General features: G+C 40.1%; 2 protein-coding genes across 4 annotated transcripts; one reads left to right on the top strand and one right to left on the bottom strand.

The window, feature by feature from the left end:
- Positions 1-367: 367 nt before the first annotated feature.
- ALG14 (ALG14 UDP-N-acetylglucosaminyltransferase subunit) lies at positions 368-34412 on the bottom strand. 2 transcript variants are annotated; one of them, XM_067538426.1, is made up of 4 exons: positions 33766-34412; positions 30810-30961; positions 22582-22704; positions 368-787 (listed from the first exon to the last, which is right to left on the bottom strand). In XM_067538426.1, the coding sequence occupies exons 1-4, from the start codon at positions 33902-33904 to the stop codon at positions 557-559; spliced, it is 645 nt and encodes a 214-aa protein (XP_067394527.1). In that variant the 5' UTR covers positions 33905-34412; the 3' UTR covers positions 368-556. The 2 variants fall into 2 exon arrangements, with proteins under 2 accessions (XP_067394527.1, XP_067394529.1); XM_067538428.1 differs by lacking the exon at positions 22582-22704.
- Positions 34413-36502: 2090 nt separating this feature from the next.
- On the top strand, positions 36503-105672 carry TLCD4 (TLC domain containing 4). 2 transcript variants are annotated; one of them, XM_067538425.1, is made up of 8 exons: positions 36503-36857; positions 52331-52532; positions 59642-59807; positions 71022-71111; positions 80986-81044; positions 82266-82360; positions 93371-93444; positions 105093-105672. In XM_067538425.1, exons 3-8 carry the CDS (start codon positions 59653-59655, stop codon positions 105406-105408), a joined length of 789 nt encoding a protein of 262 aa, XP_067394526.1. In that variant the 5' UTR covers positions 36503-36857; positions 52331-52532; positions 59642-59652; the 3' UTR covers positions 105409-105672. The 2 variants fall into 2 exon arrangements, with proteins under 2 accessions (XP_067394526.1, XP_067394525.1); XM_067538424.1 differs by lacking the exon at positions 36503-36857 and adding an exon at positions 52099-52172.
- Positions 105673-121896: the final 16224 nt, after the last annotated feature.

Below are 121896 nucleotides of genomic sequence, written 5' to 3'. Positions count from 1 at the left end.
ATGTCTGGGGTTCTGAAAGACTGTAAAGTGATAACTGTCATGAAGCCAACTTAATATAATTGTTTCCTTTATATTCCAAAGATTCACTAGGGACTACACTGCTTGCATACAAGAAATACAGTCTGTTGTGTTAGAACAAGACCTTGTTTCTTACAATTTAGAATATTACAGTAAGTTTCCTAATAGGATATGTTACAATTCATACAAATTCCCATATTTATTTGAAGACAAATGTTCCTGTTCACATCACAGGACAATTAGCTAAAAACAGAGGCTGGGAAGAGTCAATGCTATGCTCTTTTAAATGTAAAGGGGAACTGGTGAATAAATACACGATAGCATAAATGTGCATGCAGAAATAAATGTATATAATTAAAAAAAATGTAATCTTTATTGCAGCCTGCTTTGAAATCTGAGCTGTTTGACCTATACATTTGGCTTCCAACAACCAGTAAATCTCATATCCAGTACCTATGGAAAAATATATTTCTTCCTTTAACTATGAAGACAAGTTACTGCAGAGATGTGAATTCATTATAAAGTTTGCCTTTTGTTGTCACACTATTCGACCAAGATATACAGACTTGGGATATTTTTCTTTCAGAGCAGGCCACTGAACAATGAAGTAATCCGAAAAGTAGTAAAGAATTTTTCCAGACAGGGATAAAGTTTCCACTCGGCAGATACTCTCTACATACACAATGATGACCTTCTTTAATGCCAGTATCCCAAGAAAAAGGGCAGATAAACAGACAGGAACACATGTTCCTGGTCCGTTGCACAATATCTATAAAAAAAACAAAATATTTTAGAACAAAAGTCAAACATCAGATTTTCTAATACTGTATAGAGAGACCATAGACATTTCCATAAACTATTACATTTACAAAAATTAAAAGATATTTATTAAAACTAAAATTAAAGCAAAGGCAGATTTGCACTAGGTTTTACAACAAAATAAACAGCAACCAAAATCATATTTTAAACTTCAAATGTTGTGGTGGGGTAGGAGGGGTTGCTTCTTTCCTAGAAAGGGCTTTTTTATGTAGGGATCAGAATTAAATGGCTCTGAGGAACACTGCTAGCAAAGCAAAGGGCCAAATACTGGCCTCAATCCCCAGGCAGAGCTTTCATGGGCTTAGGGCACAATAAAGACTGAAGAGTTTAATCAGGATTTCTTGAAACTGGCAATAGTTATAAACCTCCTGAATTTTGGCCCTGAGTCAGCAAAACACTTAATACGGTACATGCTTAAATTCTTTGTTGAATTAGGGCCTTTTCTCAAGGCTTATTAGCTGATCTGCTGAATTGTTAGGGGTTTTCTAGTAAGAACTTGGAGTTTTTACCAAAACTTGTTACCGTTATGCTCTTTTGTAGCTACATACATATAATTAATAATAATGCTTTGTACTTATTTACTTGTCATCAAAGAGGATCTCAAAATGCCTTACAAACTTTAATTACTCTAGTGAGGTAAAGATTATTTCTATTTTACAGATTGGTAAAATGAGGCACAGAGAGGTTAAAGCACAACATTTTCAAACTAGATGTCTTTAGGTATCTAACCCACAGTTAGTTTCCTAAGTAAAAGTAGCTGACTTCAGGAGTGAGTGTCAGGGTTACTAAACTGCATGAGACTGTTATCAGCACTTTCTGCACAGTTGTAGATTGTTTGGTAAATAATGGAGACACTGTGTTTTATTATGGCTAAGACAACTTTATTTCCCTGGAATGTAATATAAAATTGGAATAATTTTAGATAATAGGGTCACCTAATTTGTGTTATGGACTCAGTTCAGCATTTTGCACAACTTATGGGTGCTCAGCATATCTAAAAAACAGGCCACTTTTATTTAAGCACTTAAATATGGATTTAGATGCCAAACTTTAGGCAACCAAGTGTGAAAATTTTGGCCAAAGGTAATTTGGCTAAGATCAAACAATTGTCCCATAGCCAGGAACACAGAACCTGGGAGTCTTGGCTCCCAGTCCTGTGCTCCGGTCAGCAGAACTAATTAAAAAACACACACAACTCCCATTAATTCAGCACTCTCAGGATCAGACCTTTAAAGTTTGTGTGAAATGTACTTATTTTAGGCACTTACATTTTGTGTTCCCAGTTCTTCAGCTCTTAAAGACTAGAAATTTTGGCTAGAAAATTACATACAGTAAGTTTGATAAGCAGCTGGTAGTCTTTGGATGTCACATTAGTTTAAGACAAAAACAACGAGAGTCCTCTCGTTGTTTTTGCTGTATACACACTAACATGGCTACCCCACTAGTTTAATATCAGATATCTGATATTTGTTAGTCTTTAAGGTGCTACAGGACTCTCGTTGTTTTTGCTGTATACACACTAACATGGCTACCCCACTAGTTTAAGACAATTTTTCTCCAGGGAATCAACAGCTACCAAGCTTATATGCAAGATAAATTAATATCACTTTTTAGTGAGGTTCTTACAGAAATTAATTATTCACATTTGAGTTTCATTAAACTTTATTTACAATGGGGAAAGACAGTTTAATGGGTAACACTTTTTATACTTTGTAAATCTTTGAAATAACAATAGGTCTGTAGTACCTAGAAGTACTGAGGACTATATAATGCCCCAATTAACCATGAAATGTTTTTCTTACACAACAGCAGTAACAAAATAACAATGTATTTGTATAATAAAATTACAGTGTAATTCTTTTCATAGTAACCCATATCTGGTTAAAATGAGATTCAGCTGAGAACATCAATTCTACACACCAAATTTTTAAAATCAAAATAAAATGCTGCACTTTCAAAACTGCTGCTGCGTTAGATATGGAGTACCTATGCCAGGGCTTGAAAAATCCACTCTCCAAACTGTTGAGAATGAAAGTTGAAGTATCATTTCTTCAGAGATTAAGCTTTCATTTAAAAAAAAATTCTACCCCTTACGGCAGCAAAGACATCTTTCCAAATGTGAATTAAGTGTAAACTGATGCTCTCTTGCAGAGTCAAGTCTGCACACAGACAGCATCACAGCAGCAGCAGCATAAACTGGTCAATTTCATTGTCCTTGCTATTTAGAATTCTAAGGGCAGCAGCGAAACAGCCCAGGATTACTTTGTCTTAATACCGCTTTACCTGCTTTTAGGAATTTTCTATGGCTGCTGAAAGGTATCAAGCTAAGGCCTATTACTTCCCCTCCATTCTCCTCCCCTCCCGAGTGACACAGAGTGAACTCTTGACTCATGGCAGCCACTGCAGATGAACCCTGCTTTAGTATAAGTGAATGCAACAATGTATTAGAATGAATATTTACTAGCTAAAACATAAAAAACAGAGCTCACAGCCATACAAGAATTAAATGTCAGGCAAACGGCTAAAATAAAACCAAGCAAAATAAGAGAACTTGCAAAGTTTTATTACATTTACTTAGAAAAATAAACTAATTTATACCTTTAATTACATATTTCAGTGCTTCTAATGTTCACAAAATTCAGTAAGCAAAAGGGGGACAACAAAGTCCCTACAAACGTGGCAGAAATTTGGAAAATTAATGCAAGATTGTTTTGCATAAGAAAATGGTCAATACCTACTGCTCTCTTATCTCTGTTGGAAAATTCCACAGAGCCTGCTCTTTGTGAGCCTTATAACATCAGAGAAATCCATTGCTTTTCTGTATCCTGGGATAGATTCTGATACAGGGCAGGGAAACACTCATCATAGCTTGGAGGTGGTGCATAAAGGTGAATTGAAGATAACTGTGCATGCAACTCTGAGGCTGTCCTGTTGCTTGACTAGGTCATGGCATAAGAACATAAGAGCTGCCATACTGGGTCAGACCATGGTCCATCTTACACAATATCCTGTCTTCAACAGAGCTTCCAGGGAAGTGTACAGAACAGGGCAATTATTCAGTGATTCATCCGTCTTCCACTTCCGGCTTCTGGTAGTCAGAGGTTTAGGGTCGCCCCAAACGGGTTGCAAACCTGATTATCTTGGCTAAATAACCACTGAATTTATCCAATTTTTTTTTAACCCAGTTATATTTTTGGCCATTACAACATCCCATAGCAAGAATGCCACAGGTCAGTTGTGCATTGTGTGGAAAAAGTACTTCCTCTTGTTTGCACACCACTTGTTTGCAACACCTGGTGCCTGTTAATTTCATTGGGAGACCCCTGGTTTTTGTAATGTGTGAAAACATAAACAACACTTTTTTCCACACCGTTCATGATTTTATAGACCTCTATCGTATCCCACCCTTAGCCATCTCTTTTCTAAGATGAACTGCTCTAATCTTGTTAGTATTTCCTCGTATGATGCTGTTCCATACCCTTGATCACCTTTGTAGTCTTTCTCCAAACCTTTTCCAGTTCCACTGTATTCTTTTTGAGAGGGGTGACCAGAACTGGACACAGTATTAAAGGTGTGGGTGCACCATAGATTTATATAGTGGCATTATATTTTCTATCCCTTTCCTAACAGTTCCTAACATACCGTTAGCCTTTTTTATTGTTGTTGTGCACTGAGCAGAAGTTTTCAGAAAGCTATCCACTGTGACTCCAAGATCTCTTTCCTGGTGGTAACAGATAATTTAGAATCCATCATTGTGGTGTATCTGTGTATATAGAGAGAGCTGGGATTATTTTTTTCCATTGTGCATTACTTTTCACTTAACACTGAATTTCATCTGCCATTTTTTTGCCCAATGACTCAGTTTTGAAAGATCCCTCTGTAAGTCCAAAGCACAATGTGAGGAGTTAACTATTTTGAATAATTTTGTTTTCAACCATGTTCTTAGCATGTTGGTTCCAAGATATTAGAGAGACAAGGTGGGTGAGGTAATATCTTCCCTCTTATCTCATGGCTTCTTAGTTTCCTTAAGAGCCAGGGGTGAGGGACCCTGTCAAAGGCTTTCTGAAAATCCAAGTATACTATATTGATTGGATCAATATTACATTAGCTACTTTCCAATTATCTGGTACAGAGGCTAATTTCAAAGATAGGTTACATATTACAATTAGTAGTTCTGCAATTTCATATTTGAGTTCCTTCAGAACTCTTTGGTAAATACCATCTGGTGCTGGTATCTTATTACTGTTTAGTTTATCAATTTGTTTTAAAATTTCTTCTATTGACACATCAGTTTGGGACAGTACTTCAAATTTGTTGCCCTTAGAAAGAATAACACTTATGTAGGTATCTCCGCCATATCCTCTACAGTGGAGACTGATGCAAAAAATTCATTTAGCTATTCTGCAATGGCCTATATGACTTAGGGTATGTCTTCACTCATGATGGCCAATTCGGTGCCGCCGTATTGATTCTGCAGGTTCGACTGAGTGGAAGTGGAGACCTGCTCAATCAATTTGGAAGTTGACTGAATAAATCCACTCCCGGAAAAAGATTAATGCTGCATCAACGGGAGGGCATTTCCCGTTGGTGCAGTGTAGTAGGGACGCCGTACTAATTAGAATTAGCTAATTAGAATACTCTACATAGCTTGAGTATCTCCCATCGACTGCTGCCGAATTTCGCAGCAAGTGTAAACCAGACCTTAGTGAAGCGTTCAGCTTTATCCCATTTATGCTGACTGACAATGGGCCCCCAAGGGATGTTATAGCAACAGGAGATAAGCCAGGCTTAAGAAAGCATAGGTCATGCCTCCTTTCCCAATTTAGTGCTTATACAATTAACCAGGAGGGGAATGGAGGTGGCAGAAGAGTGCTATAGGGGTTCTATGCCACCCAAAGATTCCAGACATCTTTGCACCACCAGGGTGATACAAAGCTAACTCAACCTACAAGGTGCCTAAGTATTTTTAAAAATCTAACTCTAAGAGCTGAACTGTCATTGAAAGTCAATAAGACTTGTGTTCCTAGATCACTTTTGAAAAAGGGACTTAGGCACTTACGAAAATGTTATCCCTTATCTTAAAACTATATTAGATACTTTACAGGCAAATTTGAATGTTATAGTGATTATTATAAAAAAGATACAGGCCAGGGTGAAACTGTTAAATCTCAATGACAAGTCAGATATTCACTTCTGTGAATGCCGTATTTGATCATTGCTTGTTAAATACTGTAAAATAGATAACTAACACAACACATTACATCATGCCAGTGCAACAAAAGAGCAAGAGATCAAGAGGAAACACTGCTATTTAACCTTGAGAGACAGTACTACCTCATGGATGGATAGAGCAAAGTCATGCACTATCATTTTATTATAAATGAAAGAAACCTGTCAATTGGTTCTTCGTTTTAAGGCTAATTTTGACATGGCATTACAGTCATTTCACTCATCTGCAGAGAAACCTCATCACTGGAAAATAAAAATTAAAGGACGATTTAACAAAAGTTTAAAGGTAACCTGCAAATGGCAAAATAATGGGCTTGTGTCTTTTGCTTCATTATAATTAATAGAGGAGGCCTCAAAGTTTTGGGTTTTTTAAATTCTAATGTGTTTTGTTTTTTATGTTAGAAATTTCTGGAGGGCCTGTTTAGATTGGAAAACTGCAGAATGAGTGAAAAAACAGTGGCTTGACTATCTCTGAAGAGAGAAGAGATTGAAAGCTGAGGATCTGTGCAGAAAAGAGACTTTGTTAGATTATTTAAAAACGCCTTGATTTTGTTGACACAGTTCCATGGCAAACTGATGTCTTTGGAAAAAAGAAGTATTTGCTGAACCTTTAACACCAGAGCCCCTTCAGTTAAATTGTGAAAGCTCACAAGACACTTCTGAGATCTTCCCATGGTCCTCCAGCAAAACTATGGAAGACTCAAATGGACATTTCTGATACTCTAAAGGTAAAAAAACAAGCAGGTTGGGGTAGGAGAAAGAGGAGGGAATAAGAAAACAAGGAAATAACAATCCTGAAGACCTTTTAAAAATACATAATAAAGAATAAAAAATGCAAAATCCCAGTTTTGGGGAGCTTTTTTAATAAAAAGAGCCTTTGTGTCTGCATTTAAGAAATAGTAAGAAAAGTTTCAAATACAAAAGGAGCAAGAGATCAGCAAGAAAAAAATAGGGCCTTTAAAACATCACCAACTTATCATAGGCTAACAAACAGGAACTGCTTTAAAAAAGTTTAGTTGTTTGCCTCTGTATTCTCAAAGGAGGATTGGTAAGAAATGCCAATAAAACAGTTTCCATGGAGAAAAAGAAGAGAAATACCAAAAGAAATCAGGATCCTCACTGAGATAAAGAAATTAGAATGATTGAAAGTAACCAAACTTCTTAGCCCAGGGGATTTTCAGTGGAGGACTTTCATTTATGGAACTCACTATTTCAAACAGATCACCAGAGCCACAGTATAGTGGCCTTTAGGGCCCAGAGTAAGATGCAACTGGCTAACTAGGCTCTGGAATTAATTTTCAAAGGACAGATATCCACCAGAGAAGGCAGCCACTGTCCTAACGCAGCTGCACTCTGTCTACCTTCTGTGTACAGTATTGTTTATTTTAACTGTATGTTTTTAACAAATGAGGCACTCATATGCTGTAGTGTCAGGAGCTATATGTAAATACTTTAAAAAAAAGTTTTATAATATGTAACAGCAAATTACAATATGTGGAGCTTACAAAAAATAGCATCAGGAAGTTCTTTTGACTATGGTGAGCAAAAAGTAAACCTTTCATAAAGTGCTTAGTGGAAATAACAGTTAACAAAATTCCAAAATACATAGAGAAAATGAATACAGGTCAGAAGACATGGCACAAATGAAGCTGCATCCAGAACACTGTGTGCAGACTCAGTCACATTATTATCAGAAGGATGATTCATAAATGGCAGAAGGCAATCAGAGGGCTACAGGAATTCAACAATTTAAATTATCAAAAAATGTCTGACTGACTAGATGGGCTAGAAATAGCAACAGAATAAAAGCAACAAATGAAGTTATAGACATATAATTCGTCTTTGTAACAGAGGTACAGTGATACCTCTGCTCAGCAGGCAAGATCTAGAGCTTTTGATACATACCTTTTGCAGTTTCAGGGTTTGTTTACTGCAGTTCTTTTTTTAGAGGGAAGGGTTGTTGGGAGTGATAATCTGATATTTGTATCTTTCAGGCTTCCATCTTGCAAAATACAGCAGCTCATTTTCACTGACATTTGTTTATTACAGCATTTTAATCTGGTTTTGAAATATTTATATTGCTTGCTTATAAAGTAATGTGTCCATTTTAAGGTTCTTTTATTGACTTAAGGTATTTAATGGCTGTGGTCTGGCTTGTTTGTCTGAATTGTTATCATCTAGTTTTCCTCAGATCTGAACTGGGTGATTAGTGTGTTCTATTATTATCTTGAGACACTGGGAAAAGGAGCATTACAGATCATTACCTGTAGAACCAGCTCCCTCTTGATATTTGGGCAATCAGTGTATTGCAGTCTATACAATTAAAATGAAGAATTTGTTCACTGCTATTAAATTGTTTTTCAGTCTTAGGACTTTTACAGCAAGGAAGAAGGATCAGGTCTCATGATCAAGACACACCTCTGGGAGTCAGGAGACCTGGGTTCTATTCCTAGCTCTGCTACTAACTCACCATGGAGGCCTTGGGGAAGTCACTTAACTTTTATGTGCCTCAGTTTCCTCTTCTGTAAAATGAAGATAAGAATACTTTACTACCTCCCAGGTATTTGGTGAGGCTTAATTTATTAGTGTCTCTAAAGCTCTTTAGGATCCTTCTTGGAAGGCACTACAGGTATGCACAGTATTGTTTTTGATTAATATATATTTTTTCTGTAAAGTGCACCGAGAATCTGTGTAGGACACGATGTCAATACAACTTGCTGTTATCCAGAATTTCATTTCTTTAATATTATTCATATTAAGAAGCCATTTCTATGACCTACCAAATTTTTTCAGTCACTTGAGTAGTGGCTTACAGGTGACTGGAAAAGGAAGAAAAAAAATCCCACATTGTGCCCTTTTTTGCTTCTTTAAGCGTTTCAGACATTTTTTTGCATTTCAGAAACAAACAAAAGTAAGTTTGTATGATCTACCCTAGAAATCTTTACGGTGAATGATGAACTATTGATAACAAAGATGGAAAGCTGAACAACTGAGAGAGGAACGGATTTTTGATCAGATAATTTAAAACTTAGCTTTTTTTGTTTATTTTTGAGGTCATTGAACTCCAATATTTAATTAACATTTGAGAGAAACGATGTCCTAGTTAAAGATTTAACACCTTGCCTCTTTCATTCATGTATGAGCACAGAATAGATGTGTAATACCAGACTTCACGTTACTGATATTTCTAATGATAAAAAAAGCAGACTCCCTACCCAACACCCGTCCTTTTGTTTTTAAAACAAAAGAATTTCAGGCCTTCACTTGACACCATAAAGATAGTATGAACTTTCTGAAATGTGGAGATTATATCATCAATATTTTCCTCCAACCAGTATATAAAGACAGTTAAAACTTCATGGTCTATTGCTGTCAGTAGGCAATGATCTGAAACCTTACAACACAAACCAGAATGCAGTTTTAAAAAAAAAGCCAAAATCCATCCCAATGTAAATCCACTGGTTTTAGTGGAGATATACCAAGGATAAATTTAGTCTCAAATCTTTAAACCACATAAGTTATCAACCATTCATAAAGTTATATACTGTACTCCATGGCAGCAGCTCACATTTGCAGGTTGTTCAGTAATTTATAGGTCATAATGCTGCCAGGAAGACATTTCTAGTCCCCTTGTGTGCATTTTTCCTGTAATTACAGGAATTTTTTCCCATTGTAATTTATACAGTACCCAAAGGGAGCTAGGTGATTTTCAAAAGTAGACACAAATACTCTCCCTCAAGCAGACATGACAAATGAGAGCAATGAATCTTGGGAGTGAAGGACAAAATGGGAGAACAACGATTACAGTAAGATTGTGCAGTTGCTAAAATTTGTTTTATGTACTGTTTTTTGTTGCTGCTTGTGATGGAAGCTTTTCCACCATAACCAGAATGATTGTCACAGAGCCAGCCCCACACTTTCTCCCCCATTTCCATCTCAAAAAAAGAGACCCCACTCTAAGCAGAGTTTTCTATTACTCAGAAAGGGAGAAGAAACTCCATGAAGTCACTAGGGACTTTATTATTGCCAATCTATTTCATGTGAGAAGGGCTCAGATACTACTATGGAAATGGGAGGCAGCACAAACCCTAGGATAAATAGATGATGGAGTGTATGATGCTTCTCAGAGGTACCCAGGGTTGCAAGGCACCTCACTACCACCGTCCCATATTATGAGGAAGTCTTGTCTGCATTTGCCAGGGATCAGCGCTCTGACTCTCCTGGCCATGCAAGAACACTCCTCTGAGCCCATGTGGGCTCCGCTGTCCCTCATGCAGGTTAGTGATAGGCACAGTCCACTCCCTGAGTCCCCCGAGCATCCCACTGTACTCTCACAAAATTACCAGGCTTGCTGTTCCCAGAGGAACTGTACACCGCAGCTTATTAGTTATACCTTAGAAAACAGCTGTGCTTTACACACAGCATGTAGGTTTGTCTATAGAGAAAGCAAGTTTATTTAATGAAGAGCAGATAGCAAACAAATATTGGAAACAACGGGTTACACAAAATAAAATAACTTGCATTATAAAGCATAAACTCAACTGACAAGATTCCTCTTGTCTAATAAGATACTACTTACCCTGAAATCCTTCTCACAGCATTTTTCAACCAGGTTGGCTGAGACCCTTCTTTCATGAGACCAAGTCCACTGTCAAATTGTCTCACTTTAATGAATGATAACTGGAGGTTCATCTGTACCCCACATATAGTTCCAAAAGTTCATTTTTACTTTTAACCAGTTTTTGCTGTTTTTGTTTTTTCCTGCAGCCCCTGGAACCTATTGATTAGCATTTTGCTCAGACGATAAATGGCATCCATTGTGAACCATGGTCAGTTTGCACATGACCAGCCAGAGAGAGATAAGAGTCTCTTCCCCCCTGCCTGATGGGAATATGTGGATCACCTTTTAGTGACCTGCCTTAACTCAGATTCAGGACATGTCTACACTGCAACTAGACACCTGCAGCTGGTCTGTGCCAACTGATTCAGGCTCATGGGGCTCGGGTTAAGGGGCTGTTTGATTGAGAGGTAGATATTTGGACTCAGGCTGGAGCTTTGGCTCTAGGACCCTGTGAAGGGGAGGGTCCCAGAGCTCAGCTGCAGCCTGAGCCTGAACATCCACACTGCAATTAAACAGCCCCACAAGCCTGAGTCAGCTGGTCTGGGCCAGCCATGGGTGTCTAAATGCACTGTAGACATACCTCTTGAGAACATTTTTAATATATATACACACACAACTCTTCATATATTTTCCCTACATACATCTTGCAACAGTTATGAAGATCTGTGTGACACAGGCTTTCACAGAAACTCTCCATGACATTCTTTGGTGAACTAGTATGTAGATCCTAGGCTCAGAGGATCCCTGTAAACCTTAAGTTCCACAGTGCCCTCTATCATTGGCATAAAGCGGCATCTATGTGTACTATACATTTAGGTTGTAGAAGGCCCTTAAGTCAATTGGGCCTTGATGGTCAGGCCCATCTTGACTTTTTGTTTCCCTGTTGGGTCTGCAGGGGTGTAGAAAAAGAAAAGAAAGGATTCAACAAAGTGGTACACATGCAACTGGATTCAACCTATCAGGTGCGGCTGTTGGGTATAAAAGAAGAAACAAGCAGCCTAGTAGAAAGGCTAAGCTTGTTTCAAGGAAAGGATGAATGATATAATCCTACTTGAAAAGAGGAAGAGTGGATTTTTTGTTTTTGTTTTCAAACTTTAGATAAACCATGGAAAGCCAGACCTCCTATGGTAGGCCCCAGATTAATACTATTCGCTCTGCAGAAAGCAAGTGGCTCAAATGAACGCTGTGGGAGGCCATGGGAGAGAGACAAAAGATGATTTTAAGAAGCAGAGGGTTATCCAGGCCAAGGAAGATCTAAGTGAAAGAGCACAGGCTGAACATGAAACTTCTGGCCAGTATGTGAGGTGCAGCCTGAGTAAATATGAAATCTGGCTATTGTAGTTGTTGACCCTCCTCATGGAATCAGTGGGAGTGGAAAGGGACTTGACACCATGTGAATGAGTAGCTGGACCACAAGTAAATGTAGTGAATGAGTTTATTCACCAAGTATACATGAAACAGTTTTAGTGCTAACCAGAAGCCCAAGTCATTTTTCTCCTTCAACAGGCATCTGAAACCCTTCTCCCCAATCAAGCCTCCTATGCAAGTAACTCTAAATTGGTACACCATATCCTAGGTATCCCAATTCTTCCTCTTCCCCCTCTAAGCAACCATCACCCACCACATTCTGTCCTCATGAACAATCCAGTAATTCTGATGCAATTCATTCACAGACACAATGGGCACAGCAGCTGGTAACTGGGAAAGTCATTATGAAGGCTGATAGAGGATTTTGGATGTCCTCGTTTGTGTTTTTCAGCTATAAGCAGCCAAGCAATGACCACCTCTCTGCAAACAGCATCAATGAGCCAACACCTCCAAAATTGAAATACATCCAATCCTGGGAGACATAGGCCTTCTTAAAAAGAGGAGGGAGCCAACACGGGGGTAAGGCCATCACTATATCTAAAAACCTTCCACCAGCGGGCTTGCTCATCTTGCCTATGGGCCTTCTTGAAAAAAGGAAACAACACTCCTCAGCCCACAAAATCTAAAGGACCTATCCTAGCACTACCAGCCACAAGAGCACAACACATCTTCTCCTCCAAAAGAGCTGCTGGACAGGGATGCTGGGTGCTGTTTCATGCTGCAGCATCAGGACAATGACAAGATGCTTGCCATCAGTCCCTGAGCTACTATATTGTTTTTTTTAATAGACTAACAGTTCTCCTGAACTTATCAGAAACCCTTTTTTTCTGTACCCTAAGCACCTGACCTTCTATAACATATAGATATTTTACTTCATATAAGTGTGGTGATCTAACTCACCCGATTTTGCTTGATAGAAGCTTTCTCTGAGCCTCCCCCTCACAGCTCTTCATTGAGTTGCTCTTGTAGGGCAACCTGGATTCCTGCCACTGAAAGCTCCATCCGTCTTTGGGGCTGAGCTTTCCCATTCCCTCACCTGTCTCCAATTCCCATGTCATCCCTGTTAGACATCTGTACTCCCTATTGCAATGTGAAGGATTCAGCATCAAAGGCATAGTAATGTAGTTTGCAATCTTGTTGATCAAAGCCTGTGGGAAGTGGTCAAGGGCTGCTGAGGTTGCCAAGTTGCTGGTAAATGTGGTCTGCTACAAGATACCAATTGCTAGCATGCTGATTTTTAGTGGCAATCTTAAGCGCAGACAGGGACATGGCTCCTCTTTATCGTGTTCTCTAAGTCATCCTTCAGCATGTCCTGAACACTCTGAATGGTGTCTTGGCTGAGCCTGTACGTGAATGATCTCCTGGTCAGAAATCTCTAGAAAATTCTAGATCAGTTGTAGACCCAGTTTAAAGGATACAGGCATGTTTTCCCTCAAAGTGGACATTATCATATTGGACTGCTCCCTAGCCTCCCATTCCAAAGAGAAAAAAGCAAAATAAAACCTAACAACTATGTATATACATACGCTTGCTTGACAAGGATCCTACAATTGAACTTTAAAAACCACAGTTCTCAATGCGGCTTTCATTAGCATCGATCAGAAACTTTGAAAAAGGTATTTTTGAGTGACTTTTGTTATATGCATATAAACATTTTCATCAGATAGCCACTCAGCCATTGTTTTGTCTGTACAGCAGGATTCTTTACATAAAGGCAGTCAGAATTTCCCCACAATGCAAAGGCTGAAGTATTCATGGCAAGACATTACAGCCATAGTTCACTGATCACAACCAGACTTATGAAGTACAGTTATGCGGCTGATATTTATTTTAGAAGATAGCAGCTCATATGCTATATATAGAAACTATGTGATGGAGGAAAAGTAAAACACTAATTATTTGCATGAGATAGAGGATGAGTGAGAAAGCCTAGAAAGAAATTCAATCTAGAGGGCTGCTCATGGGACTGGGAGCCAGGAACTCAGTTCTAACCTTAATCCTAACACTGTCTCCCTTCAGGGGTGTAGGAAAGTCATTTAACCTCAGTTTTGTCATTGGTGAGGTTGTTGTAAGGATTGGTCAACAATGGTAAAATGCTTTGAAGATAAAAGTTCTATATATATGTTAAATAGTAAACAAAGAACAGAAGACTCCACCATGTTTTAATGAATCCTGGGAGAGAACTTCGTCTTAATTTTGTGTGGTTTAACTTTCCTTCCCTTTTTATTCTGTGCAACTTACACAGCTGACCTTTTTCTTTTCCTACTTTGGTTTCTCTTATACACATTAAGTGTTTTTATCCAAAAAAAGGACAATACTAGACAAGACAATATAAAAACAGTATAGTATCAGATAAACTATTGGGGGGGAAGGGGGGATGATGCTTTGGCATGCACACACACGCACAAAAGAAACCTTACCAGATTTTCCCTTTTCTATTACCATCACACACAGTGGACTTGTTTAAAAATCAAAAAATAGGAAAGTCTTACCACAAAGATTTAATGAGAATCAGGATAAAAAGGAACAATAACTTATTATCCATCATAGCAACTTGCTCAAGTGCAGTGAACTTAAGACATTTTGAACATGGTTCAGAGAACGGAAAATCTTAGCTAAAATGAAATAAAGGTCTCCTTTCATACAGTTTCACTGTCTGAGCATTTCTATATCAAATATCTATGTTTGTTATGGTGAACTTAACTAACTTAAGAATTGGGCATCTTACAATGTTTAATTATTTCTAAAGTAATGTACTTCGATATGAAAATATAGGTCAAGATTTTGAGAAGTGACTTGTGGTTTTGGTTGACATTTAACAATTTTAAGGGACATAATTTTCAAAAAGTGGTGAGCACCTATTCTCTAAAAATCATGCCCCTCTAAGATGTCTCAAGTGTGACAACCAAAATCACTAGTCACTTTTGAAAGTCTTAGTCAAAGAATCTGTCTGAAAAGGATTAGACCTAAAATATGAAGAATGATTTTTTAAACCAGGTGCCTGAGCCTGAAAGATATGAGTACTTCCTGGGAGTTGTTCAGCATCCTCAACTACTACTGACTTCAGGATAGGATGCTGAACCCCACTCCCTAAAACAAAGCATAAGCTAAAGGCTTTGCCATGAGCACAAGACAAGGTATGAAAGGGGATGTTATCCTCCTCACAATGAAGACAAGACCACCAAGGTAACACCATTGCAGCTGAGTCTGCTGCTTCCCTTATACAGTTTTTTAGTCCATGGACCCACTAATTATGCCATCCTAAGTCTACCCACTGCAAAGCTTGCCTTTGGGGCACACAGGGGGCTCCCTGCCTCCACATACTGAACAGTGGAACTGCAGCGGTTCTGATGCATGTGGGGCCTTCTGATGCCCAGAACACATTTCATTTAATGAAAGCTGGATCTTGCATACCTCATGCTCCTAAAAATTCCCAATGAAATCAACAGGAATTTTAGGTCCACAAGGATTTGTAGGATGAGTCATTCCTATATATAAATTATTTTAAAGCATTCCAAACTCCTCCTTTTCCCCAAAAAAAGTACAGCAGAAAAAACGAAGAGACCTGTAGCACCTTAAAGACTAACAAATTTCTGCAGGCATAAGCTTTCGTGGGCTACAACCCACTTCGTCAGATGCATCAAAAGCCCACGTAGGTGTGCACACACAACATGCACAGTCGTTGGAAGGTTTTACCCCTAACGATACCCATGAAGTTGGTGCAGGTGCTCCCTGGAGTTATGCCTCCATGGCACCTTATATCAGGCCCTGCCAACCTGCCCCCTCTTCAGTTCCTTTTCGCCGGCTGGCTCCGACAGAGGGGAACGTGGGTGGTTCTTGGAATGGACATGAGCAACACATCTCGAAGAACAACAGTTACGAATAGGTAGGTGACTGTTTTTTCTTCTTTGAGTGCTTGCTCATGTCGATTCCAAGTAGGTGAATCCCAACGTGACCATAAAAGTAGGGGTTGGAGCTTACGGAATCGCTGATTGAAGCACTGCTCTGACAAATGATGCATCATCCCTGGCCTGCTGGATGATGGTATATGGCACAGTGAATGTATGGATCGATGACCATGTTGCAGCCCTGCAGATCTCCTGTGTAGGCCGGATATGGGCGCAACTGTTGTTAACTTTGTTGTTATGGAACACCGTGTATGGAGCTTCAGATATTAGGGCCTTGAGCTCAGACACCCTCCTAGCTGAGGTTATCACGATCAGGAATGCCACCCTCCATGAGAAGTAGCAGAACCAGCATGTTGCTAAAGGCTCAAAGGGAAGCCCCATCAGTCTGGAGAGCACCATGTTAAGGTCCCAGGCCAGTACTGGATGGCGAACTTGGGGGTATAGCCTTTCCAGGCCTTTGAGAAAATGGACAGCCATCGGATTAGCAAAGACTGATCAACCATTCACCCCAGGATGGAATGAAGAGATCACTGCTAGGTGCACCTTATGGATGACACTGCCAGACCTAGCTGCTTCAAGAGCAGCAGATAGTCCAAAATGAAGGGTAATGCTGCATGTGTCGGAGGGGTGCCCTGCATTGCCCAAATGGAAAACCTCTTCCACTTGGCCAAGTATGTAACCCAGGTGGATGGCTTCCTGCTGCTGAGAAGGCTTCTTGACACAGTGGAGAGGAGCGTGCTCCACCCAGTCTGATTATATAAAACATCGCTGTTGTATTGTTCATCATGACTGATACACATCTGCTCTGTAGATGGGACTGAAGGTTTGGCATGCTAGGTGAACCGCTTTCAGCTCCCTGACATTGATGTGGAGTGATAGTTCTGCTCGAGACCAGAGGCTTTGAGTCCTGGCCTTGGTTGGACGGAGGTTGCAGTGTCCTACGCTTGTTATTTCTGTCCGGCTTCTTAGGTAAATCCTGCCTAGGTGACATAGGATAAAACTGCCAAGTAGTCTGTGGCTTAAAATGCTTCCTTTGGATGGATGGCATATGAAGCCCTAATGATTTCAGTGTTGGCCTTGAATCCTTCAGGCTATGGAGTTTGGAGTCCATCTGCTCCAAAAACAACCCCAAAACTTCGAAGGGCAAGTCTTGAATTGTTTGTTGGACTTTTGGAGGGAGGCCCGACACCTGCAGCCAAGAGCTCCTTCTCATGGCGATCACAGATTACATGGTTCGCGTGGCCAAGTCCACCGCATCCAGAGCAGCCTGCAATAAGGTCCTTGCCACTGCCTTGCCCTCTTCCACAACCGCTCCGAATTCTGATCTGGAGTCGGCCAGAAGCAGTTCTTTGAACTTTGTCATGGTCTCCCATGCATTAAAATTAAAATTATATTAGCTCAATATCGCTTGTTGGTTTGCTGGATTCCCCTGGTGGAGTAAACCTTCCTACCAAAGAGGTCCAGCTTCTCTGAGGCCTTGTAGTCCCTGCTTCTCTTTCTCATTTACTGCTGCTACCACCAGTGACTCTAGCTGTGGATGGATAAAGAGGAACTCATGTCCTTTGGAGGGTGCAAAGTACTTTCTTTCTATTCCCTTAGCTGTGGGGGGATAGAGGCTGGTGTCTGCCACAAGGTTTTGATGGTACTCGGAATGGTTTTAATGAGGGGCAGTGCCACCATGGAGGGCCTTCTGATGCTAAGAAGTCCACCATACGGTCCACTGACTCCCTCACTTCTTCTACTTGGAGTCCTAGGTTCTGGACCACTCTTCGCAATAGATCATAGTGAGCTTTGTTGTCCACTGGAGGTAGCACGGTTGAAGTCCCTGCCACCACCTCATTGGGGGAGGACAATGAGGATGCCCTGGGTGAAACCAAGCCTTCCTGACCTTACAGGCCACAGGATTTGCCCTGCGCCAGACACATGCTCAGTGCTCTTGTTAGCCCCGGTGCCAGACCCTGCACTGTACTTCATGACAGCCTTGGCACTGATCTTGACATCCGTCTCGGTGCCAGGTGATGTTGAGCGTTCCTCCTGTGGCTGGGGAGCCTGTCTCTCAGAGGCGATCAAGTGTAAGATCTAGAGTAAGACTCCTGGGCTTGGTGGTATGCCCCCGGGATTCAAAAGGGCCACTGCGTCAGATTCTACCACTGCATTGGCCAAAGTCCCATGAAGGTGGCCTGTCCCTTCTCCTTCCTGTAGTGACGCCACTCCGACTGGTGCTGACTACACTTTGAGGTGTACGACTCCGCCTCTGTGTCCGATGACACCAAGCGTGGGGACCAAGTGGTACTGAGACAGACAGTACTGAAGAATGGTACCAAGGGGAAGGTGACTGGTTCCGCATCATGGCAGGTTTGCGTCTAGATAGCACCGCAGAATTCCAGCACTGTCTCCATTCTGGTGGGGGGACTGCTGTGCCACCATGGCTATTAGGTCCCTAGCCATCTCAAAAGGGGTCAGGGGTGAAAGGGAGGTCCAACTCTTCCACCTGAGTCTGCCTTACTGGTGAGTCCACTGGCACCAGACTCCATGGAACTCTTCGCAGGTTCAGAGTCGACGGTGTCACTTCTGGTGGGGTAGGTGCTGGGTGCTCTGGCACGGGACACACACCATTTGTGCTATCCCTCCATGCTGCCTTCACTGTGAGTGAACACCCTCTAATAGTCTTTTTGAGCCTCTTGTGAGGCATCAGAAAGAGAGAACAGTGCCAGGTCTTCCTCCTTTTCCTCCTTCCTTGCCTTTTTCAGCACCGTAGAGACTCTAATAGAGGCCTGTGCACTTCACACCAAGGTACTGAATGCCATGTCCAAGTGGCCAATCGGGGAAAGAGAGCTGTCCCCATGAGGAGGTGTTTAAGTCTAACGTTCCTCTCCTTCTTGGTCCTAGAATGGAATCCACTGCAAATCTTAGAGCAATCAGTCTGGAGGGATTCACCCAGGCACTTTAGGAAAGATTTGTGGGGCTCACCTTTGGCACAAGTTCACTGCAGTTCCCACATGGTTTGACTCTTTGGGACTGAGGCATGGCCCGGTTCCCCGGTGGGAGGAAATGTAGTGGGGGGAAACTCCCAAAGAAAACTTTAGCTAACTAGTTAACTACTAATAACTAATTCTACTCTAACTATTTACAGGAACCACACTACTGGGGAAAACGCTTGCCTAAGCAAGAGAAGATAGAATCGCCAATGACTGTCATAGGCAGTAAGAAGGAACTGAAGAGGCAGTGGGTTGGCAAGGCTCTATGTACAGCACCATGGAGATGTGACTCCAGGGGACCCAACAGGTACCATTAGGGGAAAAACCTTCCAATGACTGTGCATGCAGCGCACGCACACCTATTTGGAATCGACATGAGCAAGTACTCGAACAACAAAAATATTTGCCTATACTGATAAAACTTAGAGACTCTATAGCTTCCAGTGTTACAAATACTTAGTTATTGGCTTAATCTGATACTTTGCTTGGTGTTTCTAAACTTAATATTTGGGTACTGATTTTTATATCAGAAGTTTAAAACTAACGCTGTCAACTCAACTCTACTATTTGTTCCCCCACTCCTAAGTCTTGTAAACTACTGAACATGATATTTTGCCAAGAACATAGGAGCTGCAGTCTACTGACCACACTTTCACCCAAAGAAAGTTAAATATAAGCAATTGCACATCTAGAATCTTTTTATTGGCAAGAAAGATATTTTACTCTCCATTCCATTTTTGCCCTCCTAACTATTCTATTACCTTTATGAGTATTCTGACTTTTATTCTCACATATTTTGAAGTGATCACTGATCACCATCTAAAGATTTACAATATTCTTAAATTTTCTTAATAAATAAAAGTGTGTAGGATTTCAGTGCAAAGGATCTACAGATCTTGGCAAAGATGTACTGTTTCTTTAAACTATTATTCATTTTATCAAGACAGAATTTTCTTTTTATAATGTCAAAAGCATAATACGCATACTAAACTATCAATAGATTAGCAATTTTGACACATTTTTGGACAATTCTACTAGCAAATGTCATAGTCATTTTAAATTCCTTTTACAAACAAAGGATCAATTGAATCATATAACAGTTAGTTACTTCACAGTGTTCTTCTCATATGATTTTCCATGTCAGCTCTTTTGGTAGCATATTAAGATGCACAGTTAGATTTTCCAGTCAATTTCACTCATAATGATAACTTGATACTCATTAAATGAAACCACTGCTGTAGCAAGACAATTTCCTAATGCACTCATTACTCTGATCTCATACAGACTGTCCATTTAATTTGGATAAAAGGCACATTACCATTTCTTTGCTTTTCTTTTTTAATTAATGTGTGGAGAAAATAGCAGGGGGCTCCACAATGACTTCTTCTTGATCTTCTGTTTTATTTAGAGGTTGCCTGAACAAAAACTACCAAAGGACACTACTAATGCTGCAGAATAAATCCTATTATGGAAACCCCATGAAACCACGTGTGAGGTTTGCTCTGACACGGACCTATTTGCACCAACTAAGCCAATGAGACTGGGATCAAGCCCATAAACAGATCATTTACAGAAACTATCTTACTGCAGTATACTGCATATGCAGTTAATCTTGATGCTATTTAGAATTACTATCACAGATAACTGAAAATTTAAAAAGATCTAATTACAATTGCCTATCTTGTTTATACTATCACTACTACTGCTAGGTGCATTATGAAAATTCTTGATGATTTTATAATTATATGTTATCAACAGGCATCTCAAACAAGTCATGTTGAAATCTTTTAAGGACACACACAAGTGAATACAAGTGAAGTATAGCTGAAGTCATATGCATTTAAAGAATGTTATTTTGGGAACTTTACGAAATGTTTAAAACATGTGAATACCAGAAAAAAAGGGGACAAGATTTCACTAAAATGTAGCTAAATATTAGAGATGGATGGGAACCAAAACTCTAACTCCAAGAACACTAACTTTTGGAAAGTTTGGCTCCAATTCAAATTTTTGTGGTGTTGGCCCATCTCTACTAAATATAGTCATAAATGCAAGAATTTGACAAAATTTTGAATGCTTATGACTTATTCAAATGTACTGGATGATATCAACAAAAACATGTTGGTTAAATAGCATGAACTTAAACATTTGAGAACAAATGAACAAAATTACTACAATAGGTTACAGCTAATCTACATTTTGGTAAGTGGCATACCTGCTTGAATGAGATCATTGCCAGGGAACAGGTTATGTAATTAATTTCAGTGACTCTAAAATTGAATAAATTGACATGTAGTTGAAAAGTCCATGTAAATGGGCACCTGAGAATAGATTTGTTAGTAAGCACCCTGTGGCTCTGAGCCAAAGAGAGAAATACAGAAAGATGGCAGTTTTAAAATTTGATCAGAATCCTGTTGACATGTACTGCCCAAAAGAAGTATTGAATCAGTACACCTCCCTGTTGGTGTGAACCTGCCCTGCCCTGCCCTACCCAGATGGGCCACACCCATTCTCAGGGCTGAAGAGCAGGGATTGCAGCTAGTTTGTGCTGTGCTGCTGCATTCCTACTCCTTGCAAAAAGATACCATCAACAAGGATCTCCGACCTGGACTGTGGTAGTTTCTACCAGTGTGATGGAGGGAATGAAATGAGCGCCTCTGAGTTATCTGCAAACCTAAAGAGGTAAACTGGTATCCTAGATTTCTAATGTGGAATCCTATGTGTGTTTGCTGCTGCATCCCTATTCTATTATGGCTGAGAAGAGATTCAAACTAACTTTAATATATTCTCAGTGCTTAGTGCACTAAGTAATTCATTAAAGTGAATATGCATGATATACTGCTATGAAACTTCCTTAACAGGGACAACCATTTACTTCACACTTGTTTCCACCTGAACGTGCCAATTACAAAGATTCTACTTTACTTTAAAATATGTAAAACTATGTAGAGTATGTCAATTAAATTTGGCAAATTTCATAAAATATTCTTTGTCATACATCATTCAGTAAGTAATTGGGTCATATTTAGGACTAAGGTCAATAATTATTATCCTCCACAGGCCTACAGATATTTTACAGGGTCCCAGCCACAGAATCCAACTGTAGATTTTGCAGGATAAAATTTAACACTTCCTTTCTTTCTAGTGGCTATTAAGAGTCTGCAGGGTGTCCTTTCCAACATGCAGTTCCTGACTGTGAAGCTATGCTGCCATATTTGACAACTGCATTACTTATGCCAGAGGTTCTCTATTAAGCATAGTCAGGGTATTACTCAAATATCCTACTACAGAGAAATATCTTCCCTGGCATCAGTTCAGAATTCAGTTTCCTCTGTAGATGATATCATAGGCATCTTAAATAGCAGAGGGTGAAAGCACTGCACAGCTTTACCTGTTTAAGAATTTAGTCTACTAAGTGTAAACACAGAATTTTGGATTGGTAAGAAGAAGGTGCGTGGATTTTGTTATAATATACTATTATAGCCTGATCCTATAGTCCTTTCTTAATGGGAGTTTACCTAAATAAGGACCGTAAGCCTAAGTATACACACATTATATATTCATTAATGGTTTGATATCCCAAACAGCTACTTTTAGAACATATTAGCATTTCACCATTAACAAGGTTTGTTTTACATACCAAATCTGGCTTTAGTCTGAAAGTCAAAGGAAAGGAGTAAAGTATGGAGTACACTGTTGTCAGTACTGAAGAGCTCCAAGACTGCCGCACCTCACGACATCTGGGAATACGATTAAGGGTAAACTGGAAGAGATTAGTATAAACTGAATTAATTTACTAAATTCCTTCTGAAGAATGTTACAGCATAGGTATCAATGTTACTATAAAACATTTGTTTGTTGTTCATTTTGTATATTTGCTTATTACATGCACTTTAATTTCTCAAATCTGGAGTGTAAACACTTTGGGTAAAAACCTTGTTGTGTAAAGTGGATAGCACACTTTAGGGTGCTGTAAAAACAATACTCCTGATAAACACCAGAACTCTGCTTATTCCTTCACACCTCCCACACTACTTTAAAACACTGCTAGCTCAATAAAAATACACTTATAAGGAGTAACTTCATCTGTATGTAGTATGTTAACTTAGTGCCCCACCTAGTGGACAGCACATAAAAATGTCTTAACAATGCTTTGTGTGTACTCATGGGATACAATTTTCTGACTTTTGCCAGTGTAAACTGGGAGTGAAATTATAGTAGTGTAAAATATGAATAATATACCTATCCTTTAAATGAATGCATCAGCAACAAAATTGACAGTCACAGAAAAAGTGTTTGACTAAAGAAATAATTGAGAAAAGTAATATTGTCCATTTCTTTAGAAACTAGTAAGTTAAGAGGCGAGAGGGGAAGAGAACATTAAATAATCAAGAAAGATACCAAACTGCAAAATTTGAAATGTATTTTTCTCTTTTTTCCCCTCAGAACAGATAACAGAACTTAAATTCCAGACATTCTTGCTAGGAGGCTTTTGGTCCTGATGGAAACAATTCTATAATACATTGATGGGTCAAAAGTCAGTTTCTACGCACACTGAAATCTTGACCTCCAGTGAAACTCCACAAAGGTGCCATGCATGATAATGGTTTTACTGCAGGTGCACAACTATTTGCTAAGAACTGACCAGAGGCTGCTAACTCATTTCATGAAGGCCACCTTACAGTCATCAAATGATAACAAGTCTCAGTCACCATCAACTTGGCAGAATTCAAACTGGTGACCTGGAAGTGAAACATTCCTACTCTCATCACCAGTATCAAAGTCTCCAATCATTCTAAATACACCAGTCTTAGCTAAAGTTATGTTGCCCTGATGAGTGGTGGTTTGAAGTTAGGAGAGACCAAGTTTTAAGACAGCTACTTGTTTAAAAAAAGCAAACTAAATATAAAGAGAAATTCTCAGATTACAAAAGTTGGGTATAGACATCTTTCTGTACACAGAGTTGGAAAGAATGGTTAAAAAACAATAGAAGTGACTGAACATAACATTAATCCAGTAGACTTTCTAATGTGGCTACACATCTGAAATACAACCTTGCATTACTGTCACAAACTTTTTTCTTTAAATACTATTATTCTGAATCATCTGCATTATGACATTTTTAAAAACATTCTGTTTAACAACTCTAGACTGTATTAAATTTGTACCTTGACTTGGAATTTCATAGAAGACAGGCACTGAATTGCACAGTGTCATATCAATAAATGGAAGTTACTATAGTATATGAAGAAACTTGAAACAATAGCTGTATGGAATGCTTTTAAAAAATGGCATTCCTTAAAAAACACCGTAGTGAGTTTATCTACACATATTTAACTAGGAAAGTTTTAAACTTATTATTTCCCCACCCCCTTACCTATATTTTTGTTTTAGAAATTTAATTCTTGCAGTAACATGTTCCATCTCTACTATGATTGAAAAGCTAACAGTAAGCATTTAAATCTGATACGTCTTTTAATGGAAGTCAGTATATCATGCTCATACACCAGAGATGGACCAATTGGTCTTTTTTCATCTCCAATATGATCTTATAAAGTTGTGTTTATTTATAATTGCTTTTTTTTCTGCACATAGTCTGGGACCTTTTCATTGTTAGTCAGATATCAAATGCAAGGAGAGGTAGTGAAAGTTTGTCATTGCCATGGCCCATTACAATGTGTTCAACTGAATATGCTGTAATCCTTCCAAAGAAATTAGATGTATTTAACCTCCTTTCACGTTGAGAAGTTAGGATTTCCTAGCATGATATATTTCATGAAGCAAGAAATAGAAAAGAATACGCAGTTAGACCTATGTTATGAAAGGGTCAATTAATCTTGCTATATTAACCCACTTCAAATATAAATATTTAACAAAATTAATGGAAGCTATAAAATCAAGTATCAACATTAAGATCACTTGTTCTTTAGTCAGCTAAGCAAACTCCATCAACGCTGCAGAACCTTTCCAGAATCAGGTTCCATAGGCAGCAGCTCTCAGGAGAGCTTTGGCAGCATGAGTCTTGCAGTAAAAGTATAGTCAAAGATCTGGGGCAAGTAATTCAACTTTCAGCAGGCAATTTTTAGAAATCGCAGCAGAGTGTACACATTACGCTGTTTGCGCTGGTCTCTTGCGTTCACACTGACCAGCCTTAATTTGAATTAGAAAGCAGTGCAATGTGGGTAGCTATCCCACATTGCAACTAGCCACGGTGGCCTTTGGGACGAATGTCATCGTCCCAGGATGCAACGCTGCTTCCCCCCCTTCTCCCAAACTAACAGGAAAAGTATTTTCGCGCTGTTTTTTTTTTACTCCCCACAATTCCCATTGCTGCAGAGATATGGAGCCAGCTCAACTCTGCACTATAATTGTGAGCATGACAAATACATTGCGGCTTATCATCGATTATTTTAGAAGTAGAGCAAGAAGGCGAAGCAGAGACAACACCGATGCCACCGAGGCTGCCCTGTTACAAGCCATCAAGCAGAACAATTCCCAATTGCTGCAGGCTGTAACGTGTCATCTGCAGTCCGTGGAGCGCAGGTTCTGGTGCAGGGAAACAAGCACAGACTGGTGGGACCGCATCGTTATGCAGCTGTGGGATGATGATCAGTGGCTGCAAAACTTTCGTATGCGAAAGGCAACTTTCCTTGAACTGTGCGCGGAGCTGGCACCATCCCTGAAGCGCGTAAACACTTGCTTGAGACAAGCTATGACGGTGGAGAAAAGAGACGCCATTGCTCTCTAGAAGCTGGCAACCTCTGACTGTTACCGCTCGGTTGGGAATCAATTCAGAGTTCGTAAATCTACAGTGGGCATAGCCGTGAATCAAGTGTGCAGTGCCATAAATAGACTTCTGCTATGAAGGCTAGTGACTTTGGGAAATGTGCAGGACATAGTGGAGGGGTTTGCCATGATGGGCTTCCCAAACTGCGGGGGGGGGCCATTGATGGGACGCACATCCCCATCTTAGCGCCTGCACACCTAGCGACCGAGTACATAAACAACAAGGGGTACTTTTCAATGGTCCTGCAGTGGCTTGTAGATCACAGGGGTCATTTCACAGACATCTATGTGGGGTGGTCTGGGAATGTGCATGACACTCGTGTATTTCGTAACTCGGGGCTATTCTGTAAAATGCAGGTGGGAACTTTCTTCCCCAATCAAAAAATTCAGATCAGGGGTGTGGAAATGCCCATAGTGATCCTGAGGGATCCTGCTTACCCCTTGCTCCCTTGGCTAATGAAGCCGTACACCAGTCACCTTGACCGTGACAAGGAGTGTTTTAATAAGAGGTTAAGCAGTTACAGAATGGTTGTAGAATGTGCCTTTGGGCGTTTAAAGGGCAGATGGAGTGGTCTCCTCCCTAGGCTGGACATGAGAGAGAAGTACCTCCCTTCTGTGATATCTGCTTGCTGTGTTCTTCATAATGTGTCTGAAGCGAAGGGTGAGCAGTTCCCCCGGGGTTGGGCTGTGGAGGCAGAAAGACTGGCCACCAATTATGAGCAGCCAGATGCCAGCACTATGCTGAGAGCTAACCGTGGAGTGCTTTGCATTAGGGAAGCTTTGAAAACCAGGTTCTGCAATGAGATGCAGGACTGATTTCTGTTCTTGTATGTTTTTTGGCTTTGGTGTATCCCCCCCAACGATATCTGTGCCCACCAAATCCCTCCTAAATAAGACATGATTTAATAAAGAAACATGTTGAAATGATGTAAAACTTTATTTCTGAACATTCAAGTCATGGGGGGGAGGGAGGGGAAGAGTGTGTGTCCATTCACTGTATTAAGGGGTGGGGTGATAGCTTGCTGGCCAGTTATCAGCGTGGCTGCTACTGCTTTCTGCTTGCCTCTACCAGGGTGGAGGAGAGCACTTACTGCATCCTGGGCAATCTCCTCCGAGACCTCTTGGGGCGGGGAAGGGGGACAAAGCCCTTGGTTGAGGAGCATTATGGAGGGGCTGCAGCACGCCTCTGTCCTGCCTCTGCTCCTCCTGAAGCTCCACAAGCTGCCGAAGCATGTCTGCCTGGTCCCGCATGATTTGCGGCATTTCCTGCATGGAGCTGCGATCATGCTCCATCATTTCTTGCCGACTCTCCCTGTCCATGTTCTGTGACAAGGTCAGCTTCCATGCTCTTTGCTCTGTCTCTGCAGCTGCTGAGGCATTCATAAGCTCCGCAAACATGTCGTCTCTGCTTTTTTTCCCCCTCTTCCGAATCTGAGACAGTCTGTCCGCAGCATTTCTTAAGGGTTGGTCAAGTGCCGAGGTGTCTACAGAATGAAAGGAAAGTAACAAGGTAGCCACAGTTAGCACAGTGAAGAAAATGATACAAATGTAACAATTTAGATAATGATCCCATGATACAATGTAGCAAAGGATTTCCTCTCTCTGCTTGTATTTTAAACCCTTACATAGAGGAACTGCGGACAGCGTGGTGCGGGGAAATCTCTGCTTGTATTATAAACCAAGACACAGAGCAACTGCGGATACCAGGATACATAGCATTTCTCATCACATAAAAAAACTGATCCCTGGGTAACCCCCCAGATCATTCACCGAAACGCCTGAGATCCCCTTTGTGCCCCCCCCACTCCTTCCCACCCAATGTACAAGGACAGAAATGCTAATAAGAAAGAAAACTCACCAATGTGCCTTCCCCGGGATCATTTGTGCTGTCCTGTGTGCTGGTGGACTGCTCGGGGATCAGGAATAAGTCCTGACTTTTGGGGAGAACGGACACCCCGCTCTCCTGCACCCTACTCTCCTCAGCTTCCTCCTCGTCCACGGAGTCCTCATCGTTGATCATGGACTGTGACCTAGTGGAGGTATCGATGCTGTGGGGAGGCACCGTGGTGGGATCCCCATCTAGAATTGCATGCACCTCATCATAGAACCTGCATTTTTTAGGCGATGAGCCAGAACGGCTGTTAGCTTCCCTGGCTTTCTGATACAACTGGAGCAGCTCCTTTATCTTCACGTGGCACTGCTGAGCGTCCCTCTGGTGTCCCTTCTCCAGCATGACCTGGGATATCTTCCCATAAATATCCAGATTCCTTTTGCTGGCTCTGAGCTGAGCCAGAACGGACTCCTCGCTCCACAGCCCGATGAGGTCTAAGACCTCTGGTCAACTCCATGCTGGAGCACATTTGGGCTTTGCAGTAGCCATGCGGAGAACAGTCAGTGGCAAAGCTCTCTCCACGCTGGCTGCACAGGAAATGAAAATTCAAATCTTCCCAAGGCTTGAGGGGAGGGGACTTTTCCTGCTAGCGTGACCACTGAGCAGCACAGTCCAGAGCGATCAAAACAGGGCATTGTGGGATACATTCCGGAGGTCAATTAATTCGAATTAAGTTCCTTTGCATCTATACTGACACTAAGTCGACTAACGAATTTGAATTAGGCACTACGCCACTTGCAGAGGTGGTCTTATTAAGTTGATTTTACAGGCACCTTAATTCGAATTAAGAGTGGTGCCACTGTAGACGCGGGTGTAATTAAGTCGACTTAAGTGACTTTAAGTTGACCTAAGTTACCAGTGTAGACCAGGCCTTCAGTGACAGCCTACTTGTGACACACTTCTAGACAGCTAGCCAATTCAAACCCACCTGGAAGTAATTAAATCCCTAGATAGCTGATTGTCAGCTAATTAGCTAATAAACCTGATAAAGAGTTACCAGGGCTCAGCTGAGGTGGATTCTACAGACAGGAAGTTCCTGAGGAGAGGCATGCTCAGGAAACCTTGCCCAATGAAGAGTTCTAGAAGGTGTGCTCTGAGGAACAGGGAATTTGTAAATGGTGGAAGGAAATCCAGCCTGTCAGTAACTACATACTACCCTAGAGAAGAGCTGCAACTGATAGATCTTTGCAGAAGGACTCTTGCCAGGTAGTGCAAGAGGCCTGACTCTAGGGGAAGGACCTAAGATGAAAGAACCCTGCTGGAAAGGAATAGTGAAACTAGATGGGAACAAATACTGAGACTGACTTAGTCTCCTACCTAAGACATTAGGGTGAAGGCTTGCTTGTATTATTATTTGGTCTTTGTTCCCTATATAAAGCCTTGGTGAACTTATTGATAACATATGGGGACACGGAAGCAGGAAGTGCCTACAGTACTACTCTCAGCTGGAGGGGGGTACTTTAGGGCAGATAAATACATCTTGTGACAGTGACTCAATTCCTAGCCTTCCTTGGGAAAGGGCAAAATGATCCCCTTGACAGATGAATGGGGGGAAACTCTCCCCAAGGTACAACTCACCGTGTTTCCACTCTTATGCAAAGAAACAAGAAGTCTTAAATATGTGTACTCTTGAACAAGACCATGTTAAATCCTCAAGTTTCCCCTTCCCCCTCTCCCCATGCTGAAACAAGTGATAGGTTGAAACCATACTCTATGCTGCTGTGCTCTTCAGTTGCCTGAAAGTGAGTCATCTATGGTGAAGGTAAGTGGCCTGTTCCTTCCACTGTCTCCACCCACTGAATGTCTATAGAGTGGGCAACCTATACTTCTCAGAAGAGTTGAGACTCCTTTTCCAAAAGAAAAAACATCTGTTACCCAAAGGTCAGTGCACTCATCTTCAAAGAGCAATGTGGTGCAACTAGCACTCCAGAATTCCATATTCCACATTTAACCTTCAGGCTACACTTTGGCAACTCCTGCTTTGAATATTAAGAAGTGAACGCTGCAAATGCTTAATAATAAACGTAGTGCTTAATACTGTAAATAGTCCTACTGAAATCAATGAAAGGATCATCAAAATGGATCTTGCAAACCCTAACCATACAAGTAATTCAATTAAAGAAAATTGAACCACTTGCTCAAAATGACTCCGACTACATAAACATGTAGTTTTTTTTTTATTGCTTTGTATTTTATGGACCCAATCCAATTCCCAGTGAAGTCAATAAGAATCTTCTTACTGACTTCATTGGGAGTTGGAGCAGACCAGCAACGAGTCATGCTATTATCATACGGTAATATACCTCTAAGTAGACAAATGTGATATGGAGCATAAGAGAATTAGGACTTATTCTGGAGTCAATAGACACTCAGTAGAATTCAGTGAGATGGGTTCTGTTCTGACTTGTAGCCCAATCCAACACACATAAATGCTACAAAAATACAGAACTCAACAGATGTGTAATGTGCATGCAGTTTGAAAGCCTGAAGTATGAAAACATGCAACAATAAAACTGAAAATTCAAAACATATTTAAATCAAATTTAATGTTCATTGTCCTAGTTTTTTCTAATGCAAAACACTTCAGATATCTGAGAAAAGTAATGTACATTAACCAACTTCGGATACCGTCAACTTAAACCATGCTTCTGCCTAATTTTTTTTTTTAAACTGATTACTAGAACTTAAAGAAAATATTTTTTAGTTTGGTTACTTTGTGCATTGGATAGTGTATAGTCACACCACCACCTATATAGTTATTTTCCCTATTGCATATGTGGGTCTTTCACATTGTAATGAGAGGAGGAAAAAAAATACATGTGATATAGTCACCTAAACCAGCAGGGAGACTCAGGGACAAGTCTGGCATCTGAAACTACTTTTAATTTTTTAAAAATCTGCTATATTAAGTTTACAGTGTCCCTATATATAAAACTAAACAGTTCTGTTCACTTAATTTTTTCAGAAATGATAGATGTTACATGAAGTATTAATATACAGAGAGCCATCATTTTTGTATCATGCTTACTGAACAAGTGTAGCAAATTAATACACTTTAAGAATTTTATCTGAATGCTTTTTTCAAATTGATCTAATATCAAAAGAATAACATTACTGGCTTCAGTAATCCTTTTAAAGGGTATTTAAATTACTGTATCATGATCAAGCTAGCTTATGAGTATTTAACTTACCTGGGAATTGGAGAAAGTTTCAGCTCTTTTTTGTTCAAAAGAACATATTTTATCTTCACTCATCTTATCTGTGTCTGCAAAAACGTAATGTCTAGGAGAGTATGACTGGGACAAACTGCTGAGTAACCTCAGGATTTCTGTTGTGTGTCCTCCTGGAAAAAAACATTGAAGCTCGTTAGTATGTGAAATATTTAGCAACTTCCATTTGAAAACATGCTGTTGGGGGTCACTTCTTCCTGTGAGAGACATTGCTACTATTAGCATCACTCACCCTCCTCTGAAAGCTGGGAATTTAATAAAGGGCTGTTTGTAATGGTTAAGAGACAGTTCTATTCCCACTGAAGTTACTTAAAAGACTTATTGATTGTAAACTGGAGTTGGATCAGGCCCATACAGAAACTTCTACAGCAGAAACTTCGCTTTCTGATATCCTGTATATGCCACAAATACAGCTGAGTCAGCTGATTTGATCATAGCACAGATAACTCTTGACTTGTTTACAGCACACTTGCAATTTGTAGAGGGGAGGGGGCTTGTCCTCTGTCTTAACTATGTCCTTTGGTCAGACTTAAAGCCTTGGACATGTTATCACTACATGCAAACCATTTCAAGTCATAATCAACTTACCAGCCAGCTCCATCACTTTTGGGGCTATGCTGGCCATGCGGGATAATATGATTACAAATGTCCTTGTACCACTCCTACTCCACTCAGCCACCTGCTTTTCACTAGCTTCTACCAATATAACTGATCTAGCACTTGATCTTCAGTGGAGTAAAAAGTGATTTAATAATAGGCTTAAAACACAGTTTGGTCCTATCCGTCAAGGTAAGACAAGTATAACAATTGAAGTACCATCATATCATCCCTAAAATGGTCAATTTGCCTGTTAATAGAACCTCATGTTACTCTTTATATACTGAACCTCATTTATACATTAATAACAAGACTTTTGGTGGGCCAAAGTCTTGGTGAAAAAATTATAGTGGACAAAAATGTAAGTACCTCTCATTTTTATTCCTTTCTTCCTCCTGCATGTTCTTGTGTGTTTTTTTAAGAGGAGCAAGCACACAGTTGCACTATACTCGCGTGCAAAGACACATAGCCCATGTAACCGGTTGTAGAGTAAAACTGAATACGACCCTACTCCTGTAAGTTCCAAATGCAACATTCGCATTGAAGCTGATGGGAATGCTCTGTCTTTAGAGCATGCAGAATTGGGCTCTAGGACAGTATTATCTTATGCCCTGATCTTGCAAATAGTTATGCACATGCTTAATTTAACTATGAGTAAATGTTTGCAGGATAGGAGCCATCGTTACTTTCACTCTTCCATGAGCTGCAAAGGTATATCAAACTAATTCAAGTACATAAAACTAGTTGTACTCTGCCAGCTGCTGTCCATTTTCACTGACGGCAAATGTTGTCTGGAAGTATGCTGTTATGCATTAGGAAATGTCCCATAGGCACTTATACTTGGCAGGAGACTGACATAAGAAAACCATGGTATCTAGACTGCCATATTTCAGCATTTAAGCAGAAACACATAATAGTCAATTTTACATATATTTTTGCACAGTATTTTTTGGAAGTGTTCTGACAAATCTCCTTAGATCAGTAGTGGCCTTGTAAGTTTAAAATCTTTATAATTAAATAGATTATAGTGGCAGAGCTGAAGGCTCCTATGTTCAAACTCAATCCTGTATCTTTCTTTCTTTGGTTTTTTTTAAATATTACCTTAATCCCTACCTGGGTTTGATGTGAGAGTGATTTTCACTTAGCAGGTATAATGTATTTTCTCTTTTTTGAAGTGTGGAAAAATGAAGTTTAAGAATAAATATTTATACGTAAAAAGCCCACATACCCACTGCAGGTGGCTTATAAAACAAGCTAAAAATGGAGCAGAAGATGCTACCACATTTTTAAGTCCTCCCTTTAGATTTGTGTGTATTATGTCATGTACTCTTCGGGTGTCATTCCAGAAGAGGCCAACTCCCTCTGTTCTTAACTGCACATTTCTTCGTCTGGGGTGCCTTTCACACTTAATTTTCTCTGCCTTAAGAATAAGTGATACAGCTAGGGTTTGTTTCTTTGAAAGAATAGCAAGTCCTTAAAAGGCATATGTAATGTAATATCCCTCCATATCCTATACTTCACATGCTGCCCTTAATGCTGTGTGGTGTTCACCAGTCACAAAGCTCCATCCCTGAGGGAATACTCGTCAATATCATTAAGTAGATGATGGTAGCACGCAAAGGGCCCAATGAGTATTGGAGCTCGATTTTACAATCCTAGCAGTGGAAAGTTTACAATCTTAACATAATAAAGTAGTTTTTATTAACACCCAGTGGTGGGTGAAGCGACGACCTTGCATATCACAGAAGAAACACAAAACAGCATTCATAACACTGCAGGGGGACGAGGGGTCGAACAACCCCCAGCCTACCTGTGCTGTGCCCTTTGGCACAGCTGGTTGCCGAAGCAGGACCCACCACTCCCTGGGCATCTTAGGACAGGCAGCATCATCCTGTCATCTCTGTTTAATGCCCCCACAGGTTTTTTCCTCCCAGCGTCCCCCGCACCTTCACTCTCCTGCCACCACGTGCCACCGCCGGGTCCACCCTCTTGCCTCTCTGTGGCCCTCCCGCCGAGGCGGGCGCCCAGCCCACAGCCCCTCCCCCACGGCCAGCTGTCACACGGAGCTGTCGCCTGGGGAGACCACAGCAGCTCCGAGCAGCACGTGCAGGGCTCGAACAGACACTTCCCGGCATGCACCGGACGACCCGCCGCCACACAGCCCTCTACAGGACTACATTTCCCAGCATGCACCGCTCGCGGGGGCAACGGAGGCCACGCTGGAAGTGCGAGTTCATGCAGCCGACAGCCCGTGAGAGTTTGCCGGTGCGCTGTGCTGCCCTCTGCCGGCCGGCCCGTGACTGTGCCCGTCCCTACTCACCGGAACCGGCCACCACCAGGAGGCTGAGGGGAGCAGTCCGTGGGCGGCTGCTATTCCGCCTGGCTAGGAGAAGCCGCGCAGTGGCCAGCAGAAGGAGGAGCAGGGCAGCGGCGCCCAGCACGGCCCGGAGGGCGTCCATAGAGCGCCGAGGGGCGGGGACACCGGCCGGCCCCCGCCCCGCCGGAACGAGTGATGCACGACGCGGAAACTACGGGGGCTGTAACAGCTCAAACTTCCTCACTTCTGTATCTGAGCTTCGTAGCGCGGCGCGCGGCGCCTTTCTTCTCCTCCGCCTCCCTGGTTGTCAATGCAGGCCTCCGCTGCCCTCTCCCACCTGCCCCCTGTAACGCTCAGGGGTTGCAGCGAACCTTGGGGCAGCGGAGCGGGCTCCCGCGCCGTGAGCTGGCAGGAAGCTGACGCTGGAGGCCAGGGCTCGGAGTGCGGCGCCGGGTGCCGTCGGTCCCTCGGGCGCTGTGCCGATGGGGACGGCTGCTGAAAAGCTCTGGGTGAACCTGCCCATGGGTGACAAGGAGTCAGTGGGTGACGGATGCACGTGAGCAAGTGGTGGGATCAGCTCTGTCCGAGATGGGAGCGAGCAGCCAATAGTCACTGAACACAGAGGTCCAAGAGCACACTTGGTTTAGAAGAAAATTGGAGGCCTTTTTAACTAGCGGGCGCTCGGGGAGGCAGGAATAATAATGTCTGTGTAGCGCTTCACATTTCCAAAGCCATGTACAAACCGTAACTGATGGAGGCCTGGCCCAGCAAATCCTATGGGAGTAGTTTCTGCTCAATCAGAAGTTCCACTGAAATTTAGTACTCAAGAAAATGTTTTAATAATGTCCTTTCATATTGTAATTCTGTTTTTAATTGGTGCCCAGACAGTCAAGTGAACTTAACTACATCTGTATACCTAGACAAACGTCAGAGACGTTTTTAACGAAAGCCAATAAAATAGACTCTGCTTAAAGAAAAGGCCAAACAGGTTTGTAACCCTATAAAAATTTTACAAGCATTTTCATTTATTAAAGAGAACAGCAGCAATTGGCATCTGCTTTCACTGCCACAATTACTAAGCCATCTGAGTTCCTGGAATTGTACAATATTTCAATGCAAAATTCTACAGCGTGTAAATGAATACTGCTGAATTTAATTGGGAGAGATGTAGTATGTCCATCCAATACTCTGAGTTTCTTTTTTTCAGCATACATATTGCTGTCAGCTGAAAGGAATGTCCAACTTGCTCAAATTGTAAGAAATTGGATGATGATATCTACCCATCATTCTCTGAAGTATCCTTGTAGTTCTATTGATGTGTGCAGATTCCCTCAGGATCTTGCAAACCACACTATCACATAGTTAGTGTAATATGTACATGCAATTAACATGCCCCTGAGTTTACAACAACATATAAAACAAATATAAAATTTTATGGCTTTAGTTTTTAGAAAGGTATTTATTTATTTTAGTATTACGTCAATAAGAGAGATGTTATGAATGCAGAAAAGTAAATTCCTACAGGATTTCTCCATTAATTCATTGCATACCCTATTGTGGGCCCAGCCTTTCTATTAACCAAAGAGTCCTGCATTTGCCTGTTAATCGTACTCCTTAGCTGGCTCCCTTATCTGTTCATCCCTTTAGAATCTGAATGTGTTGTCCTCCTAGCCCATCAGTCTTGGAAAATTAATCCAAACATGTCAGTCATGGATTCCATATAAAATCTGTGCAATTTACAAATAAAAATATGCTTTCTGATTGCCAGTCTACATCATGGGATCTGAAATAAGCTTTGAAGGGCTGAAGTGAGTCATTCTGACTAATGCACCATCATTCTACAGGCAAAATCCTGCCCGTATATACATGAATGTAACCCATTGTCTTGCAGCTATGCTGCTGAGATAGGGGAAAACAGGAACGCAGAGTGAACACAAAGGCCTGGATCTTCCACCATCCCAATATCTGGGGGGGAGATTTCTATGAAGAGGCCCTCACAAAGATTTCTTCCTCTGTAGTCATTTGCTGATGGTTTTTTAATGAGAGGAAGCAATCAGGTTGTTGGTTAACAATTCCATTGATGACATATGAGCTATATTAAAAAAAAAATCCTGCTCACTTCTCTATAGCTTTGTTAACCATGTAGCACTAGCAGGAGTAAGGAGTAGTAAAAGCTTATTTTTGTCCCTAATGTAAGACACAGGGAACAGATGTGTTCAGTAAGAAGGTGCCTTACTTACATAGCTTCTCTTCAAAGAAACAGAACATTAACCTTTTAAAATAGAACGATTAGCTCCAAAAGCAATGTAAGTGCTAATTTTATATGTAGACAATGCACTATGCACTGCCTTTCTATGAAAACAAATGTCTTCATGTTGCAGGTTACTGGGAGAGAGGGTAGGTAGAATTTGTTTTATTTAAGTCGTTTTTCCAAAGCTGTTTATTCCCTTGTATTTTTTTTCTTATCGTGTAGCCTATTGAGCAGCCACTACTTAAAACAAAGTTGAAACAATATTGGTATCTGTGAATAGCTGTGAGAGCATGACAGTCAGATTTGTTCGTCACATTCCCTCTTTTTCCCATCCTCACATTACTTATTTTGTATACTTTCCTCCTTTTAGGTTACACTTATGATTGGAGAGTGATGTTACTTATCTAAAAATGTAATCTTAATAATGGAAGGATATTGTGTCAAGACAGGTTAATAAAAATAAGGGTGAAATTAAAAGAGCGAAGCATGCAGAGAAGGAATCTGCTTTGGAAAACCTTCTCTTGCTGCTGAATCATAGAAGCATAGAAGATTAGGGTTGGAAGGGATCTCAGGAGGTCATATAGACCAACCCCCTGCTCAAAGCAGGACCAGCCCAAACTAAATCAATAGAGAAACATATGTTGAGGATTTGCCAGATCTCCGGCCTTGAAAGGGGAGAAAAGCTAGTGAATTGTAGGAAGTCTAATAAACTCAGAAGCTCAAGTGGTACAGTCCTTACTCATTGGGACTTTTGCCGGAAGAAAGAGTATAGCATTTCAACCAGAACATACAGCAGACTGCTTGGCTCCAGGACAGGGTCAGAGTTTGAGTAAGACTGCTTAAAGTAAGGGCTTTGAGGTTTGAAAGGACAATTCTGTAGTCTAATTGAAGCAAAACTCTACTGAAATAGAATCTGATCATTTTTTCCCCTCCAAGTAGGGAGAGCACTTGCAGGTCTTCATCTGACAGGAGGAGGTACTTCAAAACTTTCTCTAGCAGTCCTTTCTGATAGAGCAGCCTCTCTTTCTGCTCTAAATAAATGGTGACTAAGCTGCATTTGTATTTTATTATCATGGCAATTTCCTGCTGACTTGAAACATGCAGTAGTCTCCATATCTATGGGTGCTTCATATCCCAGCAAATACCAAACGGGGATTTCATACAGAGAGCTGTAGGAGATGGAGCCATTGGGGTCAGGAAGCAATTCTCCTTGTAGCTGCTAGACGCCATTGTACTCTCCTTGACAAACTCTTATCTTGTCTTTTGTAGTAGCCCTCACCATTATTACCAGATCTTTGTACAATACTAAGTCTCAATATTGTATGGCCAGAGCTAATAACTCGCCCAAAATTTCATCATAGCCACTTTAGCTGAAAACTTGTGGAGTACCTATAAATCTGAAGGCTTTATCAAGGAAGGTGTTGGCTGCTGCTGGGCTCTTTCATTAGGACTAAAAAACTGTTACTAATAGTCCAGGTAAATGGGAAATCTGCTCACCATGACAATGTCTGAGAGGAAGGCATGAGTTCATCCTGAAGCGTCACCATACGTGCTGGAACTGGGAGTGCTGACTTAAGGTGGTTATTTCCATCATATAAAGGGTTTACAGTTTAGTTCAATGCCTCTCAGCACTCCCACTATACAAATTGTTCCAGCACCCCTGAGAGTCTCTATTGATTTAGTTAGTTTGTACAGTGCTTTGAAATAAAGAGCTCTGTAAGTGCCAAGTTTTACATATAGTTTACGTTCTGATTATAAGGCCTATCTCTTCAAATGGTTATCTCAGAGTACTATTAAAGTCTCTATCATGGCTGCAGGAAATTAGCTTTGAACTTCTTATTTAGGAGAAAGGAATCATTCCCACCAATCAACATTGTCTTTAAGGAAAGTGATACTTAATGTATTCTGTTCACTTTAGAGCAGACGGATGGTAATCTTCTTGTAATCTAAGAAGACTTAGTTTGCATTGCCCACTTCTTAGGCACTGTTGAATAAAGATAAGAGATAAAAGCAGGAGAAGAAAACTAATGTTGTATTTTTTAAAATGTGACTACTCCTTGAGAGAGCTTGCAAATACACTCAATATCTATCTGGAAAACTATACTGGTATGTAAGTGTTAAATTAAATTGAGGCGAGTCCAACCTCTTCATAGTCATATTACAATTTCCTATGACTCTAATGAGGAAAGATAGAAGTAGATTATGCTGCAAGTATTTTAACCCTGCCAGGAGGAAAAAAAAGTGAGTTGTAAATAGCTTTGCTTGTCGGTCAGATCCACTGTCTGAAATTCCTAATACAGATTGATGTAATTTTTACTGATATAAATGTAATTGTTAAGTGAAAAGGTTTGTTGAAGGAACTGAAACATGCTGTATATTGATTGCTTGTAATGGGCTTTGGATACCTAATATTGAGTGTTCCTCCATTATAATGGAGTTATATTATTATGTGTTAACTTATAAATAACTGTTGAAAGAAACAATGAATGCCTGTGTGCCTCAGCTATCTTTTGTTTCTAGTACCTTCCTAGATACTTCGGAATGTCTTATTAATATTCTTTAGCTCCACTGGAGTGTGTTGTGTTTCAAGCAGAAATATGTTGATCTGAATTATGGTATATTGAATATTGTGTATTAACTTGGGCGTGTTCCTTTTTTAACAGACAGATGTTAATATTAAGTGATCTATTAACTAGCTAATAGATTCTTCTGTATAATTACAGTAGATTTGTTTCACTTCATGTAAAACTACTCTATGAGGGGCAATATACCATTTAGGAAATTACTGTTTGTTAGCCAATACTGGATTCCTGGGAAAAGTTGTGCTGTAATAGAATTAGTGGTCCCAGGAACTTTAATTTCTACACAAGAATTGTAGAGGTTAAGCGGTCAGAAAAGTACCACGTTAAATATTTGGGCTGCTTCAGTAAACTTGAATTCTTCAAAAATGCTCTAATGACTTGAATGCAGCAATGGTTGTTTTAGAATCTTAAAGGCAATCTGCCAAGAAAGAGGGAAGGGAAAAATGGGTTTGTGCCCATTTTGTTCTTTGTATGAAGACAATCTTCAAAGCCTGTGGTTGGGTTTAATTATATTTTCTTTAACAGTAGAAATTCAGGTCCTAACTAATAGAATAGTATTATTACAAAAGTTAAGTGAGTTAATGTTGAGCAGCTGAAGTCTGGTCTACACTACAAAGTTAGGTTTTTTAAAGTTGACTTGCATCAACTTACCTTCTTTTGGCATAGACACATGCACAAGTATTTTTTATTTAACTGTCAAACTCAGTTTTGGTAATGCTTATTAAACATCAATGACTAACAACTGGGAGGGAGGTTTCTTTGTTAATGATTCAAAAACCCCACCCTATCAATTTAATGTGTGAATGATGATAATGAAAATCCTCTGAGATCCCAAGAAGTCCTCCAGCAAAACTAGAGAAGACATATTTGACCTGCCTGCTATTCTCCTGCCTGAAATTCTCCATGTCCACTGAAGGACAAGAAGTAATCTGCTTAATCTACAGCCAGGGAAATTTAGGTTGGATATTAGGGGTAAAAAGTGTCCAACCATACGGATAGTTAAGTATTAGCATAGGTTACCAAGGGCTGTTGTGGAATCCCCATCATTGGAGATTTTTAAGAACAGGTGAGACAAAATATCTACCAGGGACAGTCTAGGAATACTTGGCCTTACTTGTGAGGGAGGTGGATGGACTAGAGTATTAAATGACCTCTTGAGGTCCCTTCCAGTTCTGCATTTCTATGATATGGTTTTAATTTTGCAGTTCTGAAGCACTATTCAAAATCTTGAATATTCTTTCAAAAACCAAGAGCCTCAACAGAAAGGAATAGCTCTTTAGCCTTGCTGTCAAGCCCTTTGGAGTGCTAGCTGATGGTGCATCAACTCTCTGATCTGAAATAGCATCCTGTGTTTCCCCTGGTCATAACTTGCATGCAGTTTTTGGAGGGAGTCATACCGGCATGACTAGCAAATTTCATATAACATACGTAGCTCAAGTACTTTCTGGCCTAGCTTCTGCTGTGCCTTAACAAACAATTTATGGTGCTTGTAAGTATCGCTAAAGAAGATGTACAGTTTCTGAGCAAATGCAAAGACTTCCTCACACTAGGTGATGCTGGAACATGTGTCTGCAATGACAAGATTAAGCCTGTGAGAGTGGCAGTGCACATAAAAGGCATGCGTAATCCTTTCCTGAATTTGAGTTTGTACTCCTGTTAAATGCCCAGTCAACACAGAAGCTCCATTATAGCACTGGGCAACAATGTAATTATCATCAAGCTTCAAATGCTGTAGTTCTTCAATAATAATTTTTTAAACAGATTCAGTACTTAGATTTTCCACTGGAAGCGGCCCAGAGCTCTTTCCTCAGTGATTCATTTTTGATGGTAGTGTAAAAGGAGACAGAACTGTTCTTTTTTTGGGATGCATTATTAGTTTCATCAGCAAGGACAAAAAAATATTTGGCTTATCTGACCTCTTCAACAATGCTTTCTCTCAGGACTTCTGCAGTAGAATATATTAAATCATTCTGGTACTGGTGAGAGATATAGTGTCCATACCTGCTTCTTAGGCTACGTCTTCACTGACGGCGGCAAATTCGCTGCCATCAGATCGACTTCTCTGGATCGACTGAGCGGTCAGTGAAGACCCGCTCAGTTGATTCAGAAATTGATGTATTAAGACCACCTCCTCAAGTGGCGTAGCGCTGCGTCGATGGGAACACGGTTCCCATCGGTGCAGTGAAGACGGTGCGCAGAACAGAAGCAGAGAAGTCGACGGGAATCACGCACATGTTTTGCATAGCTTGCGTTACTCCGGTCGACTGCTGCCGAATCTTGGAGGTAAGTGAAGACAAGCCCTCAATCAATTCAAAAGGCTGGGCTGAGTGGCAACAACCAGTTCAAGAATTTAAGTGAAATTTCCTTTATTGTTAGAGTCATGTGTTTCATCATGCTTCCGAAAAGCAATTCCTTTCTTGCACAGATACCTTTAAGAGTGTTTCAGTATGCTGGCTATTTTCAGTTATGGCTGCCTGATGACTGGAAACAAGTTGATCTGCAACACTTTTTTTTTAACTGATGATCCAAATTTTCAAGTAGTCTTGCCATAAAATGAAAGCTGCCTTATGCTTGGAACTGAGTGAAGGTTGTTTTAACAATCTATGAAAAGCTTTCCATTTCTTAAAGCCATGTTCAATTAATGTTCTGTTGTTGAATTGTTCTCCTGGTTCAATTGTGCTTTGAGTACAAAAGTGACAGCAGGGAAATAAAAAACAAAATGTTCTACAACAGTGAAGGGGTACAAAGAAAACCAACTACAGTTGAAATGTCAACCACATGTAGAAGTATGTGAATCCATCTTAAATTGTACTAGTTGTTCCTCTTTGTGCAGTAGCTATGGAGATGTTGTTTTTCTTGCCATGAACTGGTAAACTCTGTTTAACATAACTTTCTATCCCCGCTGGTGATGTCAGAGCACACAGGACATCCTTAGATGTGTAGTTGATGCTCATGGGTGTACTGGCACAAGGATCATTATCCAGCCTGTTTTTCTGTGTGGCCTGTGGGACAATATTACTTGAAGAAGCATTTGCACAATTCATTTTCAAGGATGATTCTTCATTGTCACAATTTTCATTGTCAGGGGCCTTTCTTTTTAAAAAAATCATAAAATATCCCTCTGCTGTGGTATAGGTGCTGGAAAAAATTCTAAAAAATCATTGTTTAGATTTTATTGTATTACTATTTTTGTATTAAATTTTTCAACAGCAACACCGTAATAATTTTCAATGAGGCAGTGAACACTTGTGCAATTAATTAAACAAAAAACATGAAATACTATGAAGCAAAAATAATTTTTTTCCTCTTTTCCTTTTATGTAGTTCAAATAAACAAGTTATTACATAGAAAATGAAGCAGACTCTGCCTGAAGCCTGTCTGTGAGCTTCAGCAAATATTGAAGTGATGAAATAAAGAACCAACTATATATGATAAGCAACTTAAATGGATGACTTTTCAATCAGAGTAAAATAAGAAGCCAAATAATGACACAAATAGTTTTTTTTAAAAAATACTTACCAGAGAGGACAGAAAACCATGTTCAAAAAGTGGAATTCTTCCAACATCCACCAGTGCGTTTGTAGACAAGGGAGCGTTTCAACTCAAGAACTGATTCTGTGAGCCAATAAACTTCCTGCTGAAGTAAAGAGGGCCATGAAGTGATGGTCACAGATTATGGGATTTGTAGGAACAGGCTGGAAAAATTAGCAAAATGAACATGACTGCACAAACTTCACATTTTTTATATGTATTTTGTTTGTAAAATTAGGTGGTATGAAACTCGGGGAGGTGCTTTCCCTCCTGCCTAAATGGTGCCCCTGCTTAGTAACTAGGGTTGGCTAGCCCCAGGCCTCTAGCCCTTAAAGGGGCAAGCCACCATGTTACACAGCTATATTGCCAACCTCAGATGTTCAAAAAGCATGAGATCAGCCCCTACCACCCAACATAATATATTTTTTTAAATAGATATTGGATTCTTTTTATTTGTCTTCTGGTTTTTGAGCCATGAGGGTATACTTGCTTCATGTTTTCAGGCTTTTCTCAACAAGAGCTTGCTTTTTTTTTTTTAAATGAAAGCTGAGATTCTGATGTAATTATGATTCCAGCTGCTGGATCTTTTAGTTGGGGCTAAAATAATGAGACTCATAATAAAATAATGAGTTGGCAACACTAAGCATGTGAGTAAACCCACATGCGTAAGTGTTTATAGCATTGGGCCTTAATACTTTATAGCAGCACATTAAGGTACTTACAGGAAATACTCAGTGGACTAGCAATTTGGAGGAAAAATGTCTTACACCAGCTAACATGATCTGCATTGTTTTATGCAGGCAGCATGGCTAAGGGTTGTGGTTCCTTAACGTATTGAACCTGACAGAATGGCTAGAGATGATAAGATAGGAACAGTCTCACCTTGTCTCTGTGTGAGGCAATGTAGGATGATATTCTGGAGGTGTGGTGATATTCTGGAGTGTGTTTTGATGAAGTAAGAAAATTTGCCAGGGCTTGCAGAGGCAGTAGGTCGGTTTGAAATTATAGATTGCAACTTACTCTAATTATTGGTTAGCATGTTTAGGGTGAATTCTCTGTTCTATTATGTAACTTGATCTTCTTTTTATCTCCCCAGGAATCCAGGATTCTGAGAATGAAACTATTGCGCCAGCTTTTAAAAGTGCTGAGCACCCAAGAGTTCTCACTGAGGTCAATGGGAACAACTGGGTGCTCAACCCTTTAAAAAACCAGGCCACCTATTTAGGTGCTTAAATATAGATATAGAAGCTTAACTTTAGTCTCTGTTTTTTAAAATCTTGGTGTTCAAATTCAATTACAGTGTAAACTGGGGTTTGTAAGGTGCTCGGGGACTGAGCGAGGTAAGGGTTCCTGTGCAGATCCACCTTTACAGGGTATCCCCATAGCCAATGGATTTCCTGACACTTCTGTGGGGAACATTGTTAGTCACTGGGGATATTTCCATCTGATAGGTTGTCCTTCCCCATTTTCTTACTGGCTGGTGAAGTGCAGCCAATCAGATCTGCTTCTTGTACTGAGGGACAGCTGAGACCATGTATCAGCTCTTTTCCCCTCCTTCTTCTGAAGAGCAGATAGTTGGCTGGGAAGCTGCTGTCTCTGCAGCTTTCTGACTCCCAGTGCGCTATTCCTCCACTCTACTAGGCCTCTGGGGAAGGATGTTGAGAGAGCTTCCAGTGCTGCTTTGTCCCCTCGGTTTCAGAGGTGTGAAAACAGCCTGAGGGAGCTGTTCCCCCAACCCCACATCTTGAAAGGCTGGTTTGTGTGTAAAGGGAATTTCCTGTGCTTGAAAGGGGGTGAAGAGAGCTTACCGGACCTGCCTGGGCTTCTGAAGGTCTGTCTATACAGCAAAAGCTGTGCGTGAGTTAGCTTGCCCACGTTAGCTTGAATCCAGTGAGTGCAGGTAACAATAGCAGTAAAAACAGCAGAGCGCGGGCTTCAGCACAGGTAGTACAAACCTGGAATGGACCTTGGGTATATACTTAGCTTGCTAGCATGCTCTGAAGGCCATACAGTACCGTCTTCACTGCTATTGTTACCTGTGCTAGCTGGATTCAATGTAGGTCAGGTAGGCTAGTCTATGTACAGCTTTTGCTGTGTAGGACTTAAAAATGAAAGAGGGGAGTAAGAATGAAATACAAGATGTGGAAGAAAGAAATGTTGATATGGAGGAGAGAGAGAATGAAATGTTGGGTTCTTGCTCCACCCTCTTTCTCTCCTCCTTTTTCTCCCTCCCTTTCTCTGAATCTTTCCTTCTCTATGCAGATTTACTGTAATTTGTGCAGTCTATTGGCTTTTGCTTTGAGGGTTTTGCCAGATATGTCTGTGGATTTTGGATCTGATCCAACTCCCATTAAAGTCAGTTGTGTTTCTCCACTGACTCTAAAGGGGCCCCTTGGGCCCTTTGTCAAGTGTGCAGGGGCCGATGCAAAGTGTCTGGATTTTTGAATTTTTGTGCACTGTCTATAATTCTTGAAAGGCAGCAGAGCTTTGAAATTTTGAAGTCTGAAGCTTCTTGTATTGATTTTATATCTTTTTCTTTTAGAATGTTTATGAAGTCATATAAAATAAACTGTTAATAAAACATTAGGGTTTTACATTTCAGTCAGGAAATGTCAAAATAACTCCGCCTTCTTGTGCATATGCATTTTAACAGTCTTTAATTATTATGATCACATACCCTTTCACAAATAATATAATATAATTACAGTTTTTTTCAGCATCCCCATATATATTCATAACATTTTCCACTATTGTGCATGACACAGTACGTTAAAAGTCTGCACTGCTCTGTATTTAAATGATGTAAAATGAAATGATAATGTTAGGAATGTATTTATTGACTGTATCTGATAGTGTGGATTTTGAAATAGTGTAAAGGTGCCCAGTGTATTGGATGGGTGCCTGTTGTTATAAGTGAAATAAATAATGAAAATATAAAAGAAATAGGTGCTTAGAATTAAACTACAATAATAATAATTTCACCAACTACCAGTGGTAGCTCATTAATATACTGTTTAATAGAATTAAATACTTTGCATTTGGTAGCACCTACAAAGTTTTATGTCAGCTTATAGAAAAATTAATTAACTGATTTACTGACACTTGACCAATGAAAAATATACAGAAACTTTCAAAATGGTGTCCTACAAAAAGAAATTCTATACTAAATGTACACTAATATTTTTAAACATTTTAAAGAAAAAATAGACCATGCTCTGTGAGTAAAGTCTTTTAGCTTGAAGATAATTACAATTACAAATATGTTACTTCAATGTAAGAGACAGTCAAACAAGACATTATAATAGTAGTGTACATTTTTTATAATTCCATATACATTTCTCTGAAAAACAACTAATAAGATATACTAATAATAATGTTCTAAACTGCATCATTTGCAAAAGGAAAACAAGTCCTCAGAAACTCTTAGTACATGATGCTGAGAAAATTTTAGAATATGTTTATCTTCTCCCCAAGTTATGTATATTGCAGTCTAAGAGCCAGATCCTGAGAAGCAATGAGCATGAATTTGAGGGGAGTAGCAATTATTTAGCACTTTTAATGATTTATGTATTTATTTATTTACTTAGATTGTAAACTCCTTGGGGAAGGGGTTTTTTCTTCTGTTTGTACAGTGACTAGCACAGTGGGGTTCTGGTTTATAATTAGGAGCTCCTAGGCACTACAGTAATACAAATAATATATAATAATTGTAGTAATATTTATTTGTATTACAGTTGCACCTAGAGGCCAGAGCCCCACTGTGCTAGGCACTATACAAACATATAATAAAGAGACACTCCCTGCCCTGAAGAGATATGTATAAGGATGTCTTTGATAGAGGTTTTCTAAAAAGATCATTATGGACTTAATCCTGCAAAGCGTTGAGCTTTTCTGTTTCCCCTATGAAATCAAACAGTTTTCTATTCTTGTTTCTTTGGGTGCTTCACACATCAATTGAGGAGATAAAAAAATTAAAAATAATAGAAAAGAGATTGCAAAATGACAGAAATTGGCATGGGGACTCCAGTGTATAGTCTGAAACTACTTAATATTTTTTTAATTTGGCTATATTTCAGGTTAGTATCTTTTAAAATATTTTAATAAACCATTCTTTCTGTAGCTATCTCAGTCATGTATTGATGTGCATTCTGAAAGATGCACAGTTAAGTGCCACACAGCCGTTAGGGCATGTGGTAATGTGTGATCATTAAGTTTTGCCTGGTTTATAGCAAGGCTTAAAAGGCTATCTTTAGAATACAGATGGGTGATAATATTTTGAATTTGTATAAAATATTTCTACTTGCTGTGCTTTATATCACAGTCTGACGCTATCATTTAAGACAAAAAAATATACAACTACAAAAACTGTTTGTTCTCTGCTCCATATTTTATTTTAATTGACAAATTGGAATATTACCAAAAAGAGCAGTTCTTTCAGACAACTTGAACTATGAATAGTTGTTAATTTTTGGGCTCATGCTGCAAAAGTTGTTTGGGGTTTTTTTGTTTTCTTTTTGTTTAGTACTAGTCTGCTCCAGGTAGCATGCCTTTTAGTTTTATTTTATTGCAAAGCACATCCTTTCATTTTCTGTTATTCTGATGTCAGCAGATTCTATTCACTATTGGAAACAGGGAGATTGTAGAATGGGATGACAAGAGCCCTGGCTGTCACAAAGTCAAAAGGAATTTTACGCATGTTAAAGACAATAATCTTTCATTATTTCACACTTCTGTCAGTTTTGGTGTGCCAAATGTCAGACATAGGGGAACTGAGATCAGAATAACCATGGAGACCTCAGGTTTAGGACTTTGATTCTTTCCATACCCCCAGTTTGCTTGTTCCACAGACGCATCCATGGCAGCACTGCAGTGAAGAGGAAATGTTGCATTCAGTAAAGCTGCAGAGACAGAGACAAAGGACCAAGAGCACATTTTGTCAGAAACAGTACCTTTGGTCACTTACTGAGAAGAAGCAATGATACCAGGAAAATGATTTCAGCAACGAGAGGTGGCAGAAGCACAGGAAATTCCAACTTGTCTGATCAAAAATGAGAAATCAAGAGAGGGGAGAGGAAAAAATAGAGTGAAAGAGGAACAAAGTCATGATGGGTGTAACTTCTCTGGACACTGAAATGCTTATTATATTACTACATAACACCATAAATGTACATGGTCTAGGTGAACTGTGCTGAAAAAATAAGATTAATATTCTAAAGACCTTGCACCCTAAAATCTGAGTGGGTAGAGCACAGAATGGCATCAAGTCATGAAGTATTCAGGAACTGAAGGATTTTTAAACTTTTTCTGGAGGAGAAAAGAAGGTTGGCAACCATTAACTTTGAGTCTATCCCAAGCATATGGGCAGTGTAAAAGAAGGCATGAGGGTTGAATTTTTTTTCTACAGAAGTCTTTGTTTAAGCCCCCTTTCCCAATTTTTTCTTCTCCTCATGCCCTCTGCTGCCTCTACCAACGTGGGATTTACAACCAATATCAAATTCAGCTTCTGTCCATGCCATATCTTCTTTTTTTGTCTCTTGGTTTATCAGGATCAACTGCTGTGATATAAGCTGCCTACAGTTACCTGCCAGAGCTTTATGACTGGACTCCCCTGAGGGCCTAAGCGGCTTTCAAACTATGAGTGTGGTTCTCTTCTCACTTACACTAGTGTAACTCCATTGGCTTCATTGGAGTTACTGTTGATTCACACCTTTGTGGCAGGAGACTTGGATTCTACCTTTTATATACACTTCCATTCCCATGAAATTTCTGCCTTCATGCACTATTGATTTTTGGGATTTGTCTCCTGCTGCTGACAATGAGGGCTAGGGGCTCTACTTAAGAAGACAACAAATTCTGACCCTGTGAAGCATAGCATCCCATCCATTATAAGCTCTTGTTTTATATTATTATTATAGTTTGTTGAAAAAATTCTCTCTAGAATGAAACTTCTGATTCTTGTTCTTGAACCAAAAGTGATTTTGCATGTTGTCTGGAAAGTTGGGTAAAATTCTGTTAGACTGTTTCTCAATAAGGTGAACCTCAAAAAAGTTTCTTATAACTGAAACCACTTTCAAGTGAGTTGAATGACTCACAAATGCCTTTCTTTTTAACACAGCAAACTTAATCCTCACTGAGGGAGCAGTGCCTCAGATCTGAAGACATTTGGTTTTAAAATAACAAAGCTATACATCTTTAAAAAATGTGTACTGCAAATGCATAATATGGTTTTCCACTGACTTTAATGGGATTGCAGGTGATCATGAGAGCAGAATTTGGCCCTAAATGTTTAATGTATGTAGTGCCTGTGATGCTGGCTGGATTGGGGTGACCTTTTAGAATGTGATTTAATATCAATACTGCACAATTACAATAATTCATATTAGATAGGCCATGTCAGGTACCATTAGAAAGGTTATAATTTGCTAAGTATGATGATATTGTTTATGTGTACGTATCATATTTGTATTGGAAGTTATGGATATGTTTGATGTATCTGTATTTCAGCTTGTGCTGTGTTTCTGGGCAACACTCCAGACAGGGTGGCAGCAGCAATAAGATGCTTAATGGCCCATTACAGGAATTCAGAGGTGCAATAAGACTGGGTAAGAACCCAAGGGCTACACTTTGAGTCACCAGGACTTACCAAGGTGACTCCATCATGTTGGCAGCATGGTATTTTGGGTAAGATCCAAACACATATTGATCTGGTAATGTGGTTGACCCTTTGGGGTCAGGAGAACTTTTTTGGTAAAGAGCATAGAGTTTGAATAATATCTTTTTACTGGACCTAGTGGCTGGTTGGGAAGTCTAACTTCAGTGTTACCCACCAGTGCTGGGAGAATCTGCTCTCCTTTTGCAGCCTGCTCTGACCTTGGCATTTTCAAGTGGTCTACCCTAGGCACGGATGGGTCATAGTGTCCCACTGAAAATCACATTCAGCTGGGGAGAAGGATCTGAAGGCTGGGAGCACGTCCAGTCTCTCATGCCCTTGCTGTATTCTAGCCCTGTAACTACTGAATGGCAGGACTAGTGCTATCTCCAACTGCTAGTCTCCAATTTCCAGGAGGTAGAATCCTGATGACCTGAAAAGCCTCTCCTTAGTGATGTACAGTTCACAGACAACCTGGATGGGTGTCAGCTCTGATAATGACAGTTACAGTCTTAACTGTTACTTCAAAGCCTTCCAGAATTCTGGAGACCGGTTCTTTATCTAGAAAGAAGGCAGCCTTCACAGCTTTGAGGAGGGAAAGGAGTACGGTGAAGAAATTTTTGAGGGTTTGGTGGTCTTCTGCTGAGCAGTGTAGATGGGCTGCTCTCTGTTGGAATAGTGAAGAAAAAATTATCTTAGCACTTTTGTAGTGTATTTCTGACTGAAAGTACTTTGATTCCACCATGCAGTCCATACTTAGGTAAAACTCCTATAGACTTCAGTGGTTATTTTGCCTCATTAAAGACTCTGACAGGCCCGTAAAAGAGGAAAATACGTTGTTTTCTATCCTAAGATTAATGATATAAAGTGGCAAAATAGGGGAAGTGGAGTGTGAGGTTTTTGATTTACCTATGTCATACAGTTTGAGGGAAGAGCATACATAGCAACATAGAAGTAGAGAATATGGAGGGGGGAAGAACAAGATTTTACATACAGAACCGTTAATAAAGGGTGACAACTTAAAAAGTGAGCTTAGAATTTGTTGTTTATGAGACTCAATGTATAGGATATGGGCATAAAAACAGAGAGAGAGAGATCTGTGGCAGCAGCAACATGGCATCTTCCAGCAGCACAGACACTCTGTGTCATATCACACACATTAGCCAGTTCCAGGATAAGTATTTTGGGACCATTAATCATCATTAATGGAGATATGTATCAGTATTTATGACAAGGGTCAGAATGAGGCTTCAGGACCCTCCAAATTGCTTTATTAGAGGCATTGACTGTTCTTCAAACGCTGTTGATGAATTTGGTACTATCTGAATGTCTCTTTAGTGTGGAATATCCTAAATATCAAGAAGTTTGTGTGTTTAAAGGGAGGGATTAAATTGTGTTTTTGTTACAAAATATATCCTTAATATTAGAACTGTGCAGAAGATGGAAATTCCATTTCACAAAGGATTTTGAATTTTAGTTTAATTTTGAATGGGAAAAAACCCTGAAAATTTCAAAATTATCTATGAAAGAAAATTTAAAAAATAAGTTGCTCAAATCAAAATGTTTAATTTTGACAAAATGGTTTTGTTTTGTTTTTGACTTTTTAAATTTTAAATATAATCCAGAATAAAAAAATTGAAACAAAAGTAATTTCAAAATAAAAAATCAAAATGTTTCATTCCAACTATGTTGAAATGAGACATTGTCAGAACTTCCCCCCCCCTGGTTTTTCTCTTAAATGAAATTTCTGCAAAATCAATATGATTTTGTAAAGTGTTTCCATTTTGATAGAACTGCATTTTCATTTGTTTTTCTGACCAGCTCTTTAGTATATACCAGTCCATTATTTACATCTTTTTATTACAAAATATTTTATGAATGTTTATATCTTCCTTTGGATTTCTAAACTAGTTGGAATATTTCTGGGACAAAATGTTTTGATTTTTCATTTTTAACCAACTTTTTGTTTTGAATTTTTTTATTTTATATATTATATTATCAAGTTTAAAAAGTTGAAATCAAAATGAAATGTTTCGACTGATCTGGAACAATATTTTTTAATTTCCATTGAGGAGAATTTCAAAATTTTTGAGTTTTGTTCCAATTTGAAATAAAGCTACATTTAAAAAAATCTCAAAATCCTTTGTGAAATGGAATTTTCTTACTTCACACAACACAAACATATGTACTTGCAATTGTTTCCATTGCTTTTCCTCTGCTTCAATTTGAGTATTAAAACTGCAAGGTTGGGACCTGTATATGTACTCATGCAGCATTCTATTTGAGTTCAGTTGTAACTGTCTGAACAAGTATTGCAGGTCCCTAACATGAAACAACATGTACTCCTGTGATCCTTGTGCAAAAAGTTCACGGGTAATATTGCCAATGCACCTGTTCCTTTGTATGGGATGGCTTTTTACCTTTTATGGTATTTTGCACATTGTATTGAGGAGTGTGTGAATGTACATCGAGACCTCAGGAAATAAAATCAGCAAATGTTTTCTTCTAGACAATGAGAACATTCAACTATATAAACTGCATGTTGAAAAGTATGGTGGGTGCTGTTGGTAATTTACACATAATGTATGTCAGACTAAATTATCTAATGTTGCCTTCTACCCCTAAACTCTAAGAAATCTATGTATAGATCTGGGTCTTTTACAGTAAGAATTATTTCCATACTAACATAGCCATACAGAGTAGGCAGAATTTGGCATGCAGCATTCATTTCTACATTGATGTGGGTTAAGAAAGATACTTTGGGCAAATTATTTTATAACTGCCTACTGTAGTGTTTGTCTGGTATTTAGTGATGATTCACTATGGCTATTCCCAAGATAATTATTTAACTAAGTCCAGGTGTGGAGATCTGGATATGTACCTTAGCACATGCTTATAGGCACATATTTTGAGCTGTTCATATTTTCATTCTCATATTATATATTGTAGAGTATTTATTTTGATCTTTACGTCTCTTTAGATAGCTTTTGCATTTAATGCAGTGGTACAACTGAAACTTCAGAAAAACTCAAAGCTGAGTTTCTTTACAGTAACACATGTATATACTTTTATGTACTGCACTAAAGATACTAAATTATGTTTCCTGGGGAACCCACCATAACTTCAGGTTTCTTTGCTTTGTATTTAAAATCTCAAATGTTAACTCTTGTGCTGCCCTAGCCCCTCTGCACCCCCCAGCTAGTATCTACCATAGTAGCAGCCCTTAGAACCAAACATCAGACGTTAATTACTTCATGGCTAGGGTCTCGAAATCCCAGAACGGTGGAGCCAACCGCGAAGGGCCCCTTTCCATCCTAGCATCATGAGGCTCTGCGTGTGGGCGAGGGGGGGAAGTCTCCCCAACTCCCCCCCCCCAATCCTGACTCCCTCTGCACAGGTGAGGGGGCGCTTGATCCATCTACCTCCCCCAACCCCATCCCCCCCAGGGCAGCGTGCGTGTGCGGAGGCCGCTAGCTCCACCTCAGTGCACTCCGCGTGGGGGCTTCCTTACGGCTCCCCCGCCACTAACGGGCAGCGGCTTGGCTTCCCTCGCAGGTGGTGGAGGTTCGGTCCCTTTAAGGCCGAGGCTGCCGTAACCCGATCCCGCCGTGAGCGGCTTGTCACAGCAGCAGCAGCTGCCCCCGGACCCGGACGAGTATCCTGCGTGTGTGCGAAGCGAAGGGCCCTCCTCACAGCGCCAGCGGGGATGGGGGAGGAGCTGCGGCCACGCTAGCCCCCGCCCGGCCTCTCGCTCCAGGTAAGGGGGCGCGGGGCGGAGGGAGGAAGGGAAACGTCCTGCCCGCCGGGGCGGGGACTGGGCCCGGCGCTCCGGGGCTAGGCGGGGGGGGTGGAGTGGGGAGCTGACCGGACGCTCTGGGCCGGGGCTGCGCATCCCAGCTCCGTCGTGTGAGGGGCAGGTTCCCATTCATCCCCGCCCCCACCTGCCAGGAGCTTGGGGGCGGTGGTGCAGCCCCGGGAGGGAGGGTCAGAGGGAGCTAAGGGCGGCGCGCGGGGAAGGGAGCCTGTGCAGCCGGAGCAGGGAGAGGGTAAACGGGAACAGGAGTTGGGGAAGGCAGCTGATCCTGCAGCTCCAACCGGCTCGCTGTCAAATTGCATCAAGTCCCTGTCTCTACAATATGCTGCCGCTATAGCGCTGTGAAGGTGGTCCAGCCTCTCCTCTCTGAAACACTGCACTGAAGAAACTAATGTTTTTCAAGATGTTCAGATTTAAAATATTGTTTTAAAATCCGATGTCCTTATTTCCCTACATACAGTATCTTAGATTGTTAATTAAAACGAGCTTTGTAAATGTCAGTGTAATGTTCACTTTTGATTTCTTTGAATATCTGTCCTCTTGGGCAATAAAATAATACTAGTAATTTCATTTTTTTTATTCTAGTTTATTTACAGTCTGGCCTTCCACAAGCTAGTGCCCCAGTGTTTGGTTGTGGGACATTGTAGGTAAATGTTTCCATCTCAACAAATTAAAAAATAGGTTTAATTGATTTTCTTTCTTCTCCCTTCTCCTCCACCCACCTAATACTTTGAAACTGAAATTTCAGGAAAATTTTTTATTAATGTTTTGTTTGTTTTTTAATTTGTTTGTTAAAATGTTTAGTTCTGTTCCTGAACTAACAGTACCCATAAGTTTTTTGTTTTGTTTTTTTGTTTGTGTCTTTTTTTTAAGTTAGCGATTTTAAAACGTTAAGTACCATCATTAAGTACCACCACCAAGTTTTTTCACCATTTCTCTCTATCTCTTTCCTATTAAAGACTCTTTATGCATTTGAAAGCTTTGAGAAAATAAACTTTTTTGATAAGTGATATTGCAGCCTGCAATTCATCTTGCAATTTGTTTTTGGTAGGGGAATATGACTAATCTCTGGAGTTTCAGAGCAGGGTACAAAATACATTGGTTTTTTAAAGCATTTTAATTGTTTATTTGAATACAAATCATTATTAGGAGTGATGGAACAGGAAGGGGGCTGCTTGTGATGTGAGCAATCTGTGTTTGTCATTTAGAGCTGTGCAAATAACTTTTTCTTTTTGGTTCAGCAGCCTAACTGAAAAAGTCATACTTTGTTTAGGATCCTACAGAATGTTTCATTTGACTCAAAATAAAACATTTAGTTTAGTTTTTCTTTAATTGAACCAAATTTTTAAATGAAAAGTCATTTTGAATTGAAAAAGCGAAACTTAGCTTTTTTCAGTGGTTTTTAATCAAAATAATTTGATGAATTCAACATGAATTTGAAAAATGTTTGTTGGCCCAAATCTGCATTTTTCAGTGAAAAAAGAATTTCATTGAAAAATTTTGTCCATTCTGTTGTCATGTCCAGCTACTGTGATGATTGGAGCAGGAGAGTTTATAAAATAAAATACATCAGATAATTAGGGTAGCATGACATACTGTTTAGAATCACTAAACATAACAGATGAATGTTCTGACCATGGGGGCTATTAAATATAAGAAGACCTGCACCACCTCATCTTTTGTGCAGGTCAGTGGTACTCTGAGCATGCCTGCCAAATGGGTAGGGGAACACCTAGTTTGCGAATCCTGCCAGGGACATGAGTTAAGTGCTGAGTAGTTTGGTGCCACCAGGATTTAGCAGCTTTGCACATGAGCACTGGCAAAAATTTAGGCACCAAGGGGACTTTACTAGTGGAAATTTAGGTGCCTTCAGGGTTAGATGTCAGCTGAGGGATGGATGCCAGTAGCACTTAAATGTTGGACTTAGGCACCAAAGTCCCCTTTGTGAATCTAGCCCTGTGTGTTTATGTTTAAAAAGCCACGTATAGTAAAAGTTAAGTTGCTTAAACTAAATAAGATACACAATTAAGGCTAACTTAACCCCCTCATGTAAAAGGTTTTTATGGTTGAACTGCTCTTTGTCTATGCTTGTCTATGACGTGATGTACACCCTTGACTCCTTTATTTTACCTGAGTTAAAATACAACACTGTTTTCATCTTGCTCAAGTAGAATTTAAAATTAGCTCCTAGACTTTCATTACAGTATGTACAAAATCTTTTTTGAGAGAGCCTATGTACAACTAGCTCTTGAACTCAGTCTGGCAAAATTGTCATGAATATTTACCAGACCAGGAATAAAACGTATTTGCCTGCCCCATTCTACAATAATGGGAGAGTGGAATGTATTGCCCATTTAAAACAAAGCAGGCGAGTCTAAGTAGAAATTTGCAATGTTAAATCATAGAATGATAGATTAGTGTTGGAAGGGACCTCAGGAGGTCATCTAGTCCAACCCCCTACTCAAGGCAGGACCAACCCTTAGATGCTTAGTGACTTTCTAGTGAGCCAGATTGTAGCCATAGGAAAACAAACTTTCAGTGTAGGTACATGTTTTGGCAACTGAGTAAGTGGCCTGATTTTTCAGTAGTGGTGTTTATTTGTGGTTTCTTTTGCAATCAGTAGGAGTTAAGGGTGCCTAATACCTTTGAGAATTATGCTACAGAACTAGATGTTTGTGTGGCGGGGGATAGAATTCCTTGTACAGATTGCTTTGAAAGACATTTTTCTTTTGTAGACATTTTAGGTATCCTCTCTTGCAGTTAATATCTTGAAACTATGAAACAATATAAACATTATATATAAATAGATAGCACCAGACATGCATTGAAATATCAAGCAAATCTCTGGTGCTACAGAAAGTAAGTAAGCAAAAATGGATTTTTTCCATAAATAATTGTAACATCAATATTTTTACAAAACACAGCCTAAATAGCTGGGAGTATAATCATTAGATAGATAAGGTCAATAGGAATGAACCCTGCAGAACTATTTGTTGTAATGTACTCATTGAAAGTGTGAAGAAGCTATTGTAAGTGTACAGTGCCTTTGCTGCTTTACTCTAGAAAATTGGCTTCAGCAGGTAATTCAGCTTCTTTATTTCATGTATATTAGAAGTTACATTGTTTCACTTTTTCTCCTGGTATTAATTCTGTCAAAAGTGAGCTCTAGAACCTTGCTGTTATTCTTCAGAGACAGATTTGTATGTCCTTAAGTCCACACATTCATCAAACAAATACTTCAGTATGAAATTGTCCATACTTTGTTCTTGCCCAGATGATATAACCTTTTTGGGAGATGGAGGTAGTTATCAGCAAATCCATTCAGCCTTTCCTGATTTTTTTTCAACGTTTATATTTTTAACTTTTGTTTCAGTAGGAGAATTTGAGCATGTGACTAAATGGATTTCATTCAGACTTGGCTTGTTGATTTCAGAGACTAAGAAAAAATTGTACTCTTTAATGCTGAAACGACTTAAAAAAATATGAACAGTACGGTTTGCTGTTGGGGTGTCTGCTTTAACTAAGCTTTAGATGGGGGATTGAATGTGTCATAAATATTACTGGTTTTTTTTTCTGTTAAATATAATTTAAAATGTGTCTATATTAGAAAATTGTCACAAAATAATAAAAATGGTTTTTCAATAACTTCAAAGACATCCCAATGTTGTGAAGTGCTTTATGTTAATTAAAAGTTTTGATCAAACCTTATGATCACTCTAGGACAGAGTTTTTTAAACTGTGGGGCCAGGAGCACTCATAGTACATAAATCTCCAAACGGGAGCATGTTTAAAAAATAGTTTGGCAACCTCTGTTCTAGGAAGTTCAGGATATTGTAAAAGATTAGATATTGCTTTCCCAGGGGCCCCAACACTTAGGGGAAATTACGGTAGGGCTGGGTGACTGGCCTTAATAATACTTTCCAGTAATATAGCTGTTTGAAAATACTTAATTAGGCCTCATGGCAACTCTATGAAGTAAGCAAATATCTAGTGCTTGAAAAAGTCACTCCCCTAGGGTGAGTAGGAAACTTTCCTGAGTATTTTCAACTTCTGCAGAATCTAAGCTTTAATTTAAAATAAAATCAAATCCTAGAGCCATTATGCTGAGCTGAAAACTCTCAATCAGAATCTTGACAGTTTTATTTCTGCTTTTCAGAATCCCATAGATAACAGTGAAATTGACAATGAGATCAGTTTTTACTCTGGGGCTTCTTGGGGAAAGATCTGAGCAGTAGCTAACGTAGGCACTTGTAACTTATTCGCTAGGGAGGAGGACCCAAAATGGGGGCTGGGGAGAGCATGAATAGTGGATTGGGTCACAATCACCTTTGCAGCAGCTAGGATGCTGGTGTACAGAAGGGCAGTGATCGTCCACCAACTTTCAGAGCAGATAAGAAGCTCGAGGTGGGGAGAACGAGTGAGCTTCTGACTTGCATTAGCAAAAGGTGGTGGAAAGGTCCACATTCATCAGTCACCTTCTATCTGGCAGGAGATGAAAGCTGAGCACCCTCCCTTTTTGCACCTCAGTGTAGTTTTGCCCCTAAACAGTGTCTCAGATAGGACTTTGGGTAGTAGGTTAAGTCCTCTGTTAGGTGTCTGTACAAACCCTATATATGTTAGGGTGAGTATGCATGCAGAGTTGTGTGTTGGAGGCTGGCAATGGATGTGCATTGTGCAGTAGTATAAACATGGAGTAAGAGATTTCTGCATGGAAATATGAAACAGGAAAGCAGTGACAAAATGTAGGAGAGCAGATGGAAAATACAATTTTTAAGGAAAGAGTGAAGGATACAAGGTGGTGAAGGTACAACAAAAGCAAGAGAATAGTAGTAAGAAGTGCCTGTCCATTAGTATTTGGACAGTAAATTAGATGTCATAGGTATTCATTAAATAAAGTATTCCAAAAAAATGTTTGTTTTGTATTTGACCAGTGCTGTAGCTGGTGACTATATTACTTAAAGAACATCAGTGAAGATACATTGAATAATAGAAAAATGTATTTTCTGCTATTCTACCAGTCCTAGTTGTACATTACATATTTTAAAACGTATGGATGGAAAGTTGATTGACAGTGTTACAATTAAATACTGTACACAACTGTTTAATTTCTTTATATTGCAGAGGATATGACTTCGGGTGTATAGCTCTGGAGGGGCATGGTGGCACAAGGTATATTTGGGGGGAGGAGGAGATCAAGCTAGTAGGTGTCAGGTGAATTTTTCAAGTCCTGTAAATGTTATCCTCCATTTTCCAGGTGGAGTAACTGAGACAAAATAAATTATTTTACCCAAGTCAGACAACAAATCAATAGCAGAACTAGGATTAGAACTCAGAGGCCACATCCTCAGCTGGTGCAAACTGTTATAGCTCCATTTATTTTGGAGGCTGTGTGCTGAGGTACTCCAGTTGAAGATCTTGCCCCAGGAGTCTCAACTACTAGACCCACATCAGCACCACTTCACAGCCTTTTTACAACACTCTTACACATCTCAGGATACCATCTCAACCTACACTTTCTCTTAACCATCATTAAAGCATTAGAATCCTCTCCTATTCCATCTCACTGCTGACAGTATCTTTTGTAATAGAAGCACTATGCTCTGCTACTGACATAACATACACAATTCCGCATAGAAATTATTCATACTGCCTTCTGAAGATATACATGCCCCCTTTCCCTTTTTCACATGAGGATGCAAAACACAGATTTCCTCATATCACAATTGCAGCTCTGTCACATACCTCAAAGTACAGATCTCGCAAACACAGCTCTGCCAAGCAGGTCTAACTACTGCCTCCTCCATTCAGTACAACTACCCCTAACACTGACTGTTCTCACTTTACTTGGAGCATATGCACATGATAAATGGTTAGACTGGTGGTATATCCCAGCTTGCTGCTAACTGCCCTTTGTAATAACCCCTCACGTTAATGATATAACATACATCATTTCAATGCAGAATTGTGTATACTGGATCCTGAAGGTACACGTGTAGCTCTTCCCTTTGCTCACACACACACACACACACACACTGGTGGGTGCAAAACATAGATCTCTTCATATCATAATCACAGCTCTATCACATACTTCAAAGTATTCCACACATTTACCAAACAGACTTAACTACTGCTTTCACCAGTTAGTGTAGGTACACCTAGCACACTGAGTGCAGCTGGAGTGTATGCAGATAATTCCCATTGTGCGATTGCCAGCTCCAGGGGAACAGAGGGAAGGTGGTGTGGACATTTCTCCCCCACCTTTTTGATAGAAAAACTCTACTTCTAGGACATTCTAGAGAAAGATGCTGGCTGTTAGACAATTATTACTGTGTGTGAAATACCAGTCAAAGTCTTTGTTAAGCAGCTGTGCTTTAATTAAATTTAAGGTCTTCAAGATACAATTAAAAGCTATTTCTATACGCTAGTCTCTTAAGACAGTTTAAGAATATTGCCTTTGAAAGTATTTAAATCTTTTAATTACTTTGAGTTATTTTGTTTTTCTTTTGTTTGGCTTCTCTTGTGAAAGGGTTGGATTATTTTTGGGATGCAGGGATGCAAATGGAATTCAGTATGGAAGCTCTAGTTGGGGATAACTTTGGGTTTTTTGGGTTATTTCTTCAGTGTGGTGTATGGGAATTTAGTTTTGCAAATTTCTTTAACTTCTACTGGAGTCAAATGCTTAAATCTCTGAGAAAGGGAAAGAATTTCTGCCCCAAAGAATGAAATAAGAGTTCGATAACCGGAGACTTTGTCTGGCATGTCTGTCTAAAATATATCTAGGAATGTCAGAAAAATTGCTTGCACTTCTCCTCCTCTTTCCCCTCAGGTGCAGACAGAACACATTTACTACTTAATAGGGCAATTCAAGTGGCTACTTAATATACCACTGTTTTACATCTGAAGGCTATTGAGTATTGTGTAGCACTACATTTTATTTTTATTTCTTCTTAAATTACAGTCATGGAGGCTGAAAATACTTTTTGCAGCTACTTAAACAAAATAGTTAATCAATGTCTGGACTGAGACAATAATTCTGCCATTCCTCTTAACAGGTTGAAGAATAATGGCTCTCTTCAACAAACTGATTATTGGCATTGCTGTTGCCAGTTTTACTATATTTCAGCTTTTGTTCCATGTTCTAAGTTCTTGGGCATCAACAAGAATAACTCCTGGTTTTAACAATCTCAGCCAAAAAAGGAAGATTGAATGGAATTCAAGGTAATGTGTTTAAAACTAAATACAAATGATAAACTGATTCAGAAATTTAGCAATTTTTTTAGCTCCCAAATATATAACAGTATATATGCGAGGTTGTAAAAATTATGAAAATATGTGTTTAAAGCAAAAAATTTCTATAGAACCTGACAGGTTCTGAATTTAGGATTCTGGGTTCGTTTGAACAGATGACATTACAAATGCTCCTATACATTATAAATGTCTTTTAAAAGAATACAGGATAACGTTTGAGTGAAAAGTTTAAAAAGCAATGAAAGGCTAAGGTGCGAAGCTAATGTTTAATGAAATTATAGAATGTTTCTTCATTGTAATGCATTTTCAAAAAGGGAAGAGATTGGAAAGCCTTTCCACACCCAAACCTATGTGAAGATCTAAGCAAATTCACTCTAGTTTACTGTACGTGCTTGTTCAGGAGTGCAAAGAAGGAAGGTATATGTAAGAGGTCTTCCTTCTTTGAATAGTGTTCCTCCTAAGGGTGCTCCACTTGACATGCGCATGTACCTTCGATCAGAGATTTCCTTCGACTCGTGCATGTGCCTGACATAGCCTCGTGCCCTGCACTGAGGCTATAAAGGGCTGGACAGGTGAACCGCCCTTAGTTTCTTCTCAACTGTCTCTGCCTGTCTCACACAGTATTCTTATCAGCAAGTTAAAGAAGTATGGGTTGGATGAATGGACTATAAAATGGATAGAGAACTGGCTAGAGCATAGGGCTCAACGAGTAGTGATCAATGGCTCCATGTCTAGCTGGCAACCGGTCACAAGCGGAGTTCCCCAGGGGTCGGTCCTGGGGCCAGTTTTGTTCAACATCTTTATTAATGATCTGGAGGATGGGGTAGATTGCACCCTCAGCAAGTTTGCGGACGACACTAAGCTGGGGGGAGTGGTAGATACCCTGGAGGGTAGGGATAGGATACAGAGTGACCTAAACAAACTGGAGGATTGGGCCAAAAGAAATCTAATGAGGTTCAACAAGGACAAGTGCAGAGTCCTCCACTTAGGAAGGAAGAATCCCATGCACAGCTATAGACTGGGGACCGACGAGCTGGGCAGCAGCTCTGCAGAAAAGGACCTGGGGGTAACAGTGGATAAAAAGCTGGATATGAGTCAGCAGTGTGCCCTGGTTGCCAAGAAGGCTAATAGCATATTGGGCTGCATTAGTAGGAGCATTGCCAGCAGTGATTATTCCCCTCTATTCGGCATTGGTGAGGCTGCATTTAGAATATTGTGTCCAGTTTTGGGCCCCCCACTACAAAAAGGATGTGGACAAGTTAGAGAGAGTCCAGCGGAGGGCAACCAAAATGATTAGGCGGCTGGAGCACAGGACTTATGAGGAGAAGCTGAGGGAACTGGGCTTGTTTAGTCTGCAAAAGAGAAGAGTGAGGAGGGATTTGATAGCGGCCTTTAACTACCTGAAAGGGGGTTCCAGGGAGGATGGGGCTAGGCTGTTCTCGGTGGTGGCAGATGACAGAACAAGGAGCAATGGTCTCAAGTTGCAGGGTGGGAGGTCTAGGTTGGACATTAGGAAAAAGTTTTTTACTAGGAGGGTGGTGAAGCACTGGAATGGGTTACCTAGGGAGGTGGTGGAATCTCCATCCTTAGAGGTTTTTAAGCTGAGGCTTGACAAAGCCCTGGCTGGGATGATATAGTTGAGGTTAGTCCTGCTTTGAGCAGGGGGTTGGACTAGATGACCTCCTAAGGTCCCTTCCAACTCTAATATTCTATGATTCTATGATTCTATGCCTGGAAGTTTTCCGCCTCAAGGCATGGCTGTTCAGTGGTTCATGAGGATAGAATCTACCTGTTCTAAAGAGACACAGCAGGTATTATTAAACAGCAGAAAAGAATCTACTCATACTACTACTTTCAGAAGTGGAAAACATTTAGCTATTAGCGTGAACATCAGCGACTTGTACCTGAATCTTCTTTGGTTTTTGCTTAGCCAGGATTATCTGCTACAGTTGAAGAAAACAGGCTTATCAAGTATCTGGTCAAGGTTCATTTGGCTGTAATAACAGCCTTCTCTTCTCCAGCGGAAGGATTTTCAGTGTTTTCTCACCTACAATGGGTAAGGTTCATTAAACGACTGGGACACCTCTTTCCTCAAGTAGACTACCACTCCAGTTTGGCATCTTAATCTAGTTTTCAAAGGTCTCATAGACCCCTGTTTGAACCTGTGGTGATCTGTTCCTTACTGACTCTATGAAGACAGTCTTTTCAATAAGCATTACATCAGCTCAAAGAGTTAGAGAAATTGGGGCCTTGATGGCAGATCCTCCCTTTTTGATATTCTTAAAGGACACTTCCACACCCTAAATTCCTACCTAAAGTGTCAGGAAAATTTTGTCTGAACCAGACTAGCTATTTACTTCTCTCATGCCAAAACCATATAGTTCAGGACAGGGAGGTTCTTACCAAAGAGCATTGGCCTTCCTTTTAGATAAATAGCCGTGGAGATTTTCAAAATGGTTATCTCCACTACAGACAGATCTAAGGGAACCATTTCCCAGTGACTATCAAGGTGAATTTTGGATTGTATTTCAGTTTCTATGGCATTGTCAATGCCTAGCCTCCTTCTATGGTATTGGCCTATTCTACAAGGTCACAATCAACGTCTGTGGCCCTCCCTAAGGACATTCCAGTATCTGAGATCTACAGAGCTGCTACGTGGTCTTCAATACATACTTTTTCCAAACATTATGCCTTGGTCCATGCTGATCTGATGTAGCAGTTGGTAGTGCAGCTCTGTCCTTAGTACTGGACTCTATTTTAAAGCTCCCTTCTCCTGGAGATACTGCTTGAAGAAGAAGAGGTTTCTCACTCTGTGCAGAAACAGGAGTTCTTTGAGATGTGTCCCCCTTTAGGTGCTCCATTTACTCATCCTCCTTTTCCTTTGCTTGCGCAGTCCTATATAGCCTCGATGTGCAGCATGAGAATGCGCAGGGCACATTTGTGGGCCAAATGGATGCTGCTAGCAGAAAATCTCTGATCAATGATGCTTGGAGTGCATGCGTACCTGAACTAGAGCACCCATGGGGACACACATCTTGAAGAACTATAGTTACTCCACAGGGTGAGTAATCTCTTCTTTCCACTTCCATAATACCACTACATAGAAAGCAGCTCCAGACTTAGTTCTTGTTTGTTGATTTCTAGAACGGGGAGAATTATCACAACCAATTGCACAAGACATTTCAAAAGTGATGGGCAGGGCTGGGCCACAGCTAAAGGACAGAAGCCTACATGTGTGCAAAGGAGGGGAGGAGTAGCTGTGACAAATATATGGTGCACATACAAAAAGGATGTGTAGGAGCTGCATCTGAAGGCCCAATTTACACTTTTCCCTTTTTTTTCCCCCAGTGCCACCCACTCGAGGCATTATGCCTATCTCTATGTTGAAGAAGCATAGTTTTTAGGAGCTGTCAGTAGTACATTGGCCCTCTGATACCCTTCTCCCCCGCCACCCCAGCAGTTTCTGCCATCAGTGTGTACCAAAGCTTCAGGAGGCATGTACAGAATAGGACAAATATGGAATTATCTACCCTTGTCTTCCACTTCTGGCTTCTGGTAGTCAGAGGTTTAGGGTTGTCTTAAGCATGGGGTTCCATTTCTGACTCTTAGCCATTGATGGATCCATTAACTCACCCAGTTCTTTTTTTAACCCAATTACATTTTTGGCTATCACAAAATACCATGGGAATGAGTTCCACAAGTTAGTTGTGCATTGTGTGAAAAAGTACTTCCTCTTGTTTGCATTCAACTAGCTGCCTGTTAATTTCATCAGGTGACCCTTAGTTTTTGTATTGCATGAAAACATAAATAACACTTTTTTTCCATACCATTCATGATTTTATAGATCTCTTTCATATCCCCCCGTAGTCATCCCTTTTCTAAGCTGAATTGCCCTAATCTTTTTAGTTTCTCATAATATGGAAGTTGTTCCATAACCTTGATCATCTTTGTTGCCCTTTTCTGAACCTTTTCCAGTTCCACTATATTATTTTTGAGATGGGGCAATCAGAACTGGACATCGTATTCAAGGTGTGGGCGTGCTATGAATTTATGTAGTGGCATTATGGTATTTTCTATCCCTTTCCTAATAGTTCCTAACATACTGTTAGCCTTTTTGATCTCTGCTGTACATTGAGCAGGAATTTCAGAGAACAATCTCCAGTGACTAACTGTGGGACTTATCTGTAGACCCTTTTTCATGTGGCTAGCCCTTATTTGCTTCTGTTGCCATTGACTTCAGTGGTATTACTCATGAAAGTAAGGTTTGGCCCCCCTCTTTAAATAAATTTCCTCTAAATGATAAAAGAAGAAACTGCCGCTGCTCTGTTATTGTACAGCACACAAGCTTGTTCAGCTAGATGTGAATTAATATAGCACAATTTTCATGCTTGAATGTTCTGTTGTAACTCTGAAGTGTTTTTAAAATTATATGTTGTTTTAAACTCTGAGCCTAATAAATTGTCCTGTATTACTAGAATTGCTCTCATAATTCTTATTGGCTAGTCAAATCACTTGATTTCTTCTACCATAATTTACTTTAAAAATTCACTTGATATTGCCTTTAACTATTATCATTGCAACTAACAGCATTAATAAAGCAAACAGCATTTGCCAAGTGGCAGGAAAAAAAGCTGATTTCCTGCATGCTTACCTGCAGTATTTTCAAATAGAATTGAAATTCTTTTTTGATTCCCATCTGCCAGCTCAGCAGGAACAATGGGGCCACACGAAGTCTGACCACCTCTTTTTATCTTGTCCCAGCTTCACAGCTTTTTTCATCTTTAAACCTTTTTGTTCTGTGTCACTCTTCATTGTGTCTATCCAACACATATTTGGTCTTCATCTATTTCTAGTTCCTGGCACTCCTGGTATGTATTGCTATGTATAGTATTCTTTCGAGATCCATTCTTGATAAGTGTCCAAACCATTGCAGTACTCTTTCTTGAATCTTCTGTAACAGTGTTATTTCTTGCTCTAGCCATTTTCTTATCTCTTCATTTTTTAATTTCTGCAGTCTTGAAACTTTCATTATTCTCCTCAGCCAGTTCATTTCTGCAGTCAAAATCTTTCATTCACCAGCTTTCCCTATACTCCCAACATTTCCATCCATAGAGCAGTTTCGGTATGATAGTTACCTTTTATATACACCGATTTTTGTTTTTATCTAAAAAACGTCAGCCTTCTAGATTTTGTAGAGATTTTTAAATGTAGTGGTTCCTAGTCTGATTTTTCTTTTGATGTCATCTTCACAATTCCCATTCTTCAATACTGGTACTCCAAGATACACACTTTTTTCATGTATTCTTTTTTGTTTTTGTTTTTTGTCTCTGAGTTTGATCTTTAGCTCTTTCTCTTGTCTTCCAATTGTTGTAATTTTTCTCTTCTCCATGCTGCTCTTCAATCTGATTTTTCTGTTTTCATGATCTACATTGTCAATTATTCTGTGTAAATTCTCCTTGGTCAATACTCTGAGGTCAATATTGTCTTTGAATCTAAGGTTATGCATTATCCTACAACATAACATGACTCCTCCTGTTTCATCTCTCAATACTACACTAATTACTGCTTCCAGTACCAAGTTGAACAAAACTGATTATAGTGTGCATCCTTGCCTCTCTTCTACCGTTGTCCTGAACCACTTTAGCTGCTTCATGTTGATTCTTACTGCATTCATCAACATGCTGTAGAAGTTTTTTATTAGCTTGATCAATTTTGGGGGGGGATGTCCATTTGGGGGATGCCCATGTTTTGGGGGAGTCTCATTATTTGCCATAACCATTTCTGCCAAATGCTGTGAAAAGCCTGTTTTTAAATCTATAAAGTTGTTGTAACAGGTTTGGTTGTGTTCTATGTATCTCTCTGGTATCTGTCTTATCACAAATAACTGATCTATTGTATATTGTCCTGGTCTAAATCTGGCCTGTTCCTCTGCAAGTGCTGCTTCCACACACCTCTTTAATCTCTGCAATGTCTTGGTGAATGCTTTTCCCAGCATATTCGATAAGATGAATCATCTGTAGTTCTTGCATTCACTCATCTCCTGTTTTATAGATTGGTACTACAGTTGCTTTCCCCCATTTGCTCAACCCTGGTTCTTGTTTGTAAATCTTGTTGAATAGCTTACGCATTGCCTTTACCATTTGTTCCTTGCCTTCAGAAGCTTTTGGTTCTGTTGTCACTTCCTAGCATCTTTTTTCTTTTTCAGACTTTCCATTGAGATCTTTACTACTTCTAAGAATTCTGGTGTCTGCTTTCCCTCATTTTGTGCTGGGAAGCGTCTTCAGGACCATTTCATTTATGGTATTCTGCACATTGTATGGCTCTTCAAAATATTTTTTCTATCACTTATTCTTTGCTTGTTAATCCTCAGTTATTTATCCGCACTTGTCTTTCACCACTAATATCTGCAATACATATGTCTTACTCAGTTCTCTTATCTTGCAATACAACTCTTGTGTTACATTTCTCTGTGTATTCTTTTGCTTATTTATACTGTTCACTTATCCAATTGTTTATCTGTCTGTCTTCGTTTTTTGTTTCATCTCTGGTCAGCCTATTGTACTCAGTTCTTAAACTCTCCATCTTCCTTTTTATTCTCCTTCATCTTCCTACGCTTGTCACTCATTTGTAGCTTTTAATCCATTTTCCACTTTTCTTTCTTCATTTTGGCTTTGTAGCCCAACACTTGTTCAGCCACTCTTGTAATCCTCCCCCCCCTTTTTTTACACTGTCCTGTGTCTCTTCATTGTTCATTTATTCTTTCACCAGATGTATGATGATTTTCTGCATAGCTTCTCTGTATCTTTTCCTCATAGCTGTCTCTCTCAATTTGTCCACAGCATAGATATTAGTTCTTGACACTTTTTCAATTGCTGTCAGCCTCAACCCAGTTGATGCCGGCACTAATTTATAATCTGATCCGATATCAACTGCAAGTGATCTGTACAGCAGCAACAATTGATTTCCACCTGCGATTCACAAGTACAAAGTCTATTATGTTCTTCAGTTACCCATCCGGTGATTGTCATGCTGTCTGGAGTGATTCATGACCATGAGTGCTAACCTCAGGGCAGACTGTCAGGAATTAGGGCAGGGGCCCCAAACTGGTTGTATGTTCTGTAATTCGATTTCACCAACCCCATAACAAATATGAACTCTTAAAGCAAAATAATGGTCTTACACAGAGTCACAGACAGTCCCATTGGGCATTCCAGTCTATTTTGCCACCCAGGCAAGCTGGATTTAGTGATAATTGGTTGCTATACGCCAAAGATCACAAAATATTCAGGTTGCTCCCAGTCCCAGGTCAATTTGTACCTTAGCTATCTCATCAAAGACAAAGCTTGTAGCCAATCCTTCAATAAACTAACTAATGATTTATTAACTCAGAAAAGAAATGCGTTATTACAAGGTTAAAGCAAGCAAACTTGTATACACCAATGAGTTACAGTCTATGGTTCCAAAAGGTGACAGAGCTGTAGTAATCTGTCCGCTCTGAAGGTCTTTTAGGTTGATACTGGGGATCCCTACTTCTGTTTCACAGAGCTGACCCTGTCATAGTCCAAACAGCAAAAGAGAGAAATAAAATATTTTCTTGTCACTATTATTATTTCCTTCTTCCAGAATTCAGGCTGTTGGGATGAGCTCTTTTGCATGTAGCCTCTTCATGGGTGTGAAGAGGCAATTAATAAAGTCTTTGTATTGTGCTGTCCCACAATCACCATTTAGTTTTGATAGCTGCACTGCTGAGTAGGAGATCCCTCCTGACAGGTTCACAGTTTTAGAGAACTTTTTTTTTTTTTTTTTACAATTATAAAGCAAAAACTTAAATATTACTATATACCTTATGATAAAGATACTATAAGTGAGATTAATGTGTGCAGCAACTTACATCTGTTTCATAAAATCTAAACACATTGTTATGTGCTTAATACCCATCTTAACTATACTAATGCACAGATAAAACAGACTGGTTTCCAGCAATGAATTTGTCAGTGCTTGGCCAAGGCCTACAGCCTTGGCAAGAACTGGCACCTGGTTTGCCGACGTCACCGTGATATCCATGTCCACTTCCTCTACAGCTTTCTCTGTTGAAACAGCATGTTTGTTGTCATCAGGTTGTTGCTTAGGCAGAGGCTTATGGCTATGTCTACACTGCCACTTTCGTTGATATAACTTATGTCGCTCAGGGATGTGGAAAAAATATCCTCCTGAGCGACAAAAGATACACTGACAGACGCATCTGTATTAACAGTGCCGCTGCTCTTTGGGGATGGTTTAATTATGTTATAGAGTGGCATCAGTACAGCTGTTCCGCTTTAGGCTATAGACTTAGCCTCAGTAGTCTTTCTCCTCTTTTGTTTTCTTCACCTGTTCCAAATCTGCATATTGCTCCAGCCCAGGAATTCCAGTCTGCTTTTACTTTGATATGAATACCTCCCATCACCATTAACACATCTTGTCGTAAAATGTTTTGTATTGTTCTCTGTAGATCATTGTAAAATTAATCAGTTTCTTCCTTGGGCACTGCTAATGTCAGCACACATACTGGTACATTGTAATTATACCAGGTTTGATTCCAAATCTCACCTTCAATATATGACAAGATATTAAATTAAATGCCATAAGAGACTGACTTGCCTTTGGCTTTAGCACAATGCAGCTCTGTCCTGGTATCCATCGTCTTCTCTTCCCAGTGTCAATATCCTATGTTTATCATGGTGTAATTTTCCTTTTCATTCTCATCTTGTTTGGCATAGACTGATATTTTCCCACTCATATCTTTTCAACTTGTACATCATTACCACAAGTGCTACAGCCTGATATATTGTTCATATGTTCCAATAAATATCTTTTATCCTTGAAGTTTATCACATAATTCACTGATCTGAGTGTTATGTTTGTATTTGTTCCAATCGCACACTTTTCGCCCCGCCTGTTTCTGAGCGGTGAACGTGGCCCTTGTTTGTCCAGGCAATGACTGAACTAACATACTTTTCTTTCTCTTTCCATTCTTCATTTTGGTTTCTATGGTCCAGTAGTCACCAAGTGTTTGACCATGAATCCTTGGTTTTGTGGTTGATCAGTGTATCATAAGGCATCTGCAACACTGCTCTAAGCTGTCAACTATCCTGCTCCAGCACCATTTCCAGGAATGCTATACTTTGAAAGTTATTTAGCTGACTTCACCATTGAGGACTTCATTCATTTAGAATTAAGATTCCTAAAAGAACATGACTGTAAACTAAAGATCTGTAGTTTGGGACAAATTATCTAACTTTCTGTACTGGCAACTCGATATTCAAAAATTCTGAGTGGAGCCCAATGAGATTGACTTAAAAATCACGACACATTTAAAGAAAAAACTTTGGGTTCTTTATTTTTGTCTTCTAGTTTATAAGCTTTCAGGGTATGCTTAGATCACATTTTCTTTGTTAAACATGAAGACTAGAAACTTTTTTTTTAACATAAAAGCTGAGGTTCTCCTGTAATCACTTGTCTCCAGGAGGTGGACCTTTATTAAAACATCAGGTTTTCATGAGATTTGCAATAAAATCACAACAGTTGATTTATCTGTTATTCTGAAGATTAATTAAGACAGTCGTCTATCCATTTGATTTAACACTCCATAAAAAGCAATTACTGAAAGCAACACAATGACACAAAATAAGTGGAGACCAAACAGACTACTCTTACTGGAGCTTTACAATATAATTCATTGGGGTTAGAAAAATGGCTTCTGTAAATAGGGAGAGTAAGAAAAGTAACTCTGGGAAAAGGTTTGAGGGGAGCAAGTACTTTTCCATTTAAATCCTGCAGAACCATGTTTGGGGCTCTGATAATGTGTATACATTGAAAATTGATTATTCCAAATTATTGATATTTTAAATGCACAAAAGTCAAAGATAGGGTTCTATTGGCAACTGTAACTTTGCCTTCTTACACACATGTGCATTGTATTATATAGTGTTAATTGTATAAAGTAATGTCTAAAGTGTCCGATTTAATGATTGTATGACATGTAATTTTGAATTTTTCATTTAAAAATATTATTTGTTATTGTAAAAACATCTTTTACACCAGGGCTTTTTCTTTTGAACTAAAATTAAAAAAGGTGTGTGTGGGGATGTTAATTTGAGAGAAGGTGGTTTCCCCTGTGTCTGATTGTGCAGTGTTTTAAATCCACAATTTAATGAACAATGATTAGTTTGCACGCTTCAAAATGTGTACATTTGGAGCTATGCATCCCATATTGTGCTGCCATCTGTTGAATACATCCAACTTGAAATTTGCAGGCATTTGGCCTAGTCTAGATGCTGCCAGACACCCTTTGAAAGGTGAAATCACCTTAAGGGGGGAGGTGATTATGCAGGGGAAAGAATATGTTGAGTTCAGAAATTGTGCTGAAGATGAAGCTGGCTGTCAAAATAAGCATGCCATTCATACTATAGCTGCTACTCCCTCAGCACACCTATGACGCTCATATTTGTGTGTTGCTATGTAGTGCTAGTCAGTTTTGTTCTGTGAGAGCTAGAAGCTGGGTAATATGCGCAAGACTCTCTGTCTCTCTGAAACTGTCAGAGCTAGAGTTTCTATTTAATCTCCATACCTCCCCATCCACCCAAGAAAAACAAAAACAAGAACCAAAAAGCATTTCAGCTATTAAATTGGTTCTTGCAAACAGAAATCTCCTAACATAGCATATGTGGACCAATTTGTATTCAGTATAAAGTATAAGTCTCCTTTTGGTTCGCTTCATTTAACAAGCTGAATGCTGCTGGAAGAATCAATTTAAAGAGCCCAGTCATGAGTTTGCTTTTTTAAGTCGCATCAGTAAATGGGACCACTATCAAGGTATGTTAATTTTATGTTCTAACTACTTTGTCATTATTTAAAAAAAAACAAACAAACAAAAAAAACATTGATTGCAACAAAAACCATACAGAAGGAGGAAAATATTGTATACTTTTGTCTATATTAAAAAATAAGTAATTCCATGAGCTGATAGATAGATATAATATAAAAAAATGAAATATCTTTATAGTACAAGAACGTCTGTATGTCTTTCAGAGTTTCCTTGGAAATATATCATCTTGCACTTAAGATAGTATATTCTAAATTGTGGTATAATTCAGAATGGTAATCACAAGTGTAATATATATATATATATATATCTTTTTTCAGGACAGTATCCACATTCCACGCCTTGGTGGTTGGTGCTTTTTGTGTATATATCTTCTTGTATGATGAAGCTGTTAATGCTGACCATGTCTGGTAAGGCAAGTTATATCAAACTGACTTTCTTAAAGAAAAGGACTTATTTTTTTCTTTGTTTCCCATTTTCCCACATCTTTGTCTCCCTATATTGCTATCATGTGGGAGTATCAACTAGCCAAATTGTCACTCAGTTTCTCTTAAAATGTGGAGGGCCATTTGTATTCTGTCCTGACTATCCGGTAAAATCCAAATTATTTTGCCAATTAAAATACTACTATAGGCCTACAATATAACAGTTTCTACAAAGTGAAACAGTTAGACACACATTTCTCAGGACTCTTAATTGAAATTAAATCTCCAATTTTAATGCATTGTGCTGAAAATATAACCCTAAACAATCAGAAAGGTGACTGCAATTTTGACATCAGTATTTTGCATCTATTTACTATTTTACTTGTAAAGAGCAACAGCAAAGATACATTGCACACTCAAAATGTCTGTATGGGAAGAAAAAATTACCAAAAGTTAGATGGGAATTTTTTTAATAAAATGAAGATACTATATCAGTTATTCAGCCCTCCCCTCCCAAAAGGCTTTTGTCAATATTTGTAAAGCCGATGTTCTCTCTCTAATAAATGCTTCTGTTCCACCTGTAACTGATTTTCAGTAGTTCTTCAAGCTAATTAGATCTTCCTGCATTACAACTAAAAACTCAAAAGAAGATAAGTTTACTAGTTTTGGTCCTTGGTGTTTGTCCTCCCCTGCCCCCCAACACACAGACTTTTGCAGTATAATACAGAATTTTGTTTGTTTGAGTTGATTAATGAGATTGTTACCAGAAAGTTGAAGCTGCTATCCTTTTTATTGTGACTGATTTCCCCCCCTCCACCCCCTTCATTAGAGCTATGCAAGAAGCTAGTTTTACCTGCATAATTAAACTTTAAAAAAAAAAAAAAAAGCGTTTAACATCTTTCCACCATAACTTCATTTTAAATTGATTCATAGTATGGAAATCTGACTAAACTTAAATGCAAAAAATATTTCATCTGGTTTTAAAAGAATAGAACATATGTTGTCTACATTTCATACTATTCAGTTGTTTATAGATCAGTATTAGAATGCAGTATGATCTGTTATACTGAACAGGATTGGGTGCTATGAAGTTATGAGTTTTAATCACAACCTTGTCACTGACTTTGTGTGGCTTTGGGCATGTCCTTTAACACTGCTGTATTTTGTTTTTCATTTGTAAGAATGGGATAATATTTTTAAAGTATTTCCTCACAGAGGAGGAATTATAATTGTTTAGGGTACTGTCCTGCAAGATTCTAAGCATCCTTGATTTCCATTGGCTTCAGAGGAAGTTGAGAACATGCAGCACCTTCAAGGATCAAGTCAAACTTTGAACTTCACTTTGAAGATCTAAAGTACTAAGTATTTTTATTTTGCATAAACTAATTGATATTGGCCTGGAACAACCATTACAGAGAAGGTCCTTCTGAACCCTTGTAGCCCTGGACTCCATTGATTTGTGCATGCACAATCTGGTCAGCACTAGTAGCTGCGAGAGGCTTGAGCATGCTCAGTGAGGATGAAATCCTCAGACTTTTGGTTGTTAAACTCTAGAAAGTCTCGACTGAGTCTGTGTAAACTGCAAGTTTTCAAAAGGTTATTATAACTTGGCCAAATGCTTCCCCCACCCCCAGCTTCACTTCCATGCTGCTGCCACATGCCCCCTCACTGTATGCTGTAAGTGTGGGTGCTATGTGGTAGTGTCCAAATCAACCTAGCCCTTCAGAGTTAGTTGTGGGTAAAGGCTTAGGTCCTGGATCTTTAGAATAGCTTTGTCAGAAATGCTTCTGGATCTGTGTGTGGACACAAATAGATGGGTTAACTTCAGGGTTTTAATGCATGGATGTGAACCTTAAACTTAATTAGGCAGTCACTGTAAATTATTTATTTGATTATGGTGATGTCCACAGACCCTAGCTAGGATTAGGACACCACTGTTTCAGGTTCTTTTTGGATACATAGGAAGACATTGTCCCTCCAATGAAGAGTTTAGGATCTAATTTCAGGCATTACACATGATTGAATCTAACAAACAATAGGGATGAGTGGGTGGACAAGTTACAGTGAAACATCGGGTAATTATTCAACTGAGTTATGTGTATTACTTAATGGTACAGAATGTTATATATTAGTGACTCTTCTTTTCTTCATTCTTCAGACAGTTTATGATTTTATATTTGTGACTACTTAGGTACTGTTTTTAAGGTGATGAAAATGAGAGAGAAAGACAAAGGATTTGAGAATGGGAGAGAATAATTGGTGGGGGAAGCAAGGTATGCTTCAGGACAGAAGTAAATCACTAAGTGACCAGGAAGTAAGATGAAAATTCGCCAGTGAGCAGGCTATTCTATAATTGTCCACTCTTTGACATTTTTTAACCTTCCTGTGAAGTATGATATTGGAATAGAAACTGATCTGGTATGGCAATTCTGTGTTTCTGTGAAGCAGAAAGAACTGTGTCTCAATCTAGCCAGCTCCAGGCAGGTTGAGACAGTGGACTTTTACTGGTTATATCTGCATTTGCATATTGCTACCTGATTCAATAATTACATAAACCTTCTTAGCAATGTGTGAATCTCCCCTTCTGGTTCCCAGAGAAATATCTTGTCCTTTTTGCTTAACAAAGCCATTGCTGTCACTCTTAGAAATTTCCTTGGATCTAAAATCAAGCTACAACTGGCCTGATACCTTTCCTTAATCTTCATGTGCTAGGAGATGGGTCAGTGAACCCACAGAGTGTTACTGAGACTCTAGGTTCCAACCATTCAGACTGTGAGATCACCCTGTCTCATCCAGGAATTATGATAGGTAATTTCCTACCAGATACTAGTAGGACTAAGAGCAACAACCATGGGCATTGCAGCCATATTGGTCTTTCCCTAAGTATTACCCTGAATTTAAAAGGGTTGAAGAAAGGCAGCCACAAAAACAACCTTTTCCAGAAGGGTCCAAAGTATTTGAACTGTCCCATCTGGATCCATCATGTTTGCAAGTACCAAGGGAACAGGTGCTTTTACTTGTACTAGACACATTATCTGAAGAAAAACTAGAGAGCCCTTAGACAATTACACACCATCACCTTATTCCGGGTTTACCCTCTAAGAATAAGTTTGCCTTGGTTTTAGATGATTTGTTACAACTGGCTATAATACCAGGTGAAATCAAGCATCTGGACTGGCACTTTCTAAGAAAGCAGACAAGTTAAGTAAGCTGCCTCCTGAGGGCTTCTTGTTCTATCCAGCTTCAAATTCCTTGGTAATGATGGCTGCTGTTCTCAGAGAGCTAAAGGGGGTGAAGTCCAGTCTCTACCCCTTTGGACAGAGAAAGAAACTAAATGCTCTGTGTTGTGGTAATAGGATTTAAATGCAATAATTAGAATATGGTCCAAGAGCTATTTTGGTTTACCTTTACCTCTAAATTTGTTGTTTTTTGCACTGGAGTTTTGAGAGAGGAACCATGCTAGTGTGCTTTTATGAATTTTATTTAAAAATAAGCAAATAAATGTGAAGCTAAACAAATGTCACTAATTTACTTCTAATTTCCTTAAACTAATCAAATGTAAAACAATGCAATAATCAAATCAAGGTTACTATCAAAATTCAAACAGTAAATCAATGATTCAGTTTATCTGGCTCATCAATTACTAAAAGGAGTAATTAAACTTGTAAGGTTAACGCAAGATTTACTTTAATACTTCACTGGAAAGTTAAGGAAGAATGCTTTTTCTTTAATCTAACCAATTAAGCTAAGAGGCTACTAAAATCAGGATCTGACTCTTGCCTTTATTTTAAGGAAGTAAATAGAGCAGAGCTTTTTGTTCCAGAAGAAAGGTGCTAGGAAATACTACAGGAGAATCCATGGCAAACAGTGATGGTCTTCAAGTTAATGAGCCTTATGGATTCTGCAAGGTGTAACTCTAGATCAGTGTTTCTGAACCTGGGGGTTTAGAGGGGTCGCAAGTGCAGAGCTGGTATTGGGGGTGGCAAGAAAGGCAATTGCCTGGAGCCACAGGGGCGCCATGAAACTAAGTTACATGCCTCAGCCCCGTGGGGGTGGGACTCAGGCTTCAGGGGTACAGTCGTTTGGAAAGGTTAAGAACCACTGCTCTAGATGCACACCTAAAGATAAGACCTCTCCCGTATTAGCTAGCAAGACTGTACATTAATGAAAGGACACTACCCGGTGTGCCTTTTCCTCATATGGTGGACTTAACATCACACTGTCTTTATTCAACTTCCCAACTCAGTCAGTAGCTGTCACCTCTGATCCTTCCAAATTGCCAGAGGGCTCTTTACAATAATTTGACAATTTATGGTATCTGAAATTTGAGAGAAAAATTCCAATATCAAAATACAAGAATAAAGAATGATAGGACTTGAGAGCCTGACATTTCTCCCTTGTCTACCAGGCAGAGTATTTCAAATAATTACTGACATTATACCAATGTTTTACATGAAGCAGGGGGAACATGTTCCAGCTAGCTATGCAAAGAGGCTGAAGTTCTGTGGAATGGTGCATGGTGCATCATATTTATCATATAGCTCCTCACTTTGCAGGCAAGGACAACATATGGCAGATCAGTTGAGCAGAGACTTACATGATCACTCAGGAACTCTATAGAGAATGATATCCCTTCCCTGTGGGAGTACCTGGAGACTTATTTGTATACCAATGCAAGGAGCCTGGGTAACAAAATGGAGGAACTAGAGCTACTGGTAGAGGAAATAAAACCAGATATTATAGGGATAACAGAAACATGGTGGAATAGTAGTCATGACTGGCGTACATGTAATGAAGGGTATTTGCTATTTAGGAAAGACTGATATAAAGATAAAAGTGGTGGAGTACCATTGTATATCAATGATGAGGTAAAGAAAATGATGAGACTAAAGAAATTAGAACTGATGGAATTGATAAGACAGAGTCTGTCTGGGTAAAAATCACACTGGGGAAGAAAAGTACTAGCGTTTCCCCTGGGACAGTGCTTGGGGTGTGCTACAGACCACCAGGATCTGATTTGGACATGGATAGAGACCTCTTTAAAGCTTTTAATGAAGTAAATAATACTGGGAACTGTGTGATTATGGGAGACTTTAACTTCCCAGCTATAGACTGGAGAACAAGTGCTAGTAGTAATAATAGGGCCCAGATTTTCCTGGATGTGATAGTTGACAGATTCCTTCACCAAATAGTTACTGAACCAATAAGAGGCGATGCCATTTTAGATTTGGTATTGGTGAGTAGTGAGGACCTCATAGAAGAACTGGTTATAGAGGACAACCTTGGTTCGAGTGATCATGAGCTAATTCAGTTTAAACTAAATGGAAAGATAAACAAAAATAAATCTGTGAGTAGGGTCTTTGACTTCAAAAGGGCTAACTTTAACAAATTAAGGGAATTAGTTGGGGAAGTGGACTGGACTGAAGAACTCATAGATCTAAAGGTGGAGGAGGCTTGGAATTACTTCAAGTCAAAGTTGCAGGAACTATCTGAAGCCTGCATCGCAGGGAAGGGGAAAAAGTTCATAGGCAAGAGTTGTAGACCAAGCTGGATGAGTAAGCATCTCAGACAAGTGATTAAGAGAAAGCAGAAAGCCTACAAGAAGTGGAAGATGGGAGGGATCAGCAAGGAAAGCTACCTCTTGGAGGTCAGAACATGTAGAGATAAAGGAGAAAGAAAGGCCAAAAGCCAAGTAGAGTTGGACCTTGCAAAGGGAATTAAAACCAATAGTAAAAGATTCTATAGCCATATAAATAGGAAGAAAACAAAGAAAGAAATGAGACCGCTAAGGATTGAGGATGGGGTGGAGGTTAACGATAATTTAAGCATGGCCGAATATCTAAACAAATACTTTCTCTGTTTTTAATGAGGCTAATGATGAGCTTGGGGATAGTGGGAGGGTGGCTAATGGGAATGAGGATATGGAGGTAGAAATTACCACATCCAAGGTAGAAGCCAAACTCGAACATTTTAATGGAACTAAATCGGGGGGGCCGAATAATCTCCCTCCAGGAATATTAAAGGAACTAGCACATGAAATTGCAAGTCCATTAGCAAGGATTTTTAATGAATCTGTAAACTCAGGGTCTGTACCGTATGACTGAAGAATTGCTAACATAGTTCCTATTTTTTAAAAAGGGAATAAAAGTGTTCCAGGTAACTACAGGCCTGTTAGTTAGACCTCCGTAGTATGCAAGGTCTTGGAAAAAATTTTGAAAGAGAAAGTAGTTAGGGACATCGAGGTTAACATTAATTGGGATAAAATACAACATGGCTTTACAAAAGGTAGATCATGCCAGACCAACCTGATCATCTCAAAAAAGGAGATAACAGATTTTTAGACAAAAGGAATGCATTGGATCTAATTTACCAAGATTTCAGTAAGGCATTTAATACGGTTCCACATGGGGAATTATTAGTTAAATTGGAAAAGATGGGGATTAATATGAAAATTGAAAGGTGGATAAGGAACTGGTTAAATGGGAGACTACAATGGGTCATACTGAAAAGTGAATTGTCAGGCTGGAGGGAGGTTACTAGTGGAGCTCCTCAGGGATCGGTTTCGGGACCAATCTTATTTAACCTATTACTGACCTTAGCACAAAAAGTGGGAATGTGCTAATAAGGTTAGCGGATGACACAAAGCTTGAAGATATTGCAAATACAGAGAAGGATCGGGATATCACACAGGAAGATCTGGATGACCTTGTAAAGTGGAGTAATAGAAATAGGATGAAATTTAATAGTGGAAAGTGCGAGGTGATGCATTTAGGGACTAATAACAAGAATTTCTGCTATAAGCTGGGGATGCATCAGTTGGAAGTGACAGAGGAGGAGAAGGACCTGGGCGTATTGGTTGATCACAGGATGACTATGAGCCACCAATATGATGTGGCCATGAAAAAAGCTAATGCGGTCATTGGATGCATCAGACAAGGTATTTCCAGTAAAGATAGGGAGTAAGTACTGTTATACAAGGCGCTGGTGAGACCTCATCTGGAATACTGTGTGCAGTTCTGGTCTCCCATGTTTAAGAAAGAAGAATTCAAACTGGAACAGGTGCAGAGAAGGGCTACTAGGATGATCTGCGGAATGGAGAACCTGCCTTATGAGAGGAGACTCAAAGAGGTTGGCTTGTTTAGCCTAACCAAAAGAAAGTTGAGAGGAGATACGATTGCTCTCCATAAATGCATCAGAGGGATAAATAACAAGGAGGGAGAGGAATTATTTAAGTCCAGCGCCAATGTGGACACAAGAACTAATGGATATAAACTGTCCATCAGGAAGTTTAGACTTGAAATTAGATGCAGGTTTCTAACCATCAGGGGAGTGAAATTCTGGAATAGCCTTACAAGGGGAGCAGTGAGGGCAAAAAACCTAGCTGGCTTCAAAACTGAGTTTGATTAAATTTATGGAGGGGATGGTATGATGGGCAGCCTAGTTTGGCAACTGACTGATCTTTGACTACGGGTGGCAGATATGCCAATGACCTGTGAAGGGATGTTAGATGGGGTGAGTTGTGAGTTACTACAGAGAATTCTTTCTTGGGTATCTGGCTGGTGAGTCTTGCCCACATGCTCAGGGTTTAACTGATTGCCCTATTTGGGATCAGGAAGGAATTTTCCCCTAGGGCAGACTGGCAACAGCTCTGGGGGTTTTTCACATTCCTCTGTATCATGGGGCACAGTTCATTTGCTGGTGGATTCTCTGTACCTTAAAGTATTTAAACCATGATTTGAGCACTTTAATAACTCAGTCATAGGTTGAGGGTCTCTTACAGGAGTGGATGGGGTGAGGCTCTGTGGCCTGCGTTGTGCAGATCAGACTAGATGATCATATTTATCCCTTCTGACCTTAGAGTCTGAGTCTATTTGCAACAAGAAATAACTCCAAATGTCAGAGGTATTACTCCAGAGCATGAATGGACAATGATGCATTTCTTGTAGACTAGGGAGTACGTCTCCTCAGCTGTGTCCCCTCATCCCCAAATTCTTCTAATTCAGAGTTCTCAGGATATTTGTACAAGAAAAAACTAAAGTTATTTTGGCCTGAGTGAGACAACAGTGGTTCTTGGATCTACTGCAATTATCATAAGCAGTTTATCTGTGTCTCCCTGGAATTCCAGCCTCCTGGCCCCGTAGAGGTCAGATTTGCCATCCAGGCCTCCATTTGGCAGAATAGTATTTTGACAGATTTAGAATTGTCTTGTTCTGGGAAAAAGTACAGGGATTGTGTTAAAGTCCAGGAAGCATCAACTTGCCTATGATTTACGATCATAAATGGAAAAGGTTCTCTTTGTGGGCAACTAACAATAATATAAACCTAGGTTCAGCTCCTATTCAATCCATAATGAAGTAGCTCATTAATCTGAAATCCTTCGGACTCTCCATATCATGGGTAAAAGTACATCTTGCAGCCGTGTCTGCTCATCATAGCTTAGTTGAACAAAATACTGTATTTAGTCATGATATATTTAAAAGATTTTGAAGAGTATAATGAACATCTGTAATCTCCTTTAATCCATACATTTGCCAGTATTTTTCCAAGGCTGCATTCTTCCAGGGAAAGCTAAAGTACACACCTTGGATGCTAACAGAGAATTTGTCTTCTATTTGAATAGGTGCAAGGAAGACGGGAAATTGCCTAGACTGTTTGTTTGTTTCTTATGGGGAAAGTTCGGGCAGTCACATCCCAACACCTTTCTATGTGGGTTGGACTCTGTATTCAAGAGTGTTTTAAACACACCTTTTCCAGAAGGGCTTAGAGTGCACTCTATGAGAACAAAGCTACTTCTATAGCCTGCTTTAGACAATCCCACATTAGAAATCTGTAGATCTGCTACTTAGTCTCAATTTGTACTTCATAAAACATTCCTTAGATGTGGCATCTAAAGCAGATGCACAATTTGGTAAAGCTGTATTACAATCTCTTTTTAACAAGACCTCCCTGTATCACTGTACAGAGTGAAGAGTACTGATTGCAAGACTCCTAAGAGTGGGAATGTGCAGAGGCCACTCAAAGAACAAATGAAGGTTATTCACCTGCAACCAGAGCTCTTTGAGATGGATTATGCACAATGAATCTCCCTGCCCATCTTTCCTTCTTTCTCTGAGCCCTAATTACAACTTTGGACTTGAGGTGATAGAAAGAACTGAGGTGGTTGGCACATCACATACTCTTTCATAGCCTTGTCCTCTGAACGTTTGGAGCCATGAGGAGAGGTTCAGGGGACACAAGAGTGCACCAGTGGACACTGCTGTTAGAAGGTTCCATTAGTCCAACCTAAAGTGTCAGCATATTCCAAGATTGAGAATGTGCCACGGTCATTTTAAACAGCTTGGTTACAAGAGAGTAACTTTTCCATTCCGCGCCGCTCCCCCCCTTCCCCCCCCCACACACACTCTCTCTCTCTCTCTCTCTCTCTAGCTATCCAGATGGTATCTCATGATTGTGATTTAAATTATTTAAAGTTAGGGCAGGATAGGAGGCATAAAAGGGGATGTATAATAATGCCAGCAAAGATGCTGGCAAACACTCTATTGGCTGGCCCTTTTCAACTTCTCAGTATGCCAGGAGACTTACTGAGTTTCAGTTCTGGTTCCTTGCCAGCTGCCTAAGACATGAGGTGATCCTTGGTGTTGGCCTCCCTGGGGCAGCAGATGTGTTCTATCTTTGGAATCAGTCTTCCTAATTAGCAACGTCTCCTGTCCTCTTCACCCAAATTCCTATGATGCTACATGGCTGGGTCAAGCATGAATGACCCTGGGGGAGGGGAAAGTGTGTGATGTTTGTATGTCTTATGCAAATTTAACCTTTAATTATAAAGGCTGGAACTGTACATCATTTTTTATGTTTACAGGGGTGACCCTTCAATTGTGAAACTGAATATTGCTATTACCACAGGCTACCTCATTTCTGGTAATTATACGTTGTCTATATCACCTACATAGATGCATCTAAATTTTATTCTGAGGATGTGATGAGCTTCTATAAACAATATAGGCTTCAGTGTAGTTTTTAATGTACAACCATGTTTGTGGGCTGTGGAGGCAACCTGATAGTGGAGGAGAGAGATGGATATAGTGCCTTACTGGGTGCTGTAGGAAAACCTGTGGGTGTGGCTATTACTGCATGCTTTAAGATGGTGCAGTGCACACCCTTTGATCCTCAGCTCTGGTCCTCAAGCCAGTTCAGAAGGGGTGGGAGTTGTGACCCCAGCCCTCTTTGGGATGTCCACAGCTGCTGGCAGCTCTAACATGTTCCCTCTCCCCTGTGCCTACAGAGTGCAAGTGGCAGGATTTTAGCAACCCCAACAAAGCTGAGGCAAACAGCTCCATGTGGCTCCATGCTTACTCCTTTCCCTATTGGCCTTGTCTTCATACGAATTTTAGGCCAGAGTCCAATCCTATGTGAAGGAGGTTGAAAATATGTTTAATTTGATATGGCTGTCATCCTTGCATACATTTGTGCTCTCTTTCACTCAATTATTTGTTCTTAATGATAACCCAAGTCTGATTATTTATTTTGTGATCACGGGTGGATTATGACTAAATAAAACCAAGATCCATTTTATGGAAAGTGTCCTCAACAAATCAAAGGGCCCCCTGCAAAAATGTTTTTGTCATTAGGGGTCCCTTGCCTTGCTAATAACATCTGCTGCTCCACCATTCCCATAGTGGACCGCATCATATTTTGGCAGTGCCCTTTCTCTCTGGGTCTCCTGATACAATTTTTGTGGGCTCATGAGTCCTCTTAGACCAGGGCCTAGAACTGGGAGTCCCTGGGTCTACTTTTGCTTACAGCTGTGGCCAGACAGCTCCCATTAAGATTGATGAACATTTTTGGAGGAGTTAAAATATTTTAGTGCTTTGGCCTAATTTTTCCTTTAACATTTACTGTCCATCAGAGGAGGGGGAGGGAGAAATACAGAAGCCTTGAACTAAGAAATGCTCTCTTCAAAGATAATTCAGATTTTTTTTTCTTTTTGATGGATTGAGTTGGATACCATTTGTCATTCAAAATATATGCATACCTCAGATAACCAAAAATGGTTTTTCCTTTTAGATTGCAGTAATATTGAAAGCTTTAAAGAGAGAGCTTACATTATAGTAATTTAATGGATTTTTTTCCTTCTTGCAGATTTGTTGCTGATTACTTACTACTGGAAGGCAATTGGTGATAAATATTTTGTAATTCATCATTTGGCAGCTCTGTACGCTTATTACTTTGTACTGGTGAGTGCTATATTTTCCAATATGCTATCAAGCATTGGGAATAGTGGGTGAACTAAGGGTGAATATCACTGCTCTGAATTTAAGCTGTTTGTGATATCTCAGTATTTCCCTAAGAAACCTCGGTTTTTGTATTTCTACATACAAGTCGGGATATGTCTGTGCTGCAGCTGGGAGTGTGCGTCCCAGCCTGGCTAGACATACATGTGCTAGTTATGCTTGAGCTAATGCATTAAAAATAGCAGTGTGTCTGTGGTGACTTGGGCTAGCCATCCAAGTACAAACCTGCCTGACTCCTCCCCTCCCAACGGGTATGTACTTGTATGGCTAACCATTGCTGCTGTAGTCACACAGTTATTTTTAGGACACTAGTTTGAGCAGAGCTAGTGCTTGTCTATCTACCCACACTGGAAAACACACTTCCAGTGGCTGTGTAGGCATACCTAAGCACACAGGCACAGGTACTTAAAGTTAAAACCTTAAATCCCACATAGATTAACAGGGGCATAATCTTCTGATATCCTAAAATCCATTAATTAGACTTTCACTCATGGCTTGCGTACTCATGTCCAGAATTCCATTATATGTGTCTCTTCATCTAAACAGTAAGTCAAGCAGCATGGATTTAGCTAAACTGTGAAACTGGGAAGTAATGATAGCGCCTCGGAAGCTCCAAAGCTGATGTACTCTAATGCTGGCTTCAGTAGCTCACTGAGGTTGATCCCAGTTTGCCCTCTGAAATAGGGTTTATTATGTACATTGTTTAAAAGTCAATAGACTAACATTAGAGATGTATTGAGCTACATAATGGTAGCATACGATCTAGCATATATATTTTCAACCATAGGTAGGCATCTGCTGGTGTTCTTTAAATACTGTAAAAGGTAATGATTAACAATTTTGCTTTAGGCTAAAGTTTGGCCGAAGCAAGGTTTCTCACCATGTGTGTACTCCCTAAAATAATTAGACTTAAATGTCCAGGGTACATAAAAATATGGGTAGGTGCTCTTATTGTGTACAAATTGAAATAAATGTCTTGAGCAGATACAGCAAAAGACGAGGAAAATATGTTTGTTATGACTTAAATTTTCAAGCAGTTAGTTAAGTCAGAATTTTCAAAGTTGGATGCTTAACACTGAGTATGTAAGTCCATATTTAGATGCTTAAATATAAGTGGTCTATTTTCAGAAACACTAAACTGTGGGTGCTCAGCACCTGTTAAAACTAGTCTACTTGTGTTTAAGTGCCAAACTTCAGGTACCCAAATTTGAAAACTTCCACCTAAATTAGTAACTTTTTTTTTAAGGGCAAGTAGCTAACATTAGTCCAGTAGCTATTAAATTAGTTTTGCACCACTCTGAACATGTAAAACACTGTACAAGTGCTAAATATTAATTTATCCATTTAACTGGAATAGCTTGAAGGGAGAGGTTAAATGTCTTTTTAAAACAGATGATCTAATAGTGGTCTTCCAGAAAAGGAGTGGTTAAATCTATGAGCCCTAGAGATCCTCTGTTACCAAGATGGACTAATGTTGTATTATGTGGAAAATAATTCAGTATTCTCTGTTCAGCACTGTTGAACAGAAAGGGACTTTGCACCAGGTCTATTTTTTTTTAATAGGGCTATTTGATCATACTGAAACATTTGGAGCCCAATTTTTGTTGGGTCTTAGCCCAGACTCTAATTTGCCATTGCAGATTGGCTAGGTGTCCAGTTGTTACCATTTGCACCTGCAGTTTTTCTGTGGGTGTGAAAGGGCACTTGTAAAGTTAGGTTCAGGCCCTAATCCATTCTTTAGCTGAATAGAAGACCGTCTGAGGAGTGATGAGTTTCTGTACAGCCTCCTACCTTGCCACTTCTCCACAAAATATAATGTTAGCTGAATACCAGCAATTCCAGTTCAGAAAAACACTCCCTTCCCTTGTCTAGTACAAATGTATTTAGAAAGTCATTGCACCAGTACAGTTTTGAATTGTCTGTCATTTTCTCTAGTATACAGCAGTAAATTAACTTGAGCTACTCTACTATAGCATTGCAGTTACCAGGAGACCTTTTAAGAAATAAGTTTCTCACAGTGTCATCAGAAATATGACTGACCAGTTGCCTGGGCATAATTTTTTTTTTACTTTGAAAGTCGTTTGAATTAAATAGGAACTTGTTTATGCAAATAACGTTCTCGTACTGAATTATATTTGGGACAGCGTTGTCAAAGTGTTTAATTTTTCCTGAATTTCATGTTGAGGACAACATAGTCTTCAATTTACCTTTTTTGATTCTTGTCCTTTTTGGCTGTTTCTCTCAGACTCATTAGAATTTATTAAATCATACAAGTATAACTATTCTAAATCCAGCTAATGTGAAGTGGTGTAATGATGGACTCAAATGATGCTTTTTGAAGAACAAACTAATCCCAGAACCCAGTCATTGTGTCTGATAAATCTTTTCTATTTGTGTGTGTGTCAGTCATTCATAGATAAATATAAATGGACATATTGGAAGGTGGTGGAAAGAGAAAGAAATTAGAACATAATGTTGTAGTGCTATTAATTATTTTAGAATATATGTAACAGTATTTTCAGAGTTATATCACTTATAATAATACAACAAATATCAGTACATTTTCAGAGTAAGTGAGATGTGTGTACATGTGTGAGATTTTAATACATTGGGTGAAGGAAGCTTTTTTTCCTTCAAAGAGAAATAACTAATCAATGTGGTACAACAGAAAAATATGAATTAATAAAATATATTTATTCAAATATTGTTTTAAATATCTGAGTTATGAAATGCTGTTCACTCTTGGTCACTCTTGCAAATCACTGGTTTGATAAATGAATGATTTTGCAAGGAACGGAATGCTGAATCTTAATTCTAATGAACGAAATGCTATATTTTTTCTTCAACTTTGCCTTTTAGTGCATGTTCATTTTAAAGAGTGTATTTAAAAGTCCCTTTTAAAAGAGGACCAGAGAATTCTTTATCGGTATCATTATAAAAATAAGAAAAATCTAAATATCTCATTCTATAAATTGATTTGCAAAGATGCACCAGCAGGATTAGGGCCAGCATGTATACAGAGATAATGTGTTTCTAAGCAAGTGTTCTTTTTTAATCTGAAATAAGCTAATCAGACTGGAAAAAAAACATTCACAGGGAAAGGACAATCTATGAAATAAATATATTTATCAAATATATCAAATATTGCTGGTACTAAGTTATGTAAATTCATTCAAGAATTACAAATATTTAAAGATTTCTGATGTTCTGAGAATCTTCTGACTTTTGTCATCAAAACATAAAATTTGAAATTGTAACCAATTTTCTGCCTCCTAGGAACTTCATAAACATAAATTGTAACATTTCTGTCTGATTTTGTTTTACCTACACTGGTTACAAGTAACACACAAAATTGACTGAAAGATTATCAAGAAAGTTATTTTTCTTTTTTCATCCAGTGTCTTTACTTTTATATCTTTTTTTCCATTGTCTCCTCTGTATTCTTGGTTCCCATGTGTGTGTGTGTGTGTGTGTGTGTGTGTGTGTGTGTGTGTGTGTGTGTTGTGGGGGAGATCTTCCACACAATAAGAGAAGAGAGGAAAAAACACTTAAAGCAGGAAACTGATTGTAAAATTGCAAAAACTGAAGGGGCAAATCAGAGGCAAATATAGTACCTGAAACTACTGTTAGCTGTTTGGCTTATTTTTAATTGGTTTTCAAGTTGAGATAATCCCTTTAAATTGAGACCTGAACCAATCTTCTTGGTTTTAGACAAAATATTATGACATGCTGACTTCTTTGCAGTAACATCTTTCTTTCTGGTGTCTGTTTAATTTATTCAGATGTTGACTTAAAACATTCAAAGCACAAAAAGCTATAATGTTTTAGTATTTTTCTTTTTCAAAAATTGGTCTAATTGGAAGCTATATATATTTTTAAAACCTCTTGCTTAGACACTTGGTAACTGCAGAAAATTCACTTTTTCCTGTGCTTCCCACCAAATCTGCCAAAGATCTCAAGTACACTGAACAGCGAAGGAAAACAATACTTTCAGCTGAGCTGTTCTCATGAAGGAGAAGAGTGGACTATTAATATTGTAATAAGCTTTTTTATTATTTTTGAGTTGGAAGGGAAACTATCCCTATGTGCCCTTATCTGGTATGGCATTTTATAAATGTCATGCTTCTATATTCTTTTCAGGGGCATTAACCCATTGCTATGTGATAAAGTTTTCAGTGTTTTGCATTTGAACATATTGTTATAGATGGCTTCTGCAGTCTCATTTGACCTTACTACATATATAGACCTCATTCATAAGGCAACCACCAAAATTGCTTACTTGTGTAAAACAAATGGTCATATATTATCCAAAAAAGAAGAAAAACTTAACTCCATAATGTCCACAATTTGTGAAAGAAGTGCAAGTTGGTTTGCTTTGTTTTGTTTGTTTATATATATAGGCCTTTTCCAACTGTATGGAAAAGAGGCTCTGCAAATATTTTAGTTGTTGCAAAAGTATCCACTTAAGATCTGAGCTAATCTTCAAATTTGCATTGTGATATTTTTATACATACATATAGATTATCTGAAGGTTCCCTGATTTTGTGTGCAGACTTCAGAGCCTGCAGAGTGAGCACCTCCAACTGTAGATTGTTAGCTAGCTAATCAGGACACAGAAGGACCAAGTAGTTGTAGCTAAAAAGCCGTGAGCCTACTTTACAGTATGTCTAACTACAGGTATTTATAAAAAATTATTATATAGAAAAAAATTTCAAGATGGGCCAAGTGACTGTTCCTCATTGAGGGTTAAACACACCCCAATTTTTGAAGTGATTTTGTTCAGTCATTTTTGAGTTGAGTAAAACAAAAAAACCTATTTTTAAATCAAAGAAGTAGAGTTAATATATATATTGCCCTCTAATAATTTTTATTAAAAAATCACCTATGGACTAAGACTAAGCTTGGAGAATTTCAGCTTGAAAGGTATATCTGAAAGTAATGAGCACATGAAAATAAGGTATTATAATGAAAGATAAAAGCCTTTTTCTGCAACTGTTATTTGTAAGTGCGACTGAACACATACCTCCAAACTTCTAACTACTTGGGACCTGAACTATTAACTGCACCTCATGGCGACATGGTGTTACAAGTCTGCTTCATTGTAACCACATTTTCTGTTCATAGTGGTCCAAACTAAAGGATAGAGTGTCAGGTTTAAATTTACTTAATTCCTGTCTTGTCTGCCATTAGTGCTATAACTTTGAACTGAGCAGTTTCAATGCTCATTTAAAATATGGATTTACTAGTATCTAGGAGGGAAAGTATATAAAGCTGTTTTTGGTGTTACTTTTTTATCCGTATTTGTAGTTTCAGCAAATTAAGTTACAATGACTCATCCTATAAAGTATTTCTCTCTGTTATTTTTTGGCCACCAGGTAAGGGTTTGGGTTAATTGACCCAGGATGTGTTTTGAACTGACCGTTTTTCCTCTTCCACAGATTAAATTACTGTATATGCTGTTTTGACAGTTTATACAAAGTTAAGACTATGGCTTGCTTTCTAATGTAAAGATTCTTTCTCCAAGAGTTTATTGCTTGTCAATATAAAAATATGTTCAGTGTAAAAGTGATCTAGCCTAAGAAGAACAGTTCAGTGTCTCTCACCCTCTCACTCCCAAAACTACATGACATTTAGCTGATTTAAACACTGAGTCAGCAAAATACTTAAGCACCTGCTTAACTTTAAACTCATGGGTAGTTTCTTTGGTGTGCTTAAGTTTCTTGCTGAATCAGGATCTCTATACAATCAGATTTTCTTTTAGAATTTTTTTTGGAAAAAACTCTTAAAGAAAACTTTCCATGAATGTCACCAATCAAGACTACTTTCCAAAAGGATTTTTTCTACAGCTATGGCATAGCTTGCAAAAAAGTCTGAATAATGCAACTGAACTAATACTTGTTTTGTTAATGCTGTGTTTTTACAAATTGTATGCAGGACAATATAATGGCTGTGGGGGAGCTAACTTGAGCTATCAACTGATATTTAATACATAAGAGTTTATTTCCTATTCTTGGTTGGGAAAGGGTCTAATTAATTGCTAAATGTTTTTAATGTCTTACTTTAAATATATATAATATAATTTAAGGATTTAGCTGCACTAAGAATATATGGCTGCTTACATCAACAAATACTGCAAAATTCAGAGTGAATGCTGAAAATCTTCATTTAAACAGCCCTATTGATCTAGGTGTTACAGCATCTATTGGTTGTAAAAACAACCTCCTATTCAACTGGTCAGTCATATTTCTGACGGACACCGAGAAACATATTTCTAAAAAGGTCTCTTGGTAACTGCAATGTTACCATAAATTAGCTCAAAGTTAAGTTACTGCTGTGTGTTAGAGAAAACGACAAGCATGATTCAAAACCATACTGGTGCAATGACTTTCTAAATACATTTGTACCAGACAGAGGAAGGGGGTTTTTTTGAACTAGAACTGCTGGTATTCAGTCTGCATTATATTTTGTAGGAGTGGCAAAGTTAGGAGGCTGTAAAGAAAGGCGCGCACACACTCTTCAGACTGTCTTCTATTCAGCAATCCCAAACTATGGGGTGGACCCCCCTAGGGTGGTATAAAGGATGTTCAGGGGTGTGTGGCAGCACCCAGGCCAGTGCCGATGGGGGGCAGGAGGGACGTGTCACCCAGCCCCACTCCTGTTGTGGCCTCGGCTCCACTTCCGGCATCACCCACAGCTCCTGGCTGCGTCTTTGCTTCTGGCTTGCCCTACAGCTGCGGTCCTGGCCTTGGCCCCCTGGCCCATCTGCAGCTTTGTACCTGGCCATGGCTGCCGGCCTGTGCCCCCAGCCTCAGGCCCCTACTGTAGCCCAGCTATGGCTCCACTCCCGCTTCTGCTCCTGGCCACAGACCCACCTCCAGCTAAGGCCCCGGCGTTGGGCCTTGGCCCCTGCCCTAACCCAAAGCCCTGCTCCCAGCTCCGGCTCTGTCTCTCAACTACGGCTGGTGGGATGGTGAACGTGGAGAGAGATAAGGGGGCATGTGAAGTAAAAAATTTGGGGACCACTGAGCTATACCATGGATTAGGGCTTGAATCTAACCTTACTGGTGCCCTTTTACACCCACAAAAGAACTGCAGGTGCAAATGGTAGCAACTGGACATCTATCTGATCTGCAATGGTAAATCAGAATCTGGGCTCAGGCTGAGCAAAAATTGGCCTCCCAAATATTTCAATATGATCAAATAGCCCTATTAAAATTTTTTTTGAGACCTGGTGCAAAGTCCCTTTTTGTTCAACAGTACTGAATAGAGAATGAATCTGGGCACTAGAAGTTTGGCACCTAAACACAAGTAGCCTGTTTTTTACAGAGGTGAAGCACACACAGATCAGGGCCTCTGAAAACAGGCTACTTACATTTAGGCATCTAAATATGGACTTACATGTTCACTTTTAAGCATCCAGCTTTGAAAGTCTTGTATTTTTTTACTTCATCTTGTATTTTGCACAGCTTTACAATTATTAAATGTAATTTAAAAAATCTCAGGAAACTTGTCATCTTACTGTCTGATCTAGCACCTCCTCCCTTTGTAGGAGTTTTGTCCTTGACTTCAAGGGGATTGGGATCAGGTCCATAGCTGGTAACAGAGAATGTACTACTCATCACATGCATGCACAAGAGAGGTTTGACTCTGCCAGAAATTATCACTGACCAAGCACTTACCTTCAATATGACTGTCCAGCATCTTCACAGATGAATCGAGATGTGACAAAGTCGGTCCATCAGTGTGTTTAGCAATGGCATGGGAAATATTCCAGATTCTCATATACCATCCTTTAAATAAAATGTCCTAGAAAATATTATTAGTTGTTTTTTTTTTAAAATGCGTTGTGGACACTTTCCTGCTTTCCTGTTTACAAGGGTGCCTTTAGCAAGGGAGAAACCGACTATCCTGAGTAACTATAGATTGACTATACACAAAGTGCTGTTTGAATGCACAAACTAAACTGAAGGGAAACTGAAATAAGTTTTTCTGTTAATCTTATGTATTACTTCTAATTATAGTGGGTGAGACTTGACTTTCAATACCCCACCCCAGAATTTGCAGGGGATGTATGCAGTCCTGGCAGGAGGTGGATGCAAGAATGCATGCATGGTGGGAGTGGGGGGCAGACCACAACCTTCCCATTGACTGGGGAGGAGGGAGTGGGCTAGCCAGTTGGTACTCATAGTGCCTTCTCCTCACCCCAACTTTTCAAAAGCCTCTTGTTCCAGCTAGTTGCCCTGTGTACCCTCCTCTTACTGGTAACATAGGAGCTGTGTTTTTAGGATGCTGCAGGTCAGACTTACTGCCTGCTTTTGGATCAGGAAGGAATTTTTCCCATTGAACCTGATGGGCAAAAGGGCGATAGATTTATTTTCCCCTTCCTGCCAGCATCATGGAATTACAGTTGGGTTATAAGAATTAAGAATTAACAAATTTAATATTAGGAAAGGCAAGACTGTTTAGCTTTATGCAGCTTGTAGCAGTATCCAGTACAGACAGTCGCAGATCAACATGTGACCACAGGGCCCGTGCCCAGGACCTCCGGCCAATTTGGGGGCATCCACAGCAGCTGGGGCTCCTTGGGCAGCTCTAACCATGGCCCAGCTCCAGCTTCTCAACTGGCCAGGGGGCAGGGTCCTGGGAGGAAGAGGAGGTGCAGTGGATGGGGCCCCATGGCAAGGGAAGAGGCTGGCGCTACTAGCAGGAGCTGTGCTTTACGGTTGGGGAGCTGATCAGCTCCTGAGGATGCTACACCCATGTTAAAAAGTGGGTGGACATGGCGCTCCACTTCCCCTGGTTCCAGCACCCTTTGGCCCCCACAGCATGGGGGACCCAAATGTTCTTTGTGCCCATGTCCCCAATACATTTTAATCTGCCTCCGAGTACAGATAAGGCTAAAAGGGACCAGTTCCCAGAGGTAAGTGAAACCCAGGATTTCACTGGTGATCCTTTTGCCTATGGGGAAAAAGGGGAGACCTGAAGTCTTGGTGGACTGAGGTCCTCCCTTGGTAACTTTTACACCTTCTCTCTATTCGGGAAGGACAGAGGCAGTTAAAGAAGATTCAGAAACCGAATCCTAGCTGTGCGCCTAACCTCAGTTATTGGTTGTATGGTAGGTGTCCTGTAACCCTTTACTGGACCCATTTAAATGCCTGGTATGTGAGAGTGGGGGGTGGCACATAATGCTTTTCCCCCATGTTAAAGTTGTGTACTGCCACTTGAAATCATTCCACGTGTCCATTATTCATTCATCTGCATGTCCAAATCTTTGGTTTGGATTTAATCTCAGGATTCCTATTTCCTGGATCAGAAGAGATGAAACTTTGTTTCTAACTGAAAGATAAGATGTAGCAGTAGAATCATGAAACTCTGAGACCGGATTAGAGAAACTGAACAATATTATCCCTCCCAGGGCCAATCATATATGCAAAGAATGCCAAATATTTAAATTTTTCTCTCTTCCTTTAGTTGCAATGACAATAAAACAAGTCCCAGAGATTTCAGAGGTAAATAATAGCATCTCTCACAGTGAACTTGGGATAAAAAAAGAGTCATTGTCATCCCTGAATCTAGGTCCAAATTCTGCCCTCAGATATGTGCATATAACTCCCATTAACTTAAGTGGAAGTTGTAAAAACATGTATTTTATGGTAGAATTTGGTCCTTAAAATGTAAGACTACTGGACATACAACAATTTTTCTGTTTTTTATACAGTGCTGAGCATGGTAATAGAATTCCCATAGCAATACAGTGGTCATCATTAAGAATTTATTCATTCTTTCCAAGTATAGGGGAAAAACAGTGGCACCTCACATACTGCTGTATGGCAAGCATTGGTGAATGCTGCCTTTTTAATGGGTTCCAGTGTTGGAATTCAGCCCTGTAAACTGCTTCTCCCACAAACATTACTTAATTGCTGCTCTTAAGAGCATATGATGCTGCCAAAAACTCATAGACGGAGACGAAGAATATATCTTTACTCCTCTGTAGACAGAAAGAACCAGCACAGATGATCATCCGTGGAAGATTTGTTTATAAATGAAAGCCTCAATCCAAAATTATACTGGGTAATTTAACAGTTTAAAAAATGCTCAGTTTAATCATGCAGCTGTGCTTTGGTGCCACTCTGCCAGCTGGAGATTGCCAGAGAACAGCACAACTCTGGCCACATGCTCTTCCTCCAACCCATCCCCTATGCTGCGGGCTATAACAAGATTGGAATAGAGCTTGCACAATCTGTTCTACACAACCCAGGGATTCCTCTGAGCTGAGAGAATCTCAGCTGGCTGGTTATGCTGGCTTTCCAGCCCTTTTGCTGTGATAGAGCAGTGCAAAAGGGTTGAAATAGGACCAAGGATCTGGCCCTCAGTCTCTATTTTGGCAAACTAATTAACTTCCTAAAATGAGTACTCTTTTTTTGTGAGTTTAGTATGGTTCTGCTGGGTTTATTTAAAACATGAGAAATTCAAAATGTTCTTGAATCATTGTAGATGGTTTCTATAAAATATATTAAGTTTAATTTATCATAACTTTACACTATTTTTATGTTGATTGGAGAGTGCCATTGTTTCTTAGCCAACACTCTATAACCATTTAATCTTCCACAAATAACTATAAATATTTTTAATTACCTGGTCAATGATTTGGAGTCACAAGAAACATTGCATATTTCCTTGCTTTCTTAACTGATCCCTATTAAAAAAAAAAAAAATGAAGGACACCTGCATTAGATATTACAAAAGATTTACTTTACAGTTTTATAAAGATGGTTGGGAAATTTATTACATTCACTTGACACTTGCAGTTATGGTAAAGTATTTGAGATTCTATAAATGTTTACAAATGCTGGGAAACTTTAACAAAATGGAAATGCTCAATGAGTTCTTCGGATTAAATTTCTGACTAAGATTTACATCCTGACTCTTCTTTTTAATTATCTTGCTATGTAGGGTGAAGGAATATTGGCATATTTTGGTAACTTCCGTCTGCTTGCAGAGTTCTCTACTCCTTTTGTGAATCAGCGGTAGGTGGTTAATTAATTTTACTTTAACTCATGTCTTGCCATGTTGTTAGATAACTGAACTTAACTGTAAATAGCTAGTAGAAATTTGATTAATTTTCTATAGTCACACTTCAACATAGCCAAACTTATAAGCTGGAAAAAGTTTGCTATGAAAATTTTGGGCTACTGTACACACAAAATTATTTTCCAGTGTATTCCAGAGGAGTTCCTCCTTATTGTAGATGATTCTCTATGCAATATGAAGTGAACATAAAACAATTGAACAAAAGAATATCCATAAGTGTGTATGTTAGATGGGAATAAATAGGTGTGGGCACCCTGTACTTCAGGGGCCTTGGAACTTAATTGGGAGTTTTACAGTTGGGAAGATCCTGGGAGACTACAACTCCCGTGATGCCTTGGGGAAAAAGGAGAGAGACTCTTCCCCTTCCAGGGAGTCAGAGAAAAGCATGTGGGGACTCCATTTTTGGGGCTGGGGTGGAGTGTGGTCCAGGCTGGAAGCTGCTGTTGCCTGCTGCTGGGGTCCCGAAGCTGCTGCTGACTGCTGCTGGGGTTCCAAAGCTGCTGCTGAGGGCCTGCTGGAGTTTTGATTGAGCAGGGAGCTTCGGAGGTTGGTGGCATTGCCCAAGCCAAGGCAGCGACTGAGCCTGGAGCTGACTGAGGTGGGCCTGCAGTGAAAGTGGTATGAGGTCCCTGCCTCCCCTCCCCCCGTTGTTTGGGGCAGGGCATGTAAAGGAAGGGGCACAGCAAAGAGATTTTGACTGGGCCTGAGAAGAGCCAGAGAGAGAGAGAGTCCCTTCAAGCAGTGCCAGGACTGCAGACATTTGGTTGGGCCAACTCCAAATCTCCAGCTTGATACCTGGACTGAACTGGTACAGTGAACCAACAGAGTGCTGTCTCCTTCTTCAGATCTTCAAGCGTGCCCACACAAGCAAGTGGTTAGGGCTCTGAACTTTAGGGGAGTGTACACTCTGGAGGTGGGGTAAATAGTGGCAGTGTAGATGCCAGTTAGACAAGTTTCATTTATTACTGTATACTATTTTTATTAATTGATTTATTCAACTGCCCCTGTGGATTTAAAATAATAGTGATGTTTAATTTCAGTCTGTTATGCAATTTTTCTTTAATTTGCTAAGTAAAGGTGTGTTAACTCTAATTTAAGTATATTGGATGTTTAGTTTGCATAATTGCAATTGTTGAGTTAGACCTATGTCTCAGATTATTATAATTATTAGACTAGGTTTAGTCCTTGAAGCCTCCAAGGCCCGCTATTGAGCATGTGCAGGGGCCAGCCAGGTGGAGGCACCACCAATTTTAAATTCATTTAGAAGTAAAGGAACTGCAGCAGAGGGGTGGATAGAGGATTCCCATCTATCCTACATCATCACTGGGATACTCAGGATCTCCTTTGCTGTTAGCAACCTTAGGCGCCCTTGCATACCAGTGAGTGTTGCCTGCTCCCAAGTAACTCAGAAAAAGAAGGGGGTTACATAGGTTATTAGATAAACATGTATGTAATACAAGTCTTCATTTCCATTAGGGATTTCTAGCAGCATCATAAACACAAGAGGTGCCAGGTTGCTTTTGTCATAGAGTCCCATGGTGGAATTTCTTTATAAACTTATAGCCTTTAAGGTCAGAAGGGACCATTGTGATCATCTAGTCTGACCGCCTGCACATTGCTGGCCACATAATCTCACCCACCCACTCCTGTAATAGACCTATAACCTCTGGCTGAGTTACTGAAGTCCTCAAATCATGATTTAAGGACTTCAAGTTACAGAGAATCCACTATTTATGTTAGTTTAAAAGTGCAAGTGACTTGTACCCCATATTGCAAAGGGAGGTGAAAAAACTCCAGGGTCTCTACCAATCTGACCTGGGGAAAATTCCTTTCTGATCCTCCTCCTTCTTTTTCTCCTCCTCCTCCTCGGAAACATTTGTGAGCATTGCAGAAATTATTAAAAAAACTAAAAAACTAATACATAAAATATCAAAACATCTAAGTAAGGCCATACTGTGGCTAAACTTGGAAAAAGAGTGTTCACATTTTTCCTTAAGTGTAGTGTGATATAGTAGTTTGGGATAACCAGTTCTACATTACCATAGGGACTGGCTACCTACCTCACACACAGTGGTGGAAAACTCTGGAGAGAGTAATGAGTGACAGCATGGTTTACATAAATATTTAGTATTTGTTATGGATGATCTTAGAGCACAGAAACGATCAGAAAGAGCTAAGGAAGTCTTTCACGTAGCCATGTTTCTTAGTTGAATTTTTCTAAAATTTTCTTAATATCTTAGCAAATAGTGCAGAACAATTTCTCCATACTGTGTCTTTAAGAACTTCATTTGTTTTTTTCCCTTAAACAAATCGAGCAATGTCTTCCCATCCTTATTAATTGTTATAAATTATTCCACTACTCAATAGATGCTAGCAAAAATGTGTATTAGTAAAATCTAATTTTACTCGTTTCTTCAAATTTCAGGGTGCTAACTCTTACAGTCGCCTTTTAATTATGTCAGATAATTTATCCCCTCTCTTCTAACTCTTTTGGTACTTAGAAATATAGTAGCTCTGATGTTCCTTCACAAGCCTTACATATCTAACTCCTTTAGTTCTTCTTCGAGTGATTGCTCATGTCCATTCCACTATAGGTGAGTTCATGCCACCGTGCATGGTTCCTGGAACTTTTTTCCCCTTAGCTGATCCCGTAGGGCCGGCTCTGTTGCCCCCTGGAGTCCCGCGCACATGCTGCGGTATATGAGGCACTACCGGCCCTATGTCCCCTCAATTCCTTCTTTCCGCCCGTGACAGTTGCTGGAACTAGCCTTGCTCTTTGCAAGTACCATTCCCCATTGTTTGAACTTTGTTCTTTGTTGTTTTAATACCTTAGTTAAGTAGATAGATTAGAAGCCCGGAGGGGCTTAGGGTGGCCAGGCCATGCCCGGGTCACCAGGCTTTAAGCCGTGTGCCTCCTGCAGGAAGGCTTTCCTGCACAGCGACCCCCACGACCACTGCCTTAGGTGCTAGGGGAAGAGCACAGAAAAGAAAAATGTAAAATTTGCAGGGCTTTTAAACCAAGGACCCAAAAGGACAAAGATATTCAGTTAGAAGCCATGCTGATGGAGGCAGCGCTCCGCCCGGCCTCTGAGCCGATCCAATCCACCTTGGTGCTGAGCGTGTCCTTGGTACAGAGCGCACCCCCGGAACAGACAGCAACTCGGCGCTGAGAGGCATCACCGGCGCCGAAGAAGAAGAAGCGGCAGCACACTGAGCACGGACACTCCCCTGCACCACTGGTATGGGCAGGGTCGAGTGCAGAGATGCACCGGACATGGCCTGTCGAGTCCCCTACGGTGCCTGCATCTCTTAGCAGGGAGCCTCCCCCGACTCCTGGGAGTGGGGGAGTGCCCTTGCCAATACCATCGACACCGGAGGCTTTTCAGGCGGCAAAAGCCTTGCTGGCCTTGCCTATGCCACCTCCGCCCCTCTCTCCCACGAGGGAGAAGGGGCTGGTGTCCTGGGGCAAACCCACGTTGGGTCCCCCCAAAGAGCAGTGGAGACCCCCAGCGGAGGTGGAAAGGTCTCCCGCCAGACGACCATCAGAGGTAGAGTGAAGACGCTCCCCAAACAGTCGCTCCAAGTCAACCTCGTCGAGTCAGCCCCCCCTCGGCACCGAAGTTGGTCCCCAACACCGGAGGCAGTGCAGAGAAGGCGGCACTGCTCGAGGTCTGCCGCGCAGCGCAGGGACAGTTCTGATCCCAATCCCCGGTACTGAGGAAGTCGCCCGCAACAAAGCGGCGCAGAACCCGGTCAATGGAGTCTGGTTCGGCACTGCGAAGCTCACAGTGGCACCGTTCCCATTCTCCTAAGGGCAAACGGCCCCAAAAGTCATTGGTGCCAATATGGCGTTCAATGACATCGAGCTCTTCGGAGCGTGCCTCCATTCGCTGGCACCGATCACGGAGACAGAGGTGGTCCTCGTCGTCCTCCATGTTGGAGGCATCGAGAGGACGGTCCTTGGCATGGAGTGGCACCAAGGGCTGGAGGCAGGCTCAGCACCACCACTCCAGTGGCTCAGGGTCCCAAAAGGGGGGCAGCCGTCGGGACACCAGTAAGGCCTCAGCAGGTGCCACAGCTAGCCCCTGATTGGCCACAGGGTCAGTGGCAGCAGCAATGGCCTTATTGTGGCCCATGGGGCGTCCAGATGGGACCGGGGCCACAGTCCATCCCATCATCGGGGGTCTGCACCTCCTGCACTGGACAAAGCCCATAGAGACCATTCCTCGGATGAGGCATCGGACCCAGGGGAGGGACACTCCACGGATGCCCCCGGTTGTCGGGGTGGGGGGGGGCGGGAACAGCCACAGATCGCACCTTAGCAGTCCTCCTCCTCCTCCCCAGACGAGGCAACCTCCAGGGACCACATGGCGCCACCGAGAGATTTCAGGGTGCACCAGGAGCTCCTTAAGAGGGTGGCCTCTAACTTACGACTGGAGGTCAAAGAGTTTGTGGAGGACGAGGATACCCTCTTCAATGTACTGGGGGCAGAGGCTCTGCCCGTCCATGACAGGGTCCTTAAAATTGCCATGGCCCTGCGGCAAACCCCCCCTTGGTTGCCCCTACATTGAAGGGGGCCGAGAAAAAGTATTATGTCCCGGCTGAGGGGTTCGAGTTTCTGTTCACCCACCCGGCCCCGGGAACTCTGGTGGTTGATGCGGGAGGTCTGAGACCCATATTAGACCTGCGTCATCTAAACTACATCAAACAACTCAGGTTTCGCATGGTCTCCCTAGCCTCCATTATCCCTTCCCTGGATCCAGGAGACTGGTATGCCGCCCTCAACCTGAAGGGTGCATATTTCCATGTGTCTATCCTCCCCAGCCACAGGCATTTCCTCCATTTCACGAGGGCTGGTTCCCATTACCAATTTATGGCCCTACCCTTTGGCCTCTCGTCGGCCTGCAGGATATTCACCAAATGCATGGTGGTAGTGGCTCCCCACCTGAAATGAAGAGGTGTACAAATCTTCCCTTACCTGGATGACTGGCTGATCAGGGGCAGGTCCAGATCTCATGTGCAGGACAGCGTAACCCTCACTTGCTCTACATTCAGCAGGCTGGGACTGCTCATAAATGAGCAGAAGTCCACACTAACCCCGGTGCAGTGCATAGAATTCATTGGGGTCACCCTGGATGCTTCCCAGGCCAGAGCCTTCCTTCCTCAACCATGGTTTGAGGCAATGGCATCTATCATCTCCCAGCTGCACTGGTGCCCCACGACAACAGCCAGAAACTGCCTACAGCTGTTGGGCCACATGGCGGCCTGCACGTATGTAGTGAGGCTAACTCGCCTGAGGCTCAGGCCACTTCAGGCATGGTTGGCCTCGGCATATGTTCCGAGCAGACACCCCTTGGACCAGGTGGTCACAGTTCCCCCGTCAGTCATAGCCTCCTTAAACTGGTGGTGGATTCCCAGGGTGGTGATGAAGGGCGTCCCGTTCAGGGAGCTGGTCCCGTCAGTCACCCTAATCTCCGATGCCTCGGATGTGGGATGGGGAGCCCGCATCAGCGCCAGCCTAGGCACTCAGGGGCTCAGGGCGGGAGAGGAGAGGTGACTGCACATCAATGTGAAGGAGCTCAGGGCCATTCACCTAGCGTGCAAGGTGTTCCTCTGATTCCTGACGGGCAGGGTAGTAGAGGTGCTGACAGACAACACCGCAGCCATGTTTTACATAAACAGGCAGGTGGGAGCACATTCCTCGGCCCTCTGCCAGGAAGCCAGCTGCCTGTGAGACTTCGCTATGAGGCACGACTTCCACCTGACGGCCTCTCACCTCCTGGGAGTGAGGAACGACGAGGCAGATCGCCTCAGCAGGTCGTTTTTACCCTACCACGACTAGTTGTTGCACCCGGAGGTTGTGACTTTGATCTTCCAGAACTGGGGTGTTCCCCAACAGGACCTGTTTGCGTCGGCCTGGAACACAAAGTGCCCGAGGTTCTGCTCGCTCTGGGGTTGTGAGGCCGGATTGATATCCGACACATTCCTCATCAGCTGAACGGGAGCCCTCATTTACGCGTTTCCGCCCATTCCGCTCCTGCCCAAAGTCCTGTTGAAAATTAAGAGGGACAGTGTAGATGTCATACTCATCATCCCGGCCTGGCCAAGACAGCTTTGGTTCAGCATGCTGCTGGACCTCTCGATCGCCCTGCCCGTGGAGCTCCCGAGATAGCACGACCTTCTCTTCCAGGACCATGGTCGCCTGTTGCATCTGGACCTGGACTCCCTGCACCTCACAGCCTAGAGGTTCTGTGGCTGACAAAGGGAGAGAGAGCCTGCTCGGCGCAGGTCTAACAAGTCCTGCTGGACAGCAGGAAACCTTCAACACAGGTCGTATATCAGGCTAAGTGGAGGCGGTTTACCTGTTGGGCGCAGTCCCGGGGTATTCCGCCAAGCCTCTTTCCTATTCAGGTGATCCTGGAGTACCTGGTCTAGCTAAAGCTCCAGGGTCTGGTGCTGGCCTCCCTGAGGGTTCACCTGGTGGCCATTTTGGCCTTCCATCAGCTGCTAGAGGGGAGATCCCTGTTCTACCATCCCATGTCGGTCAGGTTCCTCAAAGGGGTGGAGAGGCTTTATCCACAGGTCCGTGACCCGGTGCCTCCCTGGGATCTCAACCTGGTCCTCTCCAGACTCACGGGGCCCTCCTTTGAACCCATGGCTTCATGCCCTCTGCTCATACTTTCATGGAAGATAGCCTTCCTGGTGGCCATTATCTCAGCAAGGAGAGTCTCCGAGATTAGGGCCTTAACCTCGGAGCCCCCTTATACAGTATTCATAAGAATAGTTGAGGCCGCATCCAGCCTTCCTGCCCAAGGTGGTTTCCCAATTTCATTGTAACCAAGATATTTTTCTCCCCGTGTTTTCCCAAACCACACAGTTTGGAGGAGGAGAGGAGATGGCATTCGCTGGACATGAGATGAGCCCTGGCCTACTACATCGAGAGGACAAAAACATTCTGGAAATCGACGCAGCTCTTCGTCGCAGTGGCGCACCGGATGAAGGGCTCACCTGTCTCCACCCAGCACATCTCCTCATGGATTACATTGTGCATCAAGTGCTGCGACAAGCAGGCAAGGATGCCGCTTCCGGGAACCATCACAGCGCACTAAACCAGAGCTCAGGCCTTATCTACAGCCTTCCTGGAGAGAGTGCCCCTGCAGGACATCTGCAAAGCTGCCACCTGGTCTTCAGTGCATACCTTCGTGGCCCACTACGCCATCGTCCAGCAGGCGAGAGAGGATGCTGGATTTGGCAGAGCCATACTGAGAGCAGCTCACCGGTAACTCCGGCCCACCACCAAAGGTATGGCTTGTTAATCACCTATAGTGGAATGGACATGAGCAATCACTCGAAGAAGAAAACAAGGTTACTTACCAGTGACTGTTGTTCTTTGAGATGTGTTGCTCATGTTCATTCCACAACCCACCCCGTCCCCGCTGCCGGAGTTGGCAGAAAGAAGGGACTGAGAGGGCTTAGGGCCAGCAATGCCTCATATACTGTGACATGCACACGGAACTCCAGAGGGTGACAGCTACGGGATCAGCTAAGGGGGAAAAAGTTCCGGGAACCATGCACGGTGGCGTGCACTCACTTATAGTGGAATGGACATGAGCAACACATCTCAAAGAACATCAGTTACTGGTAACTGCTCTAAGCAGCCTGGAGGACTCACCTCTATTGCACTTTCCTGGGCCTGGTGTGGTAGGACTGTGAGGCCTCCAGCAGGGGGCCTCAGGGCCTGGTATACCCTATCACACTCAGCAAGTGTTATGGTCAAATTTGAGCTATGTTTCACGGATGAGTAATACAGGAGCCAAATTTCTTCAGTGGCAATGTCAAGAGCCATAGTTAGAGTGGGGAAAAGGTGAAACTAGGTCAGAGGAGATAAAGCATATTGGAAGCTGGAAGGAAGAACAACGCAGAAAAGTTTGGGAAGATGTTTTATTGAAGGTCAAGGTGCTCTTGCCTCCTCCTACTTTGATATTCTGAATAGCTTTCACCTGTGTTGTTGCTAGACATCTGTGCTTCTTTACAATCATTGAGTGCTGTGGCATGCAGTAGAGTATAGTATGTTGCATAGTCTTTAGTAGTTCTGTGCGAAAGTGGCATGCTGGGGTCTGCCTCAAACACTAGGTTGGCAAGTTCAGCTTTTAAGTTAGGGAGAAGGGGTGAGATGATAAAGATCCATAAAGGCTACTTTTTATTTGTTCGGAAACTGTCAGGTGGTGATTCCTGCTCTAATCTATCAATATTACTTCTGTACTGAGAAGACTAGAGGAAAAAGATCCAGTGGTGGTCTTACCAAGGTTATATAAACAGGTATTATTACCTATTTGGGATGAAATCCTAGCCCCACTAAAGTCAATGGCAAAACTCCCACACGAGTTTTCAACAGGGCTAGGATTTCACCCCTGATCTTTCAGTGGTACCCGTACAGACGCTTTTTTTAGGTTGTGATATGAAGCATTACAACACATCATATCATTAAAGATATATACTTTACTTTCAATGTTTCTTTAAAAGTTCCTCAACTAAGGCCAAGTGTCCTCAAATACTCAGATGTATTATTTTATCTGACAAACAGGAATCTTTGCAGAAGATGGTGATAAAGTTTATTACACTAAGGGATTTGTAGTCCCATTAATGCATGTTTATAACTCCAATTAAATCTGAGGAGAACCAGACCTCTACAATAGTAACTAATGTAAATTGTTGATAGAGATTAGTTTATATTACATGTCTTTTGGTTTGTTTGTACTCTACTATAGTATTAACAAAAATAAACCAAGCTGCAGTTATAATATACAGTTGCATTTTTAATCTCAGAACTCCATTGACCTATATAAACAACTCAATGATCACTCTCAGAATTGTCTTAAATTCTCACCAGAAGGTATATAAAACTACAGGTCGACTTAGTTCAGCTGAGAATTCTCTTTGTCCCTCACCATAACTTTATTTTAATTTTAAAAGCACATAAGAAATTTTGTTTTCTTTAGTGTGTCTGTGAGAAAGTGGCATAGTTGAATGTAGGGATAAGACAACTCTGCAGTAAACTGTAACCAATAATCTTATAGCCGAATTGATGGTAGAATGTAATATTAACAAATAACATACTTGGCAAGTGAAATATTTTCACCCTCTTCATTTACAACAATAAATTTCAAATTTTAGAAGAAAATTTAAAGATAAAATTTAGATAACTATAGAAGAAAAACTGGACAATTGTTCTGAATTATAGTGTCAACCTTGCCTTCTCCCATCTCTTGCAATTAGAAAAATATTGATATAATACACCTTCTGAATTTATATTTTGAGCAACTAATTTCATGTTTGTTTTTATGTTTTGAATTAAACTGTTTCTGGATGTTAGTAAATATGAATAATACTGAAAAGGGTTTGTTCAGCAGTCCTAATGACTACCTTAGTGCAAAAAAATGTATAGTACAGGACACTAAATTCTTGCTCTTATAGAGCAGATCTCTACTCTTTACAAGGTGTATGCTTTTTTTTTTAAACCTATCTGACTGAACCTGCATTGTCAGAAATGCAGAGCTGTAGCGTTGAATTGTCTTTGCCTAAAATGTACAGGCCTAAACCACAATCTAGCAGAGCAGACTCGCTTCACAAAAGTCACAATCACAATTTGCTTCCTTGTTGGCCATGTCAGCATAAAGACAAAGATCTGAAAGGAACTAGAGGCTGAACCTCCTTTTTCCCTAAAGATGGTCACTCATCTCAGTGTTAAGGCACATAAGTAGAATAGTGAGGGCAGTATGAACTGCACTGACATTGTCTGTGCTGTACCTATAGTTAGGACTCTCCAGGGCTGTCTAATAATCCAACACTTTTCACAAGCATTAAATTCACTTTTTAAAAAAATTACAAAGGAACTGCATGATTGTCTTAACAGGAAAATAGAGATTTTTATTTTTCTTAAATCATTACATTGCATCTCCTTCCTGTTCTTCTGCTGGTATCTGATTTGGGTTTGTCTGTACACAAGGCAAGTAGTTCTTTCCAGTTTAATTTCAGCATTGATTTAGTCAATGATGGGCAAAACACAAAATGTCATTCTGACTTTGGTTTGTGAGCTGTTGTCCTATTACCATTTTTTCATTTATCGTTTAAAAAGCATTTATAAATTAATATGCTGACACAGCACAGTATCTAATCAGTATCTTGATGCATATCAAAGAAAATATTTGACTTTGATTATACTTACCTAGGGATCTATAATGTCCAGTCATATCACAAGTGTCTGTCAATATGGCTGTGCCCCAGTTATAAATTTGTAACATACTGTATTATTAGTTTTACAAAGTGGAAGTTCTAACAATCATTACACTTGTTGCTTAATGGTAAGTAATTTTAATTGATTTTGCCTTCACAGATTCAGCAATTAAACTGTTTTCTGTAGTTCAGTCTGTTGTCCTCTCTGTCCTTTCTCTGACCTGTCACAGCTATACAAATCTTCAATGCAGTGTTTTTATTGTGTGAATGAAGGGAAAAGAGAGGAACATAAAATAATGAAAATACTTCCTTAAGAACTCAACCCACAGGTTCTGCTTGCCAGGGAGTAGGCTACGTGTAATATAGTTACACCTCTCTAGCTGGCCATCAAGATAGAGAAAATTCAAAATTACTCCAGCACACTGACATTTTTCATACAACTAAGCATTAACATAATAACCCTATAAGCAGCAATGCAACTTATAATGTTTAGAGCTAAGGTTTTGGCTTAGGGCCAGACTGATCTTTGAGGATCTTACTAGGATAGTAACAAGGCATCAATCATAAAAGCCCAAATACATCAAATGTGAAATAACAGATGGGAACCCAGCCTAGAACACCAACTCCATACTTCTTTCTTCCCTTCCCTATAATTTTGAGGAAGTTTAGATCTAATTTTCTTGGCTCAGATTCACTTCTAAAAAAAATGAATAGCAGTTTCTCATCAGGCAGTGCAAATTAAAATGTTCAAAGAATGAATAACAAATTATTTCACGAGTCATTTAAAGTTAATTTACAAAACAAATTATGCATACTCTACAGCAGTAGTTTTCAACCTGTGGTTCGCAGATCCCGGGGGCTGCAGACTATTTCTAAGGGGTCCACAAAAGGTTGTCGTCACCATAGAACAGTGGTTTTCAACCTGTAGTCTGTGGGCTCCTGTGGGTCCAAAGATTAAGTCTAAAATTTCCAAAGGAGGTCCGCACTTCCATATGAAATTTTTTAGGAGTCTGCAAATGAAAAACTGTTGAAAACCACTGCTGTACACTACAGTAATAGCAAGTAAAATGCACACTCATTACGTATTAGTTTACAATTCAGATTAGAAGATTATTGCACATGCTATTCCTTAAAACATTGTTATGAAACTTTTTACGCAGTCCTGGAGATTACACAGTGCTTTACACCAAGACAATTAACTGGCCTGAAGAGCTTTTAGATGAAGCCACAACGAGGCAGCAGTTTAAGACTGGGAGGGCTTGGGGATAAATTGATGAATAGTGACTGGTCATAAAGAGGGATTTGAAAAATTTGAAACTTGTTTGGTTTTGTGAACACTTCTCTCTTGCAGGTGGTTCTTTGAAGTGCTGGGATATCCCAAATCTTCAAAAGCCAACATCATCAATGGGGTACTGATGACCATCGTGTTCTTCATGGTGAGGATTGCAGTCATGCCTGTTTATTATGGCAACGTCATTTCTGTGTTTGGAACAGAGGCTTTCTACAGAGTAGGAGTTGCAGCCCAAAGCGCTTGGATTATTTCTAGTGTTGTCTTGGATGTGATGAACTTGATGTGGATGGTCAAAATTACAAAGGGATGCTACAAAGTTATTTGTCTCATTGGACAAGAGGAAGGCAAAATGCATAAGAATGGAAAATCTGACTAGAAATCATATATGTAAAACTGAACTTCTCTATAAAATCATTTGGGTTCATTGAAACAATGCACACTTTTGCCATAAAATGCTCCATTAAGGAAACAAGGTATTACCTCTTTATTGATCTTAACCTTCCCCTTACCACACTGCCTGCATGCCCAGGGCCACTTAATTTAAAGACAACCCTACTCTATGGAATGGGAAACAATGGCATGTGGCATACAGTGTGTATAGGCTCATACAAATGAGTCTAGTTGTGTGTTCTAAGCACGTAACTGACAAATGAACTTTAAAAGGAGCAGATTGATTAGTTGGTGGTCTTCTATCAGAATATTTTCACTCAGGTTTCTCAGAGTAATGTGTTTTTTAAAACCTGTGAATGTTAGGATCTTTTGTTTTAAGTTATGCAGATATGGCAAGTTTCCTGGAACATTTCTGTGCTTTCTCTTATTAGTATTTGGTGTTAACAATCAAGATTTCATCCTTGGCAACTTTTTTTTTTTTTTTTGCAAGAAAGGCTAAGAATTTAGCTTTGATGCTATGAAATCTTTTACTGACTTTCAACTGCCTTATATGCATGGACACAATCTTTTGGGGGAATTTATGAAACAATTTTACATATACTGGTATAACATAGTGTTTTAGGTAACTTTTAAAAAATCTGTTAAGTAGAGGGATGACTGTGCTGCTCTGTTAATATACTTCTAGTAGTATTACTGTTAAATTTGATCAGAATTCTGTCACAAGTTAACATGGTAAACGGTGTATGGAAAAACTAATTCTTACCACAGTGCTCTCTCCCTATGAAGGCTGCTATTATTACTTCTTTTGAGAAGTATCACAATTCTGATTCTAAATGTATTATTATTATTATTTAACCAAGGGGCTTCTGGGGTGAAAACAACTTAAGTGTAGGAAACTAAATATTTTTGTATATGAGGTTATGAGCCTTCTCCCCTCCAGAGCCGCCACCTTAGTATGAAAATGCTCAGTTTTTATAAGTCTTATTTTCCTTGTTGTTCAGATGGCTGGAAATTTGAGATGCTGACCAAAGAAAGCCCATCTTGTATGCAAGAAGACTTATCTGTGGACCCAACAGAGAATAATTTCCTTTATTCTCTTCAAAACCATTGAGAAGATCTATAGTGGGTCACAGAAGCAACTTCATCATTAGGGACAAAATTCTGGTTTTGGAGCCACATAGTTCTTGTCAGATATTCTGCTTTCTTTTCAAGCATAGAACTTCCAGTGATGTCAGTGGGAGATGGGGGAAATCTGAGCATGTGGGAAGATCGTGATATCAAAGAGATGCCAACCTGAGAGAATTTTGTTTTCTTCTATATAACTGTTGTGGAGGGACTGGGTGTGTTTGTGGTGGTTTTGGTTTGCTGTTTTTTTTACTTGAAAGCAAATCTAGTTTTGGAACAATACTTTGTTCACTTGATTTGTCATCACTTGAAGTTTGTGACACCATCTGCTAGTATGTACTGCTGAAACTGTGTGTATATTCACACACTAGTATGATGCCATTACATAAGAACATGGTAGCAAACTATTCAAGCAACTTCTTTTGTTTTTGTTTCTTAACATTTTATCAAATCCTTGCCCTGTTGGGATTTTTGTTTTTGTTTTGTTTTGTTGAGGGTTTTTTTGCTGTTCTCTTTAGCAACACCCCACAAAGTGAAATCTTCTTTCTTCTAAACAAATGCAGGTGTCTGGCTATTAGTTAGTGTAAGCTAGAATGGAGAGCTGTAAAACAAACAAACAAAAAACAACTCTTTTCCAGAAACCAGCTGTCCCTTTATGGTTTACTGAGGGCTTGTCTACACTTACAGAGTCACTGTAGCGCTTAGTGAAGACATTAAAGATTTAGTGAAGACCCCGATAGGAGAGCTTCTTCCGTTGGCATAGGTAGTCCATCCCCCCTAAAAGGTAGTAGCTGTGTCAATGGGAGAAGCCCTCCTGTTGACATAGTGCTGTCTACACCAGGGGTTAGGTCAGTATAGCTATATCACTCGCGACGCAGTTATACCGATATAAGTTTGCAGTGAAATCCAGGGTTGTCTCCCTAAGTCATCAAGAAGATTCCACAAACTGCTAGCAAAGGTCTTTTGCAATGTACTGTGGAATGTACTGTGGAATAGCCAAGGCACTTGTGGCTAAAGCAGTTCAGTTCTCCTCTTTGAAAAGTACAATAGAGCATTTTCTGTGTTGCTATAGTACTCACTTTTACTGATGTGGTTACATAATTTAATGAACAGTAACTTTTCCCAGCACTATCTATTTATTTTTCAATGGGTGGGAGGCAAAGATTGCTAATGCATTCAATGTCTTACACTATATTCTTAGCAGTTCTGTTGCCTTATTATGCAGATGAGTTGTTCAGTCCAAGAAAGCATAGTAACTGAGGTGTGTGATTTGTTTTCTTTAATTGTCATTCTTGAATTAGCATAGTGCCTTATCTTGGTACCAATAAATTCATATTATCAGTGAATTGACCTCCATTACATTTTTTTGTTAAAACAAAGGAAAACCTTTTTATCAACATGTAGATTCAGATACTTTTTAAAATAGTGATTTAATTAAACACATCCTGCACAAAATTTAGTATGCACACAAAGGCAGTTCTATTGTATTAGTGTTAAGATGGAGGTTACTAATGAAAGAGATTTATTTATGCTCTGATTCAGTAACTAAGTGTGCATATTTGTAATAATTTATGTTTACATTTTGTTTTTTTCTTAGCAAATTCTTAGAATTTCTTAGAAAAATTAGTCTTTTCAAATTCAATTGAGTAGACTCAAGCATTTTGGGGAAAATACATGTTGAACATAAAAGTATGATGCTTACTAATTCTGAAAATAAAATATGGTAGGATGAAACATTTTTCATAAGAAAAATGATTTAACAGCAAGTAAGGACTTCGTGAAAACTGTGTTGGAAGTGTATCCTTTTTAAAACTTTAATCTTTAATGGCATTAGAACCCTACATACAGTAAGTTAAATTCCTAGGTTTCAATGTAGACTATTCACTAAAGCTATACACTTTAAAATGGTCTATTCCTTTGTATTCTCTACCATACATAAATCTTGGATACTGATTAAGAGAGTCAGGTTTATCATAAAAGTATGAAAGACTACATTAAAACTAGATTGGACAAAGTCCAAGAAAATACACTCTGGGGAACAATCTGCAGTGGAAGAGGAATGGGCTAGATCAGTGTTTCTCAACCTTTTTGATACCAGGGACTGGGTTCCTATACCGTGTTGGGGAGATCTTAGGCTTCCTATACTGTGTCAGGGAGATCTCAGGAACTGGTGCCAGTCCATGGACTAGTCATTGAGAAACACTGAGCTAGATGACCTAATAGTCTATTTGGTCTTCAGCTTTTATCCTCTATGATTCAATGACATTGTTATAGAAGATATATCCAACCATATTTGCTATGTCCGTTTGGTTTGAATTAGGTTTTGATTTATTTTATTTGGTGTTATAAGGTTATACTATAACCACACAATAACTGTGTGCTAGAAAAACACCTTATTTTAAAATGTCCATGAATGCCAATGTATTGGGCAAAGACAGAAATATAGAGACTGCACATGTGATGGACAGAATACTTTATTTTAGGGCTCCTTCACGTGCCACTAAGATTGTATGTGATGCAGCATATTATATAATACTGACATCAGTTGCTGTTTGTTCCTCTATTACACTCATAACTTAGTAGTTATATTTCTCTGTCAGAAGTATTAGTCTAAAAACTGGACAGATTAAATTGTCTTCTTTGTTCAAAGTAGTTTTATTGCTAGAATTTCAGATCAGATGCATCTGTCTTGAAAATGACTTATGATTAATATCTAATACACATGTGCATCTTTAGTCTTGTAAAATTTGACAGGTCCATGGTGAGCAGTGTGTGATTTTTTTTTTTTTTTTTTTTCTGAGCAGGAGAGGAGAAATTGTGGTGGTGGGAGTTTTGGTGAGTGTGTGTGTGTATGGAGTTGGCAATTCTGGAAGTGTGTGTGCACATGTGCAGATATTCATTTGGGACTAGAGTTTTTCCCTTAGGATTTTGCCATCCTAGGAGGTAAAAAGAAGTCAGTGATTCCTTCTGAGCTGAGAGGTAGTAACCAGAACAGCACATTGCAAGGCACAGCTTATTGTTCCTCTTTCCCCTGTGATCTTTGTCTTCAGCCAGCTCTACTGACTGATATGTTAAGAAAGGATACCATGGCACTTTCCCTTATTACACACTCAGTGTTCTGTGCTGTAGAAGACACAACATTGAGGTTATATCTACTGTGCAATGTAAGCCTGGGCTAAAACTCAAGGTCGAACTCAAACCCCGCTTCTGTCTACACACAAGTCTGACTCAGGCCAGTAAGCTCCTGGGCCCAGATCATAGGACCCCACAAGAGAAGCTCGTCCTATTGGTCCACAGTGCATCTTTTTGCAGTGTGGATGCAGCTTGGGCCTGGGTCCCTCAGACTCATGTCCTCATAGTCTTCTAATTAGATCCTGCAGTCTCTTGGGGCAGTGTTCCTTGTTCTTTCCATCTCAAGACTAGCCAGTCAGCTCCCAGGAAATGGAAGCAACCCTCCACGTTCAACTACAGTTGCTCAGTGTTTAACCATTCCATTATATTCTGACTGCTGAGTTGCAAACAGAGTGAACTGTCTCTTGCATAAGCTATGGTGACTGACAAGAAGAAATCGATTGCCAAGCATGTTGCTACCTGTTAATGGGACCACAATCAGATTTAATCTCTGCTATGAGGTGAGCAAGAAGCTTTTCTTCACTAAGAGTACCAGAAATTGCAGACGAACTGGCAGCATGGGGGATTCACCAAAGTGATGACCAATGCAGGGAGTGAATTAAGCAGCTCAAGCGCAACCATCGAAAAGCCAGGCTTGAAAACCACACTTTTTTGGCAACTCCCCAACATCCGGCCTCTTTTATGAAGAGTTTGTCCGAGTGCTGGATACTGCACCAAGCACTGAGCCAACAGCAGTTCATGACTGCCTGGTCAGCTGGGATAGTGACCTTCTGACACCTGAACCTAATATAGGAGTAGTGGGGAGCCAGTCAGCGCTGGATCGAGCTAGTGAAGTGACTCTGATGCTCACACCGGTTCCCAGGAAGGTTCTGCTACTGGCTCAGCTGCAGTACATCCTGGGTCCATACTCAAAGGAGTTGTTTAATGATCCCCACACCCCAGAGGAGCAGCCTGCTGTGGAACTAGCAGCAGAAACAGAAGAGGCAGAAATAGCCCTAGAGCCTGGTAAGTTTCTGGCTCCATGTTTGTTCTTAATAAAGGAATGGAAGGAATTTCCAGTTTATGACCCAATGTAAAATTTATTACAAGCTGTGGCTAACAGCATTTATCTGCTAATGGCAGAATGCATACCAGCACCTTGGTATCACACCTTCCTCTCCATGTAGACCTCAAAATGGCGACTGGGAAGCACAAACAACAATTAAGCATTTAAAATTTAATTTTTACTTGGTACTCACTCATTTCTACACAGATGTGTTGAAGTGTTAAAAGTAAAAACCTTTATATTGTCTTCTCTTTTAATACGCTGTACCATCCAAATTGGCTATGCCACAGCATACTGAGCCACCTGTGAACAGTAAACTGTATGGGGGGGTGACAGTGGTCTACAATTTTTCTAGGAACCATAGCATTCCTTTGACAATATATATATATATATATATATATATATATATATATATATAATTTTATTTACATGTTTTGGCCTTGAGATTCCACAGACCTTTCTCTGCAGATGCACTGAACCTTTTTTGAAGTCCTGCGACGACAATGTACTGTTTGAGATCTGCTTTCAGGTCCTTCAACCTTTGCAGGACTTTGTATTTTGGCTATACTTCAGTAGGAGTCTAGGATTTCAAACTGTCACAGAGTGGTCCAAGAAGACGCATTTCTATGATGAACTTATGGTGGATGTTCTGGACTGGGCCAACAAGCAGATGAAGTACCAAAGGAAAAAAGATTCATGACAAGTGGAAAGGTATAGACAGGCATCAGAGCATGAGGAGAGAATGCAGCTCACTAGGAGAAACTAGCAGTGCAGTTTCTGGAGCTGAAACATTGTTTGAGGAAGGAAGATAGAGTGCAGCAGAAAGATCTGTTTGAGAGGCTGCTTATTCTATTGCCGCAAGAGTACAGGTTGCTGCAGCCACACCATGTCCTGAGTGCCTTGTATTGTATCACATGCTGCAGACCAAGAATGCATTGGACAATTTCATGGTTCAGTGGCCCATCCAACCAGGACTTAACACCTAGCTGCACAGGGCAAATGTACCCCCTGCAGGCCTCCACTGCCTGCAGCAGCATCAAGCACTGTTAAACACCCAAGAAAAGGAAAGGAGAACAGGGGCTAAGGGGACACGCAAATGTAGGGAATTTATTTGTTGGCATTGGTTTTGCTGTTTGCTCTGTTCAATGTTTCTTTTGTGCACTTTATTTTATAACTGGTTTTGGTTTTGGTTTATTATTGGTGTTGTAATGGCAGCTGGTCTTCTGACAATGTTTTAATATTTTTTTTGTAATAATATTCACAAATAAAGGCTTTTATTTTATTAAGGAAGGTTATTACCATCCCTGCATCACATCATATAATGTGTATTTCAAATAATAGGGATAAACACACGATAAGGCAAAACTGGGCTGTAGTCAAACACAATTTCTCAATACATCTATTTACATCAATCCATAATTAAAATTGTGTTCTTACCAAGAGTACACTGCCCCCACATTTCATATGCAGTCATTTTATCCATCATTCAGGCTTATGACAGTCTCCTCCCCCATTCACTGCGTACAGTGACCTTACTTCATATACTGTTAATATTGCTGTAAAAACACCTGCATAAACTTACTGTTCTCCCTCACCCATTGGTCCATACAAATCCATAATGTGGGAGCACAGAGCATCCCTGATTTCTGTTTACACATATGCATCCTGCCCCAGCTGTCACAGGAGCACTTGTCTGGCTGAGTGTATTGGTTCAGCAATGCATCACTGTTAGAGATCCATTCAGAGGCAAATGGCTCACCTTTGGCTTCACAAAAATTTGTGAAGAGCACAGCAAGCCAGAGTAATGCGGACAGCATTGATGACACTGCAGTCCAGTTACTGAAACAGCACCAGGAGGATTTCAGTCTGCCAAATGCATATTCAACCACCATTCTGCCCTCACTGAGAATGTAATTAATTCTTTTGCCAGGTTCTCTGAGATTAGGATACGGTTTGATAAGCCAAGGCAAAAGGGGACATGGGGGTCCCCTGGAATAACAGTGGGGACAGTTACTCCATTTATGACAATGCTATTTGAGGGGGAGTAGTGTCCTGGCCTATCCATGAAGGTAGACTCCCTATTGGCCAAAAAACGCTGGTGTCATTAATTCTTCTGGTATAGCCCACGCTGACATCCATTTATCTGTAGTCCACAAGGGCCTGCATAACTACGGAGTAGTATTCTTTGCAGTTTATATACTCATGCTCCTTGAGGGCAAACTATGAACACATGAGTACCAACAGTGGCCCTCATGTAGTTTAGAAACCCCATTCTCTCAAAACTAACAATTGCTTCAGGGATATTGTTTGTTTATGCCAACATAAGTCATATGCCTGATTGCCTCTGAAACCTCTGCCACCACTTTACCCCTAGCTAACTTTCCAACACCAAAACTGATTAGCCATGGAGCTATAGCAGTCTGGGGTAGCTTCCAGATGCTTGTAGCAACCCACTTTTGGATTGGCAGGGTGACCCTCAAGCATGTGTTGTGACACTGGCGAATTGGGGCAAGTTGCTCACAAAGCTCCAGAAATGGAGCTTTCTTCATGCGAAAGTTCTGGAGTCACTACTGGTCATCCCAGGTTACATGACAATGATCTCACCAGTCTGTGCTTGTGTCCCTGCTCCAGAAGTGCCAGTCTACATAGGGGGCATCAGCAGCAACACCCAAAGTTGTGAGCAGCATCAGCCAGTTGGAATCTGAATCCTCCTCCTTCCTCTAACAGGGCTCTTCAGCGTATCAGAAAACACAGCTGAAATATCCACCAGTGTCTCATGGATGCTCTACCCGTTTCCTGAAATGGGAGTGAAAGCCCAATAGAGACAAGTCCTTCAAATGGCCTCTGCCATCTTGCTGGCTCTGCTTGGTAGGAGTGTGCAGACCCAAAAGATGGTCTGCAGGATGTTTTGGCAGGCTGTGACAATGTCCTGTAATGCACAGGGTGGACAGTCAGGTTTTCCCACGGTACATGGAAAATGGAATAACAGTGCACCACAAACAAAGGGCTAGAGAATCCACAGTTGGGAAGGGTGCTGCCTGGAATAGGGTAGTTTGATTTGGGTCTGCGTAATGCAGTGTAAACGCATGAGCATGGGTGTGAGACCAGGGTACAGAAATTCTCAACCTAAGGTCGATAGCGTGCATGCTCAAACTCAGGATCACAAACACCAAGCCTGGGCTTACATTGCAGTATAGCCATACCCAAAGATGCTCCCTGAGGAGCTTTTCCTCCACACACTCACAATCAATATGTAGAACTCTGGATACAGAAAATTTAAATATTTGCTTTATTTTGCTGCCTAAAATTTACCTTGTTTCCTACCATTTTTTCTATATTTCCTAGAAAAAACAAATTGGCTTAGTCAGTTTGCAATAGAACACCATCTTTATAATATAATGTAAAAAATATGAACACATTTTTTTAACTTCCATTTTTAACAGTCATTGTCTTGCATATCGGAAGGTTGCTATGTCATCAGATCTTAGTCCTAGCCACATCTCCATTCATTAGTGTAGATTAATGGAGTTAGTCATGTATAACATTCTCTGCCTAAATAACTTGTTTTCTTTTTGTTTTTTGTTTAGTGAATAGCATGTGAATAAATGTAATATGATGTGGGAGGATGTTACCAGTAATAATGTTGAAACATAGCTTCTCTTGCACTGATGTACTGTTTTCTGACTCTTTTTTGCATTTTTGAATGGTCACTTTCAAAACAATCAGATATGTCATGGTATATTAGATTGTACTGTTATATCCCACTCATAATTATGTATGCTATACATAGAGAGTAGATAATCTGTTTAAAAAATGTCCATTTCAAGAAAAGATTTTCTGCCTGTGTCTGTTATAATGGATTTCAATGGAGTTGGGAGCCATAGCCTTATGTCAGTCTTTCACAGAACACCGGACCCAAAAAGGCCTGCTCTACAGCTTCATCAACTGATAACAAAGGATGAAGAAGCATTCCTCATTCCTGACCCACTATAATACAACCTATATAATATGTTAAATAACTAATAACTGGACAAAGAACACTGCTTCACTAGTGAGATCCTGATGTCAATACACTGGAAATGGTGGATCTACATGAACTTTAACATTCACCCAACAATGGGTGAAATCTGTCACTACTGGCTGGGTGACTGAAGACCTTGTAATTTGCTGAATTCAGCTTCATAGCTTCTCTTTACAGAGATGAAGTGTGCCATTTGAGCTGCGTAGAGCTCCAGAGACAAGCATCAAACCATACTTTTATGTGGTGACATATTTGTATGACATAATACCAGCAGCGACAAAGTCAGTGAGGTAATATCTTTTATTGGAACAACTTCTGTTGGTGAGAGAGACAAGCTTTCTATCTTACCCAGAACTCGAAAGTTTGTCTCCCTCACCAACAGAAATTGGTCCAATAATAGATATTATCTCACCCACCTCGTCTCTCTTATATCCTGGCACCAACATGGTTACAACAACACTGTATGTAACACTAGCACACAGAGTACTCAGGATATGTTTGTTGTTTAAAAAAAAAAAAAAAAAGTGTGTAGCAATCAGAAACCTCCACTAGCCACCATCTTACTCTCCAAAATCTACCCTGAAATTTTTTTGGGTTTTTTTTGTAATAGCAAAAGGGAAGGTACAATGTAGCCTGGTGAGGAATTTAAGGTAGCTATAGAGGAACTCATTTTAGGTAACAAAATTATTCACATTCCTGGTCATGGGCTGAGCAGAAGTCATGGTGTGATGCCTGGCACAAAGGAGTATAACAGCAAGTATCTACTTTAAAATAGTGTCCTTTATGCAAAGAAAAAATAAATGTCTCTGAATGAAATTTGTTGAACTTGGTATGATTCAGTCCTTACTGTCTCAATGTGAACTATGTTATAATTCAATATATATTAGGGCTATACGCTACTGCCCAGAAAATGAAATAAAAAACGGATGCAAACAAAATCCTTTGTAGTATTTTTTTCTCATGTATGCTTTGGCTGTCAAATATTGTACTGGTTTTGTAACACACTTTTTATGAGCATATGAAATATTAGATCTCTGAGAACTTGCTCAGGAAGTTTGAAATTTAGTATTTTATAAAGTGTGATACGCATAAAGGCAGCTTCTGAATGCAATGAACGATTTATTTTAAAGTTAATTACTATTATAACTTTATCCTGAATTTGCAACTGAAAGCAATCAGCACACTGAAAAAAAAGGTTTTGGCTAATAATAAACTCTGGTATAAATATACATCTTACATGTGTAGTGTATGCATATTCAAATTCCCCAACAAATACATTGTGTGTGGGGGTGTATGTGTGTGTGTATATGTATATGTGTTAGGGAATTTGAATATGCGCATACCAGACCGTACTCTGTGCGTTGATGTTTACAGATCTTTATCTCAAATACCTATTTAAAATTATTCACACTTCAAGTGAAACTAATCAGATACAAAACTGATTTTACAGATCGTTGAAGAACATGAATTGCAATTTTCATAGGTCTCTGTCTAAACACAAACTTGGTAAATACAGTATGAAATGTAGAGTGAAGTTGAAAACTGTAAATTTTGCTACATTGACTGCCAGTAAATTCATTATAATTTTGTTTGCAGTAAAATTAATATTGCAGCATTGTCCGAGAATACCATGGTACCATTATTATTTACAAACTGTAATGTGTCTTGTTTGTATGGCAACCATTGTAGTGTTCAACAATTTAGAAAATACTATGGATTGGTAACAAAAGTAATAAATTTTAAAAAGATGAATATGTGAATGATTAAATGTTACAGGTTTTGCTTGTAGAATAACCATATGAACAGTATGTCTGCATTTCACTGGGATTGTAAAGTATTTCTACATTTTAGTTGAACAGCCTTGCAATTTGTATAAATTGATCTAAAGTGATTTTGTAGGCTGAAATTGATGTGGGCAATAATGTCAATAAGCAATAAGTTGCATGTTGTACACAAGGTACTAATATTTAACAATAAAGGAAGAGAATGCAGTTTGTGGGATTTTTTCTTTAAAATGGTGGTGTGGTGTGGTTAGTAAAATAACTGCTCTGTGGATTGGGATTTTTGAGCTCCATTCAGAAAGACTTCTGTTTGCACAATATCTAGAAACTGTGCATGTTATATATCATTTGTAAAATATAGTTCTGTGCTATGGAAGAATGTAGCCAGAATTGTGTTGTGTTGGCTAAGTTTTAAGGTTAACTTTTAAAGCTTCGTTTGTATCCAAGATATCACTGAGACGAAGAGTTTAGAAAGATTCAAAGAAATTCACACTGTCATATGGATATTGAGGATGCCCACAATTACATTAGATAGGATAAATATATAATAGATATAATATGACATGCTTCAGGGCATAAACTACTAAACACGGAGGTTAAGAAAAAATGGCAATTCTAGGCAGATTATTCCACATGTGATTTGTTGCATCTTCCTTTCGGAGGCAGGGTACTGGACTAGACAGACCACTGTTTTGATCCAGTATGACAATATATGTTCTTACATTCTATTCATATGCAGTTACATGCACACTGCCAGTTATCTTGATAATGAAGATGATTGTTCTAACAACCAGAAAGTGACTGTGTGTAAGTATAGTATCAAATATGATTATTTATTTTGGTTTTTATAGTAGATGGAGATAATAGGTAGGAGGCTAAATCCCAGGGGTGTTAATTTCTTTAGACTCCTACATGTAACTGCGTGTATATAAATAAACTGAATAACTGGATGTCAGTTGGGCAAAAACCTTTGCTCTTCCCAGCAAACACCCCCCCTTAATTTAGGCCATGCATCTCACTCCAGTCTTTCTTCACATCTCCTGGAGGTCCTACTACTATACTCTCCTCTTCACTTGAGATTACTAGAGGCTCCTCACTCTTGCTTTCTCAGCTGCTTTCAGGCCCCAGGTATTGCCTTGCAAGTACCCAGACAACTGTTTTACCAACACTAAAGTTTTACACAACTTTAATTGTGGATTTGAGATCCACAACTTATCCAAAACCTGTATGTAGTAGAGCTCTGATTAGAAATACTGCAGAAGTGAACTGGCTGTATAAGAGCAGCATGAATATGTTCCAGACTGCCCAAGAATGGGGAGAGCCTGCCAAAGGAGTAGCTGTAGTTCAAAGCAAATACAGCACTTAAAAGATTGAGGAACATGAGGGGAGAGACAGGGAAATGAAGTTAACTTCAGGGGACTGTACTAAGGCTGCAAATAATGAGGTGGTGGTAATTTTTAAAACATGAGCATCTGAGGATTCCTTTTTATGATTAAAAACCACCTGGACAGAGAGATGTATACACAGTCATATTTACTGGTGTATGAAAAGTGTCCTCCCTGCCTCCCCAAATCTCAGGGTTCAAATTGAATCCAAGGAATATGTCATATAATAGAATGCCATGTGGTCAGGCAGTTACAGGCCTAGAACAACTCCAAACCTGGCAGCACAACTGCTTGGGCAATTTCTAAAGTGTCAGAAATATTAATTCTTTGAAAAGTAAAAGTAAAAAAGCAACTGTATCCATGGTACCATCTTATGCCAGTTTATTCAATTATACTACACTGAATTTAGAGACTGCATTATTGTACATAGTGTGGTTGTCATTAAAAAGAAAATAATTTAATACATTTATTGAAATGTTATGTTTAGGATGCTCATCTGAGGTTCTACAGCTTGATTATGCTGCACTTCCAAGTGGCAGTTTAGGTTTAACTGCAATACAAAGTAATTGAAGTTGTACTTAATTTTATTGTATAGACTGATCATGTTGAGACTACATAAATGCCACCTCATGTGTGCAAGAACAAGCAGCCACATACATATAGATACTGTTTAAAGCTAGTGAGCATGAAGAAGAAGAAAGAGAGATCCAAGAGTAGGGATTCTGCTGCCATAGGCAAGCATTATCAGTGCCTATCAGGGTACAGTTACCCATGCATTCAGTTACTGAATATTTTGAATGATCCAACTGTGTGCCTATTTTGCGCTTTGTCCAAAGTCCATTGAAGCCAATGGGAGTCAGAGGACACTGGATCAGGCTCTTTGCCTGTACTGTAGAGTCAGATATTGTTTAACATTTTGTAGTGTGATAGTGCCAAATGGGAGCAATCTGGTTGGACCCCATAGTGCTGTACAAACATACAATAAATGACAATCCTTGCCCCCAGAGTTTACAAGTCTCTGAAGTTCTTGAAAAATATGCATGCACCAAAAGCATTAGATGGATATGTCTATGAAATTAAATCGTCTGTTGTAACTGATCAAATAAAAAGGCATCTTTCCAAATTGGAGTGATTGATTTAAAAAAAAATGCAAGCTCTGATCTTATTTCTACCGAAGTTGATAGAAATTTAACTATTGACTTCAATAGATGGTCAATTCCATCTGCAATCTTTACCCTGACAGTAGAAGAATTTTTATAAAGAATTCATGAAATGGCTTGCTCAGAGGAAACTTCCTTTTATTTTACTCATTAATCTCTCTGAGCCTGCAAATGTTCTTATGTTGCTTTGAATTTTCTTTAATGCTATACATAAATTGTTTAATAGAAGAAAAAGCACTCCAATGCTTCAAGGGTTTTATTTCCCCTTCCCATGTGATTTTTAAATGTGAACTATGCAAAATTACTTAAATTGGTAGAAGGCATTCTTGGGGTACTAGTTTTGTTTTACTAGATGGGTCATCTACATGTTTACTAAATAATTGGTCTCCTTTTAGAGGTTACTAGGGATTAAGGCAGGCTGAGAAAAACCTAATTGCCCAGAAGTGCTATTTGGACAAGTGTCCTGTTTCCTTGTTCAGCAAACAGGAAGCCTGAATCTCAGGAAAGGTGTTAACATCAGCACTGTTGGATTGGGATTGGAAAGCGTAAAAAGGAGGAGCTAAATGGAATTAGGACAAAGTTATGATTCAATTCAGTGAGATTTTCTTGTCATGACAAGTTAGCCACATGTAGCCAGAATGTAAGAAATCTTTCTTGTACTTCTTTGTATTTGAGATATGGACATAAAAAATGTTTGTATTTCAAGCTTTCCTGTCACATTTGAGTGCATAGTTGCTCTTTTCTGGGGTTAGACTACTTTGTGCCTTACAATAGCCACCTCTAGTTTGTGGTCACTGATTCTGTATTGGTGACAATCTGCCTTAGTTTAGCACATTTCAGAGAGAGTCTGCTAGTGTTCTGTATGGGGATCGGTAGATGTCCAGTTTCTTGCTATTTTTTATTTGTTCATCCCAGTAACTCATTTCTAGTTGGTCTAGCTAGCATCTTGAACATCTTTCAGTTTTGATTGTTTACTCTGCTTGTCAGGGAATTGAAGTTATTAAGCCCAAGGAGTGATATTTAGGAACAGATTGTTTTAATTTGGATTTAGTTTATGATCTTTCTAGCACTTTGCAATGAAGGGAGCATTTGCTGCTTTGTTTGAGGTGGCGCCCGAGATTGAATGTTCTTTTCTGTATGTTGGTTATGGGGAAAACTGGGAGTTGCTGTGCAGCCATTGTTCTTGGAGAAAACTGAGCTGTCTCAACAAGGGTGAAGGGTGAATTGAAAAGCAGGATGGGAGGGGCCTAGCTGATGTCAGTAATACTAGTACTGTGCTTCCAGAGAAGAGTATGGAACCTATAACTAGTTCACTGTTGAGTGTGCTTGAGGCCATGCCTACAATCTGAACATGCTGGTAAGTGCTCTGATCAGAGATCTGTGTCAACAGGGGAGAGTAGAGATTGGGTATAGAATGTACAACTACAGTCAGGCAGTTGAAGGCAGTTAGCTTTGCCAAAAGGTAAGCAGCAGGTTGCCAGCCAAGCCAGAGTTAGCTGTGAGGTAATAAATGATAATGTGATCACTTTCTACTGCACAACACTATTTGACTGTAGAAAGATGATCAGTCCATCTCTCCCTTATACTTAGCTACAGCCTTACAATTGCAAATTTAGGTTCTCTCACCAGTATAATTTGCAAATCAATTCTTGTCTTACACAATAATAAACATATCTTTGTGGAAAAACTATGGACATAAAACTTGTTTAATTATGTATCAGTTGTATTACCTGAGCAATTGTGTTGTTGCTGTTAGGAGGAGAAATTAATGACAATTAATAATAAACAGGATCGCAGAGAGATACTGGACTATTTACAAAGAATGTACAAAGTCCCATTTCCTAACCACAGCAGGAATCATACAAGAGACTGTGCCTTTGCCCACAATTCCAAGTTCCTTTTTTCCCCCCCATCAGCCCTTACCTCAAAGAGTTTTTTCTCAAGACAATATTCCCAGTGCTTATTCTGACTATCCTTAGGTTTTCTGCCCCTGCTTCTCTCTCATCTTCTCTGGTCTTTTTCTCCCATTTTTCTCAGACACACAAAACTTCACAGAACAACCACTAATGATCCCCAGCTGCCCACATGTACCTTGCATGTGCATTTGTTTTGTGTTGTGTGACATGTACCTGTGTTGGATGTGGAGGCAGTTATTGTTTCAACTATCTGATTCTGCAAAGAAGCTTAACTGTTTCTTACAATTACCTTCATTGAAGGGCAGCAGTTATACACAACCTATAACATGTATTTGAAAAATACATGAAACACATCATAGCACTCTAATGGATGTTTTGAGTTTAAAAAATTGGCAGCATGTGACCTCCCGAAGAAAGAGAACCTATATGCCCACCATGCAGATAGAGGTAAGGAATTGTTTTCAGGCTTTCTACACAGGTACTACAGCGGAAAACGATTTGGAAGACTCATCTGAGGGAATGGATCAGGAGACCCTGTTGATCAGAAGGCAAGGGATGCATTGTCCTAGGGATAGGGGTTCCACGACCACCACTCCCAAGAGGAAGAGAAGGGTGATGGTGGTTGGGAACTCCCTCCTAAGGGGGACGGAGTCATCCATCTTCTGTCCGGACCTGGAAACTAGAGAAGTGTGCTGCTTGCCTGGAGCTAGGATTCAGGATTTGACGGAGAGACTGCCAAGACTCATCAAGTCCTTAGACCGCTACCCCTTCCTACTTCTCCACGTGGGCACCAATGACACTGCCAAGAACGATCTTGAGCGGATCACTGCGGACTATGTGGCTCTGGGAAGAAGGATAAAGGAGTTTGACGCGCAAGTGGTGTTCTCATCCATCCTCCCTGTTGAAGGA

The sequence above is a fragment of the Emydura macquarii genome, unplaced genomic scaffold (assembly GCF_026122565.2).
Source record: "Emydura macquarii macquarii isolate MOO-44397 ecotype Brisbane River unplaced genomic scaffold, CSIRO-AGI_Emac_v2 contig_480, whole genome shotgun sequence".
In the NCBI taxonomy this organism is placed as follows: Eukaryota; Metazoa; Chordata; order Testudines; family Chelidae; genus Emydura; species Emydura macquarii.
This window is presented reverse-complemented; position numbering and strand designations above follow the sequence as displayed.

Bases quoted from the DNA above. Each gene is read 5' to 3' on its own strand.
- TLCD4 (XM_067538425.1), top strand. From the start codon at position 59,653: ATGGCTCTCTTCAACAAACTGATTATTGGCATTGCTGTTGCCAGTTTT. The intron at 71,112-80,985 runs GTAAGGCAAGTT...TTATGTTTACAG, and splicing joins GTTAATGCTGACCATGTCTG to GGGTGACCCTTCAATTGTGA. The intron at 81,045-82,265 runs GTAATTATACGT...TCCTTCTTGCAG, and splicing joins CACAGGCTACCTCATTTCTG to ATTTGTTGCTGATTACTTAC.
- ALG14 (XM_067538426.1), bottom strand. From the start codon at position 33,904: ATGGACGCCCTCCGGGCCGTGCTGGGCGCCGCTGCCCTGCTCCTCCTT. The intron at 22,705-30,809 runs GTAAGTTAAATA...AATCTCTTCCAG, and splicing joins AAACTTTCTCCAATTCCCAG to TTTACCCTTAATCGTATTCC. The intron at 788-22,581 runs GTATGTAAAACA...TTTTTTTTATAG, and splicing joins TCAGACTAAAGCCAGATTTG to ATATTGTGCAACGGACCAGG.